This window comes from Pangasianodon hypophthalmus, chromosome 19 (genome assembly GCF_027358585.1).
Source record: "Pangasianodon hypophthalmus isolate fPanHyp1 chromosome 19, fPanHyp1.pri, whole genome shotgun sequence".
NCBI classification, from domain to species: domain Eukaryota; kingdom Metazoa; phylum Chordata; class Actinopteri; order Siluriformes; family Pangasiidae; genus Pangasianodon; species Pangasianodon hypophthalmus.
Window position 1 is genome coordinate 21,403,764 of NC_069728.1, and position 144,179 is coordinate 21,547,942.

General features: G+C 40.3%; 6 protein-coding genes and 1 non-coding gene across 8 annotated transcripts in view; 2 read left to right on the forward strand and 5 right to left on the reverse strand.

Moving 5' to 3' along the window:
• The window catches only part of LOC113524826 (NACHT, LRR and PYD domains-containing protein 12-like), a 41,515-nt gene extending 17,124 nt beyond the window's left edge, over window positions 1-24,391 (reverse strand). Inside the window, exons 1-10 of one of the 2 annotated variants that reach the window (XM_053242074.1) lie at window positions 24,264-24,391; window positions 23,266-23,382; window positions 21,924-22,040; window positions 21,469-21,523; window positions 20,209-20,413; window positions 17,944-19,723; window positions 15,425-15,598; window positions 8,752-8,925; window positions 8,318-8,494; window positions 5,558-6,261 (exon numbers count right to left, since the gene is read on the reverse strand). In XM_053242074.1, coding sequence (XP_053098049.1) covers window positions 6,168-6,261; window positions 8,318-8,494; window positions 8,752-8,925; window positions 15,425-15,598; window positions 17,944-19,723; window positions 20,209-20,413; window positions 21,469-21,523; window positions 21,924-22,040; window positions 23,266-23,382; window positions 24,264-24,316 — 2,946 coding nt within the window. In that variant the 5' untranslated portion in view covers window positions 24,317-24,391 and the 3' untranslated portion in view covers window positions 5,558-6,167. Of the gene's footprint in view, window positions 1-5,557; window positions 6,262-8,317; window positions 8,495-8,751; window positions 8,926-15,424; window positions 15,599-17,943; window positions 19,724-20,208; window positions 20,414-21,468; window positions 21,524-21,923; window positions 22,041-23,265; window positions 23,383-24,263 lie in introns of those variants that run through there. The other variant, XM_053242073.1, reaches the window with a different exon arrangement.
• Window positions 24,392-31,762: 7,371 nt separating this feature from the next.
• Window positions 31,763-46,669, reverse strand: LOC128321687 (NLR family CARD domain-containing protein 3-like). The gene is made up of 8 exons (XM_053242081.1): window positions 46,418-46,669; window positions 41,785-41,901; window positions 41,313-41,361; window positions 40,899-41,103; window positions 34,748-36,518; window positions 33,280-33,453; window positions 32,862-33,038; window positions 31,763-32,376 (listed from the first exon to the last, which is right to left on the reverse strand). The coding sequence occupies exons 1-8, from the start codon at window positions 46,468-46,470 to the stop codon at window positions 32,370-32,372; spliced, it is 2,553 nt and encodes an 850-aa protein (XP_053098056.1). The 5' UTR covers window positions 46,471-46,669; the 3' UTR covers window positions 31,763-32,369.
• A 4,367-nt stretch (window positions 46,670-51,036) lies between these two features.
• LOC113524822 (NACHT, LRR and PYD domains-containing protein 12-like) lies at window positions 51,037-71,820 on the reverse strand. The gene is made up of 11 exons (XM_053242080.1): window positions 71,704-71,820; window positions 68,916-69,032; window positions 65,459-65,575; window positions 65,017-65,065; window positions 64,572-64,776; window positions 61,711-63,469; window positions 60,658-60,831; window positions 59,695-59,868; window positions 54,711-54,884; window positions 54,375-54,548; window positions 51,037-51,973 (listed from the first exon to the last, which is right to left on the reverse strand). Exons 2-11 carry the CDS (start codon window positions 69,029-69,031, stop codon window positions 51,967-51,969), a joined length of 2,949 nt encoding a protein of 982 aa, XP_053098055.1. The 5' UTR covers window position 69,032; window positions 71,704-71,820; the 3' UTR covers window positions 51,037-51,966.
• Window positions 71,821-75,970: 4,150 nt separating this feature from the next.
• trnae-uuc (transfer RNA glutamic acid (anticodon UUC)) lies at window positions 75,971-76,042 on the reverse strand. Its single transcript has one exon. It is a non-coding gene; the product is annotated as a tRNA-Glu (tRNA).
• An 8,400-nt stretch (window positions 76,043-84,442) lies between these two features.
• On the reverse strand, window positions 84,443-112,046 carry kcnk10a (potassium channel, subfamily K, member 10a). Its single transcript, XM_026911168.3, has 7 exons — window positions 111,678-112,046; window positions 107,060-107,442; window positions 94,253-94,370; window positions 93,142-93,302; window positions 90,730-90,922; window positions 89,564-89,706; window positions 84,443-88,479 (listed from the first exon to the last, which is right to left on the reverse strand). The coding sequence occupies exons 1-7, from the start codon at window positions 111,733-111,735 to the stop codon at window positions 87,811-87,813; spliced, it is 1,725 nt and encodes a 574-aa protein (XP_026766969.3). The 5' UTR covers window positions 111,736-112,046; the 3' UTR covers window positions 84,443-87,810.
• A 12,804-nt stretch (window positions 112,047-124,850) lies between these two features.
• On the forward strand, window positions 124,851-125,829 carry LOC113524821 (fatty acid-binding protein, brain-like). Its single transcript, XM_034313706.2, has 4 exons — window positions 124,851-124,999; window positions 125,080-125,252; window positions 125,434-125,535; window positions 125,618-125,829. Exons 1-4 carry the CDS (start codon window positions 124,930-124,932, stop codon window positions 125,666-125,668), a joined length of 396 nt encoding a protein of 131 aa, XP_034169597.1. The 5' UTR covers window positions 124,851-124,929; the 3' UTR covers window positions 125,669-125,829.
• Window positions 125,830-134,111: 8,282 nt separating this feature from the next.
• On the forward strand, window positions 134,112-134,996 carry LOC117599745 (fatty acid-binding protein, brain-like). Its single transcript, XM_053242315.1, has 4 exons — window positions 134,112-134,200; window positions 134,278-134,450; window positions 134,632-134,733; window positions 134,812-134,996. Exons 1-4 carry the CDS (start codon window positions 134,164-134,166, stop codon window positions 134,860-134,862), a joined length of 363 nt encoding a protein of 120 aa, XP_053098290.1. The 5' UTR covers window positions 134,112-134,163; the 3' UTR covers window positions 134,863-134,996.
• The last annotated feature ends 9,183 nt before the right edge of the window (window positions 134,997-144,179 follow it).

Consider the following 144,179-nt stretch of genomic DNA (forward strand, 5'->3'; position numbering starts at 1 on the left):
GTTCAGTATTATAGACAATTTATGCAGATCTATGATTTAAAATTCCAGTTAAGTCCATTTCTGTTGAATTGTGCCACTTCAAATGTGGAAGCGTTTAAGGAGTGAATGCTTATGCACAGTGCCGTATACATTCACAGTTCACTTACAGGGAAACGACATATATAATAATATACAACATCCTGTTCTAGTTCAAACCTGCTGAAGTGTTCATCTTGTGTGGAGACACAATATACAGTATTACAGCTTTCTATTCTCACTCACTGTGTTGTTTATATTTCTCTGGTCACAAAATGCAGCTGCTGGTTTTGACTTTATAAAGAAGGCATTAGTGCTCTAATTGATGTTTACAGGTTTTGAATTGAGGTGAAGTTTTAATATTTTATTCAACAACTAGCCTGTAGTGTGTTCCCTATTACGGTAATAAATCTAAATAAATGTGTAACACAGAGAGAACACTCTTCCTGTCTCTGTGTGGTTATATAGCCCTGTGTGATGGCGCAGTTCACTTACACAGAAATATCAGCTTAAAAAGCCAGAAAATAAACTGTATACATTAACACTTCATTAAAATACAGCAACACTGTACTCCATATCGTGTACTTGTATAACATTAACGTTATTATAGCGTTAGATTTCAGTATACGTACTGTTTCCTCCTGTTTTTCTCCTTTGGACCGTTATGTTCTCTCCAAATAGCTATGCTGAGTTTCACTTTCACTGAGCGAAAGTATGTTGGCAGCGAGGTGGTGGAATGAACTTCCCCTAGATGTCTGAACAGCTGAGTCACTGGCAGTCTTCAAACGACGTCTAAAGACTTAGTTCTTCATAAAATACTTAACCCTCCTATTATCTTTGGGGTCAATTTGACCCCATTCAGTGTTTAACGTCTCTAAATACATGGTTGATGTCATTTTTTTTGCTTCTTATTTAATGACTTTTCCTAATTTAATGGGGACAATGGGGAAAACATAAAATGAACATGATGATATGTTTTCTGTGTCCTGTACACATTTTGTAGCATCAGTGATCCTTGGGGTTAATTTGGTTAATTCACTTCAAATGTGGAAGCGTTTAAGGAGTGAATGCTTATGCACAGTGCCGTATACATTCACAGTTCACTTACAGGGAAACGACATATATAATAATATACAACATCCTGTTCTAGTTCAAACCTGCTGAAGTGTTCATCTTGTGTGGAGACACAATATACAGTATTACAGCTTTCTATTCTCACTCACTGTGTTGTTTATATTTCTCTGGTCACAAAATGCAGCTGCTGGTTTTGACTTTATAAAGAAGGCATTAGTGCTCTAATTGATGTTTACAGGTTTTGAATTGAGGTGAAGTTTTAATATTTTATTCAACAACTAGCCTGTAGTGTGTTCCCTATTACGGTAATAAATCTAAATAAATGTGTAACACAGAGAGAACACTCTTCCTGTCTCTGTGTGGTTATATAGCCCTGTGTGATGGCGCAGTTCACTTACACAGAAATATCAGCTTAAAAAGCCAGAAAATAAACTGTATACATTAACACTTCATTAAAATACAGCAACACTGTACTCCATATCGTGTACTTGTATAACATTAACGTTATTATAGCGTTAGATTTCAGTATACGTACTGTTTCCTCCTGTTTTTCTCCTTTGGACCGTTATGTTCTCTCCAAATAGCTATGCTGAGTTTCACTTTCACTGAGCGAAAGTATGTTGGCAGCGAGGTGGTGGAATGAACTTCCCCTAGATGTCTGAACAGCTGAGTCACTGGCAGTCTTCAAACGACGTCTAAAGACTTAGTTCTTCATAAAATACTTAACCCTCCTATTATCTTTGGGGTCAATTTGACCCCATTCAGTGTTTAACGTCTCTAAATACATGGTTGATGTCATTTTTTTTGCTTCTTATTTAATGACTTTTCCTAATTTAATGGGGACAATGGGGAAAACATAAAATGAACATGATGATATGTTTTCTGTGTCCTGTACACATTTTGTAGCATCAGTGATCCTTGGGGTTAATTTGACCCCAGGCTGTTTTAGCTGTACAAAACATATAAGAAATATAAAAATTTACACACATTTGTTTTAAATGATATTGAGGGTCACTATAACATACAATTTTATAATCTTCAAAAAACTTCCTTCTGCTTTAGGGCCCTAAACTAACATAACCATACCTGTAGTATTGCGAGAACCACTCATAGTTCACGTGACAATGGGAAGGGGTAAACACAGTTCTCATGAGGACACTGATAGTTCACCCAACATAGGGGAGGAGCAAACATATAAAAGCTTACACAAAAGCCTTCTCTAAAATTTCTCTTGGTGCTCTGTGGGCTCTCTTTTAATAAAAAAAAAAAAAAAAAAGATTTTTATGGTCCCTCTCCCCACTTGAACGGCAGGGTAGACTTAGTGCTGCTAATGTCATCAAAATGGTCCCAGAGCCACCAGATACACTGAGGGTGGTATTAGACATGGCTGAAGGACTGAATGGCCATGACATTACATAATTTTTTTCACATTGTATATGCTGGGTGAAAAACTGCTGAAAAGGAAGGGTACCATGTAGGGGACAATGAGAAAAAAATAAGCTGGAGCTTCCCTCTGAGCTTCTTGCAGTGAAGAACAAGAAGGTAACATCTTCAATGTTTTGCCTTCACTGACAGAGCCACTATCATCTCCTATTGCCCCAAGAAAGGGAAAAATGTCCTGCTGATGAGCACCATGAACAAAATGCTGTCCTGAGCACCAGAGAAGACAGGAAATCATAAATGGTCTTGGACTACAATGACTACCCCTTCTGTTTTACAAATACAATTGTTCTAAATGTTTGAAATTGTGTTTGTTTTTCCTGGGGTCAAATTGACCCCGAACATAATACATGTTACTATCCTTGATAACAGAAAAAGTTCTTCTTTCCAAATGTTATAAATAACAAAAATCTGTACTTAGAAATAATATAAAGCCTTTTAAAAAACCAAAAAGATCTTTCTTTCCAATTGTAGGTCAATTAGTGAGATTTTATGGTGATTTGCGTATTTTTGCATAGTTGCGTATTCGGTATTCTGAAGGTATAAAGTGGGGGGAGGGTGAGGGTCTATATTTTATTTAAAGGGCTATTTAGGTAGTCAACAAATAAACATAAAGTACTTGACACACAAACTTGGGTAAAAATCATATTCTGGAGTTTTAAATTGCTGGGGTCAAATTGACCTCAAGGATAAAAGATGTTAGTAATTTTGAGGATAATAGGAGGGTTAAATTAGCACTTTCACAAAAAAAAAAAAAAAAAAAAAAAAAGCACCTCCCCAACAGAGTTTTGGACTGATGGTATTCCTGGTTTGTGACCCAGCGAGCCAGTATCAGAATGTATTTTTGATAGACTTCAAAGCACTATTGTAAGTCGCTCTGGATAAGGGCGTCTGCCAAATGCCATAAATGTAAATGTAAATGAGTGAGTGGCGCTGATGCCATCTGCTGGTCACGGCGTGTAACTGCACCGGAAAAATAACCCTCAACCAAAACACATCTTCAACTCAGTGTCAATTAACCAAAACTCAACAAGTGAAAAGTCAGATAACTTCATGTTTGTGACACCAAGTGACGATTTAAAGCACCCAAAGCTAACAAGGAAACGCATAACACATAAACAAGGAACTTTAAAATGTTTTATCCCACAGTGATAAACATGTCGAGGAGAGCCGGAACAATTATAACAGGATTTGGTTTGAGTGGGCATGTGGCGCACTGAGCATACTCCTGCGAGACGAAGTGCAACAAACAACATGGCAGCTCAAGCAACGGAAAACACAAACTTTGCATTGTCAAAAGGCCAACAATATCCTCTCTGATGACCTGGAAGCACTCTAGGAATACATCAACCGCTATTACTACACCTACGTTAACATGAACAAAAAAAAAAGCTGCCGACAAAGCCAAAGGCAAACACGCCACAACACCTACCTACAAGCATCCATATCCATCCAGCTCATGAAAAGAAGCCAACAGTAAACTCTCAGGACTTGATGCAACACTTTCTCTGGTCGAAGCACTGCACAGAGAATTCCAGGCAATATACAAAAGCCTGGAGTTCAGTCAGGAGCAAGTCTCAGCGCTAACAAAGTAACATAACATAACATAACATAGTAAAATAACACCAACAAGTAACCTTGAGTCTACTCAGCAATACTCACGTAGACCTACTAGCATACCATTGTTCACTTACACACCAACATACAACAGTAATACCCCTCTGATAAACACAGCAAGAGCTTTCCCAAAAACATGACATCAATCAAATTCCTGACTTGGAACATCTGTGGTATTGGCTCTCAGGCAAAAAAAATAATAAAGTACTACAGCATCTCACTACACTAAATGCAGATATATGCTTACTCCAAGAAACACATCTCTTAGAATCAGACAGTCACAAATTATACACCCCACAATTCAACCACATTTTCTCTGCCCACTACAATACCAAAAAAAGAGGTGTGGCAATTTTGATAAATAGAAAAGTCTCATTCACACAAAGCATGACTATTACTAACCCAGAAGGCAGATACATCATAACAAACATTTCTATCAACAACAGACTGATAACTATAGCAAATATATATATAGACCAAATACAGACAACCCCTCAACCTTCTGTACCTTCTTTACACATCTCGCAAACTTCCTGGACTCCCCAGTCATAATCTGCAGCGACTTTATCACAGTCATCATCCCAGAATTAGATAAAACCACTAGCACACAGAAGATATGGAACTGGCAGACCACAGAAACAATAAGGCAAAGTATGTCTGACTATGTACTTGGCGATTGTTGGCAACTGCAACACCCAAACACCAAGAAATACACATATTAATAATAATATCATATTGATATTGGCCTGATGTTGAATCTGGTGGAGGCCGGTGAGGGATTAACGATATCAGCTAGTGGCGAGGACTCCATGGAGGTGGATCTTCCTCGCTTCCTCGGTTTCGGCACCAGTGTGACACTTCATCTGGGTTGGGTTGAGAATGAGGAGATGGGAGCAAGGCTTGAAACAACTCAAATGGGCTCTTTATTTTCTTTCTTCGGCGGCAAGGATAAAAGAGGGAGAGACAAGAGCCACAAGAGAGAGAGAGACAGCTGAGCAACACAGAGCTGTGTGTGCACGTGTGTATATATATGTGCATATTGTATAAAATCGCTGAAAAGCAAAAGAAATAATGAAGAAATATAAACAGCTCCTTTTTTTAGTTGTCCCAAGCCTGCCTCCTGTCCCCTCATTTCAGGTCCACCCCATAAAGCGTCACACTAAGTTAGCCATTTTCGATATAGCGCTTACTTGTGAAGAACTGTGAGTGAGAGTGATGGATTGCTTGCTCTCTCTCTCCCTCTCTCTCTCTCTCCATCCTCTGTGTGTGTGTGTGTGTGTGTGTGTGTGTGTGTGTGTGCATGTGTAGGTGAGTCAGTCATGCGCCACAAAAAGGATTTGGTCAGTGTGGCATTAGAAATGTGATAGTCCAAGTTCAAGCAGAGTTTATTGTCATTTCAGCCATATACAAGTACATAGTGAAACGAAACAACGTTTCTCCAGGACCAAGATGCTACATAAGATGACACAGAACAACACAGAACTACAAGGGACTACTACTTCTTTTGTATATTAGTCAGTTGTTAGTCAATTGAATAATAAATATACCTAATATATTAACAGTTATATTTTATTGTACTTTCATATACAATTGTTACAGCACAAGCAAATCGTCATCTGTAATAACTGTTTAGTAATGGGAGGTTTTCCTGTTCACTGTGGCCTCTGGCTTGCTCATTAGGGATCTAAATCTAAATCTTTATCTGGACTTCTGTGATGCATCCGTATAATTCAAAATGACCATTCACAAAAACAGCTTTCATGTAAAATCAGATATAGATTAATAGCTGCAATGCATGAATGTGTATTTGTGTAATCATCATGATGATGTGATATCTCGGTGTTGTCTGTAGATGCTGAGGGATTTGATTTTTTTTGGATTGTTAAATATGTTATTAAAGCCTTGTAGCTGAGTGGATAAAAGGAAGTGATCAGTCACAGTTATTGTTATGGAACTTCTACATCTGAATACGAATGATTCAGCTCCCAAACTGCTGGAAATGTGGGATGGGTCCTAACAGTTCACCAGAATGGCTTTATCCTGGAAGAGAGGTTTGAGGTTTGAGGATTCCTGTCAGTACTGGTGGGCTCAACCACAGGGTGATACGCCTTAATGCTGTAAGACAGAGAACAGGACAGAATGACAGATAATGTTAATCACAGTCAGTCATCCGAGTCCTTAACATCAATGGAAACATCAGCGCGCACGCACACACACACACACACACACACACACACACACACACACACTCCATTCCCTTCTCCTCACCCCTACATACAGTGTGTGATGATGAGAGAGGAATCTTAAAACTGCTGTATTTGTTCAACTGTTACAATATAATTTACAGCACATCAGCATATTAGCAACACACACACAGTAAAACAATAACACTTTAATAAGAGCAAAGGCAGAAATATCCAAAACATCAAGCAAGATCAATGTCAAAACATAGGCGTAGGTCAGGCAATGAACAAACAGAGTAAACTAGGCAAGACAAAACATGTGAACCGAGAAACAGGCAAAATACCAAAAAAACAGAACAACAAACAATGGGAAACGGCTTGATAAAGTCAGATGCTAGGCATAAAGCGTTTACTTCGTAGAGATTCTGTGAGTGAGAGTCTCTTTTAGAGTGTGTGTGCATAAGTGTGTGTGATTGGAAACAGTTCGTGATAGCAAGGGCTCTTTCCTCGGTGTCGATAATCGTTGACCTTTGTGGATTTGGGGCACCTGTTCGAGTCATTGGTGTGTGAACTCCCGTACTTGCTCACTCCTACGGAACCAGTCATCCACTGCCGATCAGTCTGTGGGGTTAGTATTCCAGGGTTCCAGGGGCTGGTAAATGAGTACACACTGAAATGGTGTTAGCTGGGTGGAGGAGTGCTGTGGGGAGTTCTGAGTGTACTTCAGCCAAGGAAGGCACTGGGACTAGTCTTCCTGGTTCACTGCATTCCTCAGGAATTGCCCAATCTCCTGATTTGCCTGCTCCACTTGGCCGTTGGACTGGGAATGATAGCTGGAGGTTGAGCTAATCACTGGTGATGGCCTATCATGGTGCACATGAATTTCCAGAGAGTGGGAGTAAATCAGGATATCATCTATGTACATGATAATGTATCTTCCCAGCATGTCTCTCAGAACATCATTAATAAGACAGTAGAAAACGGAGGGGGTGCTAGAGAGCCCATATTCCATTACCAAGTATCCATAGAGGCCCGTGGTGGTGGTGAATGCCGTGTTCCACTCATCGGCTTCACTGATGCGTACCAGGTTGTGTGAGCCGCAGAGATCCATTTTGGTGAAAATGCGAGCATATCTGAGCTGCTCGTGAGCCACTGGGACTAGCAGTAGGGGATATCAATACTTTACAGTCACCTGGTTTAGCCCACGGTAATCAATGCAGAGTCGAAGTCCACCCCCTTTCTTCTCCATGAAGAAGAAGCCAGCTGAAGCAGGTGATGTGGAGGGCTGGATGTACCCCTGTTGGAGTGCCTCCTGGATGTTCTCCTCCATGACACATTGTTCAGCAAGAGAGAGGGGATATACCCCGTTGTGAGAAGGAGTGGTCTCCGGAAGCTGCTCTATGGCAAAATCGTAGGGACATTGAGAAGTTAAACCTCTGGTTTTGGTTTTACTAAAAACTTCCTGGAGGTCCTGATACTCTGGAGGAATATGTGGTGCAAGGCGATCAGGGCTCTCCACTGAGGTTGAGGCTACATAGAGCTGAGTGTTGAGGAGACTGTGGTGATGACAATGGCTGGACAAGTGAGTGATTTTCTTGTCCCTCTAGAATGCCTGTGGGTTATGGAGCCTCATACAGGGAAAGCCCAGGATGATGGGGTGCTGGGCTGTGAAACTGACCAGAAAGGAAATTTGTTCCTGATGGAGTGCACTGGCTTCAACAAGAATGGGCTTAGTGCAGATGGAGATGGTGCCTCCTCCGATGGGTTGTCCATCGATAGCATGGATCATGAGGGGGTGAGGTAGAGGCTGGGTCAGGATGTTAAGGTGGGACAAGGTGTCCTGATCTATGACAGGACCAAATTTTTACAGCTTTCATTGAAAAAATAGCCAGAAGGTTTCCTTTTGGTTCCTGAGGTTTAGGTTAGTGTTTGATTTAGCTCTGTGTTTGTATGTGTGTGTGGAAAGAGACAATAAGACAGTAACTTACAGTAGTTTCTCCAGTTTACAGTGTGGATCCTTCAAAAGATCAGAAAGTAGCTTCACTCCTGATTCCCCTGTTTTATTATCATTCAGATTCAGTTCTCTCAGGTATGATGAGGAGTTTGACCTCAGAGCTGAAGCCAGAGCAACACAACCTTCATCTGTAATACTGCAGTTACACATCCTGCAAGAAAGAAAAACATCGTACACAATACACTCAGTTTTAGCACTGAAAACATGAACTACACAAAATCATTATATAGAGTACATTTACTGTTCATCTCACACACAAATTGTTGAAAGTATATCAGATCGCTACAATTAAAATGACCACAGATGAAAACTGGATGTTGCTGCATTTTTTTAAAACTCTCTTAAAGCTATAAATTGTGTTCACAAAAATGTCTCTGTCCAGTGTGTATGTGTGTGTGATAATCTTACCTCAGTATCTCCAGTGTACAGTGTGGATTCTCCAGTCCAGCAGAGAGCAGCTTCACTCCTGAATCCTGCAGTTTATTGTTACTCAGGTTCAGTTCTCTCAGACTGGAGGAGTTTGAGCTGAGAACTGAGGACAGAGCTCTACAGCTATCCCCTGTCAGATTACATACACGCAGACTAGAAGAGAAATAATGATATATTTCATTTGTGTGTCTGAATGTTAACTGTTACTATTGTTACTCAATTCTGCTTATTTGACTGACAGCAAGTGTTGTTGTTGTCGTTGTTGTTCTTTCGGCTGCTCCCATTACGGGTCAGCACAGCGGATCATTGGTCCTCATGTTTGATTTGGCACAGGTTTTATGCCGGATGCCCTTCCTGACACAACCTCTCATTTTATCCGGGCTTGGGACCAGCACTGAGAATATACTCCCAGTGGCTGGGTTGGTTCCTGGCCTGGGAATTGACCTGGGCCGTGGCAGTGAGAGTGCGGGTTCCTTAGAAAAACCAGGGACCACTGACAGCAAGTTTGATGTTCCTTATAATCAGTTTACCTGCTATTACACTTGTCTGTCACTAAGGGTTGTTGCATACTCATGGTTAGGGGAGTATTTACACATGTAATCACGGTATATAAAATCATGTTCAAAAAAACTTACATGCTAAGGGTCTCACTGGGGACAAGAGTGGAGAACTGGAGACAGTTTGTTTACATTTACATTTATGGCATATGGCAGATGCCCTTATCCACAGCAATTAATTCAGAACAATGTACAGAAGTGAAAGGCCATTACATTTTACATTTATCTCTTTTATATGACTGAGCAGTTGATGGTTAAAGACCTTGCTCAAGGGCCCAGCAGGGGCAGTCCTTTGATTTTAACTCACGACCTTTCAATCAGTAGTCTGATGTCTTAACCACCGAGCTTTTACGCCTTAAAAAGAAATTTAAAAAGAAATGACTGGCTAAACTTGCCAGGATATTTTGAGTGTTGATTAAAGTCATACAGTCAGTAAATTATGAATTTTAGCTAGTGTTGGTTTACACCATCACTGTTCACCCATATTGCTTTGCTATTTATAATATCACTAGAACAAGCTAGTTTAGACAATGAGCAACATAACAGAAAAACTGCAATTAACTGCCCGCTGACGGTCTGTTAGAAAAGTTTACAGCAGAACACAACACGGCTTGGCTACAGAACTGTCAAGAGCTTCAGGTCCATGTGTGCACTTCCATGAGACTCCGAATCCATCAATCACCTTATTAACCACACTCTTTTTTTTTTATCACCAAATAACTCCTATAAAACGCTTTTATCATAAGAAAAATATTGGGGGAGATATCAGGGTCAGCTGAACTTGTTAAAGATGACAATGCTATTCCCAAAAATAATCTATAGAGCTGTAATTTAAAATTACATTTTTGCTTATTCTCTATTCAGTGACATGGGAATGGGGAGGCGTTAAAAATTATATTGCAGCCATCCACTAGAAAGCCTTAGACACATTTTAGCTTAAATTTTGACTTTCTGTCACAATGTCCACTCATCTGTACAGTCATGTATAATAATAATAATAATAATAATAATAATAATAATAATAATAATAATAATAATAATAATTTATTTTATGTAGCACCTTTAAACAGGCCTTTAAAAAGAAAAGAAAATAAAGTCTTCAAAACACCATAAACCCATGCTGCCATTCAAAATATCTTGATAAACATTTAAAAAAAAACAAGGAAAAGGGTGAGAGGAGCAGCAGCCAAACTCTCCAGCGTTCCCTATCAACTGGAAGTTGTGATAGACATATACACACATCCTTACACAAGAAGAACTTGATAAATCACAAAAATAGTTTTGTGGGCATCACTAAAAAGAAAAAGAGCAGTGGTGTACATTTGCTTGCACATTACAGGCATCCCTTAATATACACATATGAGTACTGTGATGGCGGGCGGGCGGCCCGCGCACAAAAGGCGCACATCGCTCCTCACACGACTGCCGGCAGGGTGCTGAAAGGACAGCGCCACTTCAGCACCACTATTATTTGGGACAGCTGGAGTGCGTGTGGCCGGAGCGAATTAATTCTTCACGGCTGGCAGACAATCTCTGCCGTGGCAGCAATCTATCTTCCTGGAGATGCCGCAGGGATGTAAAAGGAACCTGTGGCAGTACAGCAGATAAGGTAGGAGGAGTACACAACTCTACTAATGGTTGTTTCTCTCTCTCTGCTTTCAGAAGGAAACGTCAGCAGGGAAGACGGTCCCTTTCTACCTCCTGCTGTGCTTGGGGCTCTCTAAAAGCTGCCACTACTAACCATCCATGACCTCACCTGCACTCAACTTCACCAGCCCCTTCACGTTCAAATTACTGCTGCACTTCTTGTCATTGTAAATAAAAGAGCACATTCCCCTAACCAACGACCTCTCTGTGCTGTGTTCCTTAGTATCCTAAGGTCTCGCTCTGGGTCGTGGGGTGGATGGGGTGGATGGGGTGGGAGTGGGGTGGATGACTTCTTCCACCATTTCCTGCAGATGAGCCTGCAGCACCAGGCCAACACAGAACAGTTAGCCCATGGACTTCAAAACACCGCCAAAGAGCTCCTAAAACTGAAGATGATGGTCGGTGCTGCTGTAGCGGTCCCCCTCCCCGACCCCTGCCGTGAAGCCTAGGCCTCTTGTCTAAGCTGATGCCCAATGAAGACGTCGAAGCCTTTCTCCTGACATTCTATCAGGTCCCCCAGCAGGAAGACTGGCCCAGGGAAGACTGGGCCCCAGCCCTTGCTCCACTCCTCACCGGGGAGGCCCAGCTGGCCTATCATGACCTAACGGTAGAGGAAGCGACCCACTGTGATCAGATTAAAAGTGAAATCCTCTTACGCTGTGGCCTCTCACCCACCAGTGAAGTGGCAGAGCTCATATAACCCCAAAGCCAACCGAAGGAGCCAAATGGACAGCCTGCTGAGGATCAGGAAATGGTGGCTCCAGCCGGAGTGCCTGTCCACCACCGAGGTAGCTGAAAGGGTGGCTATGGACCGGTGTCTGAGGGCTCCGCTGCCCAAGGAGCAGAAAGCCGAGGGAACGAGAGGAGCCCAACGCCCCCGAGAGATGATAGAGGCACTGGAGCGAGCAGTTGCTAAATTGGAGATCGGCAGGGGCGAACGGCGAGAGCTTCCCTGTCCTCCACTAGCTAGACACTTGGAACACCTAACCCCTGGGGAGGAAAGACCCAGGCTCACTCGCTCTGCCTATGAGATGCCACCAGATGTGTCCATGCCCACAGTGCCGGATCCTGCCGCCCCGTGACCCCTAGATAAGCCCTGGCTGGCCAGCTGTGCACTCCATACTGCAATGACTCCCAATCTACCCACTATCAGCATGAAGATCGACGGCCGCCCAGTAAAGGCACTGCTGGATTCAGGAAGTACCGGCCCTCTGTTCTGCCCGCACCGAAGCCCTCAAGCTTCCTAAAGGTGGCCTGCATCCATCGGGACGTCAGAGAAGTCCCAGCGGCCTGAGTCACAGTCAAACACCAAAATTCTAAGCACCCTCTCACCATCGGCCTTCTCCACGAACTCCCCGTTCCTGTGCTACTGGGCCGAGACTGGCCAGGGTTCCCGACAGCCAGCCAGCGCAATGAGGGTAACAAGGAAGAGACGAACCAGCCAATGTGGCCATGGATCCGGCAGGCCTGCTTGGCGCAGGATGAGGGCGAAGCCGGAGCGACCTCGGGAGGTGAGGCCAATCTCCCTGCTAACCCTATCTCCGTTGTGTCTACCCAGGTTGCTTGAGAGGGAAGTTTCAGCCGGGAGCAGAAGGATGACCCCTGGCTAAAGAACTGCTGGAGCCAGGTGCAAGTCACTGAAGGCGTATGACAGCGGCCAGACCAGTGTCTCCCCGACACCTACTTCCTGGTACACGGAGGTCTACTGTATCAGAGAACAAACAGACGAGGAGAGCCCTGTGAGCTGCAGGTGGTTCCCCAAGGCCATACCTGGGCCTTTATGCACCTGGCCCATTCACAACCCCCAAGACGTCATCTGGGGGCTCGAAAAACATTGGAAAAACTAAAGGACCATTTCATCTGGTCTGGTATGGATGCCAAAGTCAGGGCCTTCTGCCAACAGTGCTCAGTGAACAAGCCCCCAGAAGCCTGCTCTCATGCCACTTATCTCTCTACCCATCATTGGCGTCCCCTTCGAAAGGATTGGCATGGACTTCGTAGGGCCGCTAGCAAAATCTGCCCGGGGTCATGAATATATACTAGTCATTGTGGATTATGCCATCAGGTACCCCGAGGCAGTTCCTCTCAGAAAAGCCACCTCCCGTAATATCGCCCATGAGCTCCTGCTCCTCTTCTGCCGTGTGGGCATCGCAAAGGACATCCTTACAGACCAAGGTATGGCATTTGTGTCTAAATTAATGATGGATCTGTGTTGGTTGTTGCAGGTTAAGCACCTGAGGACGTCCGTCTACCACCCACAGACGGATGGTCTGGTGGAACGCTTCAATCAGACCCTGAAGAGGATGCTTCGCCGGGTGGTAGATGAGGAGGGCAGAAACTGGGACCTGCTTCTCCCCTACATCCTCTTCGCTGTCCGTGAGACTCCACAGGCATCCACCGGGTTTACCCTGTTTGAGCTCCTTTTTGGACAGTGACCTCAGGGACTGCTGGACATGGCCCGGGAGGCATGGGAAGAGCAGCCCCTCCCCCTTCCGCTCCCTGATCAATTATGCCTAGAGTTCCACCCTGGGGACAAGGTCCTCCTCCTTCTTCCAGACGCCTCCGGTAAGTTCCTGGCACGGTGGCAAGGCCCGTACATGGTCCTTGAGAGGGTGAGTCCTGTAAATTACAGACTGAAGCAACCAGGCAAGCGAGCAGACAAACCGATTTAACATGTCAACCTGCAGAAAAAGTGGACAGAACCTAACCCCCATGTGTCTGCTTTTGCTCTACCTAACACAGATCCGTCTGAGAGTGCCTTAGACCACCAAGGAGAGGAGCTCAGGCCAGCTCAGTCCGAGGAGCGGGCAGAATGCATCTGGTCCACCACGACATCAAAACTCCGCCAGGAGTCGTGGTTAGACAGCAGCCTCTCTTTTGGACTGCATGGAGCACCCGCAATGGCTGCAACAGCGCCTCAGGGGTATCGTCCTGAGACCACATAGGCATTATGCAGCACCCTATACAGATGATGTGGTAATCCATTCCTCCACGTGGTCCGACCACCTCTACCACCTGAGGGCCGTGTTGGAGGAAATCCGGAAGTCTGGGGTAACCGCCAACCCAAAGAGGTGTCATCTGGGGTTAACAAAGGGACAATACCTGGGGTACCGTATCGGCAGGGGACAGCTCATGCCTCAAGAGAAGAAGATTGAGACATTGCGTGAGTAACCAAGACCTACCTCCAAAAAGCAGGTACGTGCCTTCTTGGGTTTGGCTGGTTATTACCGCCATTTTGTCCCTAACTTTTCCTCAGTTGCCTCGCCCCTCTCTGATCTCACCAGGAAAGGCCAGCCGGACTGGATGCAGTGGAGTCGGGAGGCAGAGGAAACCTTCAGGAGACTGAAAGAAGCATTAATGAGCTCACCCATCCTAAGGAACCTCGACTTCACACTCCCCTTCATTGTGCATACCGACACGTCTGAGACAGGGCTAGGGGCAGTCCTGTCTCAGGTCTTCGATGGGGAGGAGCACCCAGTCCTCTACGTGAGCCCAAAGCTGTCCCCCACTGAGTGTAAATATGCAGCCATGGAGAGAGAGGCCTTGGCCATCAAGTAGGCCACTGAGGAGCTAAGCTATTACCTAGCCGGACAACATTTCACCCTTGTAACAGACCACGCGCCTCTTCAATGGATGTCCAAGGCCAAGGACACCAATGCCAGGGTCACTCGTTGGTTACTCTTTCTCTAGGATTTCTCAGTGGAACATCGTTCGGGGGCACATCACTGCAATGTGGATGGGCTATAAAGAGCTAATCACTCTGGGCCCAAAGCTTGCCGACAGTAGGCTTTTAGCTTGGGAGGGCACCGTGACGGCGGGCGGCCCTCACACAAAAGGTACACATCGCTCCTCACACAACTGCCGACAGGGTACTGAAAGGACAGTGCCACTTCAGCATCCCTATTGTTCTGGACAGCTGGAGTGCACGTGGCCGCGAGGAAATTAATTCTTCACAGCTGGCAGACAATCTCCACCGCGGCAGAAATCTACCCTCCTGGAGGAGCCGGAGGGATATAAATGGAGCCCGCTGCGGCGCAGCATATAAGGTAGGAGAAGTACGCAACTCCACAAACGTTTGTTTCTCTCTCTCTCTGCTTACAGAAGGCGACGTCAGTGGGGAAGATGTTCCCCTTCTACCTCCTGCTGCACTTAGGGCTCTCTAAAAGCTGCCACTAACCCTCCATCTCCTCAGTGTGCCGCTACATGGAGATTGCGGCACCAACCTCGGAGATGACCTCACCTGCACTCAACTTCACCAGCCCCTTCACGTTTGAATTACTGCTGCACTTCTTGTCACTGTAAATAAAAGAGCACATTCCCCTAACCAACAACCTCTCTGTGCTGTATTCCTTAGTATGCTAAAGTCTTGCTCATCACAGTACAAAGAAAATCTGCTTTTGAAACTTTTGTAAATCTGGTGGCGATTTTTTTGTTTCTGATCATCTCACCTCAGTATCTCCAGTGTACAGTGTGGATTCTCCAGTCCAGCAGAGAGCAGCTTCACTCCTGAATCCTGCAGGTTATTGTTACTCAGGTTCAGTTCTCTCAGACTGGAGGAGTTTGAGCTGAGAACTGAGGACAGAGCTCTACAGCTTTCCTCTGTCAGATTACACAAACACAGCCTGGAAGAGAAAGAATAAAATATTAGAATACTGATCGACAGTAAAAGCTCATGTACATAACACATTTTGAGCAGCCAACAAACAATACATTCTGATCTTTTTTCAAGATTCTACAGCTAAAACTGCAGATGTGGTGTATCAGAATATCTGAATTTTTATTATTTCTCATATTATTGTAAAATATGTAATTATATAACTGTACACCATCATTTAATAACATGCCAGTAGTAGGTGTACTTTTCCCTGATTATATCCCCTGATTATATTTCTCTTTCATGGCTCATCATGGAGCTTTTATTATATCACTGACATGATTTTATTGTTCCATGGGAGCAAATGTTTTCTAGAAAAAAGTTTTGAAAGAAAACACAAGTTTGCGCAATGTGTATTGATTGACATGGCCTAGAAATAAAGGTATTATACTGTATATACTGTATACAGTCCTCTCCGAAAGTATTGGAACAGCAAGGCCAATTCTTTTGTTTTTGCTTTACATTGAAGACTTTTGGATATGAGATCAAAAGATGAATATGAGATCATAGATCAAAATTTCAGCTTTCATTTTCTGATATGTACATCAAGGTGTGTTAACTTAGAATATACACAATATATATATATATATATATATATATATATATATATATATATATATATATGTATATATATATATATATATATATATATATACATGCAGTTAGGTCCAGAAGTATTTGGACAGTGACAGAGTTTTTGTGATTTTGCCTTTATACACCACCACAATGGATTTGAAATAAAACAATCATGATGTGATCGAAATGTAGACTTTTAGCTTTATTTTAAGAGGTTCCACAAAAATATGGCATTTAACATTTAGGAATTACAGCCATTTTCAACAAAGTACCACCATTTTCAGGGGCTCAAAGGTATTCGGACAATTGACTGACAAGAAGTTAACTGACCAGGTGCGGTCCATTCCCTCGTTACTTCAAGACACATGAAGCAGATAAAAGGTCTGGAATTGATATCAGGTATTGAGTTGGCATTTGGCAGCTGTTCGACTGGAGCTAACAATATGATGTCCAAGGAGAACTCAGTGAATTGAAGGAGGCCATCATTAGGATGAAAAAACAAAAGAGACCTATCAGAGAGATAGAAAAACTCTAAGAGTGGCCAAATCAACAATTTGGTACATTCTTAAAAGGAAGGAAAGCACTGGCGAGCTCAGCAACACCAAAAGGCCTGGAAGACCACGGAAGACAACTAAAGTGGATGATCGCAGAATCCTTTCCTTGGTGAAGAAAAACCCCTTCACAACATCAACAGAAGTCAAGAATACTCTGGAGAAGGTAGGCGTATCATTGTCAAAATCTACAATCAAGAGACGCCTTCATGAATGTAAATACAGAGAGTTTATAACAAGGTGCAAACCACTGGTAACATTCAAGAACAGGAAAGCCAGATTAGACTTTGCCAGAAAACATCTAAAAAAGCCTCCCATGTTCTGGAGTAAGATTCTTTGGACTGATGAAACCAAGATTAACTTGTACCAGAATGATGGGAAGAGAAAAGTATGGCGAAAGAAAGGAACAGCTCATGATCCAAAGTATACCACATCATGTGTCATACATGGTGGAGGCAGTGTTATGGCATGGGCATGTATGGGTGCCAATGGAACGGGCTCACTGGTGTTTATTGATGATGTGAATGCTGACAGAAGCAGCGAGATGAATTCTGAGGTGTATAGGGCTATTCTCTCTGCTCACATTCAGCCAAATGCTACAAAACTGATAGGGCGCCGTTTCGCAGTGCAGGTGGATAATGACCCTAAACATACTGCGAAAGCAACTCAAGACTTTTTGAAGGCAAAGAAATGGAATATTCTTCAATGACCAAGTCAGTCACCTGATCTCAACCCAATAGAGCTTTTCACTTACTGAAGACAAGACTGAAGGCAGAAAGACCACAAACAAGCAGCAACTGAAGGTGGCTGCAGTGAAGGCCTGGCAAAGCATCTCCAGGGAGGAAACTCAGTGGAAACTTGGTGATGTCCATGGGCTCCAGACTTTAGGCAGTAATTGACTGCAAAGGTTTTTCATCCAAGTATTAAAATTATGGTTATATTTCCAATTATGTCACTTTGTCCAAATACCTTTGAGCCCCTGAAAATGGAGGTACTTTTCTTAAAATGGCTGTAATTCCTAAATGGTAAATGCCATATTTTTTGTGGAACCTCTTAAAATAAAGCTGAAAGTCTACACTTTGAGATGATTGGAGTACCTATTAACAAGCATAAATCCAAAAAATGTAGTTCATTGTTACATTAAAATACATTTAATGGAATACATTTATAAATAAAAAATACTCACTCAGATTTTCTGGAGGCTTTGACCACTGGAAGCAGCCTCAGAAGACATTCCTCTGATGGGTCATATTTACCCAAATTAAATTCATCCAGCTCCTGTTCTGAGTTCAGTAACACAAACACCAGAGCTGACCACTGAGCAGGAGAGAGTATGGTTCCACTGAGACAATAGTAATCTTCTTTGTTCAGGTAAGTTTGTACTTCCTGCACTAGAGAATGATCATTCAGTTCATTCAGACAGTAGAACAGATTGATGGATTTCTCTGGAGATGGATTCTCCCTGATCTTCTCCTTGATGTACTTGATTGCTTCCTGCTTGCTGTGAGAGCTGCTTCCTGTCTGTGGCATTAAGCCTTGTAAGAGAGTCTGATTGGACTCCAGGGAGAGACCCAGGAGGAAGCGGAGAAACAGGTCCAGGTGTCCATTCTCACTCTGTAAGGCCTTGTCCACTGCACTTTTCAGGAAATCAGACATGTTTGGTTTTCTAAAGAAACTGAAAATGCTAGAGTTTTGCCCCATTAACACTTTTCTCTTTTTAAAGATAAAAGAGAGAAATGCATATAAAGCAGCCAGAAATTCCTGAACACTTAGATGCACAAAGCTGAACACCTTACCCAGGTGAAGCCCAAACTCCTCTCTGAAGATTTGGGTACACACTCCAGAGTACACTGACACTTCTGTGACATCAATGCCACACTCTCTCAGGTCTTCCTCATAGAAGATCAGGTTTCCTTTCTCCAGCTGTTGGAAAGCCAGTTTTCCCAGTGCCAGGATACTGTCTCTGGTCTGCTGAGGATCAGGGTCACATTTCTGATGGTACTTTTGGTCCTTGTGTTTGATCTGAAAGATCAGGAAGTGTGTGAACATTTGAGTCAGAGTCTTGGGGATCTCTCCACTCTCTGCTTCACACAACATTCTCTCTAGAACAGTGGCTGAGATCCAGCAGAAGACTGGGATGTGGCACATGATGTAGAGGCTTCTTGAAGACTTCATGTGTGTGATGATTTTATTGGCCAGGCTCTGATCACTGATCCTCTTCCTGAAGTACTCCTCTTTCTGAGGATCAGTGAACCCTCGTACCTCTGTTACCAGGTCTACACTCTCAGGAGGGATCTGATTGGCTGCTCCTGGTCGAGAGGTTATCCAGAGGAGAGCAGAGGGAAGTAGATTCCCCTTGATGAGGTTTGTCAGCAGCACATCCACTGAGGCTGATTCTGTCACATCACACAATCTCTCATTGTCCTGGAAATTTAGAGGAAGTCGACACTCATCCAGACCATCAAAGATGAACATCACTTTGTAGGAGTCACAGTCTATTAGTTCCAGTTTTTTTCTTATTTCTGGAAAAAAGTGATGAAGAAGATTCATCAAACTCAGATTTTCTTGCTTCATCAAATTCAGCTCTCTAAAGGGAAGTGGAAACATGAAGGTGATGTCCTGATTTGCTTTTCCTTCAGCCCAGTCCAGAAAGAACTTCTGAACAGAGACAGTTTTTCCAATTCCAGCGACTCCTTTAGTCAGCACAGTTCTGATGGACTTGTCTTTAAAGAGGTCATTACATTTGATGGGTGTCTCCTGTGTTTCTGGTCTCCTGGACGCTGTCTCAATCTGTCTCACCTCATGTTCATTATTGACGTCTCCACTCCAACCCTCTGTGATGTAGAGCTCCGTGTACATCTCATTCAGAAGTGCTGAGCTTCCATGCTGTGAGATTCCTTCATTAATTCTTTTGCATTTTTCTCTCAGGTTGGATTTTAATGTTTGCTGATACTCAGAGACGAGCTCTAATAAACAAAGGAATAAAAAGGAATAAAGCACAGTAAAATATTCATATTTTATTAAATATCAATATTATTAATAATTATTAATTTTAGTTAGCTTGTCATGTTACCAATAAACAGCAAAGAATCCTCTGTCCTGAAGATATAAGAAAAGCTTTCCCTCTGACTGTTACAAAGTACTGGAGACTCCTTCCATAAATGTTACAGAAATGTCTCCTTACAGAAAACTTTAAGGTATCAATGATTGCACACTTTTTTGTCTGTTTATGTGGAGCGTCCACTGCAGAAATCACTGGGAATGAGCTGTTACTATAGAAATGGTAATGTAATAGAATGACAGCAGCTGATTTGCACCTGTACTATTGTCAAAGCTGCTATTATAGAAAATTAATCAACAACCTCTGACCAATCCCATTCCAGAATTTAACAGCACCGTGGTGTAAGTGTAAGTATGGACCAGTAGTAAAGTCAAGCCCCAGAGCTCTTACTGTTCTGCAGTGTTTTAGCGAGATCTGTGTGGTTCATGTTCTTCAGGACGTGCAGTGTGATCTTCAGCGCTCCTGCTCTGACACTGTGCAGATCCTCCTCATCCTCCACCTCCCTCTCATTGCATGCTGGGTAATCTGGACTCAGAAGCTTTCTAAACCTCTTCAGCTCATTCTTTATCAGTGTGATGACTTTGTGTTCCAGCTCCTGGTTAGAAACACACAATAAGAGATCTAAATATTATAACCTTACACAGTGAGAGATGTTTATATTTTATGAACAGAAAAATATTAGCACAGTTAAAACTCTGTCTGAAAAATTCTGTCTGATTACCAATGACGCTACTACACATAGATAAAATAGTAAATTGTCATTATCCTCAATTTAAAAAACCTACACCTTACTCGCACAAGTTACACATAGTAAAGTGCCACACACACCTTGAATATGGACTCCAACTAATTTCTGTTGGTTTGCTTTTATTTTATGAAAAGAAGAAAAATCTCTGCGTTTTAACCACAGTTACAACTGAAATTCTGTCTTAATACACACACACCGTCCATTTTATTAGGAACATCTGTACCCCTGCTCATTTATTCAGTCATCTAATCAGCCAATCATGTGGCATAAAATCATGCAGAAAATGGCCAGATTGGTTTGAGCTGCCAGGAAGGATATAGCAACTCATATAATGTCAAATAAAGTCTTTGGTGAGCAGAAAAGCATCTCAGTATGCACAAAACATCGAATCTTGAGGTGGATGAGCTACAACAGGAGAAGACCACATCAGGTTTCCCTCCTGTCAGTCAAGAACAGGAAAATGAGGCTACCATGGGCACAGACTCACCCAAACTGGACAGTTGAAGATTAGAAAAAAAAATCTACTGGTCTTTTTCAGCCTGCAGATCCTCTGCTCACTAAATGTTTTTTGTTTTTTGCACCATTCGGTGTAAACTCTAGAGACTGTTGTGTGTGAAAATCCCAGGAGATCAACAGTTTCTGAAATTCTCAAACCAGCCCATCTGGTACCAACAACCATGCCACAGTTAAAGTCACAGAAATCACATTTTTTCTCCATTCTGATGTTTGATGTGAACTTTAGAAGCTCTTAACCTGCATCTGCATGATGTTATGCATTGCACTGCTGCCACGATTGGCTGATTAGATAACTGCATGAATGTGCAGGTGTACAAGTGTTCCTAATAAAGTGGACAGTAAAAAAAAAAACCTCTGCAACCTACTCATATTAAAAAGATACACACCTTCAATGTGGAATCCAACTGACTTCTGCTGAAGTTTGATTTCTTCTTTTGTGGTCTATGAACAAAAAAACACATCCTGTATATGGATTATATGTATTCATAAAGTCCATATTACATACTACACAACACGCATTTATACAAACACAGATATTTAACAGTAACATATTAAGAAACAAATATTTTAATGAATTAATTAAATTATGATCAATAATATCATCATTAATTATCTTTAATTTCCCAGGTGTAAATGTATTTCTGTAGCCCCACAGACCCTCCAGCTCAGCGACTTCACGATGAACTGAATTTTTTAAACCAGGTTTCCCTGAGAGCTGCAGCACTGCGCAGTTTAGTGTTTGACTGCTTCAACACCCGATAAAGCTCATGAAGAGCTTCATAACGAGATGAGTGAGTTTAATCTGGTGGAACACTGCCGTTAAACACCTCACTATACTGACCTCACATCAGTAGAACTGTCTTCATCTCTGAACTCAAGTGGATGATCCATTGACTGGTCACTCTTCATGGACACACAACTGGGTTCTGCAGAGTCTGTTCTCTTTTCCTCCATCATTCTAGAATTCAGATATAATTATATCCACAAATTAAGGGAAATGTGCATGATAATACAATGTAATTGTATACAGATTATTGTGTAATGACTTTGAATAAGTTTTAGTCAGAACCTCTTCCTAGCCTTGTGAGCAGCAGATCACATCAGACAGACAAATAATGAAATTAATAAAGCCAAGACAAAATCTGTGGGAAAAACATTAGTTAAAGGTGCAACAGTCATTTTGTTTTGTTTCTTTCATGAAAAAATAACCTGGAAAATTTGCAGAACATAATAAAAAATAATGATTTAAGCCATGGATTAAATTATATGCACAGTCTAAAGAGGAGTGGCCCACGTTCTCATTTCACTGCAAGATATATATTATATATAACTTTGTATGTGACAAATAAAAATCTTGAATCTTGACCTCAGCACAAGTGCATTATGAGTCTCTCTTCCCTCCATCACAGACATTTACACCATATGCTGCATCCACAAAGCCACCAGCAATGTGTACCAAAGTATTCGGGCCCTCACAGTCAGACTGTGTAACCCAGCGACTGGACTGACACCAACCCAGACACACACACACACACACACACACACACACTCATACTCAACTGAACACCACCCTTTACAAATTTTTCACATTTCTTTCTTAAATTGCTGCTAAAACACCATAAACAAAATACTGTAGCCCACGTGCTAATGCTAATCCTCGCTAATAATAATTAAATCTGAACATTACTCTAGAGTCCACTCTACAGGACAGGTCCTGGGGGCGGAGCTTTGTGAACACGGGCAGGAATGTGACCGTTCATTCATCATTCAGATCTCAACGCCACCTACTTAACTATTAGAGAATTGTTAGTCAAAAAAATGACTAATCTTATCTACCGCACCTTTCATGCGGGAGATCCCAGGAGATCAGCAGTTTCTGAAATACTTAAACAAGCTTATCTGTTACCAACAACCATTAAGGTCCCAGAGATCCCATTTTTTCTTCATTCTGAAGAACACCTTTATGATGTTTGTTTGGAGGCTAAATACTGCTTGTACCTGAGTGAACTGCAGCAATTCAATCATTTCAAAATCACACACACATTTAGTCATTAGCTCTGTAATGCACAAAATCTGTTATGTACTGCTATTAATGCACCAAATATCTATATTCACGAAAAGTGTAAATGTGTGTGCGGTTACTTCCTGGTGAGCAAATGAACAAAACACTACAATATACTGACCTCTGATCAGTAGAACAGTCTCCGTCTCTGAACTTAACTGGCTCTCTCATTGACTGGTCACTCTTCATGGACACACAGCTGGGTTCTGGCGAGTCTGATTTCTTTCCTTCCATCACTCTAACACAGATATAATTACATTCAAACATTCAAGGGAAAAGTGCAGGCTAACATAATATGGCTTGAATTTTTTATATACATGTTTAATGTATTTTTTTATGGTTACTTTAGTTAGAAAATTTCAAACGTTAGAAATTAAATGAAGGTGCATTCCTGTAACAAGACAACAAAAGAGTTAGTATGACCCTCTCACTCTCCAAACCTGAACTACAGAAGGCAGTGTGTGACGCCTGACAGAATTACAACAGAAATATCAGGAAAAATGGTGTCATGGATCAAAAAGCTTTTCAGGAAATATGACTGAGAAGTCAGTTATAAAGGTCAGTGCAAGTGGATATACAGGTTATTAAAGAATATTTATAACAGATTCAGGTAGAGGGATATAAACCTTTAAACTCAGACCATTTTGTTCTTTTTTATTTTCATTATCAATACCTTAGCATAGACTGTCTGACCCTTTTTTTTGTTACAGCAAAACCTGACACACTTAATTTCATTTTTATATATGTTATGTTTATCCTTTTATTTTGTATTAATTTGTATTATTTACACTCATCTGTACCTGTAAGGTGTTTTTTTTCTCCACAGCTTCACTACTGAATCTAATTGTGTGTACGACCAAAATCCTTGTTCTCCACTCTGTTCTGTTTACTCTTCTCTCAGTGAATGATTTCTCTAAATCTCTGTTCTTAGATCAGATCAGTGATATATTAGCTGCTATTTAGCAACGTGAACCAACGTTTAGTTCCTCGGGTACCTAGTGAGTGTTTAGAGATACAGGTCTGTTCCTGTGAGATCTGTTCCTGTGAGATCTGTTCCTGTGAGATCTGTTTCCATGAGACGGTGTGTATTTATTGCTGGTGAATGGAAAAGTAACTCACCTCTCGTCTTTCTTTAAATCCTGTTTTCCAGACACACTCATGTTGGAGGCCATGTCTCCTTCTCCAGATTACAGCAGGACACACGTTTACTGCACTCAACATCGGTGTGTGAAATTAAACTGAATCTGTCTGTGTGTGTGTGTTTCCGTTTTGTGCTGCTGCAGCCTCCCCCTCCACTGCAGTATAAAACCGTATAATTGTGAAAGTGAAACTCAGCATCTCTCTGTGTATGTTTAACTGAGATGTTTACATGGTGCATTTCTAAGTGATTCTGCAGTAAAACACAGCTAACTCACTGACCGCCACAGGAGAGCAATGATTTTTTTAAAATAATATTTTTAATACCATTAACATTATTTTTAAAATGCTGGATTTGATGCTTTACTGTAACCCTCTTTAATCTTTTTAGGCTGGCCTTTTTACTCTTTTAGTCAAAATCTGAAAGTGCCTTTGCATTGTTTTATTTTATTTCATTCATGACTATAAATCAATCAAATCCTTCTGAAATAACATTGAATAAAACAGAACACTGTGTGTGCATATGCATTCATGTTTACAGTAGATGAATTAGAATAATGAACTTCAATAATAAAAAAAAAAAACATTCAGATGTCTGTCTCCACAGCACATTGTTATTTCTACCATATACAGCTAGTTCAGTACACAGTGAAACGAAACAACATTCCTTCATGACCATGGTGCTGCATAAAACAGCACAGAACTACAAGAGACTCCACATTACTACATAAAGGGCATGTGCAAACGTGTGCAAACAGCACAAGACAGTACAATAACTGCTAAAACAGTACATGTTCTGTAGATGGTGTTTTAGTGTGCTTTGTTGGAATGTACTTCTGGCAAAGCTTCCTCTTGTAGTCACTGTCAAAACAGGTAACAAACTCCAGTTCCCAACGATCACCGGGTCCTACAAACATAGCCGCCCCGGACTCCACTTCTGAGAACACATACACACACACTCACACTCACTTGCTCTCACCACAGCAGACTGATTGTACATACCTGGTCTTAATCACACACACATACTCACCCTTTATAAAGAGACTTTAATAAAGTCACCAGCCCTTTGTGAAGTAAACGCTCAGCTTTCCTTGTGTTACTGACGTTATCAAGCTTGCTTATCTCTGCCACTTTATTGCCGGTTTGACCTTGCCTTTGTCTTCTGATCCTTGTGTTTTGCCTAGCCTCGTGTACTCTATTTGCAGATCGCCTTACCTCAGCCTGTTTTCTGATTTTGACCTTGCATTACATTTTGTATTGTTTGCATTGTATCTTATTATAGCTGCCTTACCTGCATTTGCATCTGTCATTTGCATGAGTCTCCTTTATATGACAGCCACTGGCTACAACGGTGAAAAGTCTTTGTTATACAACTAATACTCTGTTCACAGATGCACCACACATAACAATAACAGAAAAGACACTCATACTTACTTCAGGCACTGTGGGGGTTGCAAAACGTTAGCGGGGGGGGTCACAAAGCGGTAACGGGGGGTGATAATGTGGTAGCAGGGGCGTCGTGGGGAACGCAGGACTTCAGGGTAAAAACAAATCACTCTTCACACTTTCTGATAAAATTGAAGCATGAATCAAAAAACTGTCATGGCAAACTCGCTTGGACAACGATAACTTTGATGCTTTCCCATTACTGAATGATTTTCTGAATGAGACCACTGTGTCAATAACCAACTTGTGGCCTTTTATCAGGGCTCACCTAAATGAGATGCAAATACAATTCCGTGACTATTTCTCTGAAAATCAAGCCATGTCAATACTAAAAGAGTGGATTAGAAACCCCTTTACAGAGACATCATTGACAGGAATGGCAAATGAATTGGAAGAGTCACTGGTTGACATGGCAACAGAAATGACAGAGAATACCGAGAACCGAGTGACATGGCATTGAAAAAACTTCTCTCATTCGCATCGACCTATCTCTGTGAGGCTGTTTTTTCAGTGCTGGTGTACCTGAAGAACCAGACTCATGGTTGAAGATAGTTTGCGTCTTTTCCTCAGCCTTACTCAGCCATGGCTGGATCACCTTGCATCCTCTATCCAAGCCCAACCATCCCACTGAGTGAGTAGTCCAAAACATTGAAGTTGTTTTATACTATATTAATCTTTATCCATCTAACATCCATTGTCATTTGTAAAAGTGGGTTGCAAAAAGGTTAAGAACCACTGATTTAGTGTTAGTTAGTGCTTTGAAATTCCCTGGTTTGCATGATCACAGTTGTGGGTAAGTTTGCCAGCTGTGCTGATTTAACTGGGAACATCCTGACTCCCCCCATGATCATCCCACTCCATCCATTCCTGGTACATGGGATGCCTACTGTCAAAACCAGTAAGGGAAACTTCCGCCAACCCCCCAAGGTCGATCAGTGAAATGAAGAAAGATCATGGCCTTGATCAACATGTAGTTTGAAATAGCTTAAAGTATATGTAGATGATATAGACTTTTTAATGTAGTGTGTGATGGTAATGACATTTTTTCCTTGTACTTGTTAACATTTGTTAATGAAATTTTAATGTATAAGAACAAAATGTACAAAGAAAGTACAAAGAACTGGATTTTTTGCTGAATCAAACTTAAAAACATATACAGTAAAAACATACTAAGTAAAATTAATAATATTTTCAAACTTCAAATTTTTGATTGGGGTGAAGCCGGAGAAGATGAGGGGTAAGGATTGCACACCTGCGAGAAATTGTACTAATGAGGGTTCTGTGTTGCAGTGATCTGAGACGAGGATAAAAAGTGGAGAGATGAGCGCCTCGGGAGAGAGAACCAACCAGCACAGAGCCATGTGTGTGCGTGTGTGTGTATATGTGTGTGAAATAAAACCATTGAAAAGTGAGAGTAAAAGATAAAGAATAAAGCACCTTCTGAGTTGTTTCAAGCCTTCCTCCTGTATCCTTATTCTCGTCCCGACCAGAGCAGGTGGTGTCGAAACCCGGGAGAACCACGGATAGATTCACTGTCATGGAGTCCTCATGCTTAGCTGAGATTCTTCACCAAGTCCCTCACCAGCATCCACCACACCCAAGACCAGGCCCTCGTTGAGCTGCGGACGGAGCAGGAGCAGCACTTCCAGGTCCTGCTCGAAGCCCAGGTGGAGAACCGGCAGGTGCTCTGGAGCCTGGTACAGCCGGCTGATACTCCAGCAGCGGCCCCAGCGACCGCCTCCACCCTAGCCCACATCACGCTGGCCAAGATGGGTACAGTGAGAGCAACCGCACATTTGCATTCGCCCAAGAGCTCCAGGACTCTGCCCAAAGGTGGCTACTCTCAGAGGAGCTTGGCACCAAAGGAGTTGTCAACGTCGTGGTACTGGAGCAGTTTGTCACTGACTACCAGAGGGGACGGTGGAATTGGTTGAGTGCCACCAACCGGCATTACTGTTTGAGGTGGTTCAGCTGGCTGAGGACCACTTTGTAGCCTCCTTTCTCCTTCTCTCTCTCTCTCTCATACCTGTCCTCCTCCTCACACCCACTCCTTCGTCCCCACTTCATTGTCCTGCACCACGGAAATGGGGGCCAATTCCCCTGAAACCCATTCCCCGATACTGTGTTTTCTCACACCCTCCCTCTCCACCTGTGTCTGTCTCTTCTTCTGCTCACGTTGGTGACTCCGGAGCCACAGGTGTGGGATTAAGGCCTGGACTGGTCTGCCGGCATTATGGGGAACCCTGGCATTTCCAGGACCAATGCCATGTGATGGAGGTGGGGGCATTGGTCCAGATCCCTGATGCACCACAGACCGCCCTGATCGAGCCGGGATGTACTGCATACCGGAGAGTGTCCAAGGGGGTGCATACCATGCCTTGGATTCAGGCTGAACCAGGCCTCAATTCACCAATGCATGGTTCAACGTGAGGCATTGGGGAATGCACGTTTGGTGTTCACGAAAATCCACTGGTGCCTGTCAACATCAAATTTCTGGGGGAAGATCATTCCCCTCAGGGATTTCCCCTTGGAACAGTCACGCGACGGGACCAGCAAATTCAGCCTAATGTTGCACTCTCCCACCCGTATTTTTCGATTATTAAGAATAGATTGTACCGAGTGATGCAGGACACTCAAACACAGGAAGAGATGACCCAGTTGTTGGTCCAAAAAAGCTGTAGGGAACTCTTGCTCCATGTGCCTCATCATAATCCCACGGCTGGGCATTTAGGCCAGGATAAGACACTGAACCATCTATTGGCTCATTTTTATTGGACGGGCATTCACAGCGATGTTTGCAGTTGGTGTGCGGCGGGTTGCAAATGTCAGCTGGTGAGTCGTCCAGCCCGCCCCCATTACTCAAGATCCCCTTTGAAAGAACAGATAGTGGGGGGCACGGCAGGTTTACCACCTTAACCTCCTCAAACCATGGAGGGAGGCTCCTCAAACCATGGGCTTTGACGATGATTGTTCCAGAGAGGGAGGAGCTAGGACCGGAGGTGAATCTACAAATGGTGGCTGAACCCACCCTGCTTCCTTATGGAGACCACCTCTCTCCATCCCAAATCATGGACGTTGCCAAGTTGTAGGGGGAATTTTCTGACATGTTCTCACCTCTACCCAGTCGCACTAATCTCATAGAGTACCACATAGACACCCCCAGGGGTGGTGGTACGCAGCCACCCCTATCGTCTACTCAAGCATAAACAACAGGTGGTTCGGGATGGGCTCAAGGCCATGCTCGATATGGGAGTAATCAAGGAGTCCCACAGTGACTGGTCCAGCCTGGAAGTTTTGGTTCCCAAAATGGATGGTTCAGTCAGATTTTGTGTGGACTTCAGAAAAGTCAAACCGGTGTCTAAATTCGACGCATACTCAATGCCTCGCATTGATGATCTACTTGATAAGTTAGGTGTGGTTCTCTTTTATTCAACACTAGATTTGACAAAGGGATATCAGCAGATCCCCTTGACTCCAATATCTTGTAAAAAAATTGCCTTTTCCACTCTGTTTGGGTTACACCAATTTGTGGCCCATCCTTTTGGGTTGTTAGGGGCCCTCATGACATTCCAGTTTCCTATCTGGATGATATTATCTACAGCAATGATTGGCAGTGGCACATGCAGCATTTGAGGGCTGTTCTAAGATCGTTAGGGCAGGTAGGGCTCACAGCAAACCCAAGGAAGTGTGCGATTGGGTGGGTGGAAGTACAGTATCTGGGATTCCAATGGGGTCATGGGCAGGTGCATCCCCAAATTGATAAGACAGCAGAGATTGCAGACTGCCCGAGGCCCAAGACCAAAAAAGAGATGAGACAGTTTCTGGGGCTGGCTGGCTATTATCGTAGGTTTGTGCCTAAATATACAGATGTCGCCAGCCCGCTGACTGATCTAAAAAGGGAGCACCAGATGCAGTCCAGTGGACGGAACCATGGCAGTGGACTTTCATTCAGGTAAAAGCTGCACTCTGTGGCAGAAAACTTTCCTGATTTCTCTCTCCCTTTTGTTTTGCAGACAGATGCATGCTTTGGACTGCCACAGTAGAAGCACAATCTCTCCTTGTGATGCCTTACACAAAAGTTAACTCAGCCTGTCCAAATTGCTTGGGCTCCATTGCACTTGGTTTTGAGCTCTTTGTTCCCCTCGGTTCCATATCAGATGATCTAGACAAATCCAAAGGTCAGTAAGTGAATCCATGGATACTTGCTCATCATGAAAGAATTTTCATGTGTGTGTGTGTGTGTGTGTGTGTGTGTGTTGAGACTGAGTACAAGTGTGTGTGAGCAGTAGGCAGGGGAGATTAAGCATGACAGTTAGTGTGTGGATTTGGAACTGTAGACTGTGGGGGCCATTTCTGTAGGCCGAAAAGTGGAATAGGTTAATCAAAATAGGATATTTTCCTGTTTTTCTTTTACTAATTCAGTTAAAGTCTTAATATTCCAAAATTTAGGCAGGACACACCTGACTATTCACTTGAATGAAAGGACAGACATGTACTAAAATAGATCATGGTTCAAGAATGTTTCATTTTACTAAATAAAATAAATAATCTATGATATGACTGTTGTTTCTACTCATCAGCTGTATTTTATTGTTGCCTTTTATTTATTTTTGATGGTATTTAGATTGTGATTTCCCAAATACTTGGCCTTGTTACATCAGGAGATCCATCTGGCTGTAAACAAGTCCCCACATCTGTACAGTTATTGAGTGCTCCACAACAATGTGACAGAGAAAGCTCAAATTTCATATGCAGATAGACAAGTATCTTTTGATGATATTGTTTTCTCTAACAAAGGTATTTTTGCACAGTAATCAGACTGTTGGTGTCTACACCACTAGGGGGCCTGAACAAACAGTTTACATAACAATCTAATGAATAACAATAAAATTCAGTAATAAAATTTACTCTGAAGCTGTTTCAGATGGTTTGTATTATTATTTTTCTTTATTACTGTGATAAAAGCAGGTGTGATTAAGCAGTCATATCAGAATATTGTACAGAAGTGTTTTTAGAGTGTTTCCTTGATTAATTCAGCATCAAAAAGATTTATATAAATAAAAGTTAACCAGGAAAGCCAAAACGCTTTTGTATAATACAGACAATTGAACTTAACCATGGCAGAGGTGCGATAGTAAGTACACAGCGCATCTTAAATGCATATAGATGTGTTCTCTGTACTCATGTCATTGCGAGTTTGTTCTTGTAAGGCTATAGTATTGGCCAAGTTCATACTTCCCAAAGAAGCAAGTCCATAGATAGTGTACTCAGTATTGAGAAACACACATTTATTGCCTCTACTCCTACAAGTTTTGTCTAGTAACCACAACATTTGAATCAGAGAATTGTGAGACCATCACAAACAAAATGTGTCTCTCAGATTTTTGATATGCAAGGTGGTTCATTCATAATCACAAGCAAATTTGATGGTGAGGTCACCAAATAGGAAGTGAGTGCATATCCTGTTAACAGTTTTTCACTTTTTTTCTACAGATTTTGTCAGATTTTGTTATGTGAGAAGGTTTATCCATAACAAATGAATTTGATGACAAAATCACCTGACTGGAACTGAGAGCAAATCTCTGTAACAGCCTGACATATTGCCATCAATTTTCGTATATTTGTTAGCCCTTTTATATTAAAGGCTCTCAAATGCATTTATTTGACCTTTTTGTGACCTTAAATACTACCTCTCTCGCCTATTAATTATAATATTTATGATATGTGTAATATTAAGGTTTGAATTATCATAACATTAAATATCTTTCAACTCTCAATCATTGACTGCAATCATTGGTGCATATTCAAAGTACTGTAATTCCTTCACTGTTCACTCCATGTCAGTACCTTCAAATTATTTATATTCATTATTTAATTTCAACTCCAATGTACTGTGGTAGACAGGTAAAATAACAATAATGTGTGTCAATGTCCAAATATCTATTTACCTGACTGTATGTAGTAAATTAAGATACACAGGCATAATTCTTTCTTTAGTACTTTCTGTTCAAAGACTTTTTATTGTAAACTTGTTTAACATCTTTATATGTACATTTTGTATATTAAAAGATTATATATGATATATATTTATTCATTTATTATCTTCCCACTTTTCCTGAGTTGTGTTGCAGTGGCAGCAGGCCAAGAAGATCAGTCCAGACTTCTCTATTTGCAGCCACAGGTTAAAGCTCCTCCCCAGCCATTCCCAAGGCAAATTTGAGGTGCAGTATCTCTTGGGTCTGCCCTGGGGTCTCAGTCCTATGGGATGTACCTGAAACCAGACTACTTGGAGCTGACCAGGCTGTGTCCTTGTAAGGTGCCCAAATCACTTCAGTTGACTACCCATGACCATAAGTAAGGATAGGAATGTAGACTGACCGGTTAACAGAGAGCTTTGTGGGGACATTATATACAAAATGATAGAAAAACACGTAAAATCAGATAATGATGCTGCTGAGTAGCAACACACTGAAGAAACAAATACAAATAAGGAGTTACAAAAATGAGATCTAAATAGCTACAATGAATGAATGCGTATTTGTGTAATCATTGTGATGATGTGATATCTCTGTGCTCTGTGTAGATGCTGAAGGATTTGAGGTGAGACTCCTGTCATACATCAGTCCTGGTCCAGTAATATGACTAAATGCTGGAAAACAGAGAACAGGACAGAATGACAGATAACTTTGATCAGTCAGTCATCAGAATCCTTATAAACAATATCAGTGTAAATGACAGCATGCTCATTCTTTGGTTTTCCAGCATCTTCTGTATATTTGACCCCTTTCCAACAGCAGCTATATGATGCTGAGTTCCATCTTTTCACACTGAGGGACTTTTACACAGCTAATACAAAAGGTGCAAACATTCACTGATGCTCAAGAAGGCAACATGATACTTTAAGAGCCAGAGGGATGTACTTAGTGCTGCACTTCAGAAGCTACATAAGATACTTACATGTGTCCCAGAAGACAAAATAATAGCAAATTACACCAATCATTAGAAAAAACAAGATGCAATTTTTATGATCGCTCTTATTTTTTTTAAAATTATTAACATTTTGCAGATTCTGCAAGGTGTGTGTAACCTTATAACCAAAACTGTATAAAAAAAGACAATAAGTCAATAACTCACTATAGTGTCTTCAGTTTACAGTGTGGATCCTTCAGTAGATCATTGAGCAGGTTCATCCCTGATTCTCCTATTTTATTATCATACAGATTCAGTTCAGTTATGTTTGTTGAGGAGTTTGACCTCAGAGCTGAAGCCAGAGCAACACAACCTTCATCTGTAAAGCTGCAATCACACACCCTGCAAGAAAGACAATCTTCTCACACTTAACATGCTTTAGCATGGACAACATTTATTACACAATCATTATATACAGTACATCAGATCACTAAAATTAAAATAACAGCAGATGAAAACTGGATGTTACTGCGTTTATTAAAACTCTGCTGAAAATTTTATTTGTGTATTCTTACACAAATTATTCCTACACAAAATGTCCCAGTCCAGTGTGTGTGTGTGTGTGTGTGTGTGTTAATCTCACCACAGTTTCTCCAGTGTACAGTGTGGACTCTCCAGTCCAGCAGAGAGCAGCTTTATTCCTGAATCCTGCAGGTTATTGTGACTCAGGTTAATTTCACTCAGACTGGAGGATTTAGAGCTGAGAACTGAGGAGAGACCTCTACAGCTTTCCTCTGTCAGATTACACTGACGCAGCCTGGAAGAGACATGATGAAATTTCAGAACACTGATCTCACACACACACACACACAGCCATAATACACTTACTCTTTACCATGTAACAGAAATGTGAGTGTGTTTCTCTCACACACAGAAATCAGAGGACAGGACGCCACATCAGCACATTTACAGGAGCAGAGACGTCTTTCTGCACTCCACAATCTCTCAGCTACAATTTATTATAAGACCATTAGCTCATGTACATAACACACACATGTGTGAGAGAGCAGCCTACAAACAATATACTCTGATCTGTGTTCAACTTTCTACAAACAAAAGTGCAGATATTAAAGATTTAAAAAGTCTCTCTAATCTGTATCTTTCTCTATCTCTTTCTCTGTCACATACACAAACACACACACACAAACACACACACTCTTATTGCTGTTTACACACCTGGTTCATTCAGGAGCAGAATTTGTTTTGATGCTACATTATCATTTTGATTTGGTTTAGTTGGTTAGTTAGACAGAGAGTTTGTGTTACTGTCTTAGGCTATTGTGATACTTTATGAGGTGGACTGGAAATGAAGAGACAGGAGGCAGGCTTAGGACAACTCAAAAATAGGCTCTTTAGATAGATAGATAGATAGATAGATAGATATACTTTATTGATCCCATGAGGGAAATTCTTGAAATTCTTTAATTTTCTTCACTATACCTTTCCCTTTTAAGTGATTTCCCTATACACATATACTGTATACACACACACACACACACACACACGGCTCTGTGCTGCTCTCTCTCATGGCTCTCGTCTCTCCCCTGTTTATGCTTGCCGCCACTCATTGAAACACAGAACACCCGTTAGAAAAATCCAGCACAAGTGTAGATCCTAACCATTTACTTTCCCCAGCTCCGCCCTCCATTCACTCAACCACGCCCCTGCCTCCACAGTCATAGGAAATTATTTTAGTACATGATTTTAGCATTTTATTATGATATTGCATTTTTGTTGAAGAAAAAAAACAATTACAGTTAATAACATAAAAATATTATTTGTAATTTACAGTGCTTGAGTATTTCAAAACAGATCCAAACTAAAGATAAAGTTTGATCGGTCCAAACCAAACAAGGTAGGTCCCTCAGTGCAGACATAATGTTTTAGTGTAAAATGTGAAACAATCATCTGTAAAAGTACAGAGAGGTACAGAGGTTTGTTTAAAGATGATTAGAGTAACTATTAACAAGCATTGATCCAAAGAGTGCAGTTCAGTGTTACATTAAATTAACAAAACATGCAGTTAAACATCTATAAATAAAAATACTCACACAGCTTTTCTGGAGGTCTTGACTACTGGCAGCAGCCTCAGAAGACATTCATCTGATGTATCATATTTACGTAAATCAAACTCATCTATCTCCAATTCTGAGTTCAGTAACACAAACACCAGAGCTGACCATTGAGCAGGAGAGAGTCTGGTTCCCGTGAGACACCCATAATCTCCTCTGTTCAGGTAAGTTTGTACTTCCTGCACTAGAGAATGATCATTCAGTTCATTCAGACAGTGAAACAGATTGATAGATTTCTCTGGAGACGGATTCTCCCTGATCTTCTCCTTAATGTACTTGACTGTTTCCTGTTTCCTGTGAGAGCTGCTTCCTGTCTGTGGCATTAAGCCTTTTAAGAGAGTCTGATTGGACTCCAGAGAGAGGCCGAGAAGGAAGCGGAGGAACAGGTCCAGGTGTCCATTCTCACTCTGTAAGGCCTTGTCCACTGCACTCCTGAGGAAATCAGACGTGTGTGACTTGCTGAAAAGATCAGACAGATCAGTAGTTTGTTGTTGTGTTATATTTCTGCTGATGAAGAAGAGAAATGTGTATAAAGCAGCCAGAAACTCCTGAACACTCAGATGTACAAAGCTGAACACCTTCCCCATGTGAAGCTCAAACTCCTCTCTGAAGATCTGGGTACACACTCCTGAGTACACTGAAGCTTCTGTGACATCAATGCCACATTCTCTCAGATCCTCCTCATAGAAGATCAGGTTTCCTTTCTCCAGCTGTTGGAAAGCCAGTTTTCCCAGTGCCATGATACTCTTTCTGGTCTGCTGAGGATCAAGGTCACATTTCTGATGGTACTTTTGGTCCTTGTGTTTGATCTGAAAGATCAGGAAGTGTGTGAACATTTGAGTCAGAGTCTTGGGGATCTCTCCACTCTCTGCTTCACACAACATTCTCTCTAGAACAGTGGCTGAGATCCAGCAGAAGACTGGGATGTGGCACATGATGTAGAGGCTTCTTGAAAACTTCATGTGTGTGATGATTTTATTGGCCAGGCTCTGATCACTGATCCTCTTCCAGAAGTACTCCTCTTTCTGAGGATCATTGAACCCTCGTACTTCTGTTACCAGGTCTACACACTCAAGAGGGATCTGATTGGCTGCTCCTGGTCGAGAGGTTATCCAGAGGAGAGCAGAAGGAAGCAGATTCCCCTTGATGAGGTTTGTCAGCAGCACATCCACTGAGGCTGACTCTGTCACATCACACAATCTCTCATTCTTCTGGAAATTTAGAGGAAGTCGACACTCATCCAGACCATCAAAGATCAACACCACTTTGTAGGAGTTTATTAGTTCTAGTTTTCTCATTTCTGGGAAAAAGTGATGAAGAAGATTCATCAGACTGAGATTTTTCTGCTTCATCAAATTCAGTTCTCTAAAGGGGAGTGGAAACATGGAGAAGACATCCTGATTTGCTTTTCCTTCAGCCCAGTCCAGAATGAACTTCTGCACAGAGACTGTTTTTCCAATTCCAGCAACTCCTTTAGTCAGCACAGTTCTGATGGACTTGTCTTTAAAGAGGTCATTACATTTGATGGGTGTCTCCTGTGTTACGGGTCTCCTGGACGCTGTCTCAATCTGTCTCACCTCATGTTCAATATTGACATCTCCACTCCAACCCTCTGTGATGTAGAGCTCTGTGTAGATCTCATTCAGAAGTGCTGAGCTTCCAGGTTGTGAGATTCCTTCATTAATTCTTTTGCATTTTTCTCTCAGGTTGGATTTTAATTTTTGCTGATATGCAACGACTGGGTACAGCTCTAATAAAACAAAGAAACAAAAGGAATAAAGCACAGTTTACTAAGCACAATCAAAATACAATATTATTTAAAAAATTTTTAGCTTGTCATGTTACCAATAAACTGAAAAGTGTGACCTCCTCTATCCTGCAGATATCAGAAAACGTCTCCAGGTTACGTATGTAACCGTGGTTCCCCGAGGGAACGAGACGCCACGTCACGAAACGCTATGGGAACGCCCCCGCGTGACCGCACTCTGAATCACATGTGTCTAATCCGTCCAATGCATAAAAGCCCGAGCGGCGAGCCCCGCGTTAGCTTACTGGAAAATGAAGCAAGCACCGCAGGGACGCCGGAAGTGTGGCACCGAGACGCAGCATCTCGTTCCCTCTGGGAACCACGGTTACATACGTAACCTGGAGACGTTCCCCTTCAGGAACTCAAGCTGCGTCACAAAACGCTATGGGAACGAGTATACCCACGCCGCCAGACTTACAAGTCCCTGCCTCCAGGAGGAGGCAAGCCTAAGGCACAAGGACAGAGGAGCCGGGAGTGGCTCGCGTATCTAGGTCATAAAACCTGGCAAAGGTCAGGGGCGTGGACCATCCCACTGCGTTGCAGATGTCCTGTAAGGACACACCTGCCAGAAAGGCCTTAGAGGCCGCCACCGCTCGGGTAGAGTGAGCCTTGACCCCCAGCGGACTGGGGAGACCAGAGGACTCGAAAGCCAGAGAAATGGATTCTACAATCCACCGGCTGAGGGTCTGCAGCACGACCGGCCGTGGTGCCGAGGAGGGGACTTTCGGTACGTACCCCGCTCGGGGGTACAAGAACGCTTTGGCCAACCCAGGCGCAAAGTCTAAATAGGAAGGGGCCACAGAGAGGGCCTGAAGATCCCCCACTCTCCTAAGAGAGGAAATTACCAAGAGAAAGGCAGTTTTTAACGTCAGAAGACGGTCCGAAATCTCCTCTATGGGCTCGAAGGGGGGTTTGCAGAGAGCCTCTAAAACCACGGCCAGGTCCCACAAAGGGACCCGAGATCGAGCTGGAGGTCTGATCCTCAGCGCACCGCGGAGGAAACGTGTCACCCAGGGGTGTCTGCCCACTGATTGGCCATCGAGAGGGGCGTGGCAGGCCTCAATAGCCGCCACGTACACCTTCAGGGTGGAGTGGGTCAGCCCCATGGAGAGGCGGGCCTGCAAGAACTCCAGCACTGTACCAACTGGGCAGTGAACAGGGTCAAGCCGGCGGTCTCCGCACCAGGAAGTGAAAAGTTTCCACTTCAGGGTGTACAGTTTCCTCGTTGAGGGAGCTCTGGACTGGAGGATGGTCTCCACAACCTCGGTTGAGAGACCGGTAGCGCGGAGTTGTGCCCCCTCAGAGGCCACACCCACAGCTTCCACAGCTCCGGGCGGGGGTGAAGATGGCCCCCCGCCTGTGAGAGGAGATCCCTCCTGATCGGAATCTCCCATGGGGAGCCGTCTAGGAGGGAAATCAGGTCCGAGAACCATACTCGGCCCGGCCAGAACAGGGCTACTAGTAGAACAGTAGGCAAATTCCATCCCGGTGCACTCTCTCCAGAACTCCCGGGAGCAGAGTGACCGGAGGAAAGGCGTACAGACGCAGCTTCGGCCACGGCTGTACCATGGCATCCAGTCCAAGAGGAGCTGGATGAGTCAGAGAGAACCAAAGGGGACAGTGCGACGTCTCCTGCGTCGCAAACAGATCCACCTGGGCTCTGCCGAACATACGCCATATGAGCTCCACCACCTCGGGGTGGAGTCTCCATTCCCCGGGCACCGGCCCCTGCCTCGACAGGGCGTCTGCTCCCATGTTGAGATAACCAGGGATGTAGGCTGCTCTCAATGAGAGGAGCTTCCCTTGGGACCACACAAGGATCTGGCGCGCCAGCCTGTAAAGGGGGCGCAAACGCAGACCTCCCTGGCGGTTGATGTAAGAGACCACTGTCGTGTTGTCGGTGCGCACCAACACGCGGCGGCCTCTTAGGTCTGGGAGAAAGTGTTTCAGAGCCAGAAACACGGCCAGCATGTCCAGGCAGTTGATGTGCCAAGTGAGATGGCGGCCGCTCCACAGACCACGGGCAGGACGGCCACTCATGTCTGCTCCCCATTCGGTGAGGGACGCATCCGTCGCTAGCACTACGCGGCGACCAGGAGCTCCGAGCCCTGAGACAAGAACCCAGGTTCTCTCCACACAGCTAAGGCACGGCGGCATCGCCGCGTGACCTTGATCATGCGGAGCGGGTTTCCTCTGTTTCGGAAAAAACCCCTGGTCTTGAGCCACCACTGTAGGGGTCTCATGTGCAGCAGGCCAAAAGGTATCACGTTGGACGCAGCTGCCAATAGGCCTCCTTCCTCAGGAGAGTGTGTACTTCCTGCTCCAATACCAGAGCCTGCTCGGGACCCACCACAGTGGGAAGAACCCCAGAAAAACGAGGCGGAGGCGAGCCGAACTGAATTCGGTAGCCTCTTTCTACAGTACGCAGGACCCAATGAGACACATTCGGCAGAAGTTTCCACGCTGACAGAAAGCTCACTAAGGGAATCGGTCTCTCGAGACTGACCTCTGGTGCAACAGAAGCAGTTAGCTGGGTGCCCTGAGGTGGCGAACCGACAGGGGGTAAATGAACTAACCGCTGCGATGGCCTCAGAAGAGGAGATCGGAGACCGCTGCGCCCTGAAGCACCATAGGTGGCAGGGTTGGCAGATCGACCTCCTGAGGGCACTGGGGGGACCCGGGCACCGTGAGATGAGGTGTACACCGCGTTGCCCCAGAGGGGGCCGCCCTTGGAAGCCCTGGGCCAAAACCGTCAGGGCTTCTTAGCTGCGGCCCTTCTGGATATGAGGACGGTCCTCAGATCTGCCTTAGCGCCCGAAGGGCCGGGCCCAGAGCGTCGTCGCGACTCCTGCTCCTGCCTCGGGGGAGCACGGGAGGCGACGCTCTGTTTTTGGGCCTCCCTGTAGGAGGGGGCCCCCGCCCAGCAGCCCCACGAGCTAGAGAGAGACGGGGGAGGAACCACTGGAACGCCGCCGCCTGAGCATGGGTGGGCTCCTTGGTGGCGCGGAGGGACAGATCAGCGGCCCGCCTGAGCTCAGCTACCTGCTCAGATGTCATCTCCCCGTGCTCATCCAGCTCTTTAAGCAGGTCGGACTGGTACGCCTGTAACACAGCCATGGTGTGCAGACACGCACCAGCCTGACCTGCTGCCGTGTACGCCTTGCCTACCAGCGCTGAGGTGATCCGCAGCGGCTTGGTAGGCAACGCCGGAGCCTTCAGGGACGATGCAGCAGCAGGGGACAGATAGCTGGCTAGCGTCTGTTCAACCCTGGGCATCGCCCTGTAACCGGAGTAGTCCAGCCCCGCCACATTAGCATAATGGGAGGAAGTGGGGCTGAACAACCGGGCTGAAAAAGGCCTATTCCAGGACCTCGACACCTCAGTGTGGAGGTCTGGAAAAACGGCCAGGCTCCGGGGCGGAGGTGGCGCGCCTACTGCGCAAAAAGCGCTCATCCAGCTTAGAGCACTGAGGCTCAGGCCGTGTCTCAGCGGGCCAGTCAATGTTCAGCTTAGCGACTGCCCGCGTAACCACCTCGAGCAGCTCCCCGTATTGAGGAGACTGCGGCTCTGGGTCCACGCTCTCCACATCGACGCTCTCCACATCTCCAGATGGACCTGGAGGGTGAGGAAGGAGAAAGGGACGGGCCCGTCTCCATTCCCTCCGCCAGGTCCATCTGCTAGCCCCACGAGCGGCACCGCGAGGCATGCTAGTGAGGGCTCCCTCCTCAAAGAGAGCCCAGCGGGAGCGGAGAGTGTGCAGCGGTAAACGCTCGCAATGTGTGCAGCTGGCTCCCTCGAGAGCCGACTGAGCGTGCTCCGCTCCCAAACAGGCAACGCACAGACTGTGTGTATCCCCGCCCGTAATATATCGCGGACAGGGAGGAACACACAGCCTGAAGCACTGCCCACTCTCGCCCTTAGTTTTATCTTTGGCCTTTGGCATGCCACCGATAAAACACAAAATAGACAGAACAAAGACAAACAATATACATAGAGCGCTTGCTGAAAACAGGAAGCTAACGCGGGGCTCGCCGCTCGGGCTTTTATGCTTCCGGGTCGCTACGTCACCCCGCCCGTGACGTCTCGCCCATCCATTGGACGGATTAGACACGTGATTCAGAGCGCGGTCACGCGGGGGCGTTCCCATAGCGTTTCGTGACGCAGCTCGATTTCCTGAAGGGAAACTTAAATTTACAGCTTTACCTCTGACTGTTACAAAGTGGTGACACTGGAAACTCATTCCATAAATGTTAAATAGCAGCACTGTGGTGTAAGTGTAAGTATGGATATGTAAGTGGTAAAGTGATGGTCCAGAGCTCTTACTGTTGTGCAGTGTGTTAGCGAGATCTGTGTGGTTCATGTTCTTCAGGACGTGCAGTGTGATCTTCAGTGCTCCCTCTCTGACACTGTGCAGATCCTCCTCATCCTCCATCTCCCTCTCAGTGCATGCTGGGTAATCTGGACTCAGGAGCTTTCTAAACCTCTTTAGCTCATTCTTTATCAGTGTGATGACTTTGTGTTCCAGCTCCTGGTTAGAAACACACAATAAGAGATCTAAATATTATAACCTTACACAATGAGAGATCCTTTTATTTTATGAAAAGAAACCACAGTTGCAACTGGCATTGTGTAAGATATACACATAAAATGTAAGTCTGTAAATTGTCATTATCCTAAATTTAAAAAAAAAATCTACAACATCCTTACACACAAGTTACACACGTTAAAAAGACACACCTTGAATATGGAATCCAACTGATTTCTGTTTGATTTCTTCTTTTGTGGTCTATGAACAAAAAAAACACATCATGCAATAAGGACTGTATGTACTCATGGTTACACAAGACACATTTACACAGACACAGATATTTAACATGGTCTTAACACGATACATTGAGTTCAGGGTTTATTAACTAACAATAACATAATTAGAAACAAATAATTTAATGAACTAATAAAATAGTCATATTCTCATTAATTTCCCACAAATAAAAGTTCTTTTGTAGCACCACAGACCCTCTGGCTCAGGACTACAGTCTGAACTCAACTCTTAAAGCAGTTTTCCTCACTGCCAGTCTGAGAGCTGCAGCACTGCACAGTTTAGTATTTTACTGCTTCAACACCTGATCAAGATCATGTAGAGCTTCATAATGAGGTGAGAGAGATTGATCAAGTGGAACACTGCTGTAAACCACCTCATTACACTTACATCGAATCAGTAGAACTGTCTCTGTCTCTGAACTCAAGTGGATGATCCATTGACACATCACTTTTCATGGACACACAACTGGGTTCTGGAGAGTCTGATGTCTTTCCCTCCATCATTCTAGAACTCAGATATAATTAGATCAACACATTTAAGGGAAATGTGCATGATAATATAATGTAATTGTATACAGAAGATTGTATAATGACTGTGAATAAGTGTTAGACAGAACCTCTTCCTAGCCCCGTGAGCAGCTATGATATGAACCAGATATGAAATTAATAAAGCCAAGACAAAATCTATGGGGGAAAAAAAACAGTAGTAAAGATGCAACAGTCTTTTTTATTTATTTAAATTACAGCTAACCTGGAAAATATGTAGAACATAATAAATAAAAAAGTGCATTATGACATTGAGAAAATTAATTAATTGGAAAACTGAGAGGAAAGAATCATGGCTGAAGCCTGTTAGCTCCCAGCCAGATAATTCTTGTTTAAGCAAAATGTTTTAATAAAAAATGCAGTAAAACAATAATTAACACTTTAATTAACACAATAATTAGCACTGCATTTTACAAGATGGAGTATTTTATTTCTGGTGAAGGGGATGGCACTGGACATGGAATTAGCAGTGTTACACCTGTGCAAGTCTGTAAACACAATCTGTATAAATCTTTGTACTGTTTCAATGTCCTGCTTTAGATCACAAATCAACTAGATACATTTTTTCAGCTATAGAGGCAGGTATGGAAATTGTTTAGATGATCCACCTTGAAATGTATATTATGTTAGATAACTATGTACCTACTAAACAATGCTAATACCAATAGGTCCAACTGAACAATCACTGAGAACTTGTTATAAATAAATGACAGTCCAGCAAAGGCACTCTTACCCATTCTCATAAATCAGTAAGGCTAGAATTTCACTTATTTCTAGGGTTATAACTTGACTTTCAAGTACTTGAATAGCCTAGTGGTCAACAGCAAAATGCTAAACTGCTAACATCAGCCAGCCTACATATGGAGCTCTGATGGTCTGCACTGTAAGATAGTTAGACAGTAAGTCACTCAGGATAAGAGATGCTTATCTACTATACATAAATACACACATACATACATACACTGATCAGCCATAAAATTAAATCCAATGGCAACTACAATGGCAACACTCAAGTAGTGGGATATATTAGGTAGCAAGCTAACCGTCAGTTGGTTCTCAAAGTTGATGTGTTGGAAGCAGGAAAAATGAGTAAATATAAAAATTGTGATGGCTAGACAACTGGGTCATAGCATCCCCAAAACAGCAGGTCTTGTGGGGTGTTCCCAGTATGCAGTGGTTAGTACCTACCAATACTGGTCCAAGGAAGGACAAACGGCTACAGGGTCATGGGTGCCCACAGCACACTGATGCATGTGGGGAGCGACGGCCCGTCTGGTACAATCAACAGAAGAGTTACTCTAGCACAAATTGCTGAAAAATTTAATGCTGGCTCTGATAGAAAGGTGTCAGAACACACAATGCAGCTTGCTGCGTATGGGGCTGTGTAGCTGCAGACCGGTCAGAGTGCTAATGCTGACTCCTGTCCACCACTGAAAGCTCCTCCAATGGGCATGTGATCATCAGAACTGGAGCATGGTGCAATGGAAGAAGGTGGCCTGGTCTGATGAATCATGTTTTCTTTTACATCATGTGGATGGCCGGGTGCGTTTGTGTCGCTTATCTGGGGAAGAGATGGCACCAGGATGCACTATGGGAAGAAAGCAAGCTGGAGGAGGCAGTGTGATGCTCTGGGCAATGTTCTGCTGGTATTCATGTTACTTTGACATATACCACCTAGTGGTACCCATTAAGGATTATCATTGCCTTGAAGGGGCGTACTTGTTGCAGACCAAATACACCCCTTCAAGGCAATGGTATTCCTTAATGGCAGTGGCCTCTTTTTAGCAGGATAATGTGCCCTACCACACTGTAAAAAGTGTTCAGGAATGGTTTGAAGAACATGACAAAAAGTTGAAGGTGTTGACTTGGCCTCCAAATTCCCCAGATCACAATCCTATCGAGCATCTGTAGTATGTGGTGGACAAACAAGTCCAATCCATGGAGGCCCCACCTCACAACTTACAGGACCTAAAGGATCTGCTGCTAACATCTTGGTGCCAGAAACCACAGCAGACCTTCAGAGGTCCTGTGGAGTCCATGCCTCAAAAGGACAGAGCTGTTTTGTCTTCTGGGATTCCAAAGTAGTGAAAATTAGTTCAGTGGTCTTAAAAGAGGTGGGCAGGTTAGGCAGAGGAACTAGGTGTAGGGACTTGGAGAATCTGTCGATAAGGACCATAATGAGCAGGAAAAAGCAGGAGGGTAAGATAGGTTTGGGGATTGAGTCTTTGTAATCTGTGGGTTAAAGGCAGGATAAAGAAACAGCTTTGGTATTCTTGGAACCTTTTTCTGTACAAGAGTGTGACATAAAATCCAGAAAAGGCCCACCGGGCTTTGCAAGAGTTCAGGTGCTTGGCAGTTTTCAGGTACATGAGGTTCTTGTGATCATGAATGGATGAGATGCTCCCTGCAACCAGTAGTACCACTCCTCTAATGCTAGTTTAACTGCCAGCAATTCTTGATTTCCTATATCGTAGTTCATTTCTGCTGGGGAGAGTTTCTTGGAATAAAAGGCCACTGGGTGGAGCTTGGGTTTTTCTCCAAACCTTTGAGAGAGCACCGCTCTGACTCCGTCCACCTCCACGATGAAGGGCTTGGAGATGGGAGTGGTGGTGAAAGAGGTTTTAAGTTTCCTGAAGGCTTCATCGGCTGCTGTGTTCCATGCCAACCACTTGGGTCCCTTCTTCAGTAGGGATGTGAGGGGAGCAGCAATGGAATTAAAGCCCCTTATGAATCTTCTGTAGAATTTTGCAAACCCCAGGAATCTCTGAAGCTCTTTAACCATTGTGGGAGTGGGCCACTCTGCGACTGCAGCCACCTTGGATTGGTCCATGGCGACACCTTCAGGGCCAGTGATATATCCTATAAATAAGATTGTGGACACATAGAATTTGCATTTTTCCCCTTTTACATAGAGTCGATGGGCTATGAGATGGGACAGGACTTGTTTGACTTGTTGTGCCTCTAAGGAGGGGGAATAGATCAAGATGTTGTCAATGTATGCAATGATGAATTTCCACAACATATCCCTTAGCACATCGTTGACGAGGCACTGGAAGATTGATGGGGCATAAGAGAGCCCATACGGCATGACGCAATATTGGAAGTGACCAGAGGTGCTAAACACTGTTTTTCATTCATCTCCCTCTCTGAATGTCAATCTCCCACTCATTAGCTTTATTGAAGACTTCTTGGAATTCATGATATTCTGTGAGGATGTCAACAATGGGCGAGGTATTGGGACTTTCCACAGTGGCTGAAGCGAATATGAGACAGGAAAGTTGCTACATTTTTAAAAAATACTATAAAGAGCAGTAAACAGTAAAAATTGAAACAAAATCAATATTTGGTGTGACAACCTTTTGCTTTAAAAAAAAATTAGTTTCAGGTACAATTTGTGCAGTTTTATAAGGAAATGAGCTGGAAGTGTTACTGAGCATCTTGCAGAAGCAGCCACAGTTCTTCTGGAGACTTTGACTGTCGACTCGCTTCTTATTTCTGCAGCGAAACCCAGCAGCCTTCATTATGCTTTTTGTCTAAAAAAAGTCTCTTATGGAATCTGCTGCTTTCTTTACTGACATACAAACATTTTTCTGTAACATTTCATTTTGTGCTGGAAAACTAATGTTTGGAATCTAAAATGTTTTTGTAGTTCATAATGTTTTGACTTGATAAAGTAGAAGTCAAAAAATAAAAATCTATAACAATGTTTAAAAAAATAGGGTGCCTAAGATTTTTGCACAGCACTGTATATTACATTTATTATTTTTATTTTGTGTTAATGAAATGCTAATTGTACACTCATCTGTACCTGTAAGGTGTTTTTTCTCCACAGCTCTACTACTGATTCTAATCAGATGTACGACCAAAATCCTTGTATCCGTAATACTCTGGTGTCTCAACATTGTTAAATAATGTGTTCATTATTAAACACCAATATTTCTATCTTTTTAAATCAGCTACAGTCACACTTATTCAAATAGGAGACACACCTCATACCTCATGAATTATGCAGATGTCAGGTCTCAGCTGGGTATTAAAGCCTGTAGAGTTCACTGACTCAAAACTATGCTGGTCTTCTGCTACATATTACATTATACAGTCCTTTTTACTCTTCTCTCAGTGAATGATTTCTCTAAACTGTTAGATCAGATGAGTGATATATTCTCTGCTATTAAACAATTTGAGTTTAGTTTAGTTTAGTTAGGTTGATCGTATTTTGGTTTTCAAAAACGGGGAGTGTGAAAGGATGGCAGCACCTAGCAGACCGGCACGCGTAGTGGTTTGGAAGATTTAGTCAATTTAGAAACCCTGGCCAGACACATTTTTAGGTCACAAAAGGAGGACATGTCCAGGAAAAAGAAGATGAACAGTCACCCTTGTTTAGTTCCTCTGTTAACTAGTGAGTGTTTAGAGATACAGATCTGTTTCCATGAGACGGTGTGTATTTATTGCTGGTGAATGGAAAAGTAACTCACCTCTTATCTTTCTTTAAGTCCTGTTTTCCAGACACACTCATGTTGGAGGTCATGTCTCCTTCTCCAGATTACAGCAGGACACACGTTTTCTTCACTCCAACATCAGTGTGTGAAATTAAACCCTGTATCAGCACACACTTCACTTACAGGAAATTGGCAACTCATAACGTCATAAAACAACCTGTGTAGATTAAAACTGTTCTGCATCTAGTGTCAATTCAGAGTGTTTACATATTATAGCTGTAGATTTAGCTTTTACTTATTAGAAGTTTTATTTCATTTTATTTTTTTCTTCACAAAATGGAGCTGCAAAGTTTCATGTTTATGAACAAACAGTTTTATTCTGCAGGGGGGGAAGGGCAGCACAGAACGGAAACACACCACACACACACACATGCACACCATTGCAGTGTGATATAACTGTGTGTCTGTGAGTTTGTGTGTGTGTGTGTGTGCTTCCATTCTGTTCTGCCCTCCTCAACAACCACCACGCTGCAGAAAAAAACCACATAACTGTGAAAATGAAACTCAGCAGCTCCCTGTGTGTACGTTGAACTGAGCAGTTTCTTGGTGCATTTCTAAGTGATTCTGCAGTAAAGCACAGCTAACTCTAAAACCATAACAGTACATTTTCAATAAAATCCTTTTAGAAATGATTTGCTTAATATCCACATGCCTGACATTTTCATTGTTGATCTGCTGTTTGAACACATCTGATCACTGACCACAAGAAAACAAAAAATTTTTTTAAAGAATACAGTATTTTTATTACCATTAACATTATTTCTAAAGTTTTTGATTTGACGCTTTATTGTTTATTGCCCTGTTTACTCACACTTACTTTAGGCACTATATGTGTGTGTGTGTGTGTGTTGGGGTTTGGGTCAAAAGACGTGCTTTCAAAATGTTTTTGTTCGTGTCCATGTCCTTCACAGAAAATAAACCAGGGCCACCAGATTTCAGATGGAAAAAGTATTTATTCTATATTTTTTTCCTTTATTTAAAAATGATAAACATGAGATTTTATTCTATTTTTCTGACTTTGATCATGAAAAAGCTGTTTATGGCGTATTTGCTGAATATCAAACCAGAACTCGAACTAATGCTAAAACAAACTTATAGTAGCCTAATGGTTTAGTTATGTTAATTTTAAAGCATGCTTTAAGCTCATACTAATGATTTAAGAATTGATCAAGGCCTAAAACTGGACAAAGTTTAGTTTTTATCTTTTTTTTTTTTTTTTACAAATTTACAAGCATGCAAATAAATTATAATTAAATTATAATGAAATGATTATTTTATTATAATAACACTGTTGTTGTGAAGGAGTATAGCTGTAAAAATACATGTTGCTGTGTCGTCAGTGGTGTTTATAATGAAGAGTGATGTGACTGGGTTTGGCCACCGCGTGACGCTGTGAGACTGTGTTTAAATTTAAAACACTGTCACTACATGCGATAAATTACAATCTGCTCTGAATGTAATGGAACAAGGCCAGTTCTTTTGTTTTTGCGATACACTGAAGGCATTTGGGTTTGAGATCAAAAGATGAAAATGAGATGATATATCAAAATTTCAGCTTTCATTTCCTGATATGTACTTCTAAGTGTGTTAAACAACTTACAAAACTTAGAACCTTTTGTTTGAACCCACCTATTTTTCAAGTGACCAAATATATTGGAACATGTGACTGACAGGTGTTTCTTGTTGCCCTGTTAGATTGATTGTTTAAACAATTAACAGCTCTGAACGTCTACTCTTGGTTTGAGCCCTGGGTTTCACCTGTGACAAGACCAGAGCGCTGTCTATGGGAGAAAATAAAGTCATTTTGAAGCTGAGAAAAGAGGGAAAATCAACTGTAATATTATTTCACACTCAAAATATTAAAGTGGATATTTATATGGGCCAAGGACCCTAATGTAACTGTATGCTTTCATATTCATTCTTCTAACAGATTTAAATTCTAACTGATTTTTAACATTATTGTTTACAACTTCTTCTTCTTATACTTTGATATAGAAGTCGATGGCAACCAATAAAACTTTTCCTACACCTCGGAACTTTGGTACAGTGTCAGCTACCTTCACAGCAGTTTTGGTTTAAACTCTTCTAGTGTCTCCAACAGGGAAAAGTTGGACATACCATTATAATATTAACTCTGCAATGCTAAGCTTTAGTAACATGATTACATACATCAGAATGAAGAAAAAGTGTGATATCTGTGACTTTAACTGTGTTGGTTGTTGGTGCCAGATGGGCTGGATTGAATATTTCAGACTGCTGAACTGCTGAAATCCCGGGATTTTCACATTCCTTTTTTCTCCACAAAGAAGAAGCCTGCAGAGGCTACATAACACATTAATAGGCTACACAACAATTTATATAATAATAAATTCAGTAATAAAATGTACTCTGAAGCGGTTTCAGATGGTTTGTATTATTCTTTGTCTTTATTATTTTGCAAAAAGCAGTCATAAATAATAAAAGTGATTAAGCAGTCATATCAGAATATGTTTGAATTGTACAGAAGTGTTTCCTAGATAAATTCAGCATCCAAAAGATTTATTTAAATAAAACTTAACCAGGAAAACCAAAATGCTTTTGTACTATACAGAAAATTTAACTTCACTGGGGCACAGGTGCAATAGCAGGTACACAGTGCATCTCATATGCATATGGTGTTCTCTGTACTCGTATCATTGCAAGTTCCTTCTTGTAAGGTTACTTGCCAAGTTTATAATTCCCAAGGGAAGCAAGTCCATAGATTGTGTACTTGGTATTGGAGGTTCCTAGTTTGTCAAGTGGAGAGTAATTCCATCAACTCACCCTCACCTGAAGGGAGCATTCCACTCTTCTCCAGGAGAGAACCATGATCTCAGACTTGGAGGTGCTGATTTTCACCTCAGCTCTTCAAACTCAGCAGTGAAACATTCAAGGCATGTTGGAGGTCCAGTTCAGATGGTGTCAAAAGAACCACAGCTGCAAATATCAGGGATGTTAATTCTAGATCCCCATATTGGCCATCTCTTCAACCTTAACTGTGTCCTGGCCATGAAAATCACAAATAATTGTGGAGAAAGGACACTCTCAACAGAGCTCAACATCCACCTTCAATGGTTTTGACTTCATACCAAGAATGTACGTGCACCTTTCACTGCACTCATGCAGTGGCTTTGGACATTAGTACAACATGGACACCTTATTAGAGAACTGATTTATATAAAACATGATCATTTACACTCTCACACACATGTTCATGAAAATATGGCATTATGGGGACATTATATACAAAACGATCAAAAACATGCTTTCATGTAAAATCAGATAACGATGCGATGTTGAGTAGCAACACACTGAAGAAACAAATACAAATAAGGATCTATAAAAATCAGCTCTAAATAGCTACAATGAATGAATGCGTATTGGTGTAATCATTGTGATGATGTGATATCTCTGTGCTCTGTGTAGATGCTGAAGGATTTGAGGTGAGACTCCTGTCATACATCAGTCCTGGTCCAGTAATATGACTAAATGCTGTAAGAGAGAGAACAGGACAGAATGACAGACAACTTTCATCACAGTCAGTCATATAAAATATCTACATAAAAAGACAATAAGTCAGTAACTCACTATAGTGTCTTCAGTTTACAGTGTGGATCCTTCAGTAGATCATTGAGCAGCTTCATCCCTGATTCTCCTATTTTATTATTGTACAGATTCAGTTCAGTTATGTAGAAGAAGTCTCTTGATGCTCACAACTTTGTTGTTTGAGGGGACATTTAAGATATAATTTTTAATGATTACAACATTGAGGACAGGCTTAGCAAGTTGACTTTTTTAGTTAGCAACATCACTGACATTAATAGTTAGCTGCTTAAACACAACCGTCTTGTTGAATCATGTATTTGAATCATGTATTTGTGTATAGCGTGCTGGGTATTGTAGTTACACTATATCAATGAGTGAAAACAGGAAAACAATACAAAATCACAGATTCTACTAACATGCTGACAGTGACAGATACAATATCATACAACAGAATACTACATACCATGATAAATAATATTATAAATAACAATACTTGTATTAATAGATATTAATATTACATAAAATATTAAATTTGATTAATTCTAGGAATGTTCCTTTAAGTCCTGTTTTGCAGACACACTCATGTTGGAAGACTCCTTCTCCAGATTAAAGCAGGACACACGTTTACTTCACTGCCAATATCACTATGTTAAATCAAACCCTGTATCAGCACACACTTCACTTACAGGACGTCATCAAATAACCTGTATACTCTAAAACTTCAGTCAACAACTATAAAACTGTTCTGCATCTAGTGTAAATTCAGTGTGTTTACATATTAATATTTTGCATTTTGATACTCACTGTGTTTTTACTCCTGAAAAGTTTTTTCTTCCCCTCTTCACAAAATGGAGCTGCTCAGATTCACTTTTATATACACTGTTCTGCAGAGTGGGGAGGGCAGCACAGAACAGAAACACACACACACACACACACACACACACACACACACACACACACACACAGGGAATAATCCCAGCTCAAATACACACATACACACAGGGAGTAAAGCTCACACAGATACCACAAACTCTTGTGTTTTAGTGTTTTATTTATTTTTGTGTTTTGTTTATTTTGTGCTACACACGCTGTAGATGAATATATCAACATGTTAACAAAATTATATTAAATCACAGGTATATATAAAGTGCATGTACATTCTTCATTTAAAATAATCTAAATATGTTAAAGTTAGATGCAGTTACATAGATTATATGAAAATACAGCACAAAAGATGTGACTTTATAGTATAGCTATTTCACTTGTTTTATCTCAAGAGCTTAGTTACACTCATATGCATGTTTAGTGTAAGAAGCTAGTGTGGGCTTACAGAATAACTGTGAACTGATAACCAGAGATGAACATTATCAATCTCTTAACATCACCATAATGATTATTAGCAGGAAGTAAGACAGTTTTATTTCACACTTCTGTTCTTCTGAGACTTTCTGTGATCAATCTGATATCATAACATTCCAGCTGGTTCTAGATTGTTTAGCTTAAGGTGTTTGTTACAGTCCCATGTACAGGAAGTGAAGTCATGGGGAGAGTGCTCAGTGATGTGAGCTGAGATTTGGACAGTAAAGACCCAATAACACATTTTAATATAGAATCAATAAGGTGCCAGTTCTGCATTTTTCCACAAAGAAATATCAGGTTTTTGTCTGGCAGAAGAAACCTACTGGTCTGGACCCAAGTGTCAGAGGTGAGGTCATTTAACACCATGACAACAAATCAGGGAACAGAGTTGTTAACATAATGACCAACATAATCTCTATCACAGATTAACATACAACAAACAAAGTTTTGAAAACTATATTTGAGGAAAAAAGGATTAAATCAGCATTAAATATCAGTTCTGTGATAGAGAATCAAATGTATAACTTTCATGTTACAACAAACTGAAGGATTCCATGTTGAGCCAAAATGCATCATACATCAGTCCTGGTGAGGTAGTATGACTAAAAGCTGTTAGAGAGAGAATAGGATGGAATGACAATGTTAATCACAGTAGGTCAACAAAGTCTTTATGAGCAACATTAGTGGTGTCACGGAAAAAAAATTAACCTCATTTTATAATAAGTTGACAGTCCCTTTAAAATTATGCTTTATCGCTTTGCTTTGAATGCCTGTGCGTGAATGCAGTTCCTGCACGAGAAGTGAATCTCTCACTTACTGAACCCTGCAATCATCAGTGACCTTTATTTAACATTCTGTCTGAAATCCAATAAAAATATCCATTATTGCTTAACGTTTCTGAACATGTCCAGTGATTGGCCTGTATCGAATTTACACGTGACGTACTCACTTTGAATTCTTAATAAGCAAACTGCCGCCATCGAGTCAAATGGACGAGTTGATGAGATGTCTTGAAAATACGAAAGCGGATCTCAAAAGAGAAAAATAGCGAAAAGTAAAGTTGAACGTCAGTCAAATTTGTTGACAAAAATTCCCAAGCTCATGGCATATTTTAACACAGGCGTAGGAGAAGAAGAAGAAGACGAAGATCATGGCGAAGGGGAAATGCGATCACCACCAGTTCCTGGTAGGTCATATGCTAGCAGTAGCTAGATGCAGTAGGCTATAATTAGTCAGCTAATTAACTCGTTTTTCATCTTAAAATAGTTGAGTTTGCAGTAGTTAGCCACTACACACTGGAGTTGTGGATATAATCATTTTTTATGATCCATCGCGATTCTGATGTGAACGATTCTGCATAAATGTAATTAAATAGGCATATCATACATATTAGCAAACTGTTGTATTGTAAATAAAGTACTCTTGTTATAGGCTATATTAATAAAGAAAAGTTGCGTATGCCTTTCAGGGCTCTACAATGCGACCATTTCAGTCGCATTTGCAATATTAAACAAGAAGTTAATATTAAGGAACTTACATTGTCTGACTTAAACAATATTGCCTGATTTTGATCTATTTCGTCAACATAAATAGTTTCAAACAAAGTCCCCAAAGATCTAGGGAGCACACTGCCAGAGCTTAGCCGCTGACTCATAAGGGATTTTTCATCCCGGAAAAGCCGAAGGAAACCTTTGTAAAGTACTCCCTATGATCTGATTAATTTATAGCATTAAAAGAAACATGTTCAGACAGTAACATTTTGTATATTGTTTCTCACCCTGGCCACAACCTGTTTGCACTCCTCCCTTCAGGCAGACGTTACAGATCTCTGTGCACTAGGACATCTAGGCATAAAAACAGTTTTTTCCCCCATGCCATCTCCAGCTTAAACAGCTAACACAGGAATCATTACCTGTGTTTTTTTATTCTATAATTCATTTCTGCAATTCATCCTCCATCTCTAATTACTACCTCTTTCTCAAGTATTATGTAAATACATATGTATATCTCTCTATTTATACAGCTGTATATAGAGTAAATAATGCACAAATCTGTACATAAATCTTCTATTCCAGATTCATACACATTATTATTTTTTATTATTTATTTTTTTTATTGTTAAGTCTTATTATTTAAATGTTTTTTTTTGTTCTCATGTAAAATATGTATGTATGTACCAAGAGCACCTTAAAGAAAACCACAACAAATTCCTTGTGTGTCTGCATGCACACTTGGCGAATAAAGCTGATTCTGATTCTGATATGAAATTATAAATGAAAGAGTGAAATTTTATATATGAAAGTTTAGATCCTTTATTGCATTTATTTCTGAAAAACAAAAGGCCAATTTGTTTGCAAGATGGAGCCGATGTAGAATGTAGTTCTAAATAGCCTGTGCCCATGATCTGATTAATTTATATAATTAATAGAAACATGTTCAGACAGTAACATTTTTGTTTATTGTTTATATCAAATTATAAATGAAACAGTGAATTTTTTACATGAAAGTTTATTGCATTTATTTCTAAAAAACAATTTGTTTGCAAGATGGAGCCGATGTAGATAGTAGTTCTAAATAGCCTTTGCAATATATGTAGGACTATGTGCATAGTTCATGATATTTGTGTATATTGTACTTGAATCTTGATGACTTACTGGTTTCAATATTTTGTTATGGCATTTATTCCAGCAAAATAAAAGGCTGATAACTTGCACTTTGTGATTATTAAGATTGTGTGAATGTAGGCTGTAATTCTGGTGGATGAAGGGCCCCACAAGAGGTAAAGCCCAGGGTTAATGTGGCCCTGCCCCTCATATAGTGCATGTTGATGAGTGTAGAATCTTAAAACTGTTTCAGAAATTCACCTGCGTATAAATACTGAAAGAGCACTACAGAACAAATCTCTTATCATCTATCTTTGTCTGAAACACACTGGTGTGTGTGCATGTGTGTGTGTGTGTGTGTGTGTGTGTGTGTGTGTGTGTATAGAGACAAAAAGTCAGTAACTCACCGTAGTTTATCCAGTTTACTGTGTGGATTCTCCAATAGATCACTGAGCAGTTTCAGTCCTGATTCTCCTGTTTTATTTCCGTACAGACTCAGTTCTCTCAGGTGTGATGAGTTTGACCTCAGAGCTGAAGCCAGAGCAACACAACCTTCAACTGTAATACGGCAGGAACTCAGCCTGTAAGAAAGAAAAAGTTCTCACGCGTAACACACTCAGGTTTACCACTGAAAACATCAACTACACAAAATCTTTATATACAGAACATTTACTCTCCATCTCACACACACAACGATGAAAATATATAAAATCGTTACAATTAAAAGTAAGTCAGTAACTCACCGAAGTATCTCCAGTGTACAGTGTGGATTCTCCAGTCCAGCAGAGAGCAGCTTCACTCCTGAATCCTGCAGGTTATTGTCACACAGGTTCAGTTCTCTCAGACTGGAAGAGTTCGAGGTGAGAACTGAGGACAGAACTCTACAGCTTTCCTCTGTCAGATTACACCCACTCAGCCTGGAAGAGAAATGATGAAATATCAGAACACTGATCTCAAACACACACACACACAGCCATAATACACTTACTCTTTACCATGTAACAGAAATGTGAGTGTGTTTCTCTCACACACAGAAATCAGAGGACAGGACGCCACATCAGCACATTTACAGGAGCAGCGACGTCTTTCTGCACTCCACAATCTCTCAGCTACAATTTATTATAACACCATTAGCTCATGTACATAACACACACACGTGAGAGAGAGCAGCCTACAAACACCACACTCTGGTCTGTGTTCACATGCTTGAGCACCGGTTTGTGAATGGAGGGCAGAGCCGGAGAAGGTAAGTGGTAAGGAATGCACACCTGTGGGGAATTGTAAAAATGAGTGTTCTTTGTTTCCGTGAGTGGCAGTGAGGATAAAAAGGAGAAAGACAAGTGCCATGAGAAAGAGAGAGCTGACCAGCACAAAGCCGTGCATGTGCATGTCTGTGATTTAAACACTGAAAAGCAAAAGTAAAGTTGCGAATAAAACCGTCTGAGTCATCCCAAGCCTGCTTCCCACTTCCTCATACCTCTGGCCGAGATCGTCAGATCCTTCACCAGCCTCAACGAGACCCAGCATCAGGCCCTCGTCCAGCTACACCAAGACCAGGAGCGGCGCATCCAGGCCCTGCTTGAAGCCCAGGCAGTCATGTGAGTCCAGCAGGTCCAGGTCCAGCAGGCAGGTGCTCCAGCAGCACCCCCAGCGGCTGCCATATGCTCGGCCCACATCACCCTCACAAAGATGGGACTGCAGAACAACCCGGAAGCCCAGCTTGCGGCCCAACAGCTCCCTGTCGTGAACCTGCTGGAGTACATGCACCTGAATCGGATGATATTGGAATGGGTCAGCCACACCCCTGAACAGCACCATCAGCATTTCTGCTCACTGACCATCAGCGAGAGCGGTTGCCTGTTCACATTCTCCCAGAAGCTCCAGGACGCCTGCTGAAGATGTCTGCTGGCAGAGGGGCACGACACAGAAGTAGTCTTTGTGTGCATTCCTTACCACTTACCTCTACTCTACTAGGTGTGCATTCCTTACCACTTACCTCTACTCACACCCCTCTTACTGTCCTTGGAGACTTCAACCTCCCTGCTGACAAGCTCCAGTCCTCTTGCCTTCTCCCTCTTCTCCATTCCTTTTCCTTAACTTTCAACAGCTGTCCTCCTACACATAAAGGAGGTAACACCCTGGACCTTGTCTTCAGTCGTCCCTTTCCTACTTCAGACATCTATGCTACCCCTCTCCACATCTCTGACCATCTCTTGGTATCCTTCACCATCACCCTCCCTGTCCTGCCTAAAACCATCAGCCATCTATATTTCTCTCCCACTCGTAAAAACCTTCACTCTATCTCCCCTTCCTCCTTAGCTTCCTGCACTCTATCACCCCTTCCTGTCCCTGACTCCTTTTCCTCCCTACCATTAGAGCTTGCCACTGACACTTTCCTCTCCTCACTTTCCTCATCCTTGGACCTCCTCTGTCCTCTAACCTCTAAACCCAGGAAGATTTCCAGCCCTGCTCCTTGGCTATCGGATGTGCTGCGCAGTAATCGGAGAGAATTAAGAACAGCAGAGAGGAAGTGGAAGAAATCGCAACTCGACACAGATCTGGTCTCCTATCGTGCTCTCCTGTCCAAATTTTCATCTGAAGTGACTTCTGCTAAGACTGCCTTCTACAAAGAGAAGCTGGAATCCTCTGCACAAGATCCTCGCAAGCTCCACAACATCTTTTCTTCACTGCTCAACCCTCCGGCTCCTCCTGCTCCATCCTCTCTGACTGCTGAAGACTTTGCCACTTTTTATGATGAGAAGATTGGAAAAATCTGTCAGACATTCACTTTTACTCCTACTCCTACACTACACACTGAGGATTCTCCTTCTCATTCGCTGACACAGTTTTCTAAACTAACAACAGAAGAGATCCTGCAAATCATCTTATCCTGCAATCCTACCACCTGCCCATTGGATCCAATCCCTTCGACAATGCTCAAGACCATCTCTCAAGACCTCCTCCCCTTCATCACCACTATCATCAATGGCTCCATAACATCTGGTCATGTACCGACTTCATTCAAGAGAGCAAGAGTTATTCCCATCCTGAAGAAACCCACTCTAGATCCCTCTGTCATCAGCAACTACCGACCGGTATCACTTCTCTCTTTTCTTTCTAAAACCCTTGAACGGACTGTCTATAATCAGCTGTCTTGCTATCTCTCACAGAACAACCTCCAAGATCCCAATCAGTCTGGCTTTAAACCAGCACACTCCACAGAGACTGCCCTTTTGGCCGTCACTGAGCAGCTACATGCCGCTAGATCAGCCAAACTGTCTTCAGTTCTCATCCTCCTTGACCTTTCAGCAGCGTTTGACACGGTGAACCACAAGACTCTCCTATCCACCCTCATGAGCCTAGGAATTCATGGTGCAGCATGGCAATGGTTTGCTTCCTACCTGGAAGATCGGTCATATCAGGTGACATGGAGGGGATCCACATCTGCTCCTCGCAGACTCTCCACTGGTGTTCCACAAGGCTCAGTACTTGGTCCTCTCCTGTTCTCCCTCTATACCTCTATATCCGGGGCCGCAGGTGTGGGAGTAAAGCCTGGGCCGGTGTGTTGACATTGTGGGGAGCCCGGGCATTTCTGGGACCAATGCCACTTGATGGAGGTGGGGGCATTATTCCAGATCCCCGACATGCCTCAGGCCGCCCCCGATCAAGCCGGGACATACTGTATACCGGTGAGCGTTCCAGGGGGGACATACCATCCATTGGTGGATTCGGGCTGTAACCAAACCTCAATTCACCAATGCGTGGTACAAGGTGAGGCATTGGGGAAGGTGATGTGTGTGAACAGGGATGTTCAGGAATATCTACTGGTGCCAGTTGTCATCAAATTCTGTGAGCAAAGTCATATAGTGGAGGTTCCAGTTAGTCCTCGCCTCACCCATCCACTAATCCGGGGAAAGATGTCTAGGGTTCCAAGCATTAGCAAAAGAAATGTTTGTGGATGGGTCCTGCAGTAGTGAGAGACAGTGTGGAATGTGCGCAGCATTGGCTTGTGAGGCAGTGCCGGGGCTGTTGATGTCAGCTCCACGTCAGGGGGGCACAAAGAGTGTGGAGGGCCCCGCTCCTCCCCTCTTGGAGCAGTCGCACAACGAGACCCTGAGGCATGCCTTCGACCAAGTGAGAGTAGTTGATGGTCAGCAAATTCAGCCTAAAGTTGTGCTCTCCCATGCTTATTTTTCAATTATAAAGAATAGGTTATGTTGAGTGATGCAGGACACTCAAAAGCAATAAGAAATGACCCAATTGTTGGCCACAAAGAGCCATCGGGAAGGGTTATTCCAGGCGGCTCACCATAATTAGATGGCATGGACAGACACTTAGGACAGAACAAAACGCTGAACTGGCTCATGGCCTGCTTGTATTGGCCAGGCATTCACGGTTCGCAGGTGGTGTGCGTCAAGTCACAAATGTCGGCTGATGAATCTGCCAGCCACTCCAAAGCACCATTGCACCCACTTCCATTAATCGAGGTCCCCTTTGAAAGAATTGGGATGGACCTCGCCAGGCCCTTGGACTGGACTGCACGATAGCATCGCTTGGTGCTAGTACTAATGGACTACACGACATTCTAGCGACTCCTGGAAAGAATCCTCTGTCCACATGCTGCTTATGCTGCTGCCTACATGATATTATCTACAGCAATGATTGGCAGTGGCACATTCAGCATCTGAGGGCTGTTCTGAGGTCACTGAGGTGGGCAGGGCTCACGTCAAATCCAAAGTGATTGGGCAGATGGAAGTACAGTATCTGGGTTTCCACTGGGGTCATGGGCAGGTGCATCCCCAGGTTGATAAGACAGCAGCGATTGTGGTCTGCCCGAGACACAAGACCAAAAAGGAGGTGAGACAGTTTCTGGGTCTGACTGGCTATTATCGTAGGTTTGTGCCTAATTATTTGGATGTCACCGGCCTGCTGACTGATCTCACTAAAAAGGGAGCACCAGATCCAGTCCATTGGACTGAGTTGTGCCAGCAGGCTTTTGCTCAAGTAAAAGCTGCACTCTGTGGCAGACCACTCTTACATGCTCCTGACTTCTCTCTCCCTTTTGTTTTACATACAGATATGTCAGACAGGAGACTGGGGGCCTTGTTGTCCCAGGCAGTGGAAGTGGAGGACCACCCAATGCTGTACATCAGCCGCAAGCTCTCCATGCGACTAAGTACAGAACAATAGAGAAGGAGTGCCTGGCCATCAAATGGGCAGTCCTCCCCCTCCGGTACTATCTGTTGGGATGGGCCTTCTCCCTCTGTTCAGACCATGCCCCGCTCCAGTGGCTCCACTGCATGAAAGATGCCAACACGTGGATCACCTGTTGGGATTTGGCACTTCAGCCATTTAAGTTTGAGGTGGTTCACAAGCCGGGGTGGTGCAGATGGCTGTGGCAGATTTCCTCTGGGGGAGTTGCCTCCCACTTCCTCATTCCCAACCCAGAGAAGTCTTTGTGTTATACCCCTAATACAAACACAAGTTCAGCTATAAACAACTGTAATTGCAATTCATAATTACAGTTGTTAATGTGTTCATGATGTATAATTAATCCAGAAAATCTGATTCTCACATACATATCTACTGTAGATTTGTGAAATTTAAAGCATATTATAAAATATAAAGCTACATAAAACGCAGTTCAAATATAATAAGTATATGACAGGCGCACACACACTCCATCATGTCTCTATGTAATCTTTAGTGATAAACTGATGATCTGACCTCAGTATCTCCAGTGTACAGTGTGGATTCTCCAGTCCAGCAGAGAGCAGCTTCACTCCTGAATCCTGCAGTTTATTGTAACTCAGGTCCAGTTTTCTCAGACTGGAGGAGTTTGAGCTGAGAACTGAGGAAAGAACTCTACAGCTTTCCTCTGTCAGATCACACCCACGTAGTCTGGAAGAGAAACAATGAAATATTTTACTTATTCAGCAGCTCTGGGGAAATTTTTGCTGGAGAACATTATAGGTACCATGTATCCACAAAGAGGGGGCATCCTTTTATTAAAGTACTTCTAGAGTAACCTGAAGAATGTTACAGGAGATATACATCACTCATGCAAACCATCAAATGGGCACGACCAGCCTTTGTTCCTTCTCTCTGGTCTAACCCGCACACTGGGTGGACCATGAAAGAGAGGAACTTTAGGCTCTCTCGGGCTGATCACCCTTAAAAGGCTCAAGTCATATTCCTCTTGCAATCTCTACAAACTGAGCAACTGTACTGAGTAAGACTCTACATCTGGGCAGGAAAAAAATAATACTATCGTTTCTTCAAAATTTTACCATGCTCAGAAAATTACTTGGCAAACTGCTTGTTAAAATCAGCATTATTTTAAACTCAGGGAATCACATGCACCACCATGAAATCCACCCTCTCTCACTCTCTTTGATCTGTCTTTAGTCTCTAATCTCTTATCTAAGCTAGTCCATAGCTAGTGCTGAGGATGACGTGGCACTAAATGCAAAGGAGCTGTGCTGCGTTGGGTGGCATTTGTCAGCGTACCCATGTGTGTATGAAGAAAATCTGTGTTACTGAAACTTTCGTAAAACCTGGCAGTGTTTTTTGTTTGGTTCAGTTTAAGCAAATATTTACACATGACTTTACTAAAAGGCCCAATTATTTAGTGTCTGTGAGTTAGGGAAGAGGTGTGTGTGTGTGTGTCTGTGTGTCTGATGTTCTTACTCCAGTTTCTCCAGTGTACAGTGTGGATTCTCCAGTCCAGCAGAGAGCAGCGTCACTCCTGAATCCTGCAGTTTATTGTAACTCAGGTCCAGTTCTCTCAGACTGGAGAAGTTTGAGCTGAGAGCTGAGGACAGACCTCTACAGCTTTCCTCTGTCAGATTACACACACACAGCCTGAAAGAGAAATGATGAAATTTCAGAACACTGATCTCACACACACACACACACACACACACAAACACACAGCCATAATACACTTACTCTTTACCATGTAACAGAAATGTGAGTGTGTTTCTCTCACACACAGAAATCAGAGGACAGGAAGCCACATCAGCACATTTACAGGAGCAGCGACGTCTTTCTGCACTCCACAATCTCTCAGCTACAATTTATTATAACACCATTAGCTCATGTACATAACACACACGTGAGAGAGAGCAGCCTACAAACACTACGCTCTGATGTGCGTTCACGTCTCTACAGACACTACGCTCTGATGTGCGTTCACGTCTCTACAGACACTACGCTCTGATGTGCGTTCACGTCTCTACAGACACTACACTCTGATGTGCGTTCACATTTGTACAACCAAAGCTGCAGATATAGTGCATTTTTATTAAAGAAAATAAAGAATTACATAACTATAAATGCCTCTTCAACTTGAAATTTCAACTCATCGACTTAGGGTAGCCTTCTACCAATTCCTTCACCATGTAGGAATGATGTCAAAACCAAAACCAAAAATGCCCCTTTTCTACTTTTTAAATTAGTTTACAGCAGTATTGACTGTAGATCAGTTAATATACAGACGCAGTACTTGGTTAAATCTATAACACTGATCATACTTATCACTGTTTTGAGAAGGTAATCATCAACATTAGAGTTGTCACTGTTAGCCAGCTAGCTTGTTGCTAACGCTACTCACTATTGTACGCTGTTTGTTTAAAAATGATTAGAGTACCCATTAACAAGTATTAATTCAAACAGTGCAATTCATTGTTACATTAAAATAACAAAACATGCAGTAATACATTTATAAATAAAAATACTCACTCAGCTTTTCTGGAGGTTTTGACCACTGGCAGCAGCCTCAGAAGACATTCATCTGATGGATCATATTTACGCAAATTAAACTCATCCAGCAGCTGTTCTGAGTTCAGTATCACAAACACAAAAGCTGACCACTGAGCAGGAGAGAGGCTGGTTCCACTGAGACTACAATAATATTCTCTGTTCAGGTAAGTTTGTACTTCCTGCACTAGAGAACGATCATTCAGTTCATTCAGACAGTGGAACAGATTGATGGATTTCTCTGGAGATGGATTCTCCCTGATCTTCTCCTTGATGTACTTCACTGTTTCCTGTTTGTTGTGAGAGCTGCTTCCTGTCTGTGGCATTAAGCCTTGGAGGAGAGCCTGATTGGACTCCAGGGAGAGACCCAGAAGGAAGCGGAGGAACAGGTCCAGGTGTCCATTCTTACTCTGTAAGGCCTTGTCCACTGCACTCCTGAGGAAATCAGACATGTGTGACTTGCTGAAAAGATCAGACAGATCAGTGGTTTGTTCTGTCACACTTCTGCTGATGAAGGACAGAAATGCATATAAAGAAGCCAGAAATTCCTGAACACTCAGATGTACAAAGCTGAACACCTTCCCCAGGTGAAGCCCAAACTCCTCTCTGAAGATCTGGGTACACACTCCTGAGTACACTGACACTTCTCTGACATCAATACCACACTCTCTCAGGTCTTCCTCATAGAAGATCAGGTTTCCTTTCTCCAGCTGTTGGAAAGCCAGTTTTCCCAGTGCCAGGATACTCTCTCTGGTCTGCTGAGGATCAGGGTCACATTTCTGATGGTACTTTTGGTCCTTGTGTTTGATCTGAAAGATCAGGAAGTGTGTGAACATTTGGGTCAGAGTCTTGGGGATCTCTCCACTCTCTGCTTCACCCAACATTCTCTCTAGAACAGTGGCTGAGATCCAGCAGAAGACTGGGATGTGGCACATGATGTAGAGGCTTCTTGATGACTTCATGTGTGTGACGATTTTATTGGCCAGCTTCTGATCACTGATCCTCTTCCTGAAGTACTCCTCTTTCTGAGGATCAATGAACCCTCGTGCCTCTGTTACCAGGTCTACACTCTCAGGAGGGATCTGATTGACTGCTCCTGGTCGAGAGGTTATCCAGAGGAGAGCAGAGGGAAGCAGATTCCCCTTGATGAGGTTTGTCAGCAGCACATCCACTGAGGCTGACTCTGTCACATTACACAGTCTCTCATTGTTCTGGAAATTTAGAGGAAGTCGACACTCATCCAGGCCATCAAAGATGAACATCACTTTGTAGGACTTGCAGTCTATTAATTCTAGTTTTCTCATTTCTGGGAAAAAGTAATGAAGAAGATTCATCAGACTGAGAGTTTTCTGCTTCATCAGGTTCAGCTCTCTAAAGGGAAGTGGAAACATGAAGGTGACGTCCTGATTTGCTTTTCCTTCAGCCCAGTCCAGAATGAACTTCTGCACAGAGACTGTTTTTCCAATTCCAGCAACTCCTTTAGTCAGCACAGTTCTGATGGACTTGTCTTTAAAGAGGTCATTACATTTGATGGGTGTCTCCTGTGTTGCTGGTCTCCTGGACGCTGTCTCAATCTGTCTCACCTCATGTTCATTATTGACGTCTCCACTCCAACCCTCTGTGATGTAGAGCTCCGTGTAGATCTCATTCAGAAGTGCTGAGCTTCCAGGTTGTGAGATTCCTTCATTAATTCTTTTACATTTCTCTCTCAAATTGGATTTTAATGTTTGCTGGTGCAGTTCTAATAAACAAAGTAATAAAAAAAGAATAAGCCCTTTTAAGCAAAGTAAAAAATATTATTTAAAACGTGTTTTTAGTTATCTTTTGTTACAGATAAACAGCAAAGCATGAACTACTTTTTCCTGAAAATATCAGAAGTCTTAAATTTACAGCTTTACCCCTGACTGACACTGGAGACTCCTTCCATAAATGCTCAATAAAAATTTCCTTAAAGAAAATTTCACCACATCAATGATTACATGTTTTATTTTAATCTGTTTATGTGGAATGTCCACTGTTGAAGTCCCTGTGAATGAGCTGTTACTATAGAAATGATAATGTATTAGAAAGAGAGCATTAATATAAACCTGTGATTTATAGCTGCACTACTGTCTGAGTGGCTGTTATAGAAAATTAATCAACACCTTCTGACCAATCACAACCCAGAATTTCACAGCACGGTGGTTATAAGTGTAAGTATGGACCAGTGTCAGGACTAGAGCAGGATACAAACCCAGGATCTCTAGGTATAGGTCTAATGCTCTACTGATGGAGCTAAACACAGATGAGAAGACCCAAAAGCAGAGGCTGGTATAGGAGTACGTTGAGTGGTTTAATTGGGGAAGAGCAAAAAAATGACAAGGAATGACAGCAGGGTGACTTGTAGCAAAAGGCAAAAAATCCAAAAGGGAAAAAAAGGGAAAAAAACAGGCAAGCAAAAAACCTCAAACAATGCAATGCTCAGAAGACATAAAAAAAAACCAAAACAAAAAAAACACAAAAGCTAGGGCAAAAATTCCCCAAAAGAAACAAAACAAAGATCCAAGGCAGGATTTTATCAGTCACAGTCCATAAAAAAAGAACTAGCAAAGTAGACATAAACAACAAAAAGCAGAAGAGCAGGGCACAGACTTACACAAGGCTAAAACCAAGGCAAAGCCTGAGCAAAGACTCTAACAAACAGGGCAACTTAAGTACACAGGAAAATGAGACACAGCTGAAACACATTAACTAGTCTGGCGCTCTAATAGAAGGTCCTCAGGGTCGCCATCAGGTGGCCAAAAGGCAGAATACAGTCTGAAACCTGACAGACCAGTAGTAAAGTCAAGGCCAAGAGCTCTTACTGTCGTGCAGTGTGTTAGCGAGATCTGTGTGGTTCATGTTCTTCAGGACGTGCAGTGTGATCTTCAGTGCTCCCTCTCTGACACTCTGCAGATCCTCCTCATCCTCCACCTCCCTCTCAGTGCATGCTGGGTAATCTGGACTCAGGCGCTTCCTAAACCTCTTCAGCTCATTCTTTATCAGTGTGATGACTTTGTGTTCCAGCTCCTGGTTAGAAACACACAGTAAGATATCTACATATTAAAACATTACACAGTGAGAGACGCTTTTATTTTATGAAAAGAAAAAAGTCTCTGTCTATTACCACAGTTACAACTGAAATTCTGTCTGAATATAATTACATAAGCTTCATAATATTAAGATATACACATAAAATAGAAAACGGTAAATTGCTATTATCCTTAAAAACTGCAATTTACAAGTTACACACGTTAAAAAGACACACACCTTGAATATGGAATCCAACTGATTTCTCTTTGATTTCTTCCTTTGTGGTCTATGAACAAACAAACCACATCATGCAATAAGGATTATATGTACTCATAGTTACACAGGACACATTTACACAGACACAGATATTTAACACTATCGTCTTAACACGATACATTGAGTTCAGGGTTTATTAACTAGCAATAACATATTTAGAAACAAATGATTTAACAAACTAATAAAAGTTCTTCTGTAGCACCACATAGCCTCGAGCTCAGGGACTGCAGGCTGAACTGAACTCTTAAAACAGTTTTCCTCACTGCCAGTCCGAGAGCTACAGCACTGCACAGTTTAGTGTTTTACTGCTTCAGCACCTGATAAAGCTCATGTAGAGCTTCATAATGAGACGAGTGAGATCGATCAAGTGGAACACTGCTGTAAAACACCTCGCTATACTGACCTCTTAACAGCAGAACTGTCTCCGTCTCGGAACTCAAATGGACGATCCATTGACTCTTCACTCTTCATGGACACACAGCTGGGTTTTGGGGAGTCTGATCTCTTTCTCTTCATCATTCTAGAACAGATATAATTAGATCCAAAAAGTTAAGAGTAATATCCATGCATATCCATGATAAAATAATGTAATTGTATATGGATGATTGTATAATCACTTTGAATAAGCGTTAAACAAAACCACTTCCAAACCTAGTGAGCAGCAAATCACATAAAATAATAATGAAATTAATAAAGCCAAGCAAAATCTGTGGAAAAAAAATGCGGTTAAATGTGCAACAGTCTTTTTTATTTATGTAATTTACAAATAATCTGAAAGGGTTAGGGTTAGGGTGCAGAACATAATTTTTTTTTTAATCATTTAAGGCATGGCCTCAGCACAATGTCAGGTGGCAGAGACGATGTTAAGAGTTTTATTTCTACAACAGGCAAACAAAGCCAAAACATAAGGCATGGTAGCATTCAGGTGATGTGCAAACAGAGTAACCAGGGCCAAAGAAAAAGGAATAAACCAATAAACCAGAGCAAAAATCATAACCAGAAAACACTAAAGCAAGCTAATAAGGATAAGTATCACAGGTATTAGACACAGAGCATATACTTCACAATGCGGTGGAATGAATTTCCTTATGTATTGCTGGCAGTGATTGTGTGAATGAGTCCAGGTGTGTTCAATCAGTAGGAAGGCGAACGTGAACATGATAGAGTTCATGATGGCTGTTGGATGTTGTAGCCTTCGGCGGCCATGTTTGTAGGCTGCTCTAGGTTCTGGGAGTTGTAGTCAGCGGCCATGTTTGTAGGCTGTTCTGTGTGACGCAACGCTGATTCCAGCATTGACGTGGTCTACTGTACTAGTGTGTTATGAGGTTGGAAAACTGAGAGGAAAGAATCATGCCTGAAGCCTATAAGCTCCCAGTGTAGCCAGACAATTCTTGTTTAAGCAAAAAAAAACTTTCAGTGCTTTATAGATAATTGGACTATCTTTGAGGGTAAGGCTGGCCTGTTAGGGCGGGACGGTGTCCATCCCACTCGGGAAGGTGCTGCTCTCATTTCTTGCAGCATAGCACCTAGTCTCAGAACAGGCCTAGTTAATCGGTGACAATCCAGGGCCAAGGCCAGGGAGCAGACAAGCAGGCTAAACCGACCGTCTGCTAGCTGCACTGAGTCGTCACTTAGGTTCCACCGTATTGAGACTGTGTCTGTTCCCCGAGCTAAACAAAATTATAGACATACTCAGACAGTTTGTTTTAGTAATCTAATTAACATAAAATTAAATCAAACCGAATGCATAGCCAGCACCGTTGATCTGAAGCTAGGACTGTTGAATATTAGATCTCTTACGTCTAAAGCGCTTATTGTTAATGAAACCATTACTGATCAGCAGTTTGATGTACTGTGTTTAACAGAAACGTGGATTAAACCAAACGAGTTTGTAGCATTAAATGAAGCTAGTCCTCCCGGGTACAGTTACATACATCAGCCCCGTCTAACTGGCAGAGGAGGAAGCATCGCAGTCATTTATAATGATAATCTAGCCGTCACACAAAAACCTAGTCATAAATTCAACGCATTTGAAGTTCTTTATTCTAACATAACATACGTAGCCACTAAAAATAAGTCTACCCAGGTGATTCCAGTAATTATTATTTACAGACCCCCAGGGCCATATTCGGAATTCCTATGCGAATTTGCGGATTTCATCTCTAACCTGGTTGTTTCTTTAGACAAGGCATTAATTGTTGGAGACTTTAATATTCATTTTGATAATCCAGAAGATCCTCTGAGAACAGCAGTTGTGTCCATTCTAGATTCTGTAGGGGTTAATCAGAATGTAATAGGACCCACCCATAGTGGTGGTCACACTCTTGATTTAATACTAACATTCGGATTAAATATAGAAAATATAGTCTCATGTCCACAGTCTGAAGCTATCTCAGATCATTACCTCATCTCATTTAAAATGTGTATTAATCATAATATATGCACCTTACCACTTCACTGTGTCAAACGTACGTTCACGTCAACAACTGCACAGAGTTTTATCAGTAATCTCCCAGATTTATCAACCATGATTGGATCACCGTCTGATCCCGAAGAACTTGACCAGGCAACTGAATGTTTAGAATCAACTCGCTAGATAATGTAGCTCGACTTAAAAGAAAAATAATTAGGGAGAAAAAGCTAGCACCCTGGTATAGCGATCACATACAAACTTTAAAACAGACCACTCGAAAACTAAAACGTAAATGGCGTCAAACTAAATCAGTAGTATTTCAAATAGCATGGAAGGAGAGCCTATTGAGCTATAAGAAAGCTCTTAGTGCTGCTAGATCAATGTATCTCTCCACCCTAATTGAAGATAACAGAAATAATCCTAGATTCTTATTTAATACTGTAGCAAAATTAACTAGGAATAAGACCACAATAGAAACACGCACACAATCATTATATAGCAGCGATGACTTCATGAATTTTTTCAATGGTAAAATTGAAAATATCAGGCAAAATATTCAGACTATTAATTTAAAACCAGACAGTTTTACAACTAACCCTGTAGATGATAATATAATATCAGATCAGCAATTCGAATGTTTTACTCCCCTTTGAAAGACCAAACTAATTTCATTAATTTCCTCTTCAAAATCATCAACTTGTATACTAGATCTCTTACCAACAGATAATTCGATAATTCCAGAAGCAATTGAACCTCTTCTAAAAATAATCAATTCTTCCCTTAGCACTGGCCAAAACATTTAAACTAGCAGTTATCAAACCAGTGATTAAAAACCTGACCTCAACCCCTGTCAGCTGTCCAACTATAGGCCAATATCAAACCTCCCCTTTATCTCTAAGATCTTAGAAAGGGTTGTAGCACAGCACTTATGCTCATATGTACATAGAAATAACATTCATGAAATGTATCAGTCAGGATTTTTCAGTCAGCCTCATCATAGCACAGAGACAGCGCTGGTTAAAGTGGCAGTTTTCCTCACTACCAGTCCAAGAGCTGCAGCACTGCACAGTTTAGTGTTTTACTGCTTCAACACCCGATAAAGCTCATGAGGGACTTTATAATAAGAAGAGTGAGTTTGTGCAGGTGGAACACTGCTATAAAACACCTCACTATCAAGTGGATGATCCATTGACTTGCCATTATATTCTTGCTAGTATCATATCTCATGTACTATCTTACCTTTTTTGCACATTTTATTCTTACTCTTCTATTTATAATGTCATTTGCACTGTAATTCACTTGCCATTTTAGTACATGAGAGCTGCAGCACTGCACAGTTTAGTGTTTTACTGCTTCAGCACCTGATAAAGCTCATGTAGAGCTTCATAATGAGACGAGTGAGATCGATCAAGTGGAACACTGCTGTAAAACACCTCGCTATACTGACCTCTTAACAGCAGAACTGTCTCCGTCTCGGAACTCAAATGGACGATCCATTGACTCTTCACTCTTCATGGACACACAGCTGGGTTTTGGGGAGTCTGATCTCTTTCCCTCCATCATTCTAGAACAGATATAATTAGATCCAAAAAGTTAAGAGTAATATCCATGCATATCCATGCTAATATAATGTAATTGTATATGGATGATTGTATAATCACTTTGAATAAGTGTTAGACAAAACCACTTCCTACCCTAGTGAGCAGCAAATCACATAAAATAATAATGAAATTAATAAAGCCAAGCAAAATCTGTGGGGAATAAATGTGGCTAAATGTGCAACAGTCTTTTTTATTTATTTAATGTACAAATAACCTGGAAAATATGCAGAACATAATTCTTGAAAAAATAATGATTTAAGCCATAGCCTCAGCACAATGTCAGGTGGCAGAGACGATGTTAAGAGTTTTATTTCTACAACAGGCAAACAAAGCCAAAACATAAGGCATGGTAGCATTCAGGTGATGTGCAAACAGAGTAACCAGGGCAAACGACAAACAAATAAACCAATAAACCAGAGCAAAAATTGTAAGCAGAAATCACTATAGCAAGATAATAATGATAAGTATCGCAAGTATTAGACACAGAGCATATACTTCACAATGCGGTGGAATGAATTTCCTTATGTATTGCTGGCAGTGATTGTGTGAATGAGTCCAGGTGTGTTCAATCAGTAGGAAAGTGAATGTGAAAGTGATAGAGTTCATGATGGCTGTTGGATGTTGTAGCCTTCGGCGGCCGGGTTTGTAGGCTGTTCTGTGTGAAGCAATGCTGATTCCAGCATTGACGTGATCTACTGTACTAGTGTGTTATGAGGTTGGAAAACTGAGAGGAAAGAATCATGCCTGAAGCCTGTAAGCTCCCAGTGTAGCCAGATAATTCTTGTTTAAGCAAAAAATCTTTCTGTGCTTTGGAAAAAAATTAATAAAAGAAATATAGTAAAACAATAATCATCACTGTGACTGCCTTTTCCAAGATGGAGTATTTTATTACTGGGTGGGATGGTGACATAGTTCCTGTTTCCGCATCGTTTGCCAGGAGTTTCTTGCCTGTGTTGGCATTTAAACTATACTGTTTCTTCATTTTTCGTCAATAATTTGTTTCATTTCGTTATCATTTAATCGTTTTCATTTGTTGTAATTTTCACTGTCCCTTCTGCTGTATTTTCATTTTTTCATTCATATTTTCATTTATTTTCATTCTTTCACATCAGCTACTGCACAGAATTTTAGCAATAATCTCCCAGAGTTATCAGCTATGATTGGATCACCATCTGATCCTGAAGAACTTGATGAGGCAACTGAATGCTTAGAATCAACATTCCACTTAAAACAAAGATAAACAGAGAGAAAAACTAGCACCCTGGCATAACAATCACACACTTTAAAACAGACCACTCGAAAATTAGAATGTAAATGGGGTCAAATTAAGTTTGTAGTATTGCAAACAGCATGGAAGGAGAGCCTTCTACAGAAAACTATAGAAAATCTCTTAGTGCTGCTAGATCAGTGTATCGCTCCACCCTAATAAAGGATAACAAAAATAATCCTTGATTCTTATTTAATACTGTAGCAAAATTAACTGGGAATAAGACCACAACAGAATCATGCACACAATCATTATGTAGCAAACGATGACTTCATAATTTTTTTCAATGGCAAAATTCAAAATATCAGGCAAAAAATTCACTGTATTTCTCATATGTGATCTTTTTGAAGCAGTGTACAGTAAATTCAAGCTTTCATGTAATTAATACAGTAATGCATTTTAATTGTTGGGAAGATAATGATGTGAAGAAATTATCTGTGTTTTCATAACGCCTTTACATGAAATCATGTGACTTCTTTTGTTTATTGACATTTCTAGACAAACCTGTTTCAACACGTCACAAATGTCTGTTTTGAATTGCTGTAAACATACACCACCCTTCCAAATACATTCAGCTCAGCACTTCCGTTAGACATCCGTTAAGTGAGAAAAGCACTTCTATCATAGATTTTATATAACCCATTCCACTTGAACAGTGGCTAGCATTAAAACAAAATTTCCCAAACTTTTATTTAATCTTCAGCAATCCTCAGGCAAACTAGTGATAGATTGTTTAGCTACTTGAAAGAGTTTATGTTTAAAAACGCACTCCTCTTAGGAAAGTGTACTGTTAATAGTGACTCTGTGTCAGTTTAATATAGTGTGATGGTATTACTATTAAGAGATTGATTAATTTTCGGGAAAAGTGATTTAAAAGGCATTTAAACATTTGTAACACTGCTGTATTGTAGTTATACAGGATGAGTCAAAATGCTAACACTTAATGAGAACATTTTTCTTTACAGTTTTCTTTTCTTTACAGTTCTGTGGTAATGAATTTTTGGTGAAATGCCCACTACATTGTGTTTGGAGAAAAGACTAGTTGCAGTAATTAGTAACCCAACTTCCTTGTGTGTTACAGTCATGTTAAAGTGTTCATTATAGTGTCATATGTGTTAACACTTCTTTAAATCAAGCTGTATTGTGACGCTGAGTGTAAACTCTGTAAAGACTGTCAGACAACACAAAACTAAAACATACAATCTGACTCTGTATCATTAAACAGTTCACTTAAAATCATGCTATCGAATTACAAAGTAAATTGTTTAATTTAGTCCTCATCTAGTGAGGAGTTACAACATTTTTATATTTATATACAGCTTTTATACCTAAGTTATATATTTCTATACAAATGTAAATTTACTTACTGTGTGGCATCCAGCAAACTTTAGTTACAAAAGTGGCACTGCCAAGTAAACCGGTTTGATCTGTTTTACCTTCCAGAGAGTGGAGTATAAAATGGAAAGTAGATCGCTCTCTCTCTCTCACTCACACACACACACTGTTACACAGTCTAGTGTTGGGAAAGAAACAGAAAGTGTGCATGGAGACTCCCAGGTTTATAAAGAACACACCTGCTGACTTTCTCATGATTTACAATAGATAGATAGATAGATAGATAGATAGATAGAAACTTTACTGATCCAGAGGGAAACATTCACAGATAACCATAAATACAGAAGGTGCAAAAAAAGTTATATTGTGGGAACTTTATTTACATTCAGTAAACATTTGGTAAATGACATCAAGCAGGTCTAATAACAAACAAACCCCTCCCCTGGCTAACATCCTGCAGACAGGTTGCTACTGCATGATCTGCCCAAGATAACAACATCAGAACTTATAAAACATAGTTTTATAAACGTATTTGTGTTTATAAAATGTTCTTTTACTGAAGCCAAACTACCAGTGAGTTTCACAAGAGCGTGCCCATCACTGCTGTCAGTGATTATATGCAGTGATTATTAAATTTTATCAAATGCTATTCACTATTTCTAACAGCTAGTGAAATAGTATTAGTTATAAAAATGAGGAAAAGCTTTTGGCTTTTAATAGCTACTTCTACCAATTAACTTACGCTTATAACTTATAACAACACTGTGTGCTGAATAAAATGTAAAGCATAATTAATTAAAATCACTTGTATAGGGAGAGCTCAATAGAGCAAAAGCGATTAGTCACTTAGTCGATTAGTCGCGATAAGGCAAACAGTAGCTGGTAAGTGTTGCTTGCTTGATTTTTAGTTAGGCCATATTTATGGCCTAAACTTTCAAGCACCACTGTGTGTGTGTGTAAAATAGGGTAAATTTCCTGTTTTTTTTTTTTTACTAATTCAATTAAAGTCTGAATATTCCAAAATGTAAGCAGTGCACACCAGTGACTACTCAATTGAATGAAAGGACAGACATGTACCAAAATAGACCATGGTTTAAAAATGTTTCATTTTACTAAATAAAATAAATAAACTATGATATGACTGTTGTAAAAAGCTGTATTTTATTGTTGCCTATTTGGAACCCAACTTTTTGATGGTATTTAGATTGTGATTTCCTAAATACTTGGCCATGTTACATCAGGAGTTCCATCAGGCTGTAAACAAGGCAATACGTCTGTTCAGTTATTGAGTGTGACCCGGTGACTGAGATTGTACACCCTTGCAGATGCTGCATGAATGGAAAATGTTCTGAACAGGGGGTAGAGGTGTGGCAATGGAAAAAAAAAAACATGCCCGTGTGAAATGTGCGACTGCTTTGCAGCTTTTCCCTGCATTTTAAAACCTGCATTATAGTGAAGGATGTGAAGGAGAAGGTCACTGGTTAGACGTATTGAATGAATACGGCTCTTCCTCTGAGTCTCAACGAGAGTGGAAGACCTTCTGATTCTGAGCGAACTGGTACTTGCAGTTCGTGAACAAAATGAATGAACTAGCTGAACGAACGAGGATCTGCTGACTCACTGATATCGGCTCGGCCGATACATGCATGTCGTTCGTTCAGTTCTCCACCCTTTCAACATGAAGAGAAAGAGGAGGAACAGTGCATTTGAAAAGTGTGTAGCATAAAAAAGTTAAACATAAATATGAACATACAACAATAGAAGTATAAGAAAAACAATTAAGATGACCATACATATATACATACTATAAATGAAATTGTGCAAAAGAGATATTTTGGGGGAAGCAGCGCATAGTGCAAGATGATTTGTAGTGCAATGCACAAGTAAACATATATTGTCAAATTGAGTCTTTGTGTGAGGGAATGTCTATAAAAAGTGTTCAGTGTACATTCAGAGAAAAGAGTGTGTTACTACAGGTGGTTTGTATAGCCCACTCACCTGTGTGTAGCACACTCACAATTGCACTTTAAACAGATTGTCAGTTTTTCATGAGTTGGGGGAGGGGGTGAGGTGTTCATGGTTTCAGGAGGTAGGGTTGTGGATGAGGTTTCAGAGAGGGACAGGGAGATTGGAGTTGAGGGCTCTCACAGCCTGGGGGAAAAAGCTGTTGAGCAATCTGACAGAGCGAGCTTTGATACTCCGGTACCTTCCACCTGATGGCAGGAGCTGGAAGAGATTGTGGGAGGGATGGGTAGGGTCCTTCACGACGCTGGTAGCCTTGCTGGAGCATCGTGCAAGGAAAATGCCCAGGATGGAGGGGAGAGGGGCAGCTGGTCAGCACACTCTCAGTGGTGCCCCTGTAGAAAGTGCTGAGGATGGGTGGAGGGAGACTTGCTCTTTTCAGCCGGCGGAGAAAGTGGAGGCGCTGTTGGGCCTTCTTGTTGAGTGACGTGATGTTGGTGGTCCAGGTGAGATCCTCTATAATGTGCACCCCCAGGAATTTAGTGCTGCTGACTCTCTCCACGGCCGAGCCGTCGATGGTCATTGGGGGGTGGTCAACAGAGTTTCTCCTGAAGTCTATCACAACCTCCTTTGTCTTACTCACACTGAGGGACAATTTTTTTTTATTATTGTAGCACTGAAAACTACTTCATAGAGGTATGTAATTTTTTTTAAATTACATTCATAATATCATTCATGACCACTCTCTCAAAACTAGCCTGTACTGACTGAACTGTCTTTCTTGAAAATAAATTCACCAGACCTTCTCTTTGTGGACTGGACATGCCAGTTTTAATAAATCATAATACTAAAACTTGTCTCTTGAAAACTTTGCGTTTTTAAATGAATGTATTGAGTGAATGAAACAATGAAACTCATATCTTTAAAAATATATACTCACTGGCTCCACCTACTGGTGAAATGACGCAACTTACAGAAATAGTCACTGAACGAATCAGTAAACGAATCTTTTTGATGAACAGAATCAAAAGAATCGAGTCACTGGAATGAATCGAAATTACCACCTTTACTGTTCTCCTGAGGGGGCGTGGCTGAAAAAAAACTGCCTGTTGCCTAGAAACCAGATAAACCCCAGCTAGATCACAGAGAGTTTTCCTGACTATACACTGATTATTACTCTCTCTGTTCGCTGCATAACTAGAAAAAGTGACTAAAGTAAAAAATAAAAGAGGTGTGTGAGCTGAGAGTCAGTGTACACACAGTGGGGTTTACAGTGAAGAGTGCAGTGACGGGGTTTGGCCACCAGGAGGCACTGCGAGACTGTGTTTAAACCTAAAACACACCTCACCTGTTATGAACTGTTTATTAAACACACATCTGACTTACAGCCTCATGTTCAATATTGTTAAATATTTGTCACAACAAGAGACAGAAACAGTTATTAACATAAATAATATAATATAATATAATATAATATAATATAATATAATATAATATAATATAATATAAACCTCCTCATTCATTGATTAAAAAACATTTATTTATTTGTTTATTTAATACCACATTTATACACTTGCCTAAACTATTATATTTTATTTCATATAAATTTATTTATTTATGTATTTATCATTAAAAATGTTATTAAATCTTTCCATAAAAATGAATTATTATTATTATTATTATTATTATTATTATTATTATTATTATTATTATTATTATTACCTTTAATATCTTTTAAACATTTAAAACTACAATTAAAAATATAATATTGTTTTTCATGCATTTTATCCCGAAATGGAGATTTTATTTGTTTGTTTGTTTGTTTGTTGATTTATTTCTAGGCACTTTATTTTTACACTAGCTTAACATTTTTTTAAATTTATATGCATAATAATATTATTATATAAAACTTGTGTTAAAGGTTTGTATAAAGATGAGTTATTTGTGTTAGTATTTAAACCAGTAATACATTACCTTTGTTTGTTTGTTTGTTTGTTTGTTTACTTTTACACTAGCTAGACCTGTTGTTTATATTTTATAAAGTATATGTATGAAATGCGTTATGAAAAGTGTTAGTAAAGGCTAAGGGTTTGGGGTTTAAAACAATATTATACAGTCTTTTGTATAGATTTTTAATCTTAAAGGGAGATTTTTTATAGACTCATATGGCACACAGTGAAGCTGAAGGTGTAGATTAGAGATCACGTGACTCAGCGTGTGCACAGGGGGGGGGTCTGAGGTTTCGGAATGTCACGTGACGTCGGGAGCAGGTTAATGACGCTCTGTAATGAAACGCTGTTTGAAATAATTCTACAGGATTCTGTAATAAAATCTCTCTTCCCATACCGGGAGTCGAACCCGGGCCGCCTGGGTGAAAACCAGGAATCCTAACCGCTAGACCATATGGGAGCTGTGGCACAGAGAGAGCAATCACACCCTACATCCACTGCACATTATTATTAGTACAATAGGTGTAATAGTAATAATAACAGCAGTACTAGTAGTAGTAGTATTAGTAGTAGTAATAATAGTACTTCTAAACCACACAACACTCATTTTTTGAGGGATGTTCTTATGTCCTTGTCTGGGTTTCATTTCTTTTCTGTTCTTTTTCATGTCATTGATTAAATGAAATAAAAGAAAATTATTTTAAAAATATTTTTTTTCAATATTTCCTAGTAATTGGCTTTATATGGTTGTTCCACAATAAAAAATACATATTATTATTAACACTTTTACCCTAATGAAGCACATAATATGAGTGTGCTGGTCGGCGCTACACTGGGACTTACTGCGCTCAGTCTGTCCCAGTGGTCATTGTACTGTCTTGTATTGTCTTGTGCTGTCTGCACATGTTTGCACTTGTGCACTTTAAGTATAAATTATGTAGTCCCTTGTAGTTCTGTGTTTGTCTTATGTAGCACCTTGGTCCTGGAGGAACGTTGTTTTGTTTCACTCTGTACTAACGGGCTGTATGTGGCTGAAATGATGGTAAACTCCACTTGACTTGACTAAAATTAACTCCAATTAATGGAGCTCTTTTTAAAAAAAATCAGATATATTTGTTATAGCTTATGCCAAATCAAATACTACTAAAGAGTTTTACACTAGAGTTTTTTTCCTGAAACCAAACAGAAAACATGATCTTATTGGGTCCAATATTTAGAATTAGAACCCTGAAGCTGCAAACCCTGCCCCTTTAAAAAAAAAAAAAAAAAAAAAAGAATCAGGTGATCAGCAAACACAATGTGGACAGAACCCAAAATCTTAAAAAAAAAAAAAAAAAAAAAACAGGATCCAGAACATGATCAAAAACCAGAATATCAAACACAGAGAATAAGGCAAGAGAAGTCAGGCAAGGACTTCTGTACTGTACTGATCGTTACTTCACGATTGACTGAATGACTGAATGCCCAGAGTCTGTATTTATAGTGATGTGTGTGTGTGTGTGTGTGTGATGGGAACCAGGTGAGTGCAATCAGAAGTCAGGTCAGCCGAAATGCAATAGTGATCATGTAGACTGGGTGTTGTAGTCCGGAGCGGCCATGTTTGTAGGCCGCAAGGTGTTCTGGCGATTGGAGTTTATCCAGTTTTGGGTTTTGGGTTTTTCTTCGCAGCTCTCACAATGTTTCTGTCATCAGCTGCTGTTGTTTTTCTTGGCCGACCTGTTTGATGTCTGGTTGTTACTATACCAATGGTTTCTTTCTTTTTCAGGACATTCCACATTGTTATACTGGCTATGCCCAATGCCTGTGCAATGGCTCTGATTAATTTTCCCTCTTTTCTTCAAAATGGCTTGCTTTTCACCCATAGACAGCTCTCTGGTCTTCACGTTGGTTTGTCCTTTTTAAAAACAAATGCAGTCTTCACAGGTGAAACCAAAGGTTCAACCCAAGAGTAGACATTCAGAGCTATTAATTGTTTAAACAATCAATCTAACAGGACACACCTGGGCAACAAGAAACACCTGTCAGTCACATGTTCTAGTATTTTTGGTCACTTGAAAAAAGGTGGATTCAAACAGAAAGTGCCATGTTTTAAGTTGTTTAACACATCTAGATGTAAATATCAGGAAATGAAAGCTGAAATTCAATCTATCGTCTCATATTAATCAGCTATAAGGGCAAAAACATCCAGATTGGTTTGATGAGAACTCAGACATCAGCCTCACCTTACTGGACAATATGCATAAAACACACAGTGCATCCATGAGCAACCCCTCATCCCGTGCTCTCAGACAGCAATGGCAGAAGGCTTACAGAGAGGTACATAAGGCTGTAAGAACACTGGAGATTGAATGAGGGAGAAACAAGGCCCAAGAATCCAGACCTAGCAGATGGTCTCTCATTCCTGAAAGACCAGTACAAAACTCTTTTGAGGTGGGCTGAACACTTTGATGCCCTTCTCAAACAACATGCCCCTGCAGACCACTCTATTCTCGAAGAACTCCCTGATTGTACCCCTAATCAAACTCTCAACCAGCAATCATCTGTCCTAAAGGTTTATCAGCCATCCACTCAGTCAAAGACAAGAACTCCCCTGGCACTGACAACATCCCTGATAAAGCAGGGAGAGTACCACAGCACAAGACTTCACCAATGCATACCTAAGGCCTGGGAAGATGAAAATATTCCCCAGCAGTAGAGAGACACAAACATCATCACCATATACAAAAACAAGGGTAATAAATCCATCTATGGCAATAGAAGGGAAAATTCCTTCTTGCAGTTGCAGGCAAAGTCTTGGTGAAGGTTTCACTGCAGAGGCTAATCAACAACATCACACTGAATCAGTGTTACCAGAGTCACAGTGTATTTTTAGGATAAACACCAGGACCTCTTCGTGGTCTTCATCTACCTCTCAAAAGTATTTGATGCTGTGAACAGGGGCATGGATCATGGTGTATAAATTTGGTTGCCCCACCAAATTCGTCAATATCATTCGGTCATTCCATGATGAGATGGTGACAGTAGGAGGTCAAGATTAGACCCTTTCCCTGTCAGCACAGGAATAAGGGGTGAATGTGTGCTGGCACCTGTTCTCAACCAGTTCCCCACTGTTCTTCAAAATCCTCCTCTTATGTGTCACCCATCTTCTCCATGAGGAGCTCGAGGACAGCAGTGGTGTTACAGTCCGGAGAGCAGGTCCTACAGCTACAGTGTGCTGATGACTGTGCTCTTTTGCCTCACACGCCCCAGGACCTTTAATCCATCTTTGCTACAGTTTGGGGCTCTCTGTTAACACTGCAAAAACAGAGGTGATCTGCCAGAGAAGCTCTGGAACACCACACACACTGCCAGTGATTAAAATTAACCAAAAACTACTTGCAATAGCTCCTTCTTTGAAATACCTGGGCAGTGTCCTCTCCGAGGCCTGCAGTATCAAGAATCAAATACATAACTGGGTTAATCAAGCATCAGCTGCTTTTTGGAGACTTTGCCTTCAGGTCTTTCAGAATAAAAATCTTTACCTACACACCATGGTTGCTGTTTACCAAGCTGTCTGTGGACACCTATGGGCATCATATAAATTCCCTTGAGCACTTCCACATAGGATGCCTTCAGTGTATCTTGGGAATCACCTGGCAGAATCATGTGCCTCATACTGAGACTCTTGCAAAGAACAAGTGCAGAAGCATTGAGGCCATGATTACCCAACACCATCTACGCTGGGTAGGTCGTGTTATCAGGATGCCCTGCAACCGACTACCCTGCAGAGTGCCTTACAATCATTACATTACATTATGGTCGATGCTTCACTAATTGAAGTGTAAGATAAGTGCTGAGAACCTGGAGGACGCTGCTGCTAACTGTAACACCTGACCACAGCTTACCCTTGAAGAGACTCACATGCTGGAGGAGGACAGGGCTGCTAGAAGACAGCATAAGCAATCCATAAAGAACACAGAAGGATGCTGTTACAGGATCATGCCCCACCTGTAACAGAACCTGTGGTTCCAGAATTGGACTCTTTAGCCATTTCAGAACTCACCATTAGAAGACAGAAGTGGGCTTCATCATCAGATTACGATGGACAACAAGCAATCAAGCAAGCGTGTGCGTGTGCATGTGCGTGCATGTTCACTTTAAGAAAGAGGATAAAAGCTCTCTGTGTGTAATGTGTAATGGATCCTGATCAATATTAACCTGATTACAGAAGGCTTTCAGACTCACAGAACCTTCTACACAGAACCTTCATTATGTTTTGCACAAAACCTTCAAAACTAATTTTACTTATTATTACAGACTACACGCAGTGGTAATTAGTGTTCTCTTGATGACTAAGACCTTTTAACCAATCAGGGCACAATGCAGTGCCATTCCATTAATGAAGAGTGATGAAATCTTGTTAGAAGAATAATAAAAAAAAATGTGGTGGTTTTTATTCAATAGTGATATAAAACAGTTCAATAAGACTCGTATCTGTGCAACTCGTGTTTCAGTGTGGCTGGTGAGAGAAGGTCACATGGTAATACAAGACGTTTATCTGAATAAATTTGTCTAAATATAATGCAGTAACCTTGCTGGTTGTGTTAACGGACACAGACAGGACATTCGATCAGATTCATTGTGTCAAACAGCACTGAGCTTGGATGACTTTGAGGAAAAATTGGGGGGGAAATGCAGCTTTGTTTATCCCTCTGGTATTACAGAAATAAATATCAGAATGTCTACAGCTGGAGGTTCTCCACAGACCCAAATAATACAAAGAAAGAATTTGATAAGTGCTTATTAGGGCTGTTGATCATGTTGATCATCACTGTGCCCTCCTTCCAAAGGCTCCATCATTTACCATGATAATATTATACGGTTCCTCGGGAGAGGTTGAAAATGAACAGACATTTGGAACACACTTGAGCATCTTTTTAGCTGCTGATTTCTGGATTGTGATTGGTCAGAAGGTGTTGGTTAATTTTCTGACATCATCAGGACAGAGAAGTTTACGCATTGTAGTTTTGTGGTAACATGATAAGCTGCGTTTTTGCTCATTAACCTTAAGAGAGAAAAAAAGAAAGGCTGGTGACAACGTCAATTCTACAACATAAAATATAACTATAAACGTAGAACAAAAGTATGATGTGTCATTGTTTTATTTCTTATGTGATGCAATTTTCAGGTGTTTCTGGGGGCATAGTGGCAAGGTTCATATTGATTTTTTTTTAAATAAACCCTTTTGGTTTAAGCCACACCCACTTTTGGTTTAAATATGAATATGAATACAGATAGAGATAGTGTCACTGCTTCATACCCCTAGTATATAATAACTATTAAACGTGGTGTAAATTTGTTGTTATCCTGTTGGAAAATGCTATAAGCAGATATCACACTCAAAAATGTAAAAGCCGCTAGCCAAATAAAAACTAGATACCTAAAATACAATACTGAAATTACACATTCACCCCTTATCCCCACCCCTGACTGTCGCTCTCTCGCTCCCTCTCTCATTTGGCTGAAAAAAGAACATGAATTTTTTTTGCCAACAAGTGTTACCATGGCAACCCCACTGTGCTGTGTCGAGCCTCATGCCAGACCACTATGCTCAAGGACCGTGTGTGTGTGTGTGTGTGTGTCTGTGTGTGTGTCCTCTTTCATCTGAAGAGAAGTCTGTGCTGAAGGCATTTCACAGAGACGTGTGTGTGTGTGTGTGTGTGTGTGTGTGTGGGTTCAGAGGTATCAGAGGGGGCGCAGAGGGACTGTTGGCTTGTCACTAAAATGTATTTGTATTTTGTCACATCCACAAAGATAACCAGTGACAAGCACCATGGGAACAGGGCGGTAAGCAACAAGGAGACATGACAAGGAACAGGGTGACAAGTGAAAGGACAACAATTGACAGGACAAGAAGTAAGAGGGCAACAAGCAACAGGGCAAGAAGCCATATGGTGACAGGGTGACAACTGACATGACAGTAAGTCACAGGACAACAAGTGACAGGGCAACAAGCAACAGGGCAGTAAGTGACAGGGCAACAAGCAACAGGGCAACAAGCAACAAGGCAGTAAGTGACAGGGCAACAAGCAACAGGGCAACAAGCAACAGGGCAGTAAGTGACAGGGCAATAAGCAACAGGGCAGTAAGTGACAGGGCAACAAGCAACAAGGCAGTAAGTGACAGGGCAACAAGCAACAGGGCAGTAAGTGACAGGGCAACAAGCAACAAGGCAGTAAGTGACAGGGCAACAAGCAACAGGGCAGTAAGTGACAGGGCAACAAGCAACAGGGCAGTAAGTGACAGGGCAACAAGCAACAGGGCAGTAAGTGACAGGGCAACAAGCAACAAGGCAGTAAGTGACAGGGCAACAAGCAACAGGGCAGTAAGTGACAGGGCAACAAGCAACAGGGCAGTAAGTGACAGGGCAACAAGCAACAGGGCAGTAAGTGACAGGGCAACAAGCAACAGGGCAGTAAGTGACAGGGCAACAAGCAACAGGGCAGTAAGTGACAGGGCAATAAGCAACAGGGCAGTAAGTGACAGGGCAACAAGCAACAGGGCAGTAAGTGACAGGGCAACAAGCAACAAGGCAGTAAGTGACAGGGCAACAAGCAACAGGGCAGTAAGTGACAGGGCAACAAGCAACAAGGCAGTAAGTGACAGGGCAACAAGCAACAGGGCAGTAAGTGACAGGGCAACAAGCAACAAGGCAGTAAGTGACAGGGCAACAAGCAACAGGGCAGTAAGTGACAGGGCAACAAGCAACAGGGCAGTAAGTGACAGGGCAATAAGCAACAGGGCAGTAAGTGACAGGGCAACAAGCAACAAGGCAGTAAGTGACAGGGCAACAAGCAACAGGGCAGTAAGTGACAGGGCAACAAGCAACAGGGCAGTAAGTGACAGGGCAACAAGCAACAAGGCAACAAGTGACAGGGATATAAGCAACAGGGCAACAAGGCAAGAAGCCATATGGTGACAGGGTATCAAGTGCCACAAACAAGCAGGTTGCAAGCAACACCATATCAAGAAAGATGGTAACAATGGAAGGGCAGTAACTGACAAGCAACAAGACAAGAAGCCACATGGTGACAGGGCAATAAGTGACAGGGCAACAAGCAACAGGGTGATAAGCCACATAGTGACAGGCTGACAAGCAGCAGGGCAACAAGCGACAGTGTAACATGCAAAAGGGCAATGAGTGACAAGCAACAGGCAACATGAGATTAAGATGACGTTAGGATGACGTTAGGATGACGTTAGGATGAATGGGCAACAAGTCACTGTAACAAGAGACAAGGTGACATGGCAACAATTTACAACCGAACATAGCAATAACCACAGGGTGACAGCGCCGATATTTCTATATAACTTAACATGGTCACATGATATTAAAGAATACCAGCTCTATGATTTTATTGTTAATTATCTAAAAAAAAAAAAAATGTTTTTTTTCTTAGACCTTATTCTGAGGCCCTGATACTGATTAGAAAACCTGATGCATTTGATGACAGCATCAACACAAACAAGAAGTCAAGGATGTGTGAAACACAAGGTCGTACGCATCTTTTCTCTCGGAGAGATCCTTGACAAAATGTGTTCTATGGATGTGGATGTGAAACTAATAGACCTGATGCTTCTCTTGATTGTAGAGATAAAGCAGTGCTGTCTAAAGCAGAACCTTTTAGGCTCCAGAGTGGCGCATGTGTTATCTACGTGGTATTAACTATGACATGGAGTCTAAAACAGCACAACTGGCTCTGCTGTCAGTGTGGGAAGGATAGTGTTTCTCTCTCTACCCTGTTTGAGCGATGCTAGCCAACTATAAGCATCTGAGAGGTTTGTTTATACAGAACAGGGCAGTTAGTACCCACCCCTGTAACCAGAGGCATTTGCAGTTGGGTTTCTTTAGGACCACCACACTCTTCAGACATTATCAGAAGGATATTGCTGTCACATCCTGGTGAAAGATTGGTACCTCAGCAGCCATGGCCCCACTTAGTTGTTTTTTTAATCCTCCTTGAATTGAGGTTAATTCCAGTTACCTCCCTCCCTATCATTCTCCAGGTCACAGAGGAGCATTATATCCAGGTTTTCTGGCAGTAAACTTCCAGAGGTTATGAAGATGGTCCAAATTGACTTCTATAGCATGGAAAGCATTCACAGACAATCTGTAATAATGGTAAGCTTAATGGTGTCATCAACAGTGAAAGAGTGGTTCACTTAGCATGTGAAATCAGCCAATCTAATCATTTATATTAAAGTATTCTTTAGTTGGGCTAGTGTGTGGTGTGATACATGAACTTTTTATACATATTTTGGGACGTTAGCCCTGCACCAAATTGGAGCATTTAAATGTTAAAATCTTCCAACTTGTCATGCCCCATTTAAAAAAAAAATTATTTATCTTTTTTGTATTTTGTTTTTCTCACACTACTCATCTCACTGAAGGTGTCTTCACTATTTCACTTAATTAACAGTGAACAGAGAGAGAATGAAATGCAAGGCACCCCAAGGTGAGATCTTTGAGGTGATAAGTGTCACCAACAAGCAAAAAACAAGAAATAGAATGAGAACTTTTTAAAATAAAAAGCAAAAACTGACAGTATACAATGGTGTGAGAACAGGATATTTTGAAACATTTTGGTTTGATAGTGGATTTCTATGTTAAGTAATAGTGTTCAATAATAAGAACAAGACAATCTATCTGTCTGTCTGTATCTGTCATGTGATCTGACTACAGGATGTTTATCTGAAGGTGACGGCTCCTTAAATAGCTATTTGGAGAAGATGAGTAAAAAAAAAAAAAAAACACTGACTGTCATTTGAGGACAGTCAAATATCCAGAAAACAGAAAGAAATTTAGAGATCATCCTGGAAACTTCATTTGGTAGTTTTATTTTTATTTTTTTCTAAAAAGGCACTCACTACATTGAAAGTAATGTTTGCACAAGTCTATTATGCACAATTTCATTGCACAATTTTTAAAATGTTTATATATTTTTTAAAACGGAGGACTTTCAGCGTTTAACATGATAAACTCGTCACGTTTATAAACGCTCATTTTCAGAAGCACGTAGCAGTACACTCAATACCATACCATAATATATTAGCACAAAAGGCATGCTTTTAGTTTCCATGTCTTTAAATTCTTTTTTGTTTGTTTTAAAATGCTTTGAACATTTTTAAAATCTTCATAGCATCATCTTCATGACAAACATTAAGTCCTTTTTGCTGCATTCACACTAGACTACTGCGAACAAGAAGAGAAGAGCACGTCGGGTGTGTAAAGCTCAGCAACAAGCACATGTGCGAAGGATTGCGATAGTGAGGTATTGCGTAGGCATGTGCCATTAATCGGCTACACGATACATCATGATATTCAACACACACAATATTGTTAGCGTGGACAAAATAATCATCATTCCTCTGCATTCCATTCTTCATGGAGAACTAGCCATTCTGGACAGAACCTGACAGAACATCGTGATATAATATCGGAAACCATGATTAACTTGGATGAGGCGACTGGAACATTGCCACATGCCTAGTTATGCAAGGGAATCGTAGTTTTAATACAATCTCTTAGACAACATACATACACACATCAGACACACCCACATATACTGTATTTTTACACACAGAAGGCATGTTGTACGACAGCATCACTGTTTAGCAAAATAAATTAAAACACAAAAAGCCTTTCAGCTTGGAAAAGTGCTCAGTGTGATGAGGATGTGTTTACACCAAAACGTGAAGTGATAGTTCAGCCAAAACTGAAATGTTCACGATGTTCACTTTACCACAAATGATTTGTGTGTGCAGTTTTGCGCTGGAGCTACGATGCTAATGTAGCTAACATGTAATAGAAGTATATAGCCACCAGGTTAACGTTGTGAGTATGTTGGAGTAAAGGGGACACTGTGAACATTTCATCTTTGGCCATTCTTTTACCGACTACAAAGTGCATCATCGATCCTGATCTGATACGTTTTTTGACACTATGGCTTCAATTCCGCTCCTTTGTCAAACACATGTGCAATGAATGGTGACAACATACATACACACATAGTGACATAGTTGGAGTGTAAATACAGCGTACAGTAAGGTGCAAAAGTCTGAGTGGACTCGTTTTATATTCATCAGTCATTGAACACAAAGTTACTCTTATTACCCTAAAGCTGATTATTTTTGTGTTTTATTCCTCTTACACCACAGAGATTTACTATTTCTTATTTATTAAAGAACATCATAATTTTTTTAAAATACATTTTTAGTTACACTTAATGTTGTGGAACGTTAGTTCCTTTTTCTCACTTACGTTACAGCAGCTACAAACTGCGGTTCCCTCCCCAGTCTCTCTTTTTTCTCTCTCTTGAAGTTAATAAACCAAAAAACTGCACCACTGTCAGTGCTGCTGTTATAGAAATTCATCAACAACTTCTGACCAATCACAATCCAGAATCCAACAGCACTGTGGTGTAAGACAAGGAAACAGTTTTGCACTCAGACATTTGCTCCTGACTGGATGTACCGTGATGTAGGATGGACTACAAGCCCTGAGATCTCATTGGTTATGAAAATGAACAGCATGTGTGTTTTTATAGACGACAATAAAAATCCAAGATCATGCACATATATCATTTGGTTCAAAATTTCAGAACTTCATCCAATTTTCAATGCTACCTTTGGACAATATAAGTTTTTAAGGAATATACATTAGGCATGTGCCGATAATCAGTTATGTTATATATAGTTATATATCCTGCATATTCTCTCTACGCTCCATTCACCTTTAGTGAGATATAAAGTTCAGACCTTCCAACTTTTACACATCTTGTGTCGAAGCTCCGGATTTTAACGCTGGCACACACTGCTACAATTTATCACTCAAAAATACAGCAAAACATTTATTTAAAAATAAAACAATAAAAGCAGCACATGAGCCAGCCATCCTATGAATCTGGAATGATTGACAGATGTGTAAGTATTTTGAACTCTCTGATCCCCTGGAAGCCCCGCCCCTTCCCTTATTTCACATTAGTAATATTTTGGCCAGTGTTGTCATCTTAATTTGATTTTCCTGCTTGAAAGATGGGCTGATTCATATGGATGACTAATTCTGGTGTAAAAAAAAATTAGAAGCAGAAGGTAGTGAATAATTCTGTTTTGAAAAGTCTGAGAAATATGGGATAAGTTTAAGATTGTATTCCAGTTAGAAGCTAGTTCCCTATGCTAGATAGGCAACAGTGTTTCTTAAATTAAGTTTGTTCCTTTCAGAAAGCAGCCACTTGTTATGGCCAAGTTTTAGTGCCACATCTCAGATGTCCTTCTTGCTGTAGACAATCCCATAAATCTTTTCATAGCACAACATCAACAAAAACGTTTCAGCAAACATGTTGGACCAAGCAGTCGTTTACAAATGTATGTGAAGTTGGGTTTATTTGTGTTTGTACATTGCTAAAAGCCATTCTGTGGTCAGAATTATTACTTAATGTAACATAACCTCACCATTTATACAGTGTGTAGCTTGCTTCGCAGATAACTTGATGTGCACTAACCAGCTAGCTACGTTATTGAGTGAAAAGTAGCCTGGTTGTGTATAGCATCAGAAAAATAGGTGCCGCTAGTCCTAGATCTGTCTTCACATAATCCAGTAAACTAGCAAGTGACCAGCAGCATACTGAAAGTGATGTACGACATGACGATGTGACACACGATAAGGCTGCTTTTCAGTTAAAATGCTGCCAAAGAGACTGAGACCTTCAACCAATGTGACTACTAAAGAAGCTGCCAGAACGGAACATATCTAATATTTAATACCCTGACAACATCCTTAACCATGATAAAACCATAATTTAAAATTTTATATCAGCACATGCCTGATGTATATCATGGATTTTCTTTCTGATGAATTAAATAGATTTCTTTCTTTATCTCCGTCTGCATTTTGAATTTATTATTTTCATATCTTCAAGTCCATTGAGGGAAGAGCTCAGTATCAACATTCAGTCTTTCAGGCCAGTAAATGTCACTTTAATTCGCTACAGTTCGCTTGTTGAAACTTTGCTAGGATCCTTTTTCAGAAACTGTTTTGCTTTTAATGGTCTGTCAGGTGATATTTTTTAATCAAGTTATCAGGACACAGTGAAAAGTTTCACCAACATTAAAATGGGATGTTACAATTTTCCCATCAGCATCAATGAGAAATAAGGCACTTTTATGTTTCAAGAAAGATGATTTCTCCATCTAGGCGTCCATTTCTATGTGAAACTCCTCAAGTTTTTTTTCCTTCTCTTTTTCTTCTTTTTCTTCTTCTTCTTCTACTTCTTCTTCTTCTTTTCCTCCTCCTCCTCCTCCTCCTCCTTCTTCTTCTTTTTCTTCCTCTTCTTCTTCTTCTTCTTCTTTGGTCTTTGCTGGCACCATCACAAATCCGTTCTGTGATTTCGGGCTCTCGACGAACAATGGTAGATCCGACAAACTGGTGTTGACCTCCTTCTCCAACTCTTCCTCCTCCATCTCTTTCTTCTCCTCACTGCCGGTTTTCCGTCCGTCTCCTGGGATGTTCTTCTTCAGCTCCTTGTTCTTGGCCCGTTTGGCCAGTTTACTGACAGAGCCGAATCGGTTAAAGATGTTGTCGTTTAGCTTTGCATTGATGCTCTCCTGCGATGAAGTCTTGAAGTTAGTTGCTGCATCCAGAATGTTGAAATTTGCGACTCGTCGCTCAATTGGATGAGATAAGATATCGAGCGATTGAGCGCGCTGGTCCAAGCCAAGCTGACGACGCTCCATGTTGCGGATCGTAGCGGCACGTTGCAGTTTATCGTGAACCTCCACACTAAGGCGACGCCTGGTTTCTCTGAATTCGGCCCGAACATTTGCTTTCCACTCAGCAGCATGAGCTTTGAACTCGCCAACCTGAGAAGACAGATAAACACTTTGTAAACTTTATGAAAGCTTTATAGGCTTAGTTAAATTTCTCATTTCTCTTCATCTTTTATTTATATTAACAGGAAGATGCTCGAACAAGGGGAGTGTTTTTGGGGATCCATTTCTATCAGTATTGTTTATACTGATCAGAAATGAGATGAAACAAAGGATTTTAGAACAAATGTTAAAGTCTCATTGCTGTGAAATCTAAACACTGCTTTGTATGAAGAAAAACAATGGATCTTGATTATCAAATTGGATACAATAGCTGGCAGGAACATTAACACAAGAAATGTTGTGTGGATGAAAATCCAGTTAGTCCGGAAGAATGATGGTACCTAATGACTTTGCGTAGATTTCCATATAAGTGGATTTCCATGTAAGTTTCAAATTGTATAATTGTTGACTGTAATTTTACATACAGATTACAGTGTCAACTTCAAATCACTTATTTATTTCAATTACATGCCAATTTAATGAACATTTTGTTAAACATTGATCATTGCTTCATATTGATGACCTGAAAGAACAACATTCCAAAACAAATCCATAAATTAAGACAAATAAGACTAGTCCCTCAATCAGGGCAAAATGATGTACCCTTATATAATATATAATAATGGTGCCCTTTAAAAGGAGGAAGAATTAGTGTGTGTCTAAGGATAAGATGAAACCACAGTTACAAGTTTTTAATTTCATTTTTTCAACAAACAGTAAATGGAAACTCATTGCAGGTAAGAACAAAAGTCGTTAGTGGGCAACTGAAGAAACATCAGACTATATGAACCACAGGAATGGTGTGGGGAATCATTTGAGGCAATTGTTTGTAAAATGTTAACCTAGTAAATGTTGACCTGCCACCCAACATTAAGTCCAGGAAGCAACAGGAAGTGTGAGAGGCAACCAGGGATTCCTCTATTCTACCCAGTAAATTGTTATAAAATCTAAATAAATAACTTGATGGAATTTTACATTTGGTTAAAAAAGATTGGTAGCATTCTTCAACTTTTTCTGAACATACTGAAATGCATCATTTTTGACCCAAACAAGAACAAAAATACAGATTTCTTACCTCCTCTTTTGTCTTTTTGGACAAGACTCTTAGCCAGTCTCCGATCATACTCAGTACAGCAGCGAAGTACGCCAGACCAACCAGGATCCAGAACCAAACCAGTGGCTTGTACCAGTTATAATATTCTTTTTCTCTGTTTCCTCCTGCAAAATCCATCAGTGTGATACATTAGTCTGAGAACTAATGTAAGGACAAAAGATTGTATTTTTATTGGCTGAAAATAGTAAGGACAGATAGCATAATGCATGAGGGAATCGATATCAGGTCCAGTCAGATATAAATAATGGTTTTCTGACTAATAAAAATCAACTGAATAAAATACCAGGCGTGTATCAGCAGAGTAAATGTCCCCAACAGAGACTTGTGCTACAGTGGCAATAAATTAACTGTCAAATCTCATTACCACCACAAAGTGTCCAATAATCGTGGCATTAGTTACCCTGAAGTGGTTTATTTCAGTTTGGAAACATAAGTAAAGCAAAATCAATATGAGATCAAGTGTATATCAGTCCTGACTGATGGCATTATAAAGTACTGCAACACCTGATACATATTCCATAATCCATTAGTAATGACTGATTCAGATCCATCATGGTGTATAAATTTGTGACTAACATTTATTCTGCTCATGCTATTATCTCAAGCAAAGGATATTTAGGATACTACATCAAAGTGTTTTTTGATTATTTTTTTTTTACATAAGAATTGAACTTCTTTTCCTTCTGCAGCTCCTATTAACCTGCGGATTACCTCAGGACTCCTTTTTAGCCCAATCCTATGCCTTTGATATGCGTGCATTACAAGAAATAATGAGAATAATCAACACTAACAAGATTTTACAAGGAACAGGGAGTATTGTATTTTGAACAGGGAGTATTGTATTTTGAACAGGGAGTATTGTATTTTGAACAGGGAGTATTGTATTTTGAACAGGGAGTATTGTATTTTGATAGACTTCAAAGCACTATTGTAAGTCGCTCTGGATAAGGGCGTCTGCCAAATGCCATAAATGTAACAGGGAGTAATAATGATCTGGGGGCGTGGCTAAAGTAGAGCTGGAGCAAGAGGAAAATGGGAAGTAAACAGCCAATCTTTTTTAGCATTTGATAAAAATTGTATTTTAATGTAACTGGTGAAATAAAAGCAGTCTGAATATTCTGTAATACCTGCGACGTAGTCCCCAATGCCAACAGTCGTTAGTGTGATAACAACAAAATAAATCGCATCGAGCGCCGTCCATTCTTCAATTTCTTTGAAAATAACTGCAGGAATTGTGACGAAGACGATGCAGCCGGCGAGGATGAAGAGTAACGTTGAGGCCACACGGATTTTCATCTGGCTGATTTGATTATTCTTGTTCTAGTGGCAGAGAGAAAAAACTTATTAGTATAGACGTTAATGTGTAGTTCCTCTCTCTCTCTCTCTCTCTCTCTCGTTCTCACACAGAGGTCATGAATATTCATATGAGCAAATAGCTGTAACTATAACAGTATAAATAAAACATCAGTCAGAATTTCAGCTCCAAGTCTGGGTAGAAAGTTTGTCCTGGGTAATTAGACATATAAATCTAAATCTACAGCTGTATAGAACTTTAGTTAAATCACAGAATGAAAGATAAAAATGTTGTACATGTTGTTCAACTCATCAGCTGAAACTTAATCCCAGCAAAACTGAACTGCTGTTCATCCCAGGTGATTCATCCCCATCTCAGGATCTTGCGATCTCCCTGGACAACTCTCTGATCTCGCCTTCGGTTACTGCACGCAACCTTGGGGTAACCATGGACAATCAACTGTCCTTCTCCTCTCACATTGCTAATCTGACACGCTCATGTGGATTTCTCCTTTATAACATCAGAAGGATTCACACAGGTGTTTGTTCAGTCCCTTGCCATTTCAAGACTGGACTACTGCGACTCTCTCCTGGCAGCTCTGCCTCTGAGCGCCATTCGCCTTCAAGCCTTCAAACGATGTCTAAAGACTTACCTCTTCCTAAAGTACTTAAGTTAGTACTTACAAAACCAAAAAAAAGTACTGTCTGAGCGTTTGTGACCTAGCGAGCCAGTATCAGAGTGTATTTTTGATAGACTTCAAAGCACTTTTGTAAGTCGCTCTGGAAAAGGGCATCTGCCAAATGCCATAAATGTAAATGTTGTACATTGTGACATAGTTTATCAGTAACACAATCTGACAACAGGAAACATGATCTCTTCTCAGAGATTGGACATCTTCTGTAAGTACAAGTACAGTTATTTTACAGATTAAATTTTTTTTAAAAAAATAAAATTAAAAATATATAAAAAAAATTACTGACTTGACGGATTCAGACAAAAATCTGTGAGATGCTCTAGAAGTCACTAGTAAAGACTATATAAGCTGTCATGTACAGAGGGAGGAATAAAACCTGAAGGTTAGAATGTGAAACATAAAGCATTTTATAGGCACTAAATTCCTGGCTAATCTGTGCTGCTGCGGTTTAGCGTGATGTCATCTCGATTGCTATGTAACACCACTCATCTATCATCCTAACACACTTCACCCAAGACGATAAAGTACTGGAACATAAGATGGATGTAACGACTCCAACACTAGGAAGTGTAAAAACAGGAAACAGAAAAGAACTATTCAAGTGATGTTTTCTCTCAGTTGGTATTAAAGATTCTTCATGCAGTCTGAATAAATCAAAATCAAGCCTGTAAAGTATTATAAGCTTTTAGAACAATAACTAAAATCATTAACTGTGACTTTAAGGCACTAATAATAGAGGTGAGATCCACAGAGATGGTGTGAGAGTGAGAGTGACATCTCGCCATCAGTGACATGTTAAGTAAGTGATGATGAACTGTGTAATAAATTGAATGACATTGTAGAGGTAGTGACATTTTGTGACTGTGAAAGTGAATCTCTTTCCTAAAGAAGCCTAATTAACCCTAATAATGAGCCATTTCACACTGTTCCTGTCAGAATGACCCGTTTAACCTTGCTAATGATGCTGAAGGCTATACATGCTCGGCTCAGTCTCTCTACAGGATATGAGCTGTTTATTAAAATCATATTTCTGTTACAGACGTGATTCTCAGGTGATTTTACAACTAAGATACTTTAAAAATTAAAATTCACTACAGTTTCAAATTAAGCAACGCATGATTTATTATACACATCTGATTTTAATGGTTTGTAGTAATAAAGTAGAAGTAGGTTATTACTGTACTGTACGATTTTAGGAGTATTTCTATTTTATGTTTCTGTCAACTTTGTCTTTTACTTTATTACATTCTTAAAATCAAGTGACTTTTACGATGATGAATTCTCCCAGACTTATTGGCTTACTGCATTACTAACACTTATTCCTATTCATTTCTCTTTTTCTTCTATCAAATATAAATCCAAATAACTTTTGCTCATTTTCTTCCCAAGCAACTCTTCAGATCTGAGAGTCAATTCACAGCATTCACTCCAAAAAGCAAATTCAAAGAGCTGATCGAAGTCGATTTAAAGATAAAATTCAAAAAGTTATTTCAAAGAGTCAATTATTATTATTATTATTATTACTATTATTATTATTATTATTATTATTACCCTGAACATCTTCTCCACTTTGGCAATGGTCTTTACAAAGATGGTGCCGAGCTGATCTCCGACTCCAGCCAGCAGAAAGCCAAAGAGCGGGATGCCGAATATGGCGTACAGAATGCAGAAAGTTTTCCCTCCCTCTGTGCTCGGAGCGATGTTCCCGTATCCTGCAGAAGAGCAAAGCAGGAGAAAAGCTGGATATATTGCACGATCAATTAGAAACAAGGCCAATTTGCAGTGAAAGCATTTTTGAAATATTTTGCACTAACTCACACTATTTTTCACACTCAGTCAATTTCCATGATTTCTGTGCACGCTTGCAAAAGTTAATATTTTTAGCATCATATTTATGAGCAATCAATGTATTTTATTTCTCAATCTTTTGGTAAAGTTGTGTGTAAATGTTTGGCCAAACCAAAGTAAAAACTCCTGCCAGTGTCTCAAAACATTCTCTGATTTTCTTCATATTCATATGAATATATGTTTATATTGATAAAAGCTAATCAACCAAACAGCTGATTTATATTTAGCCACGCCCACGAAGCCTGTAAAAGGCAAAGATGAACAACAAAATGATGATTAAACAGTGAAAGTGCACCGTGTGCTAAATCTTCCAGTAAAGCAGCTCAGCCACTGCGGTGCTTCAGCTACTGTAGACACACTAACTCAACCTCCTGTTATAGGGTGCCAATACTTTTGTCCTGATTGAACAGTTAGTCTTATTTGTGTTAAATTATGGATTTGTCTTGAAATCGCTTTCTTTCAAGTCATTATTATAAAAAGATAGGTTTCACAAAATGTATTAAATTGGAGTGTAACTGAAATAAATGTAAACTTGACAGTGTAATCTGTATATATATATAAAATCCGCTACACAAACTCATAGGATAACACTTAATTTTCCGAACATTACAACGTTTCTTGTATTAATGCTCCTGCAAATGATTTAAGACTAAATTAGCTCATAGCTAGTGAGCAAACGAGGCCCACTGAAAGACTTTGTCAGTATGGTTGTAGCTCCGCCCCTCCCCATATACCCATTTTATTGCTTCAGTCAGTAGGTATCAGCTGTGACACAGTGAACACTAGCAAGTGAAAGTGTGTGTAAAATACACACCTATAGTCGTAATCACAGTACCAGCGAAGAAGAAAGCACTGCCGAGATCCCAGTAGCTGAAGTTATACGTTGTGTCACCTATTGGACTCACTCCAGCGCTGAACGCGTCGATGGAGTGCTGCGGAGAGAAAACACACATTAAACATTAAACCCATATTTTATAAAAGTAAAGCTCAGAGACGGTCCGTGGGAACAGATCCAACACGCTCCTGAGTCTCAGCAGTAATGATGTCATTAGCACTAATGAATCGTTATCTCAGACACACACTGAGGCACCCAGTGGGCGGAGCAGATGTTGGCCCCGCCCCAATCCTCTCAGCCTGACAGGAAGTCCAGGCAACAGATGGGGGAAGCAACAGGAAGTCAGTGAGGTGCAAGAACCGACAGCAAAAGAAGCTCAAGGGCGTGTAAACAAGGACAAACTCAGAGAAATTCATCACACAGGACACACACACACACACACACACACACACACTGAGCCAAAAACTTCAACGGTGACAAACTTGCTCCGTGTGGGTGAGACGATGATGACAACATCATGAGAAAGTCTCTCAGTCTATCGCTTATACTGTGTGTGTGTGTGTGTGTGTGTGTGTGTGTGTAACAGAATCACGATTATTTAAGGACTATGTGTCTGATAATGACGATCTGTTTATTGTTGTGTCCTGTATTAAAACTTTGCTGAGTGGCTATAAATAAATTGTTTAAATGTGTGTTTTAGAGCGTGTCAGTGTATAGCGTAGTGTTTGCTTTAAAGTGTGTGTGTGTGTGTGTGTGTGTGTGTGTGTACCTGTTGTGCTGTGTGTTAATGTATTTGCAGTATCACCTGTGTGGTGTTAAAACATGCACTGACTCATTATGTATGAATCACTGCTGCTAATCACACACACACACACACACACACACACACACACACACACCATTTCCAGCAGGTAGTCACATGGCAGGCAGTTACAATGTAGGAAACTAAACCAATGTGAAAATCGACCAAGAAGTTTTACAAATGTTGGAATTTCTTTACAATCTTGGACCCAGTTTACGATCAGCTTAATGATGAAGATTAAAATGTGAGATGTTCAGGATGGAGTTTTCCTTTTAGTATCCAGAGAACCCTTGAGGAACCCTCCATGCAGGTGGATTATGGATGATACAGGTGATGATTTATACGTCTGACTCGGGTAGACGACTGTAATTTTACACCACACATTCCCACATGGGCTTTATTTATGTCTCCAGCATTAATATTGCACGGCGTTTCATCAGATATTAAACAACTGAACAGATTTCAGATATGTGAAGTACGGTGTGTAGAGCGATAGAAAAACAACTCGCTATTTAACTTCACGTTCTATCTCAAATTTAGAGATGTATTTCTCTTAGATAATGACCTCGTCCTTTTAACATCCACCTCAAACACACACTCCGAATCCTCCCATCCTTCTGGGGCAATGATATTCTTTGTTTTTCACCTTCGACTGCACATTTGTGAGCAGTTAATGAAAACATATTTACTGATTGGCTTTTTTTAAGTAGGTGGATTTTAGTAGAAGCTAAAATTAAAGCTGAAATTAAAATCTCCAGTTCCTCATCAGTTCCTCATCAGTTCCTCATCAGTTCCTCATCTTTCCCACACTGAACACTGCGTTCTGTTCACACAAAAAAATGACCTAATAAATCTTTCATAATTAAAGTAGTTTCTAAAATTGTTTTAATCTTGTTTTCATAAAATTAGAGTATTTTTTACTGGTTGGTTTAGGAATCTATGTAAATGGGTGTGTTGTTATAGGAAAATAATCAACTTTTGGTGAATAATCGTAGCATCACACCACCCCGATACTCAGTGTTTTACAGGAACAGCAACACACACAGCTGAATATCACATGCTTTAGTCTCTAATAAAATAAAAAGCGTTTCTGCTCAGATCTGACTCACACAAGCCTTTTTATTCAGCTCTTTATTTTTAGTGTGTTCTGTATTTTCTGAGCTTGAGGCTTTTCACAGTTCAGTGACTGAAAAAAACGAAGCACACGCAGAGTCACGAGAGCTGAAAAAAAAAGCCTCTGCATTACAGCTTCCCACACACGGACTCTCCACAATCCCTATTTACTGCTCACGGCGACAAAAACCGGCGTCGCCGACACGCCGGCAGCTTTATGACTTGTGGTTCAGCACACAGTCTGATCATCATCTGGTGTTTTTATTTATTTATTTATTTATTTATTTATTTATTTATTTCTGCCTCACATCGTTTATCTGTGTGAAGAATACAGTCAGCATGTCATGTCATGCACCAGATCGATTTTCAATCAGCTGTTGGAGCTCTGCAGCAGTTTGTCTCACACTCAAGGCTTTTCTACAACGTGAAAAAAACAGACTGAGAAATCCTGGTATAAAGCTGGAATATCGAAATTTCTCTTTACATTGTTCATTTTTGTGGTTAATTTATTATCAGACAACAGACAGAATCTAAAAATTTGAAGATTACATTACTCCTTCAAGCACAAACCGGCAAATAAGAGAAACCATAAACCGTCATATTAGTTATATAAATATAAAATATAAAACATACAATACCATTTGCATCGGTTTTGATCACAGATTTGATCGAACACAATTACATGAACGAATCTGTGTGATTCACGAAACTGTCGCGTTAAAACTAGAGGATATTTGAGTGCAAATGATCAATCATCTGTATGGAAATAAGCTCCGCCCACTAATCGCTCAATTACATGCCAGATGCTTACAATACGCTCCAAGTAACCCTCATATGCATCCAATTACATGACACACTGCCTAATCAATGTTGCCATAAAGAGCCAATGAAAAGAAGGCAATTAATTGCAAAAGCATTTTTCTTTGTTCTTTGGATCTGGTCTTGAGTCTGTCAGGTGTTAGTGTGTGTTGGTGTTTGTTGGTGTGTATTAGTGTGTGTTGGTGTGTATTAGTGTGTGTTGGTGTGTGTTGGTGTGTATTAGTGTGTGTTGGTGCTTGTTGGTGTGTATTAGTGTGTGTTGGTGTGTATTAGTGTGTGTTGGTGTGTGTTGGTGTGTATTAGTGTGTGTTGGTGTTTGTTGGTGTGTGTTGGTGTGTGTTGGTGTGTATTAGTGTGTGTTGGTGTGTGTTGGTGTGTATTAGTGTGTGTTGGTGTGTGTTGGTGTGTATTAGTGTGTGTTGGTGTGTGTTGGTGTGTATTAGTGTGTGTTGGTGTGTGTTGGTGTGTATTAGTGTGTGTTGGTGTGTATTAGTGTGTGTTGGTGTGTATTAGTGTGTGTTGGTGTGTGTTGGTGTGTATTAGTGTGTGTTGGTGTGTGTTGGTGTGTATTAGTGTGTGTTGGTGTGTGTTGGTGTGTATTAGTGTGTGTTGGTCTGTGTTATTTTAATCACAGCGTCAAATATTTAAAGACAATTCTAACTGCAATATCCTCAGAAATTTTCATTTTGTTTTTCTCTCAGTTTCCTCACTGCCTGGTTACACTGACCTGGACGCATGAATAATTTCTTTTTTTGAAATCTGATCATTTTAGTCTTTTGGACGTTTGCCGTCAGGGCTGAGGTGTAAGAGTACTGCTGCAGCAGGTCCAGGTTCTGCTGTAGACCCTGAACGCTGGAGAACAGCAGGACCAGGTCATCTGCATACAGCAGGAGTTTAATGAATGAGACTCTGAGCTGTTGATTCCTCTACAGTCTTATCCAACTCATTAATATAAATATAAATATGAAATAGTGTTTACTGTCTCATTCCTGAGAGTTGTTGATATTTGATAACGTTTATGCCTCACTTGCTCCTGATGTATACTGATTTGTTCAGGTCATAGGTTTTACCCCTGCACCACTTAGTATATTTACGTATATACAAACTGCTTCCTCGTCTCCATTGTGCTAAACGTTGTCAGCTCTTTATGCCAGCGTTTGTATGGACAGGATGGCATTTTTGGAGATGGATCATCAGACTTTCATCATCACACTTTAAGATTAATGATGTTCTTTTGGCTGCTCCCGTTAGGGGTCGCCACAGCAGATCACTGGTCCGCATGCTTGATTTGGCACAGGTTTTCCACCGGATGCCCTTCCTGATGCATCCCTCACATTTTATCTGGGCTTGGGACCAGCGCTGAGAGTTCGCGCCCAGTGGCTCGGTTGGTTCCCTGCCCAGGATAACATTTTAAGATCAATATTTGGCATAAATGGAAAAGTTTACAGAAAATGTAGTCACTACACATCTAACTAGAAGGAGCTAGCATAATTTACATCATTTACTGGAATGTAAAAGTGTTATAATGGGTTTGTAGACTGTTTTTTTTTACAAATTATAAATTATCATGAAGGGCATTTTGTCCCTCACTGTGATTACCACAATCTGTAAGTTTTATTTTCTGGCTAAACTAGCAGTCAGACTGATCATTTTTTTCTAGCAAATGTTCTTTAGTTTAATTCCAGTCATTTATTAATGTTTTTTAATAACTTTAGAAGTCAGGCATTTCTACTCTGCGACAGTCAGTGACACAGACTGACCCATCTGCAGCTCAGCATCAGTGTGATTAATGAGATGGTGTAGAGTTTCAGAAGGACCTCAGGCACCTCTGTCTTCTGTCATGTGTAATGGAGGGGACGTTAAGGCGCTGATGACTAATGAACAGCTCAGGGTGCAGTTTCTTATCAGACCTGAGTGGACTGTCAACACAGACGCTGTGGGCAACAAGGTTCCGAGCTGTCGTTACCTCCTGAGGAGGTTCAGGTCCTCGAGTGTCTGTAGGTCACTCCTGCAGCTGCTCACTGTTGCTTGTGCCATCTGCTATGAAGTTTCAGGAAGTTTGTTAAAGTTACAGTCTGTAAGTGAAATGTCTGGGCATGGAGTTCGCCTGCACAGCCACTGGTCAGTAGTGAGATAAGGTGATGGTAGCTGAGGTGATTTTCATATATACAGTGCCATGGAACAGTATTTCTCTCCTTCCTGATCTCTTCTATTTTTGCATATTTGTCACACTTAACAGTTTCAGATCTTCAAACAAAATGGATTTTGAAAAAGACAACCTGAGAAAACATAAACACAGTTTTTAAATGATCATTTATTGAAGGAACACCAACTGACCCAGTGGGAAAAAGTAATTGCCCCCCCTAGTTACTCAATCAACAATTAACCAAAGTTTATTGATTATTGGGTTCATTGCCACTAGACACACCCAGGCTTGATTACTGCCAGCCCTGTTGAATCTAAACATTGCTTAAACAGAACCTTTCCAATCATGACCAAAAAGGTCTCAATCATGATCAAAAGAGATTCCAGAAGAGATTTCCAAAAGAAAGTTATTGAAATAAATCAGTCTGGAAAGTTTTACAAAGCCATTTCTAAGGTTCTGGGACTCCAGCGAACCAAATTGAGAGCCATTATCTCCAAATGGAGAACAGTGATGAATCTTCCCATAAGTGGTTGATCAACCAAAAAGCGTGCATCAACATCTTATCCATAAAGCAACACAAGAACCCAGATGGACTTCTAAGGAACTGCAGACCTTTCTCACCTCAGATAAGGCCAGTGTTCATGATTCCACCATTAGAAAGAGACTGAGTAAATCTGGTATCAGTGGGAGAGTTGCACGGTGAAAAACAATGCTAACCAAGAGGAACATAAAGCTACAAGCATTTTGGAATAATGTTCTGTGGACTAATGGGTCAAAAGAAGAACCTTTTGACCTTTTTCAAGACATGGGTCCTGTTACATCTGGTGTAAAGCTAACACAGCATTCCACAATAACAGGGATGCTTTGCTGCTTCAGGGGCTGGATGAAGTGTTTGGTTGCAGCTGTTGCTATTAAAAGGTGACAAAATCCATTATAAGGTTTTAGAGGGCAATTACTTTTCACATGGGTGATATTGATGTTGCATAACCTTTTTCTTTGCACAATTGTGTTTTGTGTTTCATCATGTTCTCTTTCATCATGTTTCATCATGTTCTGCCATGTATTTAATATCGTGTGAGAATCTAAATCCATTTAGTGTGGAAAAAATGCAACAATAAATACAATAGATAGATAAAGATAGTAATATTATACAGTATATATTGTATTATATTGTATTGTCTGTAATTCCCCACCTCCAATGGACGCATAATAATCCTAATAATAGTGATTCTTATACCTCACTGCTCTGTTCTTGGAAATGTGCATCAGCATTTTGATTTAATTCAATTCTGAAGATTTAAAAAGCTTCCTGTTGACTGAGAACATTAAGATCAAGTGAATAGATTTGTACCATTACAAGTGATACACCCGGTAATATCCGAAAGCAAGTAATCCGACTGAGAACCACCGAATCGATGAGGTAGAGAGGTGCCAGTATTTTCCACAGAGCAACAGACGGATTACAGTCAGTAATTCTACACTTACAAAGCGAAATTTAATAAAACACTGTTAAATGTTTCTTAACGTTTCTTAACACATAATCCTGACTAAGTTAGCACACTCTTCTGTGCATTATCAAACACACTGTTGGACAGATAATCGAGACGCAGTCTGATGGAATAAAACTGTGAGCAGAATTTAAGCCCTGATTGTAAATAACGCAGCCTCCTTTCAGTCAAACTGCTTTTTTTTTTTTTTCCTGTGTAGAAATCTAGAGTTACTTTGACAGCTAATACTTTTGACCTGAGACAGAAATCAATACTTACAGGAATCACGCTACTTTTCCCTTGAGTTAGAAGCTGTTACTTGGTTCAGACCTTTACGCATTAGGAAGCTTTTGCTCCTCTGGAGTTCAGCGTTTTAACTGATACTCCACCGCTGTTTTATTTTAAACATAGTTCCACAACAAATTCCCACATTTATGATTCCTATATTATAAAAATCGCTATTATGAACATTTGGTTTGATTAATTATGTGTTTTAGCCAGTTCATTACATCAGTTTATAAGTTCTTTTAGAGTATTTATTCAAAAATCTTGTCTGAAACATATGATAATTACTTGAAATATGTCATGTGTTGTTATTATTATTGTTGTTGTTGTTGACTTTACAGTTCATTAATCATCATTTTTATCACTTGGTTGCTAATAGTATTGCTTTTAACCTTTAACTTTACCACTTAATAATGCTAACCTTTATCTTCAATAATCTTTTAGCGTCTTTCTGTGAGTCCACAACATTTTCATGTCGTGTTTATCCTTTTTGAGAAGGTCTCAGTGAGCAAAAACTAAACAAAGAATGACGTCTATAAGAAACGGGTGACAGCTGTCAGAGTTCATTCCGATCACACACACTGCCTCGAGACCAGTTTTATTATTAAAACCCATTTACACAGTATTTACACGACAAGAAGCAACAAATACGTAGATTATATAATGAAAGGAAAACACAAGTTCCTTTTCTGTCAAAGTATCTTTACGGTCAAAATACAGGAACAGAAAAACCTGCAAGGTTTGTTTTATTATAAAGGTTAACAGGTAACCACATTAATCTAAACAATACACAGCAATCTAAACAATACACAGCAATCTAAACAATACGCGTTAATCTAAACAATACACATTAATCTAAACAATACGCATTCATCTAAACAATACACATTAATCTAAACAATACGCATTAATCTAAACAATACACATTAATCTAAACAATACGCAGCAATCTAAACAATACACAGCAATCTAAACAATACACAGCAATCTAAACAATACACAGCAATCTAAACAATACACGTTAATCTAAACAATACACAGCAATCTAAACAATACACGTTAATCTAAACAATACGCATTAATCTAAACAATACGCAGCAATCTAAACAATACGCGTTAATCTAAACAATACGCATTAATCTAAACAATACACAGCAATCTAAACAATACGCAGCAATCTAAACAATACGCGTTAATCTAAACAATACGCATTAATCTAAACAATACGCATTAATCTAAACAATACTCGTTAATCTAAACAATACGCGTTAATCTAAACAATACACAGCAATCTAAACAATACACAGCAATCTAAACAATACACAGCAATCTAAACAATACGCATTAATCTAAACAATACGCATTAATCTAAACAATACACAGCAATCTAAACAATACACAGCAATCTAAACAATACGCGTTAATCTAAACAATACGCGTTAATCTAAACAATACACAGCAATCTAAACAATACGCGTTAATCTAAACAATACGCATTAATCTAAACAATACGCATTAATCTAAACAATACGCAGCAATCTAAACAATACACGTTAATCTAAACAATACGCGTTAATCTAAACAATACACAGCAATCTAAACAATACGCATTAATCTAAACAATACACGTTAATCTAAACAATACGCATTAATCTAAACAATACACAGCAATCTAAACAATACGCATTAATCTAAACAATACACAGCAATCTAAACAATACACGTTAATCTAAACAATACGCATTAATCTAAACAATACGCGTTAATCTAAACAATACACAGCAATCTAAACAATACGCGTTAATCTAAACAATACACGTTAATCTAAACAATACACGTTAATCTAAACAATACGCATTAATCTAAACAATACACAGCAATCTAAACAATACGCGTTAATCTAAACAATACGCATTAATCTAAACAATACACAGCAATCTAAACAATACACAGCAATCTAAACAATACACAGCAATCTAAACAATACGCGTTAATCTAAACAATACACAGCAATCTAAACAATACGCATTAATCTAAACAATACACAGCAATCTAAACAATACACGTTAATCTAAACAATACGCGTTAATCTAAACAATACGCATTAATCTAAACAATACACGTTAATCTAAACAATACGCGTTAATCTAAACAATACACAGCAATCTAAACAATACACGTTAATCTAAACAATACGCGTTAATCTAAACAATACGCATTAATCTAAACAATACACGTTAATCTAAACAATACGCGTTAATCTAAACAATACACAGCAATCTAAACAATACGCAGCAATCTAAACAATACGCGTTAATCTAAACAATACACAGCAATCTAAACAATACGCATTAATCTAAACAATACGCATTAATCTAAACAATACACGTTAATCTAAACAATACGCATTAATCTAAACAATACGCAGCAATCTAAACAATACACAGCAATCTAAACAATACACAGCAATCTAAACAATACACAGCAATCTAAACAATACGCATTAATCTAAACAATACACAGCAATCTAAACAATACGCATTAATCTAAACAATACGCATTAATCTAAACAATACACAGCAATCTAAACAATACGCAGCAATCTAAACAATACGCATTAATCTAAACAATACGCATTAATCTAAACAATACACAGCAATCTAAACAATACACAGCAATCTAAACAATACGCATTAATCTAAACAATACGCGTTAATCTAAACAATACGCAGCAATCTAAACAATACGCGTTAATCTAAACAATACACATTAATCTAAACAATACACATTAATCTAAACAATACACATTAATCTAAACAATACACAGCAATCTAAACAATACGCAGCAATCTAAACAATACGCGTTAATCTAAACAATACACAGCAATCTAAACAATACGCATTAATCTAAACAATACGCATTAATCTAAACAATACACGTTAATCTAAACAATACGCATTAATCTAAACAATACGCAGCAATCTAAACAATACACAGCAATCTAAACAATACGCATTAATCTAAACAATACACAGCAATCTAAACAATACGCATTAATCTAAACAATACGCATTAATCTAAACAATACACAGCAATCTAAACAATACGCAGCAATCTAAACAATACGCATTAATCTAAACAATACGCATTAATCTAAACAATACACAGCAATCTAAACAATACACAGCAATCTAAACAATACGCATTAATCTAAACAATACGCGTTAATCTAAACAATACGCAGCAATCTAAACAATACGCGTTAATCTAAACAATACACATTAATCTAAACAATACACATTAATCTAAACAATACACAGCAATCTAAACAATACACAGCAATCTAAACAATACACAGCAATCTAAACAATACGCATTAATCTAAACAATACACAGCAATCTAAACAATACGCAGCAATCTAAACAATACGCGTTAATCTAAACAATACACAGCAATCTAAACAATACGCATTAATCTAAACAATACGCATTAATCTAAACAATACACGTTAATCTAAACAATACGCATTAATCTAAACAATACACAGCAATCTAAACAATACACAGCAATCTAAACAATACGCGTTAATCTAAACAATACACAGCAATCTAAACAATACGCAGCAATCTAAACAATACGCATTAATCTAAACAATACGCATTAATCTAAACAATACACAGCAATCTAAACAATACACAGCAATCTAAACAATACGCATTAATCTAAACAATACGCAGCAATCTAAACAATACGCATTAATCTAAACAATACGCATTAATCTAAACAATACACGTTAATCTAAACAATACGCATTAATCTAAACAATACACAGCAATCTAAACAATACACAGCAATCTAAACAATACGCGTTAATCTAAACAATACACAGCAATCTAAACAATACGCATTAATCTAAACAATACGCATTAATCTAAACAATACATATCAACACAAACCCCACTGCCAAACACACTGCCTCTGCCTCAGTTACTGCCTTTACTTCAGTCACCAAACCAAACACTGCCTCTACCTTAATCTCTGGTTCAAACACACTGCCTCTACCTTAATTACCACCTCAAACACAATGCCTCTACCTTAATTACAACCTCAAACACACTGCCTCTACTTTAATCACCACCTCAAACACACTGCCTCTACTTTAATTACCACCTCAAACACACTGCCTCTACTTTAATTACCACCTCAAACACACTGCCTCTACTTTAATTACCAGCTCAAACACACTGCCTCTACTTTAATTACCAGCTCAAATACACTGTCTCTACTTTAATCACCAGCTCAAACACACTGCCTCTACTTTAATTACCAGCTCAAACACACTGCCTCTACTTTAATTACCAGCTCAAACACACTGCCTCTACTTTAATTACCAGCTCAAATACACTGTCTCTACTTTAATCACCAGCTCAAACACACTGCCTCTACTTTAATTACCAGCTCAAACACACTGCCTCTACTTTAATTACCAGCTCAAACACACTGCCTCTACCGTAATTACCACCTCAAACACACTGCCTCTACTTTAATTACCAGCTCAAACACACTGCCTCTACTTTAATTACCAGCTCAAACACACTGCCTCTACTTTAATTACCAGCTCAAACACACTGCCTCTACTTTAATTACCAGCTCAAACACACTGCCTCTACTTTAATTACCAGCTCAAATACACTGTCTCTACTTTAATCACCAGCTCAAACACACTGCCTCTACTTTAATTACCAGCTCAAACACACTGCCTCTACCGTAATTACCACCTCAAACACACTGCCTCTACTTTAATTACCAGCTCAAACACACTGCCTCTACTTTAATTACCAGCTCAAACACACTGCCTCTACCGTAATTACCACCTCAAACACACTGCCTCTACTTTAATTACCAGCTCAAACACACTGCCTCTACTTTAATTACCAGCTCAAACACACTGCCTCTACCTTAATCACTGGTTCATATTCACTGCTTCTATCCCAAACACCAGCTCAAACACACTGCCTCTACCTCAATCACTCATTTGAGGACATAAGTCGTCTTTTGCATTATTTTTTTTTATCTCTTGCCCAATTTAGCATTCATAACACTTTTGCGATTAGCTCCAGAGTGCTGAGACACTCATGTTTCATAGAAGCCAAGACTCCACAGGAGATTTGGAAAATTGGCTCTGCTTAAATACTGTCACTATGCCTGTGTTCTTTTCAACTGACTCAAGAAGCAGCGTTTTCAGGCAACACTTGTGCTTCTGAGATAGTCTGCCCCTTTTGGATGGCAGACTATTCCTAATTTTGGGCAAATTTTATGAAGCAGTGCACGGATGGACCACGTGGTATTTTACACTTCTGCTTTATCTGTTATTTCAGTTTTTATCCATTCAGTGATATCAATAAGCCTCATGTTTTTTCAGTACAGCTCATGTTTGTCCCAAAACTGCCTCAGAAAGAGGAGCCTCAGAAAGAGGAGCCTCAGAAACTTCCAGAAAGCTATTTTTTTTAATAAGCACCTCGACCTTTGCTATGCTGATTTCACCTCAATCACCAGATCAAACACACGGCTAACTCAAACAACGGCCTGAACACACTTCGTCTCTCTCAATTACCAGACCAAACACAGATCAAATATTCACAAATCTTCTTTTACACCTATTTTTATCCACTGCTCCATTTAGCCTGGACAACCATGTGAGATTAGTTCCAGATCGATAGGTATCTCCTGTTTCTCTGGACTTAAGACCCCACAGGAGACTCAGAAACTCATCACTAGTTACACACGCACCAGTGTTGGATTATGCAGTATAGAATGATGTATTCAGATATTCATTGCACATTATGTTGTTATCACGGACACTCCGAAATAGCTTTGAGTACTGTAGGCCACAATTGAAATGTCTATCATAGGCAGATTTTTGGACAGAGATAAGATCTGTCCCATTCAAAAGGCTGTAATAGTACTCATGTCTTCTAAAGGTCCTTCCAAGATGGACAAACCTTGGGAATGTGATGACAAATTTAAATTAACTGTGTATCGTTTTGTTAATTTTTACTATTTAACGAGACCTGACAGGTAAGTTCTCAGCACACTTTCAATACAAACTGATGATTGTGATATAAAAGTTACCTTAATGAGAATCTCCAGTTCATCTGGTGTGACACAGGGATGCTTTTGCAGGAACGCTGCCTTCTCGGCTGTAATTGTGTCCTTCTGGTTTTTTTCAAACGGCTGCTCGAGGGCTCGAAACGCCAAGCCGCCGGCCACTAAGTAAATCACCACCACCACGAACACAGCCAGCACTGTCTTCCACTTCATCACGGACAGAAGCGCCGAGCCGTCTGCCCCCGCCTCCATGCTGGCTACCATGCTAGCAGGCCGCGAAACAGAGAGGCGAGGAAGTGAACATCCCATCGGGTTCTGCATTGTGGCCACGCTGGCCTGGACCAAACTGGACTGCAGCATCCCGGGCTGGACTTTTTTCGGGGGAACGAGGTTGGTCTGGACTGCCACTGTCGAAGATAACACATATAATAGAATTGAAAGACTATAAACTGTCCACCATCCCATAATAGCCACATAATGGTTCAAAAGTCTGAGCTTGCCATCAAGAATTGTTTTCTGTCATTAGAAACTAAGAATCTAGCAATAATCTGATTAGAGTCAGTGAGACTCAGTAAGTAAATAGAAAATTATCATCAGCAAATTGCTGTGGTCTAAGAGGAATAATATGCTTGGGGACATTCTGTTATAGGAAAATAATCACCTTGGGAGTGGTAACAATAACTCCGCTTCATCACACCACCCCATCACTCAGCATTTTACCATAACAGGAACACACACACACACACACACACAGTGGTTTATTATTCTTATACCGCAATAATTTACCAACGATTACCATTTTTATTCATTAAAGAACGACGTCATACTTTTTATCCATTTATAGAAGCTTTTAATATTGTAGAACGTCCATGACACAAGTTAGTTCCTGTTCTCACTTACGTTACAGCAGCTATAAACAGTCATTCTCTCATTATTCTCTCTTTTTTCTTTCTCTTAAAGTTAATAAAACAAAAAAAGCAGCTTGTCATGTTACAGAGAACCTGTGAAGAAGCGTAAACTCCTCTGTCCTGAAGCTGTCAGAGAACCTAAAGTTACAGCTTTACCTCTGACTGATACACTCGGAGTCTTTTAACAGCATTTTCACATTGTGGCCTCATACTTGAGTTCAAGTCCAGGATTGATTGTGGGCTCATTTGGGTGTCCATGTAATCATCACAGGATTGTTTACACAAAGACGAATTTCCTCCAACCTGCGTATTGACTGTAATTTTATAGGCCTTGTCTGCTGTGCACACAGTTTTGGCAAATAGAAGATAACAGGTACAGCCCTTTATTACTCTTACTGAGTTTAATTCGTTGATATTACGTATTTACTTTGCAGGGTTTTTTTTTTTTTTTTTACATTTGCTCGATATTGATTCTGGTGAAGGCTTTCAGTCAAAGCTGCTTGCTTATACACAAAAATAATTAAAAATTGTCTCAGTTCTTTTGATGCTGTCTCTTTACTTCATATATAATAAAGACACTCGATATCCAATCCAAGGCGCAAATCACATTTACACCTAAGTGCTGCTGATGGGAGCCCCAGACCGTGTTTAGGACCACACCCAGGTTCAAAACGGCTTTTTTCAAATTCTTGGTCCACACACACTCGTGTCTGGAACACAAGTGCAAGTGTAAAACACTCTCATAATGGAAAATTATTATAATTCCTTCTCTGATACTGGGGTAAGTATTATTTTATAATCCTGAATTTTCAGATATTTACCCGATAAGAGTGTGTGTTATATCAAAGTAGTGGGCGAGTATAGCAGGTTAAAAAGTACCAAAAAGTTTAAGAGTTTAACCCAAAGACACTGAAATACCTGAGACATTTTATGTATTTATCATGGAAGTGTGAAATATAAACTGTGAGGTGTTTATTTTTTGGTAAATACACAGGAGAAGGTAACAGATGGCCGTCTATGATGTATGTGGGTTTCAAGTTTTTTAACATATATTTAATATTTAATCCTACAGAAAAATGTCTGGTGCCAATGTTGGTTTTTTTTGGTCCCAGTGGAGCTTCCAAAGTTGAAAAATGTTGAAATTGTTAGAAAAGTACGTGATGTCAAATGTCAAATCAGGTCACAAGTTGGGGCGCAAGTGAGAAAAACAAACGTAGGAGAAAGTGCTAGTGAGTTAGTGAGAGAAGATGAGGAGACTTACGACATGTTTAAAGCAAAATATTTCAATATTCTAATGTTGCTGTAACTAAAAAAAACGTGGGTATATTTTAGGATGTTCACCTTTAAGCATGTAACAGGAAATGTTTTATTTTAAATATGAAAGCGTTATTTCCCTTCGCTGATCGAAAGATTTAAGAAACTCCAATACAAAACTGAAATGTAGAGATGTTTATACACACACACACACACACACACACACACACAGTCTAACCATCATGTGTGTTTCAGTGACTAACACCCAACATGGTATCATACCATCTGTGGTATGGGTTTCTTTACTGTCCACACACACACACACACACACACACACACACTTATGAGATGGGTATTTTAATGGATTTTATGAGCTATTGGAAAAGCTATTAACGTACAATGATCACACACTCAGAAAGACCGCAGAAGAAACACACACACACACACACACATACACACACACACACACACACACACACACACACAATTTATAATGTATTTCCATTGACTTAACCCCACTGTTAACCTCAGTAACCACAGCTACCAATTAGACAGTTAGATTTGTTTTAATTGTCACATATTTCTATCATTATGGAGATATTTGAGAAATATAAATATAGACAAACACACACACACACACCCCTAATGTCCTGCAGAACACACACACACACACACACACACACCCCTAATGTCCTGCAGAACACACACACACACACACACACACACACCCCTAATGTCCTGCAGAACACACACATGAATAAAAACCTGAATACAAATTTCAAGCAGATTACAAATTGTTGGCAATTCCATTATTAAAATAGCTCATCTGATCAACTTATTTATTTATTTATTTATTTATTTATTTATTTATTTATTATCATCTGTGTTCTGTACAGAATTTCACATTTAACAAAACTGAATTACTTCAGAGTTTCCAAAACCTTTTAGAGTACAAAGTAAAATGCAACATAATAATAATAATAATAATAATAATAATAATAATAATAATAATAATAATAAGCCATATTATTATTTTATATAAGTAAAAAATAATAGTGCTTAAATAGTCAGATTATAATAAAATAAATATAATATTATACATAATATAAAATAAATCTGTACTGAGAGACTCCATGAATTGATTGATTGATTGATTGATTGATTGATTGATTTTTGAGAATCCCTGCTGTGATAAACACTGAAATTAATTCCTGAAACTAAAAGAACTGAAACAGTTTGTGTTTAACAGCTTTAACAGACTTGTTAACTGGTAAACACACACACACACACACACACACACACACACATAAACACACACACACACACACACTGCAGGTGCTAATTGATCTCTGGGGATTTTCACTGTTCTGTGTTTTGGTCTTGGTTGTAAGATTTTGTAAAGGCTTTTGTGGAAATTAGTGTGTGTGTGTGTGTGTGTGTGTGTGTGTGTGTGTGTGTGTGTGTGAAATGAGAGCTGAGGCGGGAAATGCGGTAGAAACGTGAGTGACATGTCTGATGTAAACACCATGAGCTCATGCCGTAGTGTCAGGGTTGCCAGATTGGTTTTATTAATCAGTGCTGTTAAATTCTATATTAATTCTATATTAATTCTATATTATTCATGATTAGATGACTAGAATGTTTGCAGATTTATCTGATCAGAGTGTAAGGATCCAGGTTGCCAGATTGATTCAGAAAGACAGACTGTGCTGGTTTTGACAGAATTGTTGGATAAAATTGATGAGAATCAGGAGTAAACACACACACACACACACACACACACACACACACACTGCTCTCTTTAAGCTCCTCATAGAAATTCCACGTTTCTGATTTCAACACCAGAACACGATGAGCTCATGGGTTGGAGTCATTATGCAGCAGGGTTGCCAGATTGTACAGAAGAATTTTAGAATTTTAGAATTAATTGATCAGATTTTATTTATTTATTTATTTTCCTGTTTAATTTAATTTAATTCACTGATCAGGTTGCAGGGGAGTGTTCCATATTTCACAGAGCTAGGGTCTGCTCTTGGTTTCCAGCACAGTCCAGGCTTAATACCTACCTTTTGTGTGTGTGTGTGTGTGTGTGTGTGTTTAAGTCTAGTCACATTAATAAAAGGAAGGTTTTAAACATGGATTGTACATTAATGCATACAAACAAAGCTGCTGTTATAACAAACTAATGTGTAAAATATAACAGAAAATATACATATGCATGATTTTATGGATTTGTAAAATCGTGCACTTTTATATTTTGTTATTTCTTTTGTTGTTATATCACACACACACACACACACACACACACATATATATATATATATATATATATATTGGTGTATGATGGTTATGAGAACATGAAATTTAATGCACCAGTGTAAGTGCATGTAATGGAATAACGCACGCGCAAGTGGTCTAAGTTGCATTAGTGCGCTTTTGCGCGCGCTCACACACACACACACACACCTTATTAAACCCACCTGGAGGAGGACTCCAGCTACTGCTCGGTTTCCTCTGATTCTCTGCCGGAAATTTCATGTTTTTTCGCCGAATAGTTCACTTCATCTGAATTAGTAAATGAAATAAAGAACTGAAGAATGACTCTGGTGGAAACGCGCTATGGTCTTTTGTTGCTGTTGTTGTTCGGCGTGATGTGGAAGCCAGGCTTCATCTCCGCGCTGCGATACAGACGCGAACACGACTCACATTTCCGCTCCTTCTGCATCCACAGGACCTGATCCTGTTGATCTTAAAGCATCTACATCCTTCAGGTTCCTCTTCAGGTTCCTCTTCAGGTTCCTCCCAGCAGCTGCAGTGCTGAAGTGTTACACAATAAGCGTGTGTGTACACGTACACACACACACACACACGTACACACACACACACACACAGAGAGAGAGAGAGAGAGAGAGCCCCCTCCATCCTGTGCACTATGCACCAAGGAGCAGATCATGCATGAAAACTCCTGCTTCAGGAAAATCGAATTCTTTCAGGAAATGATGGTTATCGACAAAAACAGATTCTGTATTATTATCAGTATTATCAGATTTTTCTTCTTACATTATAAGAAGAAAATATAATCTGTGGTGACGATGATGATGATGATCTATTATCTATTATAAAATATTTTTTCTAGCTACAAATATCAACATATTGACCATAAAGGAATTTCCATTAGCAATAAGATTTTTAGATATGAGTTATTATTTCTAAGATTCTAATTAGCTATTATTATTATTATTATTATTGTTATTATTATTTATAAGAAATATTATTTCCCATGAATCTCGATTCTAAAACATGATCCTGGAGGATCACAGCCCTACAGAGATTTGTGTTTATCTCGACAGCACGAGCTCAGAGACTCAGCGTTATAATGCACGTGAGCTTTTATTTATTGGAGCTGGTGCACCTTGGCGCTGTCACCAGGCAGTAATACACTCCTTAAAACAAAAGCATATTCTTCTCTGCTTTGGCTTTGCTCATCTCACTGTTCATGGTGAGAGGGAAAAAATAAATAGGGTATCTGAAATTAAACAACTAACACCCTTTCAGCTCAGACTCTCAGTAAACCATACCCCATCTGCTTCCCCCTGGGTTGGCCAGCGCATTACTCTACCCCTGACAGGAAAGGAAGTCCTCTACCACCATCTGCTACCCCCTGGCCCATGGGCCACAGTAAAGTTAAAAGGTTGTAATGTCAAATACCAACAACTGGTCTGTGTTGGATCCTTCATGCCATGGGATCACTGTAAGTGGGTGTGGTCTGAGCAGAAAGTGAAAGGGTACCTCAGTAGCTAATACCAGGGATTGAGCATCACCCGCTTGATGGTGAGACTTAGAGTGCACTATAAAAAACCTGGGCAGAAAGTCTAATGCAAACAGGATGGATGTTTTGGACTCTGGAGACAAGGGAATCTGCCTTGGTTATATCCAGTGTCGAATAAAGGTGAGCTGTACCCAGCCTATCTATAGCTCATCAATACATGGCATTAGACAAGTATCAAATTTCAAAACCCTGTGGACATCCACACAGAACCGGACCTCTGCATCCCATTTGGCCATGACCACAGTGGACAGTGAGTCCTCCAGCACTCCCATATCCGGTATTTTGCCCATTTCTTCCTCATTGTCTTTTGTATGTATGACTGGATGCATATGACCATGCAGTGAGACCAGCTGGATCTCAGTGTGGTGCTCAATGAGGTCGGTGCAACCTCTGCTCCCTGAAACAGTGAGAGATGGTCTTCCAAAGAGGTTGGAGTAGGGTTTGATATTTTTGGGAACTCAGGCCACAAGTCATATCTCATATCACCACAGCAACAGGAAATGCCTTCCTGCATTTTTTTAAACCAGGTTAAGGTTGTAAATCTGCCGTGGGGTTCCCTTGTCCGTTCACGTGACCTCATATTCAACCTCCCTGTCTCGCTGTGTAACCTCAAAGGACCCTTTCCATTTAGCGAGTAAGATCAAGCTGGGTGTGGGAAGTATCAGGAGGACTTTGTATCCCAATGGGAATTGTCAGAGGTGATAGCATCTATTATAGAGCCTCTGCTGCCTTTCCTGGGCTTGGAGCAAACAAGCAGCGAGTGACCAAGTGTGAATTTTGTTCTCAGGTACAATATATACTGAATACTGGGAGTTAAATTATCTTTACAGCTGCTATGACCAATCTTTGCCTAAAATTACTTAGTGAGAATAGTGTGGACTAGCACCTTCGTTCTATGGGCTTGTCCTTTGTGTTCTCTTTATACACCTTCACCTTCCAGCCCTTTTCCAATGCCTCATCTTGAATCAGACTTGGATGCATCAGGGTCTTAATGTGAGGACAGTCAAACCAGTAGTGTCCTAGCTAAACCCAACCCCAACAGACCTGTCCAGGCCTTGTTCCAGCTCAGGTGATCAGTTGTGGCATCCTGCAGAAGAGAGGGAGAAAAGAGAAACATAGGTTAGTAAAACTGTGAGAGGAATTGGGCAAGGTAACATGGTGCCTGTGACATGCCAAGACCAATCCCCATCCCTTTGGTCATTTGGATTTCTAACTCTGGCTAGGATTACTGGTTTGGTCTGCCTGCCACCACCTGCTGGGTGATCTGGCCTGGCACTGACCTGGACGTAGCATTCCCTTGGCATGTGAATGCAAACAAGTGGATCACATCTGCCAGAGAGTCTGACTGATGACACGGTACCACTATGCAGTGCCTCACCAGCAGTGTTACAAGAAAGACATAGTGGTTATGAAGCACTCGGCACTCGCGCTCTTTGACATGGTCGATGAACAGTAACATCAAATTGAAAATAAAATACAGGTGTGTCATATCAAACATTGCTATTATGGCTTGATCCACAAATCACACCCTCCTGCTCCAGAATCCTGTGCATGCTGAATTTAGTCGGTTAGATGAGGATGCAGCATGTGGGGGCGTAGTTTTTACCTTTTACCTATTAAAAGCTCAAATCTAAAAAATGATTTGCTATAATTATTAGCTATTATCACTATTACCACTGACAAAAATCTAAATTTGTTTATTCAGTGAATTTTGTTTACTCAATGAATCAGTAAATTTGGTTCAACACTTCAGAGTGAGAAACAGTCACCAACCAAAATTTCTACAGAGGGCGAAAGGGCACCTCAGTAGGTCTGGCATGGAGCACTCTCTGGCATGGAGCACTTCCTATTAAGGAGTCCACCACCTCCTCTTCCTGGAACAAAAACAGTTTGCCAATAGCACTTGGTTAAATCCAGTTTTATATAAAGACAATCTGAATCAGCCGATCAAGAAGTTCACCTTGCGGAAGCCTACATAGAACCAGATCTACCCAGACAGCCCCCAATGGACCTGTTCAGCATTTCGCCTGATTCCTCCTAAACCTCTTTTCTCTTACCATGGGATGGGGTCTCAATGCAGTGCTGCATGAGGTTGGTGTGATCAGGCAGGTGAGAAAACACATTTGGTTACAACTTGCAAACCGCTGCTTTCTGGAACAATGAAAGATGGTCCCACTAAGAGACTGGAGAGCATCTGAATATTTTGGATTCCACAATGGTCATCAGATCAACAGGAATGGCGTTACTTGATTTTTAAAGGATGCTGAGGTGCTAAATCTTCTGTGGGTTTCTCCTGTCCATTCACATGACCTCATACTAGGCCTCCTGACTTGCCATGTGACCTCAAAGGATCCTTGCAACTTAGAAAGTAATTTTGAGCTGCATGTAGGAAGTAACATGAGAACTCTATCCCAGTGAGAACTGTCAGAGTTGACAGAGTCTATTTTAGAGAATTTGCTGCCTTTCGTGAACCTGGAGCAAGCAAGTGAAACATGACACAGTGTGTTGAGATTTACTCTCAGGTGCTTTACACTGAATTTACACTGAACTCAATTTTTATAGGGTCTTGGATTATACTTCCAGCTTTCTTTACATCCAACAGCCCAAGCTGACTCACCCAGTACAGTCTTTATTAATGACGAAGTGTGGGAAACCCTGGGGATAATGTGAAACAGCACCATAGTCATGTGCCATGCAAAGATCAAAACTCAGCTCCTTAGGAAGCTATGAAATGTTACGTATACAAAGAACCCATTGAAGAACTCGTTATTTCTGTGTGCTGTCCTGTGATAGACTGGTCTCCCATCCAGTGTGTGTTCCTGTTTTTGCTCAGTGTTTACTGGGATAGGTTTTGGATTCTTTTTGTTTCCCATTCTTACTCTAGGATAAAGTTCTAATATTTTCACTAATTATAGTGTTAAGGGGGTTTAAACACCTTGCCCTCATTGCTGGGTTGAGAAACAGTCCACCAACCAAAACCCACCTCCAAGATCCAATCAGAAACTGACCCTGATGAAGGATAGAGGATGAGTAACATACACTGTACACAATAAAGATGAGCTTTAGTCTCAAAATGAATACCTAGAGGGTGATCAAGGGTGTCATAAAGAGCCGTAAATTTAACACAATGTTTAAAATCCCAACAATAAACACAACACTGCTGTAGCTGATCCACACGTACCATGTTTTTTTTTTTAACAAAAATGTAAAAAATGTGAGAAATTTCTGTTTAATTCTTTTACACAAACTAAAGTGATATGTGTTTTATTTTTACAACTTCACAAAAGTCATTTAGAAGTTAAACTTCACTTCACCATCACATTCCATTTCACAAATCCAAGTTTGTGAAATGTTACACCAATTATTTATTTTAGTGCTATATACTCTAGGGTATATACTGAAAAGACAGACTATTTTTCTAAAGTGTAGTGTCTTTTTATTGCACTCATTTCATTTTTGTTTTGCACTAATTTAATTTTGGTTTTTAATATTTACTGCCATCTATAATCAGTAAATGTGAACCTTTTTTCCACATGTAGTATGTTCACATGAATACCATCTGCAGATTAATATGGATATTGATGATTCTCCAGAGATGTTATAGTGCGCCATCTTGTGGTTAAAAATGTTTTATCTCAAACGTTTCAATCTGAGATTTTTTTCTAAAGGAAGATGTAATGCAGGCCTGGACTGGCCATCAGGAGATTCAGTAGAAATCCCTGTGGACTGGCCTGGTGTGTGACTGATTTGGCAATCTAGGATTTTTTGGGGTCCAAGCTCCAAATTTAGGTTTCGCATAATATGCGCAATATTTGTGTGCAAACTAGTCCTAGGATTCTTGGCCTATGTGCACAAAAATGTTGTCAAATTACTCAGCAGAGTCTAATCCTCAATAATGATCAAAAACATGTTAAGATTTGCAAACAACAGGCCTCCACATGCCAATCAATCCTAGTAGGGCGGAGCTTGATTTACTAAAACAGCTGTAAATAAGGATTGTTTGTACGGAGCCACATGAAACTTGAAATGGATCTTCAGGTCAATGTTATGAGCAAGTGTGCAAAATGCGGAGTATGGAGGCAGATATGGGGTGGAGTTAAGTTCAGACAGATATTTCTCAGGAGCCAAAAGTCAGATTGAGATAAAATTTGGTGTTTCTTGCTGCTTGTATTTGTCCCTGCAATGCAGCAGGCTTCTGTAAATAAAAGCAACGTGAAACAGAAAGCCATGTAGATGCACTGAAAAATGGACAAGAAGCAGAGAGGTAAAAAGCATGAGAAAGAAAAGCCTGAAAATGTAGCAAAAATAACAGACATTCTTAAAGTAACTTCAAATGCAGGTCAGTCTAATCTGAAAACACAACACTAGCATTATCTACTCAGGCTGTATTAAACCCAATGTCACTATATAGCAAGTAAAACAAATGCAAATGGCTCCATGACTTACGTTATTAGGCTATACAGCTGAACATATTTTTATTACAGTTCATTCTGAAAGTCAGTGGATATTTTTCAAGATTGTTTCTAAGAAACTTCAGTATAAAAATGAAGCCCTTAATAAGCAGTAAGTGCTGTCACATCCCCATATAGCTTAGAGCAGTCTAGCTAGCAGCTAGCACTTAATGTACACTGAAAGTAGTAGCTAATGCCGATGGTCAGTGACTAGCGAGCAGTTAGCTAGCTGTGAGCAGTTAGGCCATGAACAGGAAGTGAAATTACTGAGAAGAAAAGAGAAGAAAAAAATTATGCCTTAGACTATTTGTGACAAGAGATAATCTCAATATTTCAGTACTAAGATAGTGATCTTGTGCTAAAAAAATTTGCATGATTTGATTTAGTTTTGCATTTGTGTGGGTCATTTAGAAAATCACCTTTAATATGCCCACCCATTTGTGGGACTGAATTTTTTTTTTTTTTTTTCTGGCTGATTAGATATTTGCTTGACAGAGCGGATGAACAGGGGTTCCTAATAAAGTGGTCAGTGAGTGCATAATACAGTAAGTGGTCAGTAGTCTCAAAATTAGTTGTATTAGTTGTGTTGGATGGTTGGGTGGCTGTGAGACTCCCAGCCTTAACTTTCACCCCAGCGTTGATTGTTAAATAATAATAGCGTAATAAAATGATCAAATATAAGGATACGTTTTAGACAGCTGTGTTTAACGACACAGTGATGAATATCAAGTTTAAATGAGTTCAACATCTTTTGGTCCAGAACATTGAAAGGCCAGTTCTCTAAACTTTTTAGAGTCATGAAGCTTCAATAATCATTAAGGCATCAGAAAAAACAGTCATTACCTTGTATTTCACTTTATTAGGCTACTGTCCTGGTAAGCTAATTTTACAGAAGCTCGATTTAACATTCTCACTGAGGACTTTGCATTCACATGAGTTGATATTTCACCTTCCTGACTCCTCAAAGAACCCTTGCCAGTTAGTGAGTGACTTTGAGCTGGATGTGAGAATACACATGAGGACTTTATATCTCATTGAGAACTGTTAGAGGTGATAGCATCTATTACAGAGCGTTTGCTGCCTTTCCTGAGCCTGGAGCAAACAAGCAGCAAGTAACCCGCTGTATGGAGTTCTGCTCTCTGGTACAATACATACTGAATTACCTTTTCACTGGATGTTGGATTATCCTTACAGTTTTAAACCCTACACTCCAACTCCCAGTCAAGGTCTGCATGCAGCCTGAATCCACCAAGGTCTGATGTGTAATCCTCTGAGTACTGACCAGTACTTGGAACATCAAGTACAGATTGGGGAGAAGACTGTGAGCCTATGGAGATCCAGAGCACCCAGGTCACCTCCGTGTGAAGAAATCTGGGCCTCAGGCATTGCCTGCAGGAGTAAAGGAGCCTTTGAGTATAGGCTTAAGACTGATTCCCTTCCTTTCCTTCAGAGTCCTGAAATTCCTGGACATGTCTTTCAGTGGTGAAGCTAACCTGCTTTAGCACGGCTTTCTCCACTACCAGGTAGTCCAGCTGTCTCCTGAAAGCCAGAGAATATATTCTGTTTGGCATCCTGTAGGAGACATGAGTAAAAATTTTACACTATCATATTAATATTTATCAATTTTTGGTCGGTTTGAGTATTTGGGTCACATGACATGGTTCAAGTTACCAGAGATCATTTAGTCAGGCTGACCAGAAGCCATTGTGGTATAAATCATATCGTCATAATATAAAACTCATAATATCAGTAATATCAATTATGAATATTGTGTTTACTTGCTGATGAAGAATAAATGTTATTTAACTCATTTTAAAGTGTACGTATCCCCCAAGATACACAGCCAGATGAGGGAAAACTGGTTTATCCACAATGTTTAGAATATGTGTATTTTGAGTTTCAAAATGGAGCAGGACACTACAAAAACATAAATGATGCTAATAAATCCTTTCTGTCTTTTAGGATACACTTTTTTTAATCTTTACTAAAAATTATTTCCTCGTCATTGGTCTAGGGTCTAGACTTCTAGAAGAGATCTGGAAATAAGTGTCTTTACAACTTAACTTATATACACAGATAATTACTAATAAATCAAAATATAAAGAATACATTTGTACATAAACTGTAAATCTTTAAATGTTGTATCGTCTCAATGTGAAATAAAATAATGAATAATGAATTTCCAAATGAAGAACTAAATTCATAAACAGACTATTTACAACAAATTTAACCAAAACTGAGATTATACTTTGATATTACAGGAAATTTTCTGACTTACCCAGAATTCCCTTTCACTACGCCCACACTGTTGATTGGAGGAGCTGCTGTTATAGTGTCCAGGCACCAGCACCACACATGAACTAAAATCCATTAAACACAATATATGGATTAAGATTTGTCCTTAATGAAAAAAATCCCCTCACATTCCCTAACATGAACTACGGACTGTTGCTGTGGATGCAGTGGATCTATAGAAATTCAACTACTTTACACACAATAAACATTTAATGTGTCACACTCAGCAGGTTTGATTTCAGACCCTGTTGAAACATATGGTACATAAGGAAGCTCCTTCTACACAGAAAATCAGCCAGTCTACAAACTACAGTGTGTCCCAAAAGTGTCCATACACGGGGGAAATTAACACTATTTAGCAAAATATCTTCCAAAACCTAGTTTATATATATATATATAAAAAGTCTTAGGCACATGCAAAGAAATGCTGTAGAGTAAAGATGCCTTCAAAAATAATGAAATTAAATGTTTCTACATTAAAAAATCCTATAAAGAGCAGTAAACAGTAATAAATGACACAAAGTCAGTATTTAATGTGACGATCCTTCACTTTAAATAAATAAAGCAGTATCTGAGGTGCAGTGTGTGCAGTTTTATAGGGAAATGAGCTGGAAGTGTTACTGAGCATCTTGCAGAAGCAGCCACAGTTCTTCTGGAGACTTTGACTGTCGACTCGCTTCTTATTTCTGCAGCGAAACCCAGCAGCCTTCATTATGTTTTTATCTGAAAAGTGTCTCTTATGGAATCTGCTGCTTTCTTTACTGACATACAAACATTTTTCTGTAACGTTTCATTTTGTGCTGGAAAACTAATGTTTGGAATCTAAAATGCTTTTGTACTGAATCAATAATGTAGAAGTCAGAAAATAAACATCTATAACAAAGTTTGTACTGAAAAATAATAGGGTGTCAAGACTTTTGCACAGTGCTGTATATTTCCAGATAGCCTTTAAGAACGCCTTTGACAAAAGACGAAGGTACTGAGATCATTCTCATGGCTGGATCAGGAAGCTGTCACAAGGTTGCGATGGACTTTAACAGGAAACATGGCGAGCACATCACACACACCACACTGTCACCAAACTTATTAACACATTCAAAAAGACTGGAAGTGTTGCGAACCGACCGAGACGTGGACGTCCACGAACATCCACTGACGAAGACACAATCGACATGGTGCTGGAAAACACAGTCCCCTGTGTATGGAGACTTCTGGGACACGCTGTAGTTTATCTGCTGTAGCTCAGTAACTGTCAACAGATTCACACACACTACTGGCATGAATGTTGGATGTTTCAGCTTGCAATCTATTGGAAAGGTGTCAATGCAAATTTTGTGATGCAAATATATATGAAAATGGAACATGATTATTCCTTCTAGGCTTTATCTTACTGCCAGTAATGTAAAACATTCAGATATGAGTTTAAATATCCTTCTGTATAATTATGAAAAAGCAGAGGATTCGAAGCCTACAGGATACTGGGTGTGAGGAAGACACCCTGGATGGCACAAGAGTCTAGTGTTTTCTCCAGGTTTGGCAGTGAGGTGATAAATGTGTAATATAAATGTTCACATATACACTATTTACAAATTCATACTCATGAATAAACCCGAATATTTAAAATGTAGATATCTCTGTGACGTCCCACATCCTAAAACATGTATTTTGTGTCAGTCAGATGTCTTTCTATGATGTGCTTTTCTCAACCGTGGTTCCTTTGTAGCTCTTAGTTCTGCTTTACATAATCTCTGAACAGGAAAAGCTTAAATATCTAAACCTCTAGCAGAATTTAACTGTGCTCGTACCTTAGATAAATTTAAATCCCTGCTTTGTTCTGCTGTTTCTGAGGTCACTTTTAACTTTTCTGAACCAGTTCTGTCCACATGAACATTTCTTTCTTCAAATCATGGTCTGAGAACTATCCATTATTCATATTTGTATGGAAGATAAATATTAGAGTCCACTTCCCTTGCACAACTAGGTGCACACTTCCCTTGCACAACTTCCTCCTCTCCTCCAAGGAAGCATTCAGAAACTTCAAACCTGCTAAAAATGCTTTTTGTACATTTTGAACAACAATACCTTTTCTCCTGAGCTGAAACACAGCAACTCCTGGTCAATGTCTACCGTAGCACTGTGGAAAGCACTGAATTACAGTCTGTATCCTCACAGTCCTGGGGGTCTGTAAACCCTAAATATAGTGAAAGAAAGATCTGGATAGAGATAGAGATGGTGGATGACCCTCTCTACAAGGTTATCTTGTACAAGTATTTACAACATTGTCGCCAAAACAGGTAGATAAGCTTCTGTCACTAGGAATTGGTCATTGCTGGATCACAGCAATGGAGAATGAAGAGAAACAAAACATAATATAACTGCTAAAAAGAAAAGAAACCAGTGAATACAGATAATAAAATGCTACAGAAAACCGTGTGTGTGTGTGTGTGTGTGTGTAAATCATGTACTTACCAAAAGATCTACTGAAATGATCTACTCTTTACCTGGTAATAAGAGCAATATTACTTGGAAGCAATACTCCCACCACTGTGACACCATCTTGATGACACCATCTCTGTTGCTCTTCGCATTACCCTAACTCATCTGGAAAAGAGAAACACCCATGTCAAGATGTTATTCATCGAATACAGCTCAGCCTTCAACACTGTTGTGCCCTTTAAACTGGTCAGGAAGCTGAATAGTTTAGAGCTGTGTAATTCCATCTGTGACTGGTTACTGGACTTTTTGAGGATTAGAGACAATATAAAGAAAATCATCCACACTGATTCTGCGCAGGGGAACTACACAGCATTGCTGACTTTGCTCTCTGTTACACAGCCTGCTTACCCACGACTGACTGGCCAAATACATCATCAGATTCACAGATGATACCACAGTGACTGGACTCATACACAGTAATGACAAGATCGCCTACAGGATCGAGATAAGATAAACAACAAACTCACCCAGAATATCACCAACACCAACAAGCTTACTGTGGACTTCAGGAGAAACAGATGCACTTATTCTCGCATCCTCATCAATGGTTCACCTGAAGAAGTTGTTAACAGCTTCAATTTCCTGGGTGTGTAGCCTTCAGACTCACTTTCCTGACCCTTAAACACCAGCACAATAACACAATAACACAATAACTTCTGTTCTTTCTGAGAAGACTCAAAGGCTTTAGAATGAACACCACCACACAGTGCTAGCTAACATACTTATTTACAGATTCAAATCGATCTTAACAAAGCCATAGAACAAAAACATGTAAAACACACAAACATTTAAAACACATACATTAGACAGAACATGTGATAGTTATATTTCAAAGAGGGGAAGATGGGAAGAAAATATGTTCTTTATATTTACACAATTAAAGTCAGGAGACGTAGTTCAAAGCATAGCTGAGACTTTTTCCTGAACCTCAAGCCCATTTTACACCAAAAGCATCACATGTAAGTTTCACAACATTAAATATAACTATAAATGGATAGAAAATATAAAATAAAACAAATTTAATCATTTACTCATCACAATTTTTATTTACTTAATATAATATTAGAATCATTAGCAAATTGCTATGGTATGAGTGGAATACATAAAATCACAGTCATTAGCCTGGTGGATTAAAGGATTCTTTTTAATTGGTCTGATTTTTATGAACACAGCAGAATGTATCTACATTCATACAGTATGAGTTTATTTTAAACTTGTACTACACTTACCCTATAAACCCATCTGAAAGGAATATTAGATAAAAATTGGTTTTAATCAGTTTTCTTCTCACAGTTTCTAATCAAATGTGAAGCAAATTTCTGAAGATGCTTTAATATAAAATGCAAAGCATGGTGTGTGTCCATCAGGTATCATTATGTAAACCTTCTGATGAACAGAGCAGCAGCCAAACCGTCACCTGAAGGCATTCCTGTGTTTCAACACCACATCCCCTCACCCAGGCGTCCCGGCTGGAGCTGATCAGGTCCCGAGTACAGTTCTCCATCCTGATCCACAGCTAGCTAGAGCTTTTTCAGCTTCTTGTTCATGGCACCTCTGATATCCAGCAGACTTTACACACAGCGAAGGGAGTGTGTTTTGAACACTCCAACTCCAACACGTCTTTCAGGTCATGTGTGATTTATGATTAGTTGTTTTGGAAATCATCAACTTTTACAGAAATAGATTTGCTGAACATTTCCCCCCAAGATGCACTAGTTCAGCTGCAGCACATATCAGTCAGAACACACATCTGATGAAGTTCTCACACCAGAAGGTGATTCAGTAAAATATTCTCTCTGTCTTATTTTATGGATTTTTGGAGAGAAGCAGGAGTTTTAATAAAAGAGTTAAATTAAGCTTTTTATGAAGCACATGACTTCTGAAATTAATTCAAATTAGATTAATAAAAAGTTGACTATATTTTATTTAAGGACATATTCCTGACCAGTGTCAAAATAATATACTTAATACAATTATTTAAATATACTTATAAACAAAAATACAAACACAGGATAATATGTATTTTATCTATATGAAATTGTGCATTAAGCTTGTTGTTTTTACTTGTTTGCAGCTGTAATCATCATTCATTCATCTACAGTAAGCGCTTTTTCCTGGGCACGAGGTGGCGAATTCACCCCAGATGGGATTCCAGTCCTTCACAAGACATCATGCTGCTCTTATACTGTCTCTGATCATTTCAGTTTTATTGGTTTTGTAAAGATTTGTCATTCCCGAAGGCAGTGATGTTTAATGTGTCATGAAAGAAAACACTTTATCAACATGGCAGGCAAAATGTTTAATTTCCTCATAAACCTTTTTATAAATTTGCTTTCTGTCTTTCTATTCAAAATGCCATCAGACTGTAACGTACATGCTGAGTTTTCACAGTTTTTCTGCAAAGAGCTGTTTCCTCAGTTGGCTAGAAGAGGACAGTAAATAATCCCTTAAAACAATATACTCATAAACTTCATAAATATATTCCTAAAATTTAATCAAGCAGATTTCCTTAAGCAAATCAGTGGGAAAACCGAGGAAACACAGTTTTTCCTCCAACAAGCAGGGGTATAAATACTCTTCTAAAACCCATCACACCGTGCAAGGAACTGGAGAGTCAGTGTGTATTCTCACGAGACATTATCTCAGTACTGCAGTATAGACATGGAAGCCTTCTTTGGAAGCTGGAAATTTGTCAGAAGTGAAAACTTTGATGAGTTTCTGACAGTAGCTGGTAGGTTTGTATTATTCTGTCATGTTGGGAATTGTTTTTTTTTTTTTTTTTTACTCTGCATTTACTGTACACTTTTATAGGTATTGAAGAGGAAATGAGAAATGTCATAAAAGTACTTAAACCAATCATCACCATTTCCCAAGAGGACGACCGACTGGTGATTAAGTCAGACTCCGTCATTGGTAAGAGAGAAAATAAGTTCAGATTCGGAGAAGAGTTTCAGGAGGAAACAACACCTGACAAATTTTGCACAGTAAGGATCTAAAATTCATTATTGCACATTTGATTAAGTCTTAGTTCAGGTTGTATTTGGTAAATTTATAACCACAGTGTGAATTTGTAAAATGAGAATTTGTAGTCTGGGTCTGATGTTAAACATTAATAGACAGTTCAGGTCAGTTTTGCAGCTTTACATCATCAAAGCTCTTTTTTAGAGTGTTATAAACCTGGAAGGAGAAAAACTCGTCCAGGTGCAGAAGGATGAGAGTAGAGAGATCACGACTGTCCGAGAGATCCAGGATGGGAAACTGATCATGGTGAGAAAAAAATTTACTCGTGAACGAGACTGATGTGGCTCTTTAAAGTGAAGGTCAGTGAAATTTTCTTTGTATTTTCCAGACTCTGACATGCGATGAAGTCACAGCAGTAGTTACATATGAGAAGGTGTAAATGTTGGAGAAACCTCCAGCTCTTTCACTGCTTCTTCATCACTGACCTGCAGTATGAAAGCATGTTTCCAAACTAGGAGCAAGAAGAAGAAGACCAACTGTGAACAGATGCATGAATCCTGATCATTATAAACCAAACTCAATAAAGAATTTAGGAAAATATCCCACGTTTATGTTATTTGTTAATTAGTGTGGTTTTTATATTACAGAGCAATGCATTAATTCTAATTACACCACAGTGCTGCTGAATTCTTGATTCTGATTGGTCAGAAGGTGTTGATTAATTTTCTATAACAGAAATTATGACAAAAGATTCCACTGCATTTCTGTTACACTAATTACATCTTCATTTAAACTCATAGCTCATAACTTTTACAAGGTAAAAGTTATTGCATCAGCACACAGCTGTTGTTTCACTTTCTAGCCACTTGATGGTGCTGTAGGTTTAATGTATGACCTACAGCATCATTGTCATTAAGGAGGTACAAATATTTCGTTCCCAAATCCAGTTCTTGTCAAGGAAAGAAATTAATAGGCCTAAATCCTGACTGATACATTTCATGAATGTTATTCCTATGTAAGTATGAGCTTAGCTGCTGTGCTACAACCTTTTCTAGGACCTTGGAGATAAAGGGGAGGTTTGATATTGGTCTATAGTTAGACAGCTGACAGGGGTCAAGGTCAGGTTTTTTAATCAAAGGCTTGATAACTGCTAGTTTAAAAGATTTAGGTACATAGCCAATGCTAAGGGAAGAATTGATTATCTTTAAAAGAAGTTTGGTTGTTTGAGGAATTATCTGTTTGAAGAAACATGTAGGTAAAGGATCTAGTACACAATTTGATGATTTTGATGAAGAAATTTGTGAAAATTAATTAGTCTCTGCAAGGGGAGTAAGACATTCTATTTGCTGATCTTATATAGTTATATTATTACCTACATGGTGAGTTATCGGATTATCTGACTTTAAGTTTTATAGTCTGAATGTTCTGCCTGATCATTTCAATTTGTCACTGAAAAAAATCATAGTCATTGCTACTACATATTGATGGTGTACATGTTTCTATAGTGGTCTTATTCCTAGTTCATTTTGCAATACATTTAAATAAGAATCTAGGATTATTTTTGTATGTCATTTACCACTTTAGCCAGTGCTGTCTCTGTGCTATGATGAGGCCGAATTCCTGACTGATAGATTTCATGAATGTTATTCCTATGTAGGTATGAGCAGAGCTGCTGTACTACAACCACTACAACCTCTGATCTGAAGTCGTTGTATTGCTACATCTACATGGTCATTTATCAAATTGTCTTGCTTTAATTCAACAGTCTGAAAGTTTTGCCTAACACTTTCAATTTTGCCATTGGAAAAAAAAATAATTGAGAACAATTCTCCTACATACTGATGGAGTATATACTTCTGTGGTGATCTTCTTTCTAGTTACTTTTCTACAGTATTAACTAAGAAGCTAGGATGATTTTTGTTATCTTCTATTAAAGTGGAGAGTTATGTTGATTAAGCTGATTAAGCAGTGCTAAGAGCTTTTCTATTTTCTAAAATCTTGTTTGACACCTTTTACATTCTAATTTTCAAGGGAAAAATGGCTGGCTCAGAGGCTAAGGCTCTGGATACTGATCAGAAGGTTGGAGGTTCAAGCTCCAACACTGCTAAGCTGCCAGTGTTGGGACCTTGAGCAAGGCCCTTAACTGTATCTGCTCCAGGGGTAACATGGCTGACCCTGCACTCCGACCCCAGCTTCCTAACAAGCTGGCACATGCAAAAAAAATTCACTGTGCTGTAATGTGTATGTGACAAATAAAGGTAACTTCTTCAATCGAAGTTGCTAACTCTAAGAGCGTATTGATAAAACTCTGTGCAGTACCTGACATGAATGTATGTTTGACATGACAACATGGTGAAGTGCATATATTATGACTAAGACACAATTTAAGAAGAGGTGAGGTAATGATCTGAGCTACACTATATGGCCAAAAGATGGTGGCCACCTGACCATCACACCCATATGTGGTTCTTCTCCAAACTGTTACCACAAAGTCTGAAGCACACAGTTGTATAGAACGTCTCTGTGTGCTGTAGCTTTACAGTTTCCCTTCACTGGAACTAAGAGACTCAAACCTGTTCCAGCATGACAATGCCCCTGTGCACAAAGCGAGCTCCATGAAGACATGGTGTTTGAAGGTTGGAGTGGAAGAACTCGAGTGTCCTGCACAGAGCCCTGACCTCAACCCCACTGAACACCTTTGGGATGAACTGGAACACCGACTGAACCCCAGACCTCCTCGACATCCCAACATCAGCGCCTGACCTCACTAATGCTCTTGTAGCTGAATGAACACAAATCCCCACAGCCACGCTCCAACATCTAGTGGAAAGCTTCCCAGAAGATGGAGCTCATTATAACAGCAAACACACGGGGAATAAATCTGGAATGAGACGTTCAGAAAAGGACATATGGCTGTGATGGTCAGGGGTGCACATACTTTTGGCACATAGTGTAGCTTCAGACTGGGGTAATGTGACTATGTCCACTGTTATGAGTGGGTGCTATTACGTTCTGATTAACCCCTGCTGAATCTAGAGAAGACACAACCTCTGTTCTCAGAGCGTCTTCCAGATTATCAAAATGTACAACCCCAAATCAGGAAAAGTTGGGACAGTATGGAAAAAACAAATTAAAAAAGAAAGTAGTGATTTCTAAATTTACTTTGACTTGTATTTCATTGCAGACAATATGAACACAAAATATTTCATGTTTTGTCTGGTCAACTTAATTTCAGTTGTAAATATACATCCTTTCCTGTCATTCAGACCTGCAACATATTCCAAAAAAGGTTGGGACAGGAGCAATTTAGGGCTAGTAATCAGGTAAATTGGTTAAATTATGATGAGATTTGAAACAGGTGATGTCAACAGGTGAGTGTAATTATGATTTGGTACAAAAGCAGCATCCAAGAAAGGTCTAGTCCTTTAGGAGCAAAGATGGGCCGAGGATCGCCAGTTTGCCAACAAATACGTGAGAAAATTATTGAAATGTTTAAAAACAATGTTCCTCAAAGAAAGATAGGAAGACATTTGCTTATTTCACCTTCAACAGTGCATAACATAATTAAAAGATTCAAGGAATGTGGAGAAATTTCAGTGCGTAAAGGACAAGGGCGCAAGCCTAAGCTGAACAACCGTGCTCTCCGATCCCTCAGGCGGAACTGCATCAAGAATCGTCATTCATCTATAAGCAATATCACCACATGGGCTCAGGACTACTTTGGCAAACCTTTGTCAAGTACCACAATACGTAGTTACATCCACAAATGCCAGTTAAAACTGTACTGTGCCAAAAGGAAGCCCTATGTTAACAGTGTCCAGAAGCGCCGTCGACTTGTCTGGGCTCGGAGGCATCTGGGATGGACCATCACACAGTGGAAACGTGTACTGTGGTCAGATGAATCAGTATTTCAGGTATTTTTTGGGAGAAATGGACGCCGTGTGCTCCGGACCAAAGAAGAAAAGGATCATCCAGACTGTTACCAGCAACAAGTCCAAAAGCCAGGGTCTGTCATGGTATGGGGTTGTGTCAGTGCCCTTGGTAAAGGTAACTTGCACTTCTGTGATGGCACCATTAATGCTGAAAAGTACATAGAGATTTTGGAGCACAATATGCTGCCTTCAAGAAGACATCTTTTCCAGGGACGTCCATGCATATTTCAACAAGATAATGCAAAACCACATTCTGCACACATTACAAAGTCCTGGCTGCGGAGGAAGAGGATACAGGTACTTGGCTGGCCTGCCTGCAGTCCCGACCTGTCTCCAATAGAGAATGTGTGGCGCATTTTGAAGCGCAAAATGCGACAACGAAGACCCCGTACTGTTGCCCACCTTAAGACTTGTTTGCAGCAAGAATGGGACAAAATTACACCTGAAACACTTCTTCACTTGGTGTCTTCAGTCCCTAAATGTCTTTTAAGTGTTGTGAAAAGGAATGGCAACATTACAAAGTGGTAAATGCTTTACCGTTCCAACTTTTTTTTAAATGTGTTGCAAGAACCAAAATAGGAATTTTGTTTTTTTGAAGAAAAAACAATAAAAATCACGAGGAACACATTAAATAATGTGCTGTTGTATTGTCTGCAATGAAATACAAGTCAGAGTAAAATTAGAAATCACTACTTTCTTTTTTTATTTATGTTTTCCGTACTGTCCCAACTTTTTCTGATTTGGGGTTGTATATTAAAGTCTCCAACAATTAATGCTTTGTCTAAAGAAACAACCAGGTTTGAGACGAAATCTGCAAATTCATGAAGAAATTCAGAGTATGGCCTTGGGGGTCTGTAAATAATAATTAGTGGAATCGACTAGATAGACTTATTTGTCATGGAGTTAGTTACGTTAGTATAATACATTTCAGATGCAGGGAATTTATGTCCAGGTTTTTGTGTGATGATCGGGGGATTCTTTTTATTTTTCCCTGATTTTATGTACACAACAGAATATACCTACATTCATATGAATTTATTTTAATGTTGTACTGTACTGTACTTCCTATGAGCTCATCTGTATGGATTAGAAGAATAAAACATTTGTCATTGAGGTTAACCTGTTGACTAATCATGGAGGGTCATTAATGGTCATGTGATACCTTTGTAATTTTTCGTTTTGTGTTTTGTGGGATTTTTTATACACTGACAAAAATACTTTGCATGTCTTATAAAATTATTCCCTAATCACTGCAGCTTTTTTGCAATTCATGGGTACTGTATTTTGGGTTTTACTCAGTTTTGGTGTGAAGCATTTTTTCTCACAGTTTCCATTCAAATGTGAAGCAAATTTCTGAAAATGCTTGAATGTAAAAAAAAATGCAAATCATTGTGAGTCTGTGAAGGCATTCCTGTGTTTCAACACCACATCCCCTCACCCAGGCGTCCCTGCTGGAGCTGATCAGGTCCCGAGCACGGTTCTCCATCCTGATCCACAGCTATCTAGAGCTTTTTCAGCTTCTTGTTCATGGCACCTCTGACATCCAGCAGGCTTTATGCACAGCAGAGGGAGCATGCTTTGAACACTCCAACTCCAACACATCTTTCAGGTCCTTTTGATCTAAGATTTGTTATTTGAAAACCTGCCAAAATTTACAGAAATAGATTTTTTATGATTTTCTTTCTCCCCAATATTAGTGACAAGATAACCTAGTTCAATTGCAGCGCATATCAATCAGAACATAGTTCTGCTGAATTTCAGTTGAAGGTTACAAAGTGCTTCACAATAATCCAAAAAGAGTAAATTAGGATAGAACAAAATTGAATTTAAAAAATGTAAAGTAAATTGAAACATATAAAATACAGTATACACACAAAAGCCCATAAAGACAGACCATTAAAACTGACCAGAAAAATGCAATGTTACACAGATGGGTTTAAGCTGCTTTTTAAAGCTTAAATATAATAATGGAAGGCTGTTCCATAATTTTGGAGCATAGGCTGAAGAAGCATGATCGCCTTTCAGTTTCAGCCTGGTCCTAGACAGAGATAGTAAACATTCATCAGCTGACGTCTAAGACCTGTTTCTGCTGTACAAGGAGACCTGTTCTGATAGCTAATCTGGCGCCTCACCGTGTAAGGCCTTTAAGTGAGGACCAGGATTTTAAAATCAATCCTGAATCATACTGACTTTTAACGACCTTTCACTCATTTACTTCATGTTACCGACGTTTTCTCATCACTGTATGTTCGGTCTCGTCAGTTTAGAGTGGAACATCTCCTGTAGGCTCTGGGTTGCTAATCAGAAGGTGGAGGGTTGAAGCCCCAGTATCATCAAGCTGCCACTATTAGGCCCTTGAGCAAGGCCCTTAACCCTATCTGCTCCAAGGGAGCTGTATCATGGCTGATCCTTCCGAACCAGCTGGCATGTGCGTAGCAAGAATTCCACTGTACTGTAATGTATACATAACAAATTAAGCCTATTTCTTCTTCTTCTTCTTCATGAAGGACATATTCATGAGCTGTGTCAGATAAAATAATATACTTTAAAATACAAATATTGAATAAAATCTACTGTTTTTTTCTATATGAAATTTTCTATATATACATTAAACTTGTTTTAGGGGTTTTGTTGGTGTGAAGATTTGCATTCCCAAAGGCAGTGATGTTTAATGCATCATGAAATTAAAAAAACACTTTACTCTTTTCTCTTCTCATGCTAAGGTAAAGTTTGGTGTTCCGCAAGGCTCTGTTTTAGGCCCACTGCTCTTTTCTTTATATATGCTGCCTCTGGGCAAAATTATTCGTAAGCATGGTATTAGCTTCCACTGTTACGCTGATGACACACAGTTGTATGTTTCAGCAAAGCCAGATGACAGACACCAGCTTAATAAAGTTGAGGAATGTGTAAAAGACATTAGAAACTGGATGCTTATTAACTTTCTCTTACTTAATTCTGACAAGACAGAAGTACTTGTACTAGGACCACATGCAGCTAGAAGTAAGCTTTCTGATTACATAATAACTCTGGATGACCTTTCTGTTTCATCATCTGCAGCAGTAAAAGACCTTGGTGTGATTATCGACTCTAGTCTTTCTTTTGAAGCTCATGTAGATAATATAACTAGGATTGCTTTCTTTCATCTCAGAAATATTGCTAAAATAAGAAATATATTGTCACTACACGATGCAGAAAAATTAGTTCATGCTTTTGTTACCTCTAGGTTGGATTATTGTAATGCCTTACTGTCTGGATGTTCCAGTAGATGCATAAACAAGCTCCAGTTAGTCCAGAATGCAGCAGCGAGAGTCCTTACTAGAACCAGAAGATATGACCACATCACCCCTATCTTATCCACACTGCATTGGCTCCCAATCAAATTTCGTATTGATTATAAAATACTACTATTGACCTATAAAGCACTAAATGGTCTCGCGCCACAGTACCTGAGCGAACTTTTGGTCTTTTATGATCCGTCACGCCTACTCAGATCAAAAGATGCAGGCTATTTGTTGGTACCTCGAATAATGCGGGCTACAGCTGGGGGTAGAGCTTTCTCATACAAAGCCCCACAGTTATGGAACAGCCTTCCACTTAGTGTTCGGGGCTCAGACACAGTCTCAGTGTTTAAGTCGAGGCTGAAAACATATTTGTTTAGTCAAGCCTTTTGTGAATAGTTTTCTTAGGTACAGGGGCAGGTCTGGAGGGTTTCACAGGCATAGAGTGTTGTGGTGAAATGGGATGTTTGGATGCTGTCGCCCCCCCACTCTCACACGTTCACTCAGGTTTGTCGACGGTGGAGTGGCTGGCTGCCTTATGTCCCAGGGTGCCCTCATGTCTGTGTTAGCTTCTGGCTCTCCCTTTCAGTTATGCTGTCATAGCTAGTCTTGCCGGAGTCCCTGCTTGCACTCTGCATGCAAAGTACATCGTGCTTAACCATTAGAGGACAAAAGCTCACCTAACAATCTCTTCCTTTCTCTCCATCTCTCTCTCTCCCTCACTCTCTGTCGAGCTACACATGCTACTTCTGAGATGCCAGTGATGCCAGTGATCCTGACCCCTTCTGCTCCTCCTCGCTGCCTGACCCATCCTGATGCCCTACTTCTGGTTGGAGTTCTCATCGGTTGAGTTCGCTCGCTGCTGCTGGGGGTGGCCCCATATGGACTGCCTGAAGAACTGTTTGGATTGCTGGGGATGGCGCTACCTGGGGGCTGTGGAGATGGCTTGGGGATCCCATATGGGGAGCTGTACTGTAATGGCTTGGGACTGCGATTGCTGTAGTGGCTTTGGGGCTGCAGTTGCCACGAGCAGCTTCGTACTCAGGACTCCATCAGTGGACAGTGGATAGATTTTAACCAGCCGGACCTCTTGCAAATACTGTGATGAATTTATTGGTTGCACAATTGCACTATTTGTCCATATAGTACACAATAGAAGGGATTTATTTATAATTGCACTATCCGTTGCACCCAGATGAGGATGGGTTCCCTTTTGAGCCTGGTTCCTCTCAAGGTTTCTTCCTCATATCATCTCGGGGAGTTTTTCCTTGCCACCGTCGCCACTGGCTTGCTCATTAGGGATAAATTCACAGTGATAAATTTAAATATTTACAATATATTTTTGTGAATCCATTTATTTCTGTAAAGCTGCTTTGTGACAATGTCCATTGTTAAAAGCGCTATACAAATAAAATTGAATTGAATTTACCAACATGATCCGGGAAATCTATATATTTCTGATAATAAATCTACTTTATTGTCTATACTGTATATAAAATGCCATTTTTTAAATGCCCGAGTTTTCTTGTTTTCAGCAAAAGTTTTTTTTTTCCCTAATTTGACTAGTAGAGAGCAGCAAATAATCCATCAAATCAATATGTTCAATGCTTTTCCTCCCACCAGCTGGGGTATAAATAAGTTTCTCCAGCACACCTCACTGTGCAGGTGACTGGAGAATCAGAGTGTATTCTCAGCAGACATTAGTTTAATGTTATATTATAGACATGGATGCCTTTTTTGGGAGCTGGAAATTTGTCAAAAGTGAAAACTTTGATGAGTTCTTAACAGTAATTTTTATACAGTTTTTTAAACTCTATATTTACTGTATACTTTTATAGGTACTAAAGAAGAAATAAGAAATGTCGTAAAATTAATCACACCACTCATCACCATTTCCCAAGAGGACGACCGACTGGTGATTAAGTCAGACTCCGTCATTGGTAAGAGAGAAAATAAGTTCAGATTCGGAGAAGAGTTTCAGGAGGAAACAACACCTGACAAATTTTGCACAGTAAGGATCTAAAATTCATTATTTCACATTTGATTAAGTCTTAGTTCAGGTTGTATTTGGTAAATTTATAACCACAGTGTGAATTTGTAAAATGAGAATTTGTAGTCTGGGTCTGATGTTAAACCTTAATAGACAGTTCAGGTCAGTTTTGCAGCTTTACATCATCAAAGCTCTTTTTTAGAGTGTTATAAACCTGGAAGGAGAAAAACTCGTCCAGGTGCAGAAGGATGAGAGTAGAGAGATCACGACTGTCCGAGAGATCCAGGATGGGAAACTGATCATGGTGAGAAAATGTTCACTTGTAACTAAGACTGAGGCTCTTTAAAGTGAACATTAATGTCATTTTCTTTGTATTTTCCAGACTCTGACATGCGATGAAGTCACAGCAGTACTCACATTTGAGAAGGTGTAAATGTTGGAGAAACTTCCAGCTCTTTCACTGCTTCTTCATCACTGACCTGCTGTATGAAAACATGCTTCAAAAATAGGAGGAAGAAGAAGAAGAAGAAGAACTGTGAACAGATGCATGAATCCTGAATGTTATAAACCAAACTCAATAAAGAATTTAGGAAAATATACCATGTTTATGTCATTTGTTAATCAAATTACACCACAGTGCTAGCATCACTGTACTTAAGGAGGTAGAAATATTTCAGTCCCAAATTCAGTTCATGTCAGGCAAAGAAATTAATTAATGCCTAAAGGTCTGGTATTTAATAATACCAGAATATAAAAATTCAGGAATGAATGAAACATTTTCTTAATGACACAAACAGAGAAAAACATTGAAGTGTCCCGGAAATGTGACGTACATAGTCTGTTGTTGTGACATTACATCTATATGTTATTAAATTTAATTTACCTTTTAAAAAGTCATACAACTGTAAGTAAAACAGCCATTTTGTTAAAGTCTACATTAAGTAAAATAATCATTTTTAAATCATTTTATGGACTTAAAACAAGCTAGCTGAGGGAAAGTAAAATCAATAACATCAATTATTATATTTCCATCCATCCATCCATCCATTCTCTGTACCACTTATCCTACACAGGGTCACGGGGAGTCTGGAGCCTTTCCTGGATGACTCGGGGCACAAGGCACAATTGTCTTTTGTCTTTTTCTGTGATTTGGAGGGATTTATACCAACAGCGATTGGTGCAGGAATGCAGTGGTGTTCTCAAGCTACTGTTCATCACTGGTGGAGTTTATGACTGTGAAGTGCCAGCCATACTACCTCATACTACCTCCCCAGAGAGTTTAACCACCATGCTCCTTGTCGTGGTGTACATTCCACCTGGCACTAACACAAGGGAAGTGCTAAATCAACTCTACGTTGATATCAGTAACCTACAGACCACATACATGAATTTTTCATTGTCACCAGGGACAAAATTGAAATCATTGCTGCCAAAATTCTACCAGCATGTTGATTTTGTGACCTGTGGAACAAACACTTTAGACCTTGTTTACATGAATATTCATGGTGCTTACAAGGCTGCACCCCGCTCTGTGCTGCACCACATCTCTGTTATGCTAATCCCACCATACAGACCACTTCTGAAACGTGCCAAACTGGTTCTGAAGCAGGTGAGAACCTGGTCTGAGGGAGCCATCTCAGCACTTCAGGACTGTTTTGAGCACACAGACTGGGACATGTTCAGACAGGCTTCTACATACAACCACACCACAGATTTGGAGGAATACACAGAATCAGTTACTCAGCAAGTGCGTATTGTAGATGATGTGACTTCCTTCAAGACTATCACCACATGTGCAAACCAGAAACCGTGGATGACTGCTGAAGTGTGCTTGCTACTGACAACTCAAAACACTGCCTTCAGGTCTGATGACAAGGCAGCCCTCCACACAGCAAAGGCCAATATGTCCCGGGCTGTCAAAGACGCGAAGCACAACTACGCAGAAAGAATCCACTGTCACTTCCTAAACACCAAGCACACATGTGGCAAGGCAGGGCATTACAGACTACAAAGCTCCAAGATATGACCACATCACCCCTATCTTATCCACACTGCATTGGCTCCCAATCAAATTTCGTATTGATTATAAAATACTACTATTGACCTATAAAGCACTAAATGGTCTCGCGCCACAGTACCTGAGCGAACTTTTGGTCTTTTATGATCCATCACGCCTACTCAGATCAAAAGGTGCAGGCTATTTGTTGGTACCTCGAATAATGCGGGCTACAGCTGGGGGTAGAGCTTTCTCTTACAAAGCCCCACAGTTATGGAACAGCCTTCCACTTAGTGTTCGGGGCTCAGACACAGTCTCAGTGTTTAAGTCTCGGCTGAAAACATATTTGTTTAGTCAAGCCTTTAGTGAATAGTTTTCTTAGGTACAGGGGCAGGTCTGGAGGGTTCACAGGCATAGAGTGTTGTGGTGAACTGGGATGTTTGGATGCTGTCGCCCCCCCACTCTCACACGTTCACTCAGGTTTGTCGACGGTGGAGTGGCTGGCTGCCTTATGTCCCAGGGTGCCCTCATGTCTGTGTTAGCTTCTGGCTCTCCCTTTCAGTTATGCTGTCATAGCTAGTCCTGCCGGAGTCCCTGCTTGCAATCTGCATGCAAAGTACATCGTGCTTAACCATTAGAGGACAAAAGCTCACCTAACAATCTTTTCCTTTCTCTCCATCTCTCTCTCTCTCACTCTCTGTCGAGCTACACATGCTACTTCTGAGATGCCAGTGATCCTGACCCCTTCTGCTCCTCCTCGCTGCCTGACCCATCCTGATGCCCTACTTCTGGTTGGAGTTCTCATCGGTTGAGTTCGCTCGCTGCTGCTGGGGGTGGCCCCATATGGACTGCCTGAGGAACTGTTTGGATTGCTGGGGATGGTGCCACCTGGGGGCTGTGGAGATGGCTTGGGGATCACATATTGGGAGCTGTACTGTACTGTACTGTAATGGCTTGGGACTGCGATTGCTGTAGTGGCTTTGGGGCTGCAGTTGCCACGAGCAGCTTTGTACTCAGGACTCCATCATTGGACAGTGGATAGATTTTCAACCAGCCGGACTTCTTACAAATACTGTGATGAATTTATTGGTTGCACAATTGCACTATTTGTCCATATAGTACACAATAGAAGGGATTTATTTATAATCGCACTATCCGTTGCACCCAGATGAGGATGGGTTTCCTTTTTGAGCCTGGTTCCTCTCAAGGTTTCTTCCTCATATCATCTCGGGGAGTTTTTCCTTGCCACCGTCGCCACTGGCTTGCTCATTAGGGATAAATTCACAGTGATAAATTCAAATATTTACAATATATTTTTGTGGATCCATTTATATCTGTAAAGCTGCTTTGTGACAATGTCCATTGTTAAAAGCGCTATACAAATAAAATTGAATTGAATTGAATTGACTGCAATGGTGATTCCTCACACTCAGACGCACTAAATAATTTCTAATCATGGTTCAAAGCACAGAACAACATGCCAGCAGCGAAGACCACCCCAACTCCCAATGACCAAGTACTTTGTCTCTCTGCAGTAGATGTCAGGAAATCTCTGGCCAGAGTTCACCCAAGGAAAGCTGCAGGTCCTGACAACATACCTGTATGGGTGCTCAGGGAATGTGCTGATCAACCTGCAGCAAAATCCACCCTTCTCATGGACTTTTCACCCTTCTGCCATCTGGCAGAAGGTATCAGAGCATCTGTGCCACCACCAACAGACTCTGCAACAGTGTCTTCCCTGAGGCAGTCAGATTACTCAACACACTGCTGCCTCCTAACACTCACCTGGACTAATCAGAACCTTCATCTACCACTGTACATCCATCGCTCCACACCTGCACTTTGTAATTTTCTTCTATTGTACACTTTTACCATTATGACTCTTTTATCGCTACTACTACAATCCATTGCTGCGATCACAGTCAGTAGTTTAGACAATTTGCTCTAGTTTTTTTTCCCCACTCAACAATGTTCTGTTGTCCTGTCTAGCTCATGTTCACTGTCCTGTCTGCACTCGTCTCACACTGTCATGTATTTGCACTTTATGTAGACCTGTGTACTGTGCCACTGTATTGTTATGTGTTGCACTATGGTCCTGAGGAAGCAACATTTCTTTCCAACGTATACAGGTTATACAGTGGAGTGCAATAAAAAACACTTGACTTAGAACATTATGAGGAAATTAAAGGCCCAGATGAGGATGGGTTCCTTCTGAGTCTGGTTCCTCTCAAGGTTTCTTCGTCATATCATCTCAGGGAGTTTTTCATCACCACCATCACCACTGGCTCGCTCATTAGGGATAAATTCACATATTTACACATATTTATTTTGATTTAATTTAATTTGAATGTATTTATTTCTGTAAAGCTGCTTTGTGACAATGTCCAAATTGTGACAAATAAAATTGAATTGAACTGAATTGAATTAAAGGTGCTATTACAGCCTCAGTGTGAGTGTGAGGGATTACTTTCTGATTACATGGGATAAAACAACCTGTAGAATATTGTTTAAAGTGGATTTTCTGAGAATGAATCTCTCTGTATTTATTACAAATGAAGAAAAAACACTTTATTTACTATATACTTTACACTTGTTTGTAAAATGCTTTAAATATTGGAAAGGAACATGGAAAGAGAATCTGCCAAAAAATCTATTTCCCTGATATTTTACATTCTTATTTACACACTTACACACATTTACATGCCATTATAACCTGTCTTTGATTTAAAATGTTTCTGTATTAAACATCTATCTGAGAAAAGAAAATCACATCAGTGTTTTTATAATTATATCAGATTACTTTTATATGGTGTATGTCATGTCAAACCCCATTTCTGACCACTCCATGATTGATCACACGCCATGATTGAGCACACCTGTGCTCAATCACACACACACACACACACACACACACACAAGGACTCTTTAAAAGAGACTTTCGGTCACAGTCAGATTGCGAAGTAGATGCTCAGTTTTGTCTTTGTACATCTGACTATACCAAGACTTTTGATACTGATTGTCTTTCTGGTTTTCTTGCCTTATTAATCTTTTTGCTCATCTCTTGACCATTGCTTCTTTTTGACATTGAACTTGCCTAACATTTTGGATTTGTTTACCTGTGTGCGATTAAAGCTGTTTTACCTGCAACTGCAAGTGTAGCTTCACACTGATATTCTCACACAGTATAGTCTATATACACAACATTCCCAATACATACTGTATAATACGCATAATATACATAGGCTATATGTAATATACTCATATGAATAAGTGTGGAAAAAAAATCAAAGCACAGAAAATGATGTCATTACATACAGTGTAACATTAACCACAACCACAACACTGCAGTAAAATATATATTTATAATGAAATAAAATAATTAAGCTGATTGATTTTTTTTAAATGATGGAGTGTATCAACTCATTCTCATTCCCACTGCATCAAATATTGAAGCATGAGCAGAAGCCTTCAGCGTCACCGCACGCTCGAAGTAGGGCATGATTATAGTGACACACTTGGTAATCCTGTGGTTATGAAAAAGAAATCCCATTCTCTTTACCTCTCTGATGCAAAATAGATATGTTTACAGGCTTTGTCTATGAACCATGTGCTTCCAAAGGTCTGACGTCTGTCATCATTTCCCAGGAATATCAGCCACTTTTGTGTTTGCTTCAGAAGGATGCGAGACAGACAGCGGGGAAAACACAGAGGTGCTTGAGCCATTCTTTGGCCATCTCTGGATGCCTGTAATTCACTTCCTGCTTATACACTATGTAGCGTACACACACCACCATCCATCAGTCTATGAGCAAGACATAGGAGAATTAACCATTCTAATCACAGATCACTGGAATACACACCATTAATGCACACTGCATCCGTGCAAATACTGGCCCTGGTAATCGCAGGTCCATCTACGATAAGACTTTCATTCTCAAAGACTCGTTCTCTTCTTGTGGTCTGGACTTCCTGTTTTTAACTGAAACCTGGGCTGCTGTTGCTGAGTGTCCCCGAGTTTCAGGACTCTTTTTTAGGATTTTAGTTCACTCCACACTACTTGGAGAGGATGGAGATTTAGCTGTAATTTTTAAACCACGCTCCCAAATCAAATGAAACAGTAACTTCATAACTGATCTCTCAAACTTGCTTTAATTCTATCAACGTCTGACAGAATTTTACTTAGCGATGATTTTAATATTCATGTGTATTGTCTGGATAAACCCCTGAGTAAGGATTTATACAACTTCCAGACTCATTTACTTTTATTCAGCATATTAACGCTCCTGCCAGTGTGTGATGTCATAGACTTGATCTTGAGTTTTCTTCTGGTTTCTGTTGATGAGCTTAAAATAGAGGAGGCCAGCTTTTCTGCTCACAGACAGGTGATGTTTTGTACAGCTTTATCATCTCACTGCCCCATCCCAGATAGATACTCTACATTTATTGACTCTTCCACAGCTAGCTACTGTTTTGATGGCTTCTCATCATCTCCTAATATTTCATCTGTAAATGGTTTTGCCCATCTCAGTGTAGGTGATTTAGTCGCCTCCTTTTATTCCACCTCTTCAATTATTCATGATTCTGTCACCCCCATGAGATTTAGACGATCTAAACACAAAGCCCTACCCCAGGAAAAAAAAAAGATAAACTGCAAATAAGCCCTGATATTTTCAAAGGTTGTCTAGTTGACTATCACTAGCAGTCAGATCAGCAAGGGAACAGTATTTTTCCAACATTATCTATTAAAATTTCATAGACCCAAGGTTCTTTTTAGCACCATTAATTCAATAATTATTCCTTCAGTCAGCTCTAGACATGTTGTTTATCCTGATTCCTGGGAAGAATTTTTTCATAAGCAAAACTGAGAATATTAGATTCCATCTCACATCATGGTTTTCTTTTTCTTTTAATCCACACTTCTTCGATGTTTTAGTCAGTTTAAAGTGTTTCTTTCTCTCTCAACAGATTTAGTGTTGAGAACAAAATCCACAGTTGCTAAAGGACACATTTCCTACACTATGTGGATCCATTCTATCCATTCTGGCTGTTATTAATCCATGTTTTTCCACTGTTGTTGTTCCTACTGTGATACCGTCTCTTCTCAAAAAACATAACCTTGACAATGTTGTTCCTTTTTCAGCTGCTCCTGTTAGGGGTCGCCACAGCGGATCATTGGTCCACGTATTTGATTTGGCACAGTTTTTACGCCGGATGCCCTTCCTGATGCAACCTAATTTTATCTGGGCTTGGGATCGGCACTGAGAGCACACTGTTGCACACAACCCCAGTGGCTGGTGTTGGTTTCCTGACTGGGAATCGAACCCGGGCCACAGCGGTGAGAGCCCCAAAGCCTAACCACTAGTCCACAAAAAAAACATAACCTGGACAACGAAAGTCTTAATAATGATAATCGACCAATTTAAAAATCCTCTCAAAAATTCTAGAAAAGGTTATCTAGTCTCAGGTCTTGCCTTTTAAAGTGAAAATTATATTTCAGAAACATTTCGGTTACAGTTTTGAGCCAAGAACAGAACAGAATCAGCCCTCTTTAAAGTCACACATGGCTTACTGCTCACTGTTGACTCAGGAAATTGTGCCATCCTCATTTTACTGGACCTCAGTACCGCTTTTCACACTGTGGACCACCATCTGCTTATTGGTTGGTTAGAACATTGGGTGGGTCTACAGGGAGTGGCCTTCAAGTCGCTTTCCTCCTACCATAAGCATAGGACTTTCTCAGTAAATATAGATTTGACTTGTGGCAATCCACAAGGTTCCATCTTAGGGCCAATCCTCTTCTACCTGCATAATATAAGCATAATATTCACTTTCATTGCTATGCAGATGACATACAGCTTTATCTTCTCCTGAACCTCAGTGAAAGCTGCTCTGTAAGGTCTCTCACAAATTGTCTTAAGGATATTAAGTGTTCAATGGCTTCGAGTATCCTCCAGTTAAATGAAGGCAAGTCAGACGTTATATTATTTGTTCCTCTCAATCATACCAACAGTATTTATGAATCTAGGACAAATACATTAATAACCTTGGTGTCATACTTGACTCTGACGTCAGATCTGACAAATCAACTCTGTTGTCAAAACCAGTTTTCACCACATCAGAATGACTGCCAAGCTCAAACCTTTCCTTTCCTCTCCTTTAATGGCTTACAGAAAATTATTCTTGTGTACATCTCATCATTTATTGATTACTGTAACTCACTTAAGTGCCATCAGTCCCTGTTGTTCCACCTACAGTTAGTGCACATAGCGCACTAGAGAGCATATTACAACAGTCCAAGCTTCATTACAGTGTCTCCCAGTTCATCTTCAAGTTCAAAGTGCTGTTATTTGATTTTAAAGCTCTTAATGGTCTGGCACCTCTTTACATTCCTGAGTTGCTAACACCATTAGTAGCCCTCAGTGTGGTTCTTCAGGCAGGTGAGAAACTCACACTCGGGTCCCAGAGCATCTCAGCGAGTTGGTCTCGGTCCACTTCCAAGTGAACTCTAGTAGTGACAAAGCCATTTGACTCTAAATCCACCCAGCTGCAAGAAGTGAACCAAGCATGCCATGTGTCTTCAGTTGCAGGCAGCTGCAGAGTTTGAGTGTATTAAAATCACTGAAGAAATCAAAGCACTACAAGGTGATGGAGGTTCCAGCTTAGTCAAGGTGTCAGCAAGCTACGTGGTGCATATGAATTGTGTTCTCCACACCTAATCTAAGTTGATGAATTACGTCCTAATGCTCAGGGCTGCTTGAGGACCAGCCTCTCACAGGTCTTGGAAGGTCACTTGGAAGTGGTAGCTCAGTGGTTAAGACATTGGACTCTTGATTGGAAGGTTGAGAGTTCAAATCCCAGCACTGCCAAGCTGCTACTGCTGGGCCCTTAACCCTCAACTGCTCAGTTGTATAAATGAGATAACTGTAAGTCACTCTGGATAAGGGCATCTACCTAATGCCATAAATGTAAATGTCTTCACCAGGCATGAGTGCAGCAGGGGTCTCATCACTGGCACTGGGACTACACAGAGCTGAGGCATTTTCTCTCAACAACACACACTCTGGCCAGTGAAGACAAGACACTGTTACAATTACAGGGGTTTTTGAGCTTTTAAAATGGGGTCATTGGCCAAATCAGATGCCTGATCCCAGCTAAAGTTGATCTGACCCTAGTTTGCCTCTCCTGATCCACAGCCATCTACCAGAGGTTCTCAACTCTTATTTGGCCAATGACCCCATTTTAAGAGCTCTAAAGTCTTGCAAAACCAAGTGTCTTCACTGTTACGTCCAACCTAGATCCAACAAGTGCACTGTTTGCTGTGGCTCATAAAAAATGCTAGCAAATCAGAATCAGAATCAGAATCAGCTTTATTCGCCAAGTATGCGCGCAGACACACAAGGAATTTGTTGTGGTTTTCTGGTTGGGTTCATGAGCCTTCTTCATGAGCTTAAGGATTATTTTACACCAAAAGCGTTGCAGCTTGTGCTCATTCAACAACATTAAATGTAACTATAAAGAAAAATAAAAAATTGTAATCATTATTGTAGCTCTGTGGTATAAGAGAATAAAACACTTGGGGACGTGCTGATATAGTAAAATAATCAACTTAAGTAACTCCACTTCATCACATCACCACATAACTCAGTATTTTACTAAAACTGCATATTATTTATATTAAATGCAAACACAAATAATGCTGTATGCATATACAATGACGTATTTATATATAATTGTGTATCTTTCTTATCCGTGTG

Excerpts from the sequence above, each read along its gene's own strand:
- LOC128321687 (XM_053242081.1), bottom strand. The coding sequence starts at position 46,470 with ATGACCTCCAACATGAGTGTGTCTGGAAAACAGGACTTAAAGAAAGAT. Across the intron at positions 41,104-41,312 it reads AGTTGGATTCCATATTCAAG|GAGCTGGAACACAAAGTCAT; the intron begins GTGTGTCTTTTT and ends GTTTCTAACCAG. Across the intron at positions 36,519-40,898 it reads CGCTAACACACTGCACAACA|AGCTGTACCCAGTCGTTGCA; the intron begins GTAAGAGCTCTG and ends TTGTTTTATTAG.
- LOC113524822 (XM_053242080.1), bottom strand. The coding sequence starts at position 69,031 with ATGATGGAGGGAAAGAGATCAGACTCCCCAAAACCCAGCTGTGTGTCC. Across the intron at positions 60,832-61,710 it reads AAAACCTCCAGAAAAGCTGA|GCTGTGTGTGTGTAATCTGA; the intron begins GTGAGTATTTTT and ends TTTCTCTTTCAG. Across the intron at positions 54,885-59,694 it reads TGTACACTGGAGATACTGAG|GCTGAGTGGGTGTAATCTGA; the intron begins GTCAGATCATCA and ends TTTCTCTTCCAG.
- kcnk10a (XM_026911168.3), bottom strand. The coding sequence starts at position 111,735 with ATGAAATTTCCGGCAGAGAATCAGAGGAAACCGAGCAGTAGCTGGAGT. Across the intron at positions 93,303-94,252 it reads TACTGTGATTACGACTATAG|GATACGGGAACATCGCTCCG; the intron begins GTGTGTATTTTA and ends GCTCTTCTGCAG. Across the intron at positions 89,707-90,729 it reads CATTGGGGACTACGTCGCAG|GAGGAAACAGAGAAAAAGAA; the intron begins GTATTACAGAAT and ends TGGATTTTGCAG.
- LOC113524821 (XM_034313706.2), top strand. The coding sequence starts at position 124,930 with ATGGAAGCCTTCTTTGGAAGCTGGAAATTTGTCAGAAGTGAAAACTTT. Across the intron at positions 125,253-125,433 it reads CACCTGACAAATTTTGCACA|AGTGTTATAAACCTGGAAGG; the intron begins GTAAGGATCTAA and ends GCTCTTTTTTAG. Across the intron at positions 125,536-125,617 it reads AGGATGGGAAACTGATCATG|ACTCTGACATGCGATGAAGT; the intron begins GTGAGAAAAAAA and ends TGTATTTTCCAG.
- LOC117599745 (XM_053242315.1), top strand. The coding sequence starts at position 134,164 with ATGGATGCCTTTTTTGGGAGCTGGAAATTTGTCAAAA. Across the intron at positions 134,451-134,631 it reads CACCTGACAAATTTTGCACA|AGTGTTATAAACCTGGAAGG; the intron begins GTAAGGATCTAA and ends GCTCTTTTTTAG. Across the intron at positions 134,734-134,811 it reads AGGATGGGAAACTGATCATG|ACTCTGACATGCGATGAAGT; the intron begins GTGAGAAAATGT and ends TGTATTTTCCAG.